Raw genomic sequence first — 136,495 nt, 5'->3', positions numbered from 1 at the left:
CATACACTGAGCCTGTGCCCTATCCAGTCAGGAGGTGATGGAGCAACTCACTGTGCTGGTACAGGCGCAGACACACCCCTACTACGCACCCACAGCATGCGAGACTGCTTAGAGGACCAGGTGCATGAGCAGGCCCTCTGCTCGGCAGCTTTGCCCTGCGTGACACCAGCAACACGGGGGTTATGTCTCCTTTCATGACGCCACTATGTTGCCCGGATGCTGCAAGAACAGCTTCGCAGCCTTAGGCCAGGAAGTTTTCCATGAAAGTCTCGTGAGCTATCTGTAGCTATTTAACAACTGTGACACAACTCTTAAAAAAAAAAAAAAAACCCTTATTTTTGTTTGAAAGAGTTAAAGAGACAGAGATTTCTTCCATTCATTGGTTCATTCCCCAAATGGCCACAATGGCCAGAGCTTAGCAGATCCAAAGCCAGGAGTCAAGAACTTCTTCCAGGTCTCCCATGTGGGTGCAGGGTCCCAAGGCTTTGGGCCGTCCTCCACTGCTTTCCCAGACCACAAGCAGGGAGCCTGATGGGAAGCAGGGCCGCCGGAACATGAACCCATGTCCATATGGGATGCTCATGTTGCAGGTGGAGGCTTAGCTGGCTACATCATCACCTCATTCCTGACATCCCTGAGATCTGTTCTTATTAGGAGTACAGGACTTAGAAGAAACCTTGGGCCAAGAAACTAGGTGGATGTGTCTGGCTGTCACATAAGAAGCATGACAGATGTGATCGAATGAAGCAGGTGCATACCCAGCCCTGAGTCAGTGTGCCTTTCCATCTGACTTTGTAACAACCAAGGCTTTGGAATCATAGGAGTCATAAGTCCAGACAAGAATCGTTTGAGAGCATGGCAATTCAGCAGAAACCATTTACTTCAAATAAGAGTGGAAACCTGTGGTCTTGGGCTAAATTCATAGTGCACAGAGAGCAAAAGCTCTGAAAGGGAGAAAAAAAAAAGAAATTTGTCTTTAAATTTCAAAAATTTTAAAGCACTATTGGAAAGCTAAATGACACACTACAGAAGTAATATGTTTTTACAGCGTATATATGATAAAGGGCTTTGGCTAATAAAGGATCAATCTTTGAACCTAAATCTATTTACGAAAATCTATCCTGTTCATGTTCAGTGCCTCAACATCACTTCTTACCAGAATGATTTTTCCAGCTCTGCCATGCACTATCCCTGGCTGTGTTTATTTATTTTAATCATCTCAACCAGAATACCAGGATACTTAACTCTGCCTTGTCCGCACAGGACCCCAGGAAGACGAGGATCATGACTTCATCCCTTTCCTTCTCTTCAAATACTTGGAGACTTACTTGGGGGAATACCTTAGTATTCCATCAATGGTTAGGAAGCTCTCAGATGAAGTGTCCTCCCTACCCTAGGCACCTGTCCTGGGCATTCATTGGCAGCTTGAATCTTTGTGATCTTGAGTGGAAGTCTTTATTCCAAGCCTCCATCCCTTTGTCTATAAAACAGGAGCCTTCCCTGAACTCCAGTGTTGATGGGGTCTAGTAGATTTGAATTAATGAAGTGATCTGGTCTGCTATAAGATAGTTAGGACCAAGGAACTTGCATTCAGATGAATCTCTTTCAACTTTGTGTGAATCAAAACAGAGCTATTGCCCTTTGCCCAGTGGGGCCCAGTTGGCAACCCTCGAATGAATAACCTCCTCTGGCTCTTGTTCTGTTCGTATCTGGATCATACAGTATTCTAAGCCAGGGGTCACTACTGACTTTTATGAGATAACAATGAACATAAAATGGAAGATTATGTACAACAATGAGGAATCAGATATGTCGTACTGGAAGACAGTGATTTCAGGCTATGTTGTAACCAAGAAACTGCCAACATAGGCATACAATCAGGCGTTGGAAGTTGAAGTTTACAACCAACTTCAAGACCCTGCCCTGCAGCTGTAGGGCTCCATGAAGGCAGCTGGAGAGGAAGAGTTTAGTGCAAAGGTCAGAAAAAGGGACTCTGAGGGTGGAACCTGGATTTCGGAATATAACTGAATGTAAGCAGTTTTAAGTTTCTTGTATATAGTAACCCACTGTAGTAAATACCTAACCTAGTTCCAAAAGCGTTACTTCTTCGAAACAGGAGTTCTGAGCCTGGAATTAAGATGATACACAGGACTGTGACACCCAAAGGTGCGCTGTAAGCAATGCCTAGATTTCCACTGAATCACAAAATTTCCATATTAGTGATTGAAATGGAATTATCACAAAGCTATGAGTAGGTATTGCAAAAGTAAAGAGGAGCTTCACAGAAAAATACACAGAGACACACACAAGAGAAACATCCCAAGAGGAATCACTTAAGGAAATAAACATCAGCAAAACCAGAAAACTGATTCTGCATCCATTAAAATAGATTACAGATGCAGATATACTCTCCCATGCCTCATTCCCTAAAAAGACTCAGAGAATCTGTCAGACTTGTAGAGAAAAAGAATATCTTAATTCCTCTTATTTGAACACTACACATGCACGTTTATCAGGTTATAAACATGTAGACCTATATAGAACTACAAGTGTCATAGATCACTTTAAAGTGAAACGGGAAAGAGCTGGAATGAGAATTAGAGTAGAAATAATGAAAAGAAAAAAATTGCAAAGAAAAGCATGCATCATGGTGAACTGGCTCAGAAAAACTACAAAGAAGTGGCTAGAGAGAAATGACTGATAAGAAAGACACCTTGTCCTTTCCCTGCCTCCCTCCCCGGCCCCAAAATTGTTAATGTTGTTTCTGAAAACATGAAGGAAAGGGAAAAGAATCACAGACAAAAATGAAGAAAACATCCTTGAACTAAACACCAGAAGCTGTTCATTGAAAAGGTACATATGTTCCTGGAAGTAGTGATTCAAAAATGGAAAACATGAGGCCATGTACTTGTTTTCTGAATATCAAGAGTGAAGTATTCAGTGTACATGTGAGCAAAAACAATGAAGGCATCATCAGAAAGTAACCAAGCATCTTGGAAATTGTCTCTTTTCCCCACATTATCGGAAATTGAAAGTACTCTTTTAAGGAAAATTAAGGCAGTAGCAAGAAACTTGTGGCGGTGATGAATAAGAAGATTGCATGGGTCATAGTTTTAATTTCATGGTTAGATAGTTTCCTCCAAGCACATCAGGTTGGATTCATTAAAGGCTGTATCTTTTTTATACCAGTAATACCCCCTGTTAATTGGGTTTTTTAAAAGATGAGATTATATTTTTCGAAAAGTCTTCAAAGAATCATCAGTGAACTCCGAAAAGCATTCCTGCTGAGCCCAAAGTTACTCAAGCCCTGGTGTGGGAAATGCTTTTGTGTTTGGGCTCATAAGGCAAATCTATATGTTGTGTCATGTCAAAAGACAAACCAGGAGTTCTTTTTTTGTCAAACAGGTTCCAATTCCAGGTATTCCAGATGGGCAAGTTGGAATTATTTATCTATTCAATTATTTGATTTTAGAATAGACAGATGAGAGCTTCTATCTGATGGTCCATTTCTCAGATACCTACAACAGCCAGGGTAAAGCCAGAAGCCTGGAATAAAATCTGGGTTTTGCTCAGGGATGGCAAGGATTGATATCTGCTGACTCCCAGGGTATGCATTAGCAGACAATTGGAATGGACCCTGAATTGGTAATCCAGCGCAGGCATTCTGATGCCAGATGTAGACAACCATGGGATAGCTTAACTGCTGTGCCAAACACCTGCTCCAGCTCTGTGACTCTGAATAGTTCATTCAATCTCTATGAGGCAATTTACTCATGTACAAAATAGGGGGAAAATGACAAATTTTAGGGCCATTTAAATAAATTTATTGCAATTTTGTCAAAGTCATTAGTAAACTGTGACCTGTGTCCCCAAAACCTTCTACCATTTCATGAAAGAGTACAGGGAAGGCATTTGGTCTAAAGCCTAATGTATTTGGATGTAAACTAGAAGATGGAAGATGTCTCTGTCCCATTGCCTGTAAAATCAGCAAGCTGGGGTTCTTTGTTGTTGCTGCTCTTTTTGCTTGAAGAAAGAACACATCTGAACGGCTACTCCAAGTATGTTGCACCTTGTATTGTCTTGGGAAGCCATGGTCCTGGCATAAAGATTTGGCAGAGAACTTTGAGATCCTATTAAAATTCCCAAGAGTCCCACAGCATGGAGCATACTGTGCTCTGAGCAAAGAGGCTGGCAGCAGCACAGCACACACTAATTCTCAGACTGCCAGGACCCAGACTCTCACACTGTGGCTGTGCCTGGGGAGCCCTGCCTGAGCACAGAAGGAAGCCTGTGGGAATGGTGAGGTAGAGCCCACAATATTCTGAGCACAAGTGCTCTTCTGTAGCAAGGGACAAATGCACCAATGGAAGGTGCTGAGGGTGATCACATTAACCTCAATGCAGTGTGGGTGAGCACAGCTTGCCTCAGGGAAGAACTTGTGTGTGTGTAGGTGGTCACCCCAGACCTGTAGTGCTTTTGGAATATCTAGGGTTTGGGAGGGAGCTGAGTTTGAAAGTATTCTACTTGGGGCCAGAGCTGTGGTGTAGCTGGTTGAACTGCTGCTTGTAATGCTGGCAGCCCCACAACAGAGTGTGAATTCAAGCCTCAGCTCCCTGTTAATGAACCTCAGAAAGCAGCAGCTGATGGCTCAAGAACTTGGGAGACTCAGATGGAATTCTGGGCTGCTGGCTTTGGCCTGGACTGGCAAAGGCTGATGCAGCCATTCAAAAAAGAGGAAGATTTCTACTTGAAAACTCTTTGAACGTGGTGGAAAATATAAAGCAATTTGCACACTTACTCTTGGGGGCTCAGCTAAACCCAGAAGTAGTGAGCTGGGTTACAAAAGCATGACATTTGCCAGCATGTTCCAGCATTGTTCAGACTCACAAATGAAATCTCTGCCATATGTGCCTAGGAAGCAAAGTACATGACGTGTTGTGTTACAACCCAACGGACCTTTGCAGTGAACCCTGAACAAGGTGCTGCCATCAGAAATGTTAGGCTCTGGTGGATTAAGTCCTGCAGTAGGAGTCTGTAGGAAAGACTTATTGAATAAATCTGTGTCCACCAAGTATTGTTGGGCCATCACGATAAATCACTTTGTGATAACAGTTCAGGAGGAATGGAAGAGGATGATAATGCTAGTTATTCCCCAATGATTAAATCAAAGAGCAAAGTGGGACTGAAGGCACCACAAGGCCAGATCCTAGGGGAGGGGAAGAAAAAAAAACTCCATCCTTGGTGTGAAGGTCTGGCAGGCAATGCATTTTCTTCTCTATTGCTTCAAACTCTGTGGCTTCAAGCCGCACACGTTAGTGTCTCAGAATTTCAGTGGGTTGAGGGTCTGCACATGGCTTAGCTGGAACCCCTTCTTCAGTGTGTCACAAGCTGCAGTCATGGTGTCAGTAGGGCTGTGTTCTCATTTTGAAGCTTGACGTGTGAAAAATCTACTTCCATACTCACTCAGGTTATTGCCAGAATTCCTTTGTGGCTGTAAAACCAAGGTTGTTGGGGCTGGCACAGTGATGCAGTGGGTTAAGCCTTCACATGGTGCTAGCATCCTAAAGGCTGCCCCCCTTTTGAGTGCCAGATGCTCCACTTCCAATCCAGCTCCCTGTTATTGCCCTCCCTGGGAGGGCAATAAAACATGACCCAAGTCCTTGTGACTCTGCACCCACATGGGAGACCCGAAGGAAGCTCCTGGCTTTGGACCAGCACACCACCAGCCATTGTGGACTTTTGGGAAGTTAATCAGAAGGTGGAAGATTCTCTCCTTCTCCTCTCTCTTTTTGTAAAAAAAAAAAAAAACAACCAAGTGATGAGGGGGCCTGCTGCAGTAGTCTAGTGGCTAAAGTCCTTGCCTTGCATGTGCCTGGATTCCATATGGGCACTGGTTCATGTGCTGGCAGTCCCACTTCCCATCCAGCTCCCTGCCTGGGAAAACAGTTGAGGATGTCCCAAAGTCTTGGGACCTTGTACCCGCATGATAGGCCCAGAAGAAGCTCCTGGCTCCTGACTTTGGATTGGCTCAGTAGTTTGAGGAGTGAAGCATCAGATGGAAGATCTTCCTCTCTGTCTCTCTTTCTCTCTGTATATCTGACTTCCCAATAAAAATAAATCTTTTTTAAAAAATTGATGAGGGTGCAGATCTTGTGGTATAGTGGCTTAAGCCATTGGCTGCAGTGCAGACATACCATAAGGGTGTCAGTTCAAGTCTCAGCTGCTCCACTTCTGATTCGGGTTTCTGCTAATGTGCGTGGGAAAACATCTGAAGATGGCTCAAGTGCTTGGACCCCTGCACTCACATGAGAGATCTGGATGAAATTTGTAGCTTTCCTGGTTTTGGCCTGGACCAGCTTTGGCCATTACGGTCATCTGGGAAGTGAACTAGCGAATGGGAGATCTCGTTTTCTCTGTCTCCCTCCCTCAATCAACTTTCAAGTAAATAAAATAAATCTCAAAGAGGGACAATGTCTAATAAAGTTTACTTAAATTTGTATTGAGGCATAAAATATTGAACTAAAAATTCCCACCTCTGATTAAAGTGGGAAGGGTCAGATATGAAGGAAGATGGGTGGGGCAAATGCTTTCAGTTTTTTGTTTTCTTCTGTGTCCATATGATTCACACCCAGTCCTGGAGCTTGGTGGTAAGTCTGGTTGGCCTACACCCATTTTGGTTCTTGTGTATGCAAACAGGTACAGCCAGCCTAACAGAGTCTGGCCCACCCCCAGAATGGCCTGCCCTTCATCCCAGCTCTCACACTCACCAGTGGAAGCAGCAAGGGGGTCCCCAAAGTTCCCCTACAAAGCTTGCTCCTAATCCAGCTAGCAGGGGAGTTCCCCAAGTTCTCCTACCAGACCTGCTCCCAGACCTCAATCTTGTGTGCTAGTGGAGGCAGTGACCCTGTTTGGCACAGTCTGCCCTCAGTCCTGGCCTTTGCATGTACTGGTGGTTGCTACAGACTGGCCCCCCTTGATCTCCTGTCAGTCCCAGCTCTCATGAGGGTCACGTGGGTTCCTGTCAGGTGAGTTCTGTGGTCCAGCCTGATTTGACCCATCACCACCCCATCTCACCATGTAAACAAGCAGGTGTTGCAGGCCCCAGAGGTGAACCCATGTATCCTCTACTGAATTTGTCCAGATCTAGTTCTCTTACATTCTGGTGGATGCTGCAGCCCAGCCTGATATGGCCCAAACCCTGCTTCAACACTCATCGGCAGATACTGCAGGTCAGCCCAGCCAAGCATGTCCCCAGCCCCAGCTTTTGCAAGTGCCCATGGATGGCAGGTCATGCTGTTTAGCCCAGCTCAGGTCTCCCATGTGGGTGGGGGCCTTGGTCTGACCCAAACATGCCCTCTGATTTCCCCTCTCTAAACCGTTCCATCTCAGCTCCTTCGCCTACCTGCGAGTGCAGTAGCCTGGTCTGCACAAGGTTCCAGAAATCATTCCTGTCCTGTCAAACATGCCCTCAACCAGCCCCCCTCCAATATGTCCCCAGGTTACCTTCCCTGGACAATCTGCAGCATCAGTCTTTCACCTGGTGGCCAGGGTAGCATGTCCTGGCCCTGTGTTCCCTGCATTTTAAAAAACATACCATTTTTTAAAATATAGAATAGGCAACTATGCTGGCACAGTGGCATAATTAACACAAATTTGGCATTAACCAGGCTCATAATGCCCACCAGCTGCTTTTCTGCCAGCAATGTAACACTTGCCTAGCTACAAGACAACCTTGGTAGTTGCCTGTTGCTGGAAGCACAGGACACATCTTAACGAATTGCCACAGCAGAATCTGGCCCCGTGACCAGTATGGAGCTTGAGAAGCAGAAGGTGGCCAGCATCTGCAAGGCTGATTTTTCCCAGTTGTAGACCCTCCCTCAAGGTAATCAGTATCTTCTCAGAATAACATGTATGAGTTTTAACATTTTTAAAAAAATTAGTTATTTTAAAAGTAAAATGGTAGAGAGGGATGGAGACAGAAAGGGAAAGGTAGGAAGAGAGAGAGAGTCTTTTATCTCTGGTTCTCTCCCCAGATGGCTGCACAAGGGCTGGTACAGGCCAAAGCTAGGCTGAAACTCCATCTGGGTCTCTAACATGGGTTCATGGGCCCAAGCACTGGGGCCATCCTCTGCCGCCTTCCCATGCATGCTAGCACGGAGCTGGATCAGAAGCAGAGGGGCTAAGGCTCCAATACGCTCCCACAGCGTAGCTCACTGTGCCTCAACATCAGCCCCTAAATTCATTTTTGTCTGATTTCTTTCACTCACTGTCTTGTTGAGACCAAACATGGTTTTGCACAGTTGTAGATTGTTCATCCTCATGTTAGCAGTATTCCATTCTGCAAGCATATGTATTTTGTTCATGCCACTGAAGACGGCATCGGGGTGGTTTAATAGGATTTGCGTTAGTTTGCTATCGGTGATATAGCTGCATTATGTGTCAGTGAGAGGACTCTGAAAGATGAATGCAAAGAAGTTCCATGTGTTAGCCAGATGTATCTAGTTGTCAGTTTTGTAGTACCTTGAGTTGCTCATCAGATTATACTCAATAAAAGCATGACTACAAGAGTCACCCATTGCTCAGATCAGCAGAAACCCCACAGATTCCTGGCTCCCACAACAATCCCTAATGGGTGACTCTTGTAGTTTTTCTTCGCTTCCCTTCTTGAGAAATTCCATATAGTCCAGAGCCACTGATTATAAAATCCTATTTACTAATCACAGCAATAGGCATGTGATCCAACATAGACAAAAGATTCCAGTGTCAGAAATTCTACTCTTGAGAATCAAGACGTGTGGAAACTGAGCCAGTAGATATACACCTGCAACAGGTTACTCTTAAATCCTGACTTCTGCAGTTTCCAAAATGTTCCTAGTTCTTGTCCTTCCAGCCACCATGAACAGCACTCCTTTACAGTCTGTTCAGAGCTCTTCTGACCGGAAGTTTTGGAGATCTATGTAGTCATGGGAATTACTTGCTTAAGAAAATTATGCAACGAAAGCAAGAGCAATACCATGGCTGCTGTTTGGAAGTATCAGGGAAGAAAATAAAATATCAGGGAAGATAAAATTAATGACTGAAATGTTAAATGTCAGAGATTTACCAAACATTGTGTTTGGCTCAGCAATCAGAACATCTCTTTGGGTATGGGAATCTCGTATCAAAGGGCTGGGGTTCAGGTCCTGCCTTTGCTGCCAATTTCAGCTTCGTGCTAATTCACTCTATAGGAGACAGCAGGTAACAGTCCAAGTACTTGAATCCTGGCCCACCACATGGTTGTAGTTCTGGGCCCCTGGCTTTGTCCTGGCCCAGCCACAGCTGTTGTAAGCATTTGGGAAGTGAAACAGCTTATAGAAGATCCATCTATAGCACCCTTTGTCTCTTCCTTAAAAAAAAAAAATCTTTCTTCTTAATTGTCAGCTCTTGTTTAGATCTGAGAAAGAATCAGAAGAGAGAATGGGACAGTTTTGGTTTGGGTGAGGCAGTCTGGTCCAAGATACTCCTACAGGTGAGAAGTTCTGGGTAACAGAGTACAAGTTATGAGGATACAGGAACTTGGTACCTGTAAGGAGCTGCTGAACACGCCACTGTCAATGCCACAACTTTGGGCAGTCAGGACTGTGGCTCTCCACCCAGGATAAATAGCCCAGGCAGAGGATTTTCTATTTTGACTTTTGTTTCTAAAGATTCTCCTGTTTGCCAGGATTGGGAAGGAAGCATGCAGTTAAATGACCTCTGCAGTGACTTTGCCTGAGCTTTTGCCTCGATGCTTCTGTGTCATTCATTTTCATGTAACATTAACTGTCTTGGATTTTTAGAAGACCATGTTGTTCCAGGTAATTCTACCTTGACAGAGTTCCCTCTTGTTTCAGTGAAATATTTAGAAATTGTTCTCTGTAACTTCCCAGCTCTCTCCTATCCTATTTCTTCTCATCCTAACCTTTTCCCTTCACACGCCATGCTTATCCTGCTGGGTTTTTATCTCACTCCCAGCAGGTTCCCCTCAGGACACAGAGCCTGTCCTGGATTAGAGCCCCAGCTCTAACCACTGTTTACAACCAGCTCCACCTTACAAGAGGTAATTGTGTTCCACTCTTCGCAACGGCTTGTTTGCCTGGCAGCTTGCAGTTGACTGTGATGAGAGTAATTGTGCTGTAGAAATCAGCACACCCTGCAAGTCAGGCAGTTGAAGCGTCACCAGCTCAGCTGCCCCCCCCCCCACACACACCGCTATGCTCTTCCAGCTTTGGGACCTCATTGGGTTGGGGGAGTGGCACTTGCACTCATCAGCACTGGATGAACAAAACTACTCCCATGTGAGCTACTGCTCCAGAATTGCTCAGCCTACTCTCCTCTGCATTCTCTTAGCTCATATAGAGGCCGTCTTGTCCTCAGAATCTTTTTGTTCTTGCAGGTGCTACCTCAGGTTTTACGAGTATTGACTTATGCTAGACCACTCATTTTAATTAAAAAATTTTTTTTTACATTTTATTATTATTATTATCATTTTATGATATAGTTCCATAGGCTCCTGGCATTTCCCCTATCCCCTCCCCAACTCCCCCTCCCCCCCCACCTAGTTCCTTTATATCATTACTAAAATATAGTTCTTCATACACAGTCATACATCCATCACTGCGGGCATGGACAATGGCAGAGAGTCCAGCATCCTATTGTCAAGATATAGTAAATAGTTTCATTGTAAGTCCATCCTTGGCTGGAAGTAGAAATGCATACTACATTGTATCCTCACATCTGGATGTTAGTCTCCATTTCACAGCTACTGTACATCTCCTTAAATGAAAAGTCACAATACAAAATCAACAATAGAAAGAAAAATAGAAATTTACAATGCCATGAAGTTAAATGACATGTTACTAGATATGACAGTCTCCATTACACAGCTACTATACATCCCCCTAAACGAAAAGCCACAAAACAATATCAACATCAGGGAGAAAAAAGAAATTAACAACACCAAGATGTTAAATAACATGCTACTAAATGACTAACGTGTAGCTGAAGAAATGAAAATCAAGAACCTTCTTGAAGAAAATGATGCTACTGTATGATCTACGAGTCATTGAATCATTTAATCAGAAGAAAGTGTTTTGAAGAGATGAAACTAACAGAAAACAACAAAACCATGCGGTATAGTTTCTGCTGATTTTTTGTTGGTGAAATGTGTCTCTTCTAGACAATAAATAGATGGGTTTTGTTTTTTAAGCCAGGCTACTAATCTATGAAGTTTGATTGAGCTTAAACCATTTACATTCAGAGTTTAATATGTATGGATGGAACTTTGGTCCTGTCATTTGAAGACTAAACCAATAGACCACTCATTTTTAAAAGGATGAATTATTTATTTATTTATTTATTTGGAAGGCAGAATGACAGGGAGAGAGATGGAGGGAGATCTTCCTTTGGCTGGTTTACTTCTCGAAATGGCTGCAATAGCTAGGATCCAGAACTCCAACCTGGACTCTCATGTGAGTAGCAGGGGCTAAAGGACTTGGACCATCAGCCGCTGCTTTTCCAGATGCACTAATAGGGAGCAGGATTGGGAATGAAAGCAGCCAGGACTCAAACCAGTGCTCCAATCTGGGATGCTGGTATTGTAGGCAGCAGATTAACGTACTATGCCACAGCCCAGGCCCCTGGTTCACTCATGTTTTGAGGATCACCAAACACTGGACACTTGGTTTTCTTGCAAACATTCATGAGGTTTTGGTTTCCTCTGTTTCTTACCTGGACATTGAGACATTTGAAAATATGACATCACCATTTCCCCAGAAATCTGTGAGTTGGATGACTTCCAAGGTTTATTACAATTATGAGGTTTTCCAGGTTCATTTACTGAAAACTGGGATCAAATTACAGAAAATTCTTTTAGGACACAGGAGGATTGACCTAGAGCTGTTGCTGGCCTCTCATGAGTTCCCTGAAGTCCTCCTTGGAGTCAAGGTTGGGGATCACCTGTTCTTCAGTGACACTCTGATGGAAAACACTTCTTAGCTTCTAGTCCTGCGGGGCCCTGTGGCTTCCCCTTGGAACTTGATGAACCTTTGCCTGCTTCGCACACCTCTGATGTTGCCTGACTTTCTGGTCACTGTTTAACTCGGCAGATGCTAAGCTAACACACACACACACACACACACACACACACACTTGAAAACTTTATCACCAAATGCACAATCACTTTTTTGAAACGGCCACCCCCAGAATAGACCACAGGATCCATGGTCAGGAAATTCTTCTTAGATTGACCCATAGTTCACGTGTTGAAAATAAAATAGTTTTCCAGAAGACTGAATTAGACAAAGGAGTGCGTTTATCCTGAATATTGTAGAAAGGCATATAAAGTACAATTTTCAAGCGATAATATGAACACTGTATTTGTAAAGACTTTCTGGAGCACCAAGGCCACAAGGGTGTGTGTGTGTGTAGTGTGTGTGTGTGTGTGTGTGTGTGTGTGTGTACAAGGAATTGGCTCACATGTTTGTGCAGCCTGGAGAGTCCCACAGCTGTAGCTTGCCGGTTGGAGGCCCAGAGGCCTATCAAACCTGAAGACTGAGAACCACAGGCTGCTGGGGGCTTCTGGTTCGACGGCTGGCAGGCTCAAGTTCTCGGAGAAGCCACTGTTTTAGTCTGTTTCCTAAGGTGAAAAAGGCCGATGTATCTGCTCAGGAGCCATAGATATTAATCGTAGTTGTGACAGAGTGATGACATATTACTTTTTGTTTTTGCTCATTTTTTCTGAAATGAGTTGTCTTCAGATTTTTTAATATATTTATTTATTTTTATTGGAAAGTCAGATATACAGAGAGGAGGAGAGACAGAGAGGAAGATCTTCTGTCCCATGATTCACCCACCAAGTAACCGCAACGGCTGGAGCTGAGCTGATCCAAAGCCAGGATCCAGGAACTTACTCCAGGTCTCCCAAAGCTTTGGGCTGTCTTCGACTATTTTCCTAGCCACAAGCAGGGAGCTGGATGGGAAGTGGAGCTGCTGTGATTAGAACTGGTGCCCATATGGGATCCCGGGCGCGTACAAGGCGGGGACTTTAGCCCCTAGGCTGCTGTGCTGGACCCTGTTTTCACTGTCTTCAGATTTTTAAAGAAATTTATTTAGTTATTCATTTGAAATTCAGAGCAATAGAGAGGGAGGGAAATAGAGAGGGAGAGAGAGATATACTAAATATGTTGTTTATTCCTCAAATGGTTGAAGGAGCTAGGTCTAGGCCAGACTGAAGCTAGGAGCCAGAAACTGCACCCATGACCCCCACAAGAGTAGCAGGAGGGTGAGTACTTGCCCCATCATGCACCATCTCTTCAGGTGCACCAGCATGGAGCTGGATGGGAAATGGAGCAAAGGACACCAGTATTCCAAGCAGTGGGTCAATCCACCATACTATAGCACCAGCTCCCGTCTTCAGAGTGAAAGGAGAACAATGAAGAAAACTTCCTGTGGGCAAAACTTCTGCATTTGCTATCCATATGTTGTAGATTGTTTGTTTGAGAAGCAGCAAGGAAGGGAGGGCAGAGAGAGAAAGAGAGAGAGAGAGAGGGAGAGAGAGATATTGAGGAGCCAGCAGCAGGAGTCAGGAACTCAGTCATGTACTCAATGTGGGTGTCAGGGACCCAAGTACTTGAGCCATCATTTGCTGCTTCTCACAGTGTACACCAGCAGGAAACTGGAATGGGGCACAGGGCCAAGTCTCAAACCCAAGCAGTCTGGGTGGAATGTGGGTGCCTTAACTCATATCTTAATTACTAGGTTAAACATCCATGCCTCTGGATGTTTTAACTCAGAATTCCAGATACTGAATAATACTTTGCAGGCCCCACAGTTTTCCTAGCAGTGGAGTCCAAAGTCCTGGTGCTACTGCTTTGCCATTTGTGTACACAGCAGAAAGCATTTTGGTTTTCTGAGCCTGTGTACTCAGTTCAAAGTCTTTAGCACCTGATTTTCCTCCAGATCCTGCCAAACAAGAACATATTTCAAAAGGAAAGGGAAGAAAGCTGTGAAAATTTTCAAAAATTTTATAGGGATTTTATATATTTGTAGTTAATTTCCAGACACAATCCAGTTTTATTGCTATTATTAATTGTCATTATCAACTCATTTTCTCGTTGTAGTTTTCCAGTTAGACAGTTATTACTAATGTTGAAAATATTATGGAGTTTTAGACACTGGTGTAAGTGGTGGCAACTTTTGCTGAATCAGCAATATATTCAGGAAAATCTATGGTCACCCCTATTTTATCTGTGCTTAATGCTCTGGTCTTCTGAATTTGTTTCTTTTTATATTTGGCTGCTTCCTTCCATTCTGTTTTTATGTACCTAGCAGTACATGAGGGGTCCTAAAAATGCTCACACAAAAAATCCTTATTATGAAAAAAACATATTTTTAATTTTTTTGCAGCAGAATCTAAAATTTATGGTCATGGTTCCATTTCTCATCAACTTGGCTTTAAAGATTTATTTATTTTTATTGGAAAGTCAGATAATATACAGAGAGGAAGAGAGACAGAGAGGAAGATCTACCATTTTATGATTCACTCCCCAACTTGCCACATGGCTGGAATTATGCCAATCTTAAGCCAGGAGCCAGGAGACTCTTCCGGGACTCCCATGTGGGTGCAGGGTCCCAAGGCTTTGGACTGTCCTCGGCTGCTTTCCCGGGCCACAAGCAGGGAGCTGGATGGAAAATCGGGTGGCCGGGATTAGAACTGGTGCCCATATGGGATTCAGGGGAATGCAAGGCAAGGACTTTAGCCACAAGGATACCATGCTGGGCTCTCTCACTGATTTTTAAAACTCCTTTCGTACTTGCTATATCTCTCCTTTTGAATGACAGTTTGAACAACAATGCAATGTATCATTTCTTTCATTTTTAAAATCGATGGCCTCATTATCTAAATGAATTAAGTTGCTGTCGAGCAGTGCAGCAGTAATCTTTTTCTCTGAAAATTATTTTGTTTTTATTCAAAAGGTAAATTACAAAGAGAAAGAGCCGGAGAGACAGAATGAGAAAGCTCTTCTATCCATTGGCTCCCTCTCCAAATGATCCCAGTTGCCAGGGTTTTCTAGGTCAAGGCCAGAAGCACAGAGATCCTTCCGTGTGTCTAACGCAGGTGCAGGAGCCCAAGGGCTTGGACCTCTGCTTTCTCAGGCACAGTAAGAATGAACTAAGTGAGTGGAACAGCTGGGATTAGAATTGGCATCCATATGAGATGCTGGCATCATAGGTAGCAGCTTCACTGGCTATGGCATAATGCTGCTTTTTGTTTTGTTTTGTTTTGTTTTAGTCCAAAGATTGTATGGAAGAGTCTGGGAGTTGGGTCAGGAAGGTAGGTGTTTTGGTGGCAGAACTTGAAGCCATACTGAGACTCAAGGAAATCTGAAGTCCTTGGCTGGGACCTGCAAAAACTGCAGTCTACTTGCCTGCCTGATTCCTCTGCCCTTGCCATGGTTGGCTCATCACCCACATCAGCAGTCTAACGCGTGCTTGAAATGGGATGTCATCACTGCTGGCCTCCCACCCACTTGCCACCCTGCTCCCCAGCCTATCACCTCTGGGGCCAGAGCCAAAGTGCTTTTATAAAACTCCCTTTTTTATGCGCTGTAGCCCTAGTTTCTGTTCAGCTCGGTTGCATGTTCCTAGACAAGTTTTTGTTTTTTTCTCAAACTGAGAGGTGCCATTTTTCTTAACAGTGGAAAATGTAATCTGTATTAATTTTTCCAACAGTTCTCCTTTGGAAATTCACATTATTCAGTTAATGTTAATACTTTTACACTGAATCTTCCCATATGTTAAAATTAAAATATATTAAAATGCAAATGAAACCTCAAAGTAGTTGGATTCTTGGTACCCATGTGAGAGACCCAGATGCAGTTATAAGCCCCCAGCTGTGGCCAGGTCCGGCTGTTGCAGGCATTTAGAGATTAAAACAGGAGATTAAGGCCTTTGGAGGATGTTTTGCACTCTCTCTCCTTCTCTCTGTAATAAATGGATAAATAAGTAATTTTTGAAATTATTTTTTCTAACTCTTTAAATTGTTCTCCAAATATTTCTATTCTCCGCTTTTAGTTGTGTCCATCCTGTAATGTTCCTTTGTCCAGCATAGTCTATTTCAACAATATATCTAATTAGTTATATATGTACTTCTTTGTTATAATTGTCTATTGATGGCTTACAGCATGCAGTCTTTCTTGTTTTGAAAACATGGCTTCCATTTAAAAAAGATTTATTGACTTATTTATTTGAATAACAGAGTGACACAGAGAAAGAAAATGTCAGAGACAGAGTGAGAGATACCTTTCATCTGCTGGTTCACTTCTCAGATGGCTGCAAGAGTCAGGACTGGGCCAATCCAAAGCTGGTGGTCAGGAATTCCATCTGGGCCTCCCATGGCAGTGATAGGGAGCCACAGACTTGGATCATCATCCAGTCTTCCTAGGATGGATGAACAAGGAGCTGGATGAGAAGTGGAGCAGCTTGGACTGGAAGCAGTGTTTGAACTTGAGACGCAAGCTCCTGAGCCATGGTCAACCTGCTGGGCCGTGTGCTGGCCACTGTGTCTCCCTAGGCATGCTCATTGTAAGAGCTGAGACTTTTCTTGTTTCAAACATTCATGCACTCTTCTTTCTGGTGCTCAAGCAGATGGCTACTTTGCTTTAGTCCCAGTATGTGTCCCTCATGTTGTTTCTAAAGGGAACGGACCAGGAGAAGCCCCATCGTGGTGGGTGGTGAGCTGGGGCTCTGCAAAAGCTGTGTTGACCTCCAATGGTACTGCTAGACTTCCCCAAGAGAGCCCCGACCCAGGATTCACACGCTGCAATTCCAGGGGAAAACACTGAGCCTGCCGATCCTGGGGCTGCAAATGCAGGTTTGACAGAGTCACTGGAAGAGCAGGGTGATGGATCTGCAGCTTCTTTCAGCAGGGCCCAACTGTTACCTCTGTTCTCTCATCCTCCACCAGGCCCAGCCCTGACCCTGCCCTGGGAACCTCCATTGTCCTGTACTCACTGTCTAACTCCTCAGAAATTCCTGATCCAGGTTTTGTAAAAACTTGCTCTTGACATTCACACTTCCTGTTTTGTTCCTGGTGCTTTCCAGATTATTCAGATTATTTTAGGAGGAAGTACTCAAGAGCCTAAGTCTGTTCACCACATGGTCAGGTAGAAGAGTTTGTCAACACGGAGTATAAAGATGAATCATGAGAATTTCAAGGACACATACTTGAGATCTAGCAATAAAACTCTGAGAGCTCAAGATAAGAAAAGGCAAACTGGGTATTTGGTGACATGTTGTTTGTCATTGATGTACATGTGAGGACAGAATTTGTTTCAAAATATCTAAGTATGTGTGAAGAGGAAGGCTTGGCAGTAGATAGCAGAAAAGGGTGGCACAGGGCAATGCCCTCTGTCTGCACACTTGGGTCATGGCAGCGGACTCCCGGACTAGGTCTCCCCAGCCATTTCTAGGTTGTTCCACCCCAGAAGCTGTGCAACAGCAGTATTTCCAAGGAAATACTGGAATAGTAAGAAACACCAAATGCCAGTGCTAGATTTTTCTTGTAAGAAACCTCATCAGGCTGTGCCCTTTCCCCTACTCTCCCAAGCATCTCTCACCTAATTAGTTTGGCATCTATACACACACTAATCACAGGGCTCACAGCTCCTCCCTCACCAGACCACAGATGTTGGAGTCAAAGGTCTGAGCGTCATCCCTGGGCAATCACAAAAGGCAAGACTTGGCAAGGAAGAGCCTGGGCTAATCAACAACAAAATCACAGGCAACATCGCTGCTCCGGCTCCCATTGTGCAATCCACGCAGTGGAAGGGCCCCCGACTGGGCTGTCCACCACTGTCCCAGCTATTGTCACTTAATAATCACATACTCACAAGCCAGGCCACTTTCCCTCTCAAAGCTTCAGTGTGTCTACCTTCCAGTCAACTTCATAGAACAGCTCTGGGTACAAATTGCATGTAAGAGCACTGAGACACGGACAGAGCACATCTGGGCTTGTACAATCTGCATATTTTTAGGAAATAAACAAAGTTCTTTTCTAAAACTGTGAAGACTTCTGCCTAGATTTTCTTTTTAACTGGTTCTCTTTCCAACATCTGGTGCTAGAATTTTAAAAGCTCTTTTCCCATAGGTTGAGACATAAATTGCAGATCTGCCTGGGAAGGATCGCACTTTAGTTTATTTCTCATAGAAGGCTTGGGTAAATGCTTTATCAGAGTGTTCAACCAAGGGCTTCTGAGATGACGAGAATTAGACCTGATGTGGGCTAAAAGGGGGCGAATCTAGATTTGTTTATGCTTTCCCTCTCTCAACCAGCTCTCTTGGCAGAGCTGCTTAAAAACAAATACTGCTTTTGCAAGAAATCACCCTAGATGTCTAAACTGTTTTATTCCCTACAAATCAATTTCATTGATTCTACATGTTTATCTAGTTCTTAACACACAGTTTAAAATTAATCTTACCTTTTATTAACATTCCAGCTGACAAGTTGTAGTCCGTGACTTGAAGGGTCCCAAAATCTCAAAGAAAAAATAAAAATTATTATCTTTGATTAAGAAATATCAAAATGTGGGTTCCTTTAGTATTTGGGGAGTGGTGATTTTTTAAAATAAAAGTGACTTTAAGAAGCCACTTGGGATACCCACATTCGGTATATGAGTGCCCGGGTTCAAGTCCACATTCTATTACTGATCCAGTTTCCTGGATCAGAATACAGGCCCTGGGGGGCATCAGGTGCTGGCTCAATGCTTGGGTTTCTGCCTCCTGTGTGGGAATCCTGTGTTGAGTGCTGGCCTGTTGTCCTTGACCTGGCCCAGCTCCAGCTATTGCAGATATTTGGGGAATGAACAAGAGGATGAAAAAAATCTCTCTGAGTTTTTCTAACTACCTCTGTTGTAATTAAGTGAAAATAAACAAATAATTTAAAAAACTAAATGTGATCCATTTCCTTCAGTCCTTTAGGCAGCTAATAGATGAACAAATTACTTGATTACATTTAGGTACAATGATTCAACTATGCCAACTAAATTCCTTCACTTTGAAAAACTGTGCCCGGTGATATTCTACTACTGTTTCCCTCAGTTTTCACTTTGCATAAGGTGTTCCTAGTGCTTTATTAATCTGTAAATTTCCCTATTCCCAAAGAATAACGCAATGTGAGGTTGAAGCATGTGCAACTGCCATTTCTTGGGTCAAAACATGGTGTTATGAGCTCAGGTTATGTATAGAGCCCGATTTCTTGGTTTCATTTCAACCGCCTGGTAGATTTAAAACCACAGATTGCTACAAGCTTTTAGAACCTGTTTCCTCTTCCATAAAATAGACAATGACAGGGGTGCCAACTTCAGAGAGTTGTGTGAACTAAATGAGATCATGCCATACAGGGTGCTTTCCATAGTGCCCGGTGCCTGGTAAGTACCTAACACATGCTGGCTTCACAGAGAGAAGGGTATATGAAGTGTATTCTCTTTACATAAATAAAGCAATTAAAAAATAGGGTTTGTAAAAGAGGGAGAAGGCACTGAAGTTGCTTCATCCCCAGCAGCTCAGTGTTTCTCAGAGTGTTTAATGCATGTATGCCCTGAAGTTTGTATTCAATTGGGTGGCTTGGATCTTCAGTTTTACCCAATGGATCAATATGTGTTCATAATCTTGTTTGAGTATTTGTGTTAGAACTTAATGTTCCAATAAGAAATTAAGGTACATTAAGTCTATGTACCTATGTATGTATTCAAAGTATAGTGAGTTGAAAAAAAATTCATGGAAAATAGAATTTCATAATACGAACTTTCCATAGACAAATTTTAAGGACTGTTTCATTAGGATTTGGGATCTCTTTTAAGAGAATTTTTCTTAAGAAAAAATATTTTCTACAATCAATGAATGAGCAAATTAATCAAAACATGATTTTTAAAAAAGAGTTTAATGTTCCTATTTGGCTCCATCCATTTTTTCATGAAATAAGGATTACATGGGGAGTACTTTGAACACTCCAGATTTAGAGTTCAGAGAGATGGGAGCTACTGTGAGGAGTGGGCAGAGATTGTAAGGTCCTTGGAGAAAAGAGAGAACAGTTTTGAGAGGCAGAGAAGTTAGCTTTGCCATTCTCTCCTGAGAAAGCCAGGAGGCTGTCGGTTCAGGACCAACCCACGGGGTTGACGGTGAAGAAGTCTTCTGGTGCCTTGGAGAAGAGGGATTTTGAAGGAGCTCTGGGAACAAAAAAGCTCTTAAGCTGGTCAGATGAAGAGAAATAATATTTGATAATAGATACTGATATTGCTATTTTGTTGTGAGGGGAGCTAGATGAGGTGGCACATTGATTAAGACAAGCAGATTTGAGAGGTGCTTTTAAGATGAGCTGTGCAAGAGCAATAGGTGACACGCAGTCTAGTTAAGGAGGCAGTTGATCACCAGGAAGGAGGGTAACTGCCAAAGTCCAGTGTTCATAGAGAAAAGCAGGGGAACCACGGCACCAGTATGAATTTGGCTGAAGCAAAAACAGGAGTCCCAGTGACCAGACAGAATTTGAGCTCATTAAGGAGGGTGGTTTGCCAAATTTGTTAGTGGAAAAAGGAGAGGTTCCTTTCAGAGTGTCATTGTTTTTCAGTGAAAAAGTGGTCAAGGTGATCAACTGAGAATCTAAACAAGGCTTGTTTGTACAGAGCCCTAGGGCTAGGAAGGCACAGATGAGATCTCACTCTTCTTCTTCCTGCCTCTCAAATGAAAAAATGAATTCTTTGAACTTTGTGAAAAGTGACATTTAGGGATAACATGTATTTACAAAAGGAATTGGCATGCATGAAGTTGAAAGTTTGAGGTGTATAGATAACTGTAATAAAAGCTGGAGGGGCCAATATTGTGGTGGAGCAGATTAAGCTGTAGCCTGTGACATCAACATCCCACTTCAGAGCTTTGATTGGACCCCTGACTGCTCTGCTTCTGATCCATCTTCCTGTTAAATGGCCTGGGAAGGCAGCAGAAGATGACCCACATACTTGGGACACTACCATTCATGTGGGAGACCCACATGGAATTCTGATTTCATGCCTTTGGTCTGCTCCAGCCTCAGCCATTGTGGCCATTTGAAGAGTGAACCATCAGAGGGTTCTCTCTCTCTCCCTCCTTTCTTTTCAAACAAACAAAGTTTTAAAATAGCAAGGACAAATATGACTGTGGAGAAGAAGACTGAAGTTAGGTAGAAGACAAGCCCTGCTTTTATGAACCATAGGCAATGGCAGAAAGGCACGAGGAGGTTATTTCACTTTAAGAACAAAAGAGCACTGGGTGGCAGATGGCAGGGTTTTCTGAGAGGGGAGTGAGCAGGAAAATGGCGTAGAAGCATCAATGAAGAGCAGAGAGGACATAAAGCTTATTCTAGGCACTGCGATACCCCGAGTACTGGTGACTAACCAGTGGGAAAGGTAGAGGACACAAAAAATGCAAACACCACTAGTAAGTACTGCAGCTTCACGTAGGGAGCAAAGGGCATTTCAGAGAGACATTGGAAATGAGGTGTTTTATTGATGACAGAAACCTTGCAGAAGGCTAGGTGGGAGGACATGGAGTGACAGAGCAGGTAGAAGCTGCGAATAGAACAGGAATGTATTGAGAAACATGTAGATAAGAAGCTGAAGGGCACAAAGAGCCGGGACTCCTGAACTTCTGGGGGGTCCCTGGCTGTTGAAGGAAAATGAAGTTAACTCATTCCTTTCTATGTGTTCTCCAGAGCCACAGGCGTGTTAACTCCGTCTGTAACAAGTGAACACATGGTCCTCAGAAAGATAGAGATCAGTGCTACTCAAGGGAAGGACAGAGAGATTCGCTGGGAAGACCAGAAGGCAGGAGTCTTTTTATTGAGGATAGAAGAGCAAAGTGGACCCACTACTGAGTGTCTACCCAAAACAAATGCACACGCTGTAGGAAAGAGATAACTGCATCAACTTGTTTACAGCATCCCTGTTTCCACAGCCAATGTATGGAGTCAAGCATGGTGTCCATCATTGTATGCGTGAGTAAAGAAAATGCAGTGTGTGTGTGTGTGTATCCGTATGAATTCAGTCATAAAAATGGAATTCTGCTATTTGCATCAAAGTGGATGCACCTGAATGAAGTAAGCCGGATGCCGAAAGACAAATACCACAAGCTCTCCCGTTTAAGTTGTAACCAGAATTTAAAAAAAAAACAAAAAAATGTCTATGTATATCAGCATCACCGCAAATGTATTTTTTCAAGGTTTGTTTTATACATTTCTCAACTTAATGAGTTAAGAATGTTATACTATTTTAGTTTTAATGATCTGTGATTATTTTAAAGTTTATTATATACGGGTGAAATGGTCATCTTTTCGTTTGATTATTGTATACAGCCCTTAACTATATTACCACTGAACTAGGGTCTTTTTATTTGTTGATTTTGCTATTGAGTGGAGACTTAAACGCTTAACTGTAATGCTAATGAAAAATAAAACTGGAAAGGAAGGAAGGAAAAAGAAAAGAAGACTGATGGTGGATGGAGGGAGAAAGGGAATATCATTATATTCTTAGAAACGTAACCGATGAACTACACTGAATCTCTTCTCATTGTGTTAATAATACATTAACACGAAGAAAAAAATAAAGCAAGAGGAAAAAAGAGCAAAGGGGAAACACCAGAATCTGAAGTCAAAAGACCTGGCTGTGTCCCCAGTCTACACAACTCACTGGGTTTCTTGGGAATCACTCCTTTCTGCTTCTCTGTGACCTTTTGTGTAAAATAAACCCTTCCCCCTTAGGTACACTAGAGCTTCGGATGGATGGCGGCTCTGTGGGGCTCCTGTAACTCTGTTGCAGCACCAGGAGTATCCCACTTGGAAGCCACGTCAAGCAGCACAAATGCCAAGGGAGACCACAAGGACAGGAGGAGCACAGCAGGCTGCGTGCACTCACACTCAGCTCCTTGCTGTGTGCCAACAGCCACTCCAAACAGCTAGTTGAGGAGCTACTGTGAAAACATTCATTCCTCTTGGCTTCAAATGGATTTTTCTTGTACACCACAATGCATTCGTAACAGCCAATACTACACACGGGTTAATGAGCACCCGATGCAGTCGCTCAGAGGAGGATCAGGGGCTGACACAGGCCAGATGGGCTCACTAGGATATGCCAAAAGGAGCATTCTCATCTTCCCCCTTAGCTGGCTGTGCCCAAGCCAACAGGAACCTGAGCCGGGAGCAGGCACAGCCAGCCTTGAGGAAGGGCACATGCCCAAGAACCAATGTTTTCTTCCCTCTCCAGTGTTTCGAGGGAGACCTTTGGCCCAATTTTCGAAGCGGACTGAGCCTGGGTAAGCAGGGGCGGGGTTAAGAAGCCTGGAGTCACAGGACTCTATAAAGCCCTTGTGGGCATCGCTGGGCATCTCTGTCGGTGGCTGTGAACTCCCAGGTTTCCTGATAGCTCCTCAAAGATGCAGCGTCTGGCGACTCCTCTGAGGCAAGTGCTGCAAGTCAAAAGAGCCCTGCGGGAAGCCTCCCTCACACCTGCTCGCCTGCTCCCGGCAACCCAGCAGGCAACCCAGCAACGGTGAGTTTGGCCTTCATCCCAGGGGCTGTACTGGGAACCCTCCTAGGGCGAGTGAAAGACAGGCGGGGGTGGGCTGCCTAGGGGACGGAACACTAGTCAGAAGTTGGCAAGGCATGCACAGCAATGGACAAGCAGGGTAACTTCAGTCCCTTTCAAGGCAAAATTAGAAGGAGCTCAGACCTCCAACACAGGCTGTGTTTTCATGAATAATGGCATCCTTGACTTGGCCAGCTGCACGAGGCAGTGGCATTGTCAGCACCTGGGCCTGCAATATCCGTTTCTCCACCACCCCTGCCTTGGCCTCTGGACCCTCGGGGACTATGCTAACTGAAGTGTTCATAAAATGTGAAAGATAAGGTGTGAAAGGGGCTAAGGATAAGAGCTGTTTCTCCTGAATGTTCTCATTACAGGAAAGAGAGAAATGAAACATAAAGATGAGCTAGAGGGTGCTTGTGTGTGTGCGCATGTGTGTATGTGTGTACCCGCACTTGTGCAAGAACACACGGCTTTTCTTTGTAAAGACTTCCCACACTTCCACCCCACTTCTGTCCCCTGGACGGGTAGTCTGCAAGCTGTGCTGGCAGCACAGATAAGTGGGGCCCCAGGCTCCCAGCCGCTATGTGTCATTGTCTGACCCTTGAACCAACCCACCGCCCTTTGGGACTAGCCTGTTCTTTCTTTCCACATTTCTTTCTACATTCCACAAAGACTAAATCTTTAGAAAAATCATTTTGTTCCACTGCCTTTTTTGGTACAGGATACAGGAAACCAGGTGTGTAGATGGAGTGGGGTAGGGTTGGCAATCATTAGTTTCTCATGATTCTCCTGTCGATTATACTCTGCTCATCCCACCCCCTCCAAACGGCTGCGTATGGATTAAAGTCCTAACTCTGAGAAAGATTGGCACAACTTTGCTTGACAAACCCTATTCCCCAGCAACATTCCAACTTCTCTGATTCAGACTCTCGGGCTCATCACTCATGTTTCTTTTGTGGTGAGTTCACAGCGGATCCCACTTCCCTGGGCTTGAATGAATGCCAAGAGTGCCCTTTACCAGTGACCCTCTTGCTGCCTGGCCAGGCCCTTCAGTTGATCTGCTCCAGCTCTAAGTCCAGCCTCAGCACTGGCTCACCATAGCATGCATCTATTTTGCACTTCATAGAATTGAGTAGAAAGTGTGCCCTCCAACTCCTTCCATTCTCACGTGTGAAAGTAGTTCCAAAATTTGTTCAGAGATGGAATTAAAAACATTAATTTTGGTGATAAGGATGCCTGAATCCACCCATAGTTTTTTTTTAAAGAATTTTCCACAGGTTCTGAAAGACCCCTCCCCCCCCGAGTGGTCTCCCTACAACCCCTGATACCCTCATTGCCAAGTCTCCTTGCCTATCCAATCACCTCTGCAGTGGCTACTACCCTTCGTCAGATGAGAGAGGTTGACCTCAAGTCTGGCCCTTCCCTGATTCTCCCACCCACCAATGTCTCCACATCCGCTGAAGTTCCATCTGCCTCCATGGCCTCATCACGCTCTGTCTCACAGTTGGGTTTCCTGTATGCCTGAGTGCTTGCCTCATTGCTCACACCAGCCAAGGAAGACCTCCAGAACCCTGTCCTTGTCTCTGCTTGCCAAACCCTTCACACCCACAGCCCTTCCCAGAGCAGTTTGATGTTTAGTCTCAAACTAGGCAGCACCAGAATGAAAGCAATTTTATCTTAGATTTTATTTATTGTTTATTTGAAAGGGAGATGGAGACACACAGAGAGAGACCCCTATCCTTTGATGCACTCCCCAAATGCGCTCAACAGCCAGAAGCTGGGAACTCAGTCTCAGTCTCCACCTGGCATCAGGGACCCGAGTACTTGAGCCATTGCCTGTTGCCTCCTAGCACATGCACTAGCAGGAAGTTGGTAATGACCTTGATGCCAGGATTCAAACCCAGGTACTCCATCCAGTATTGGGGTGTGAAAGTCCCAATTCATCTTAATTGTCCCCACACCACTATTGGCTATCCCCTGAGGGTTGCCTTAACTACAGTGATCTGGTGCTTCTAGAAGTTTTCCCTGTTACCTTTCTTCAAGCTTCTATAATCTCTTTATAGAAATAGCCTCCCACCCTAAGAGTTAGAGCCATTACAAAGTGACTGTTCTTGGAAACTCTGATTGTAAGCCTAGAGATATTTTCTTTCTTAGGATTTTTTTTTAATGTAATAAAGTATTTTAAACACACTTATTTCAATATATTTCTTACCATGTGGGCTACAGGCATAGTTGCAAATACTGCTATTCCAGTTGATAGATCTAATGAATATAGTGAAATGCCCATGGGCACATGCAGAAAATAGTGCTGCTGAAAAGATGAAAAATTCAGTGAATTTAAGTGGTTAAGCTACTTTGTGTAAAAGGAAGTGCTTAACAACACTTCTTCTAAACTATGTCTTATTTCAAAGCAAAATGATGACTTTCAAATAGTATTATTTCAAGGAGTTGGTGTAGTATGGGTGTTCTTAATAATTGGCGAAAATAGGACATTAAGAATGTTCCTTTAAGGAAACATTGTTTGTTGTGTTGATACAGTGGATTACAGTGTTTAGTCAAGTACTACAAATTTGATGAACTGTTTAATACACTTTTGCTTTTAATTGACGCATAAACATTGTTATAGGTATTTATGAGGTACAGTGGGTCATGTCCACACTGGCCACGTGTAATCTATAGTGATCAGTTGAGATTAATAGGCAATTCCAACATCTCAAACAGTTAACATTTCTCTGTGCAATCTTACATACCAACCAGAGAGAGGGGCAAGAGTTCAGCCCAGAGAAGGCTGAGTGAGAATGAGGCTGGAGGAAGCAGGACTGGCCCTGGCTAACCATTAGCTCTGAGATCCTAGGGGAAGCTCCTCCTCAAATATTTGTGAGTACAAACTCCAGTTATTTGGAGGGCACAGAATAAACAAGACAGATAAAGAAACATCAAGCATCCCTCGTGGGCTGTTGTTGACATTTATCCTCTGGTCTCACTTTCTTGGGATGTAACCCATTTTTGCTCAGAGCAATCTTTCAGCATGAGCCTCCTGCTGGGAGCAATGGGATTCCCAGAGATCCAGAATCCTAGCAATGACTGGAAGATGCATTCAGGCTGAATTACAGCTCCTATAGCTTTAAGATAAGCCTTGCATGCAAGGCCTCCGGGAAGAAACAGAATGTTTCTGACACATAAAAACAAAGCAGTTACATGGAACCCATCTTTTCACCAAGCTGTACTCTCACCACCCGGAAAATAAAGAAGGTCATTAAAGTGATCAGATTACAGATATTTTCGTCTCGGAACATGTGAGACAGGATCTTTGTGAACCCTGTGTTGACAACTGGCAGAAAACTGAGATTTTTGGGAGGGATCCAGAAAAGAATCGGATGAACTTCCCCGTCTTTTTCAGACCCCTCCCAGTCTTCTCTCTGACCTCATTCAGACTTGCTGTGTGACCCCTGTCTTTCCAGAGGTTTGCCTGCCGTGGAATGGGCTCTGAGATGGTCTTCCTCCTTTAGGCTGTGCTTCTTTTTTGGGGCCACAAAGGCAGCTTGTTCCCTGTTGTGTGCTTGCATTGCCATGCATGGCTTGTGTTCCATAAACGGTGAAAGGCCCCATCAGGAAAGGCGGGCAGAAAGGAAACAAGCAAAAAAAAAAAAAAATGCCCCTTAAAAGGAGAAAAACAGGGTAGGTCTTTATGTGAATAAAATAGAGAGACAGAGATAGACAATGGGTCATAAACTTTCTACATGAGATATTTAACAGTCCTGTCCCATAAAGCTTTATAACAGACATAGATATAAAATATATGACATTATTGGCTCAAAGGGGTAGGGATGATAATTGAAGTCAATCTGAAATAAACTGCTGCACTGATTAGAAAGTAGTAGATGTACTGTTAAATCGTAATATGCCACATATACATGCTATAACCTCTAGGGTTACCGATAAAAGGAAAAAGAGGATATATTTTAAAAAAATAAATATTTGTCTAATTAAGAATAATGTAGAAAAGGGAGAATAAAAGAATCAAGAACATATTCTAACTATATCAATAATTATGATAAATAATAGACTAAATAATGCTAATAAGCTGTCACTATTATACAATTTGTTCAGCTTTTAAAAAAGACTCAACTAAATAGTTTTCACCAGTAATACCTGTAAAACATAAAGAATCTCAGAGGGTGAAAAAGCAAAAGGCCAGAACAAGTCATACACACAATGGTCAAACAGCCAACACTGCTATACTGACTTCATGAAAAGCAGACTTTATGAGAGTATCTCAAAAGCCAAAAAAAGGATATTTAATAAGGGTAACTGAACCAATTCAACTTGATGGTAGAACAATACTAAATGCATAGGCATGTGATAACATAGTGAAACATTTGCTGTGTGTTAGAGCACTCTAATGGAATTGTGATTATTGTTTCCCTCGTAGGTTTTCCACAGTCTCTCCTGCCCCACTGGCCAAAACAGCCACGTGGCCAAAGGATGTAGGCATCCTAGCCCTGGAGGTCTACTTCCCCGCCCAGTACGTGGACCAAACTGACCTGGAGAAGTTCAACAATGTAGAAGCAGGAAAGTATACGGTGGGCTTGGGTCAGACCCAGATGGGCTTCTGCTCAGTCCAGGAAGATATCAATTCCCTGTGCCTGACAGTGGTGCAACGGCTGATGGAGCGCACACAGCTCCCCTGGGACTCTGTGGGCCGGCTGGAAGTGGGCACTGAGACCATCATTGACAAGTCCAAGGCTGTCAAAACAGTGCTCATGGAACTCTTCAAGGACTCAGGCAACACGGACATTGAAGGCATAGACACCACCAATGCCTGCTATGGTGGCACAGCCTCCCTCTTCAATGCCGCCAACTGGATGGAGTCCAGCTACTGGGATGGTATGTGCAGCAAGAGTCCTATGTAGGGATGGAGTTGGGGTTAGAGGCAGATGCTCTCAGTGTTGCTTCTCAGATCCCTAGCTTACCCACACAGCTGCTGCTGTCACCCAACACTGTCAGGAGCAACAACGACGGACACTGAGCAGGAAACATGGTTAGTTAGGATGCATGTGCACATGGCCATTCATTTAGTCCTGACAACAGCCTAGAAAGTGGATAATCTGATCATTTTCTCACGGTGAGGACGGAGACAGGACACCAAACTCAACCCAACACATTTCCCACTTTACTGTTCCTGTTTCTCTTAAACATCTTCTCAGAATCTGAGAGACACATTGGTGATACCGATTTTTTGACTTTTAAAAAAATACGTATTTGAAATACAAAGGAACATAGACAGATAGGTGGAAATTCTTCACCCACTGGTTTACTGCCCAAATACTTTCAATAGTCAGGTTTAGGTCAGGCCACAGCCAGGAGATGGGAATTCAACCTGGGTCTCCCATGTGGGTGTCAGGGATGCAAGTACCTGAGCCATCGCCAGCCATCCCAGAGTGCATGTCAGTAGAAAACTGGAATCAAAAGTGGATCTAGGACTGGAATTCAAGCACTCCAACATGGGACATGAGCATCTTAACCACTGTACCAACTGTTCACCCTGACAGATGGAATTAAAAGACAGGGGTCAGTGGTGTGGTGCAATGGTTTAAGCCACTGCCTGTGACACCAGCACATCCCATATGAGCACTAGTTGAAGTCCCTGGTGTTGTACTTCTAATCCAGCTTCCTGTTAATCTCCCCAGGCTTGACTGTTGTGGCCATTTGGAAATAACCTGTGGATGGAAGATCTCTGTCTGTCTGTCTGTCTGTCTGTCTGTCTGTCTCTCTAATCATCTGCCTGCCAGCACCAGGATCCTATATGAGTGCTGCCTCGTGTCCTGGCTGGTGCCTTGTGTCCTGGCTGCTCCACTTCCCATCCAACTTTCTGTTTCTGGGAAAGCAGTAGAGGATGACCCAAAGCCTTGGGACCTTGCACTCACGTAGGAGACGCAGAAGAAGTTCCTGGCACCTGGCTTCAGATTGGCTCAGCTCCGGTTGTTGTAGCCCTTGGGGAGTGAACCAGCAGGCAGGAGATCTTTCTCTCTGTCTCTCCTTCTCCTTGTAAATTAGCCTTTCACATAAAAATTAATAAATCTTAAAAAAGACAATAAATTCATAGAGGTAAAATTACAGGGTATGTTAATTTAAGAGTGATAAAATATGCCAATTGTACTCTTTAGTGTTAAAATTGCATTTCTACAACATATACTCTTTTTTTTTTTTTTTTTTTTTTTTTTTTATTGTTGCTTACATTGTATTATGTAGTACAGTTTTATAGGCGCTGGGGATTCCCCCCACCCCTCCCATAACCCTCCCCCCATGGTGGATTCCTCCACCTTGTTGCATAACCATAGTTCAAGTTCAGTTGAGATTCATTGCTTGCAAACACATGCCTAGCATAAAGTTCAGCGTCTTATTGTCCAGATAAGTTCAGTGGTCTCTTGGGGAGACCTTCTATGGTCTGAAGATAGGTCTAACAGAGTAGAGATCCGGTCAGTTAAAAGCCCCAACAAGGCCTCAGTGTCAATATACAACATTATGGAATTAATTGACATAGTAATGGGTAGACAATATGTTAAAAATAATGCAAGTTCCATTCTTCGAAACATCTGGGTTGAGACAGTATCAATGACAGGTTCAGAAAATAACCAACAACCAAACAAAAAATTACAGGTTAAATCAAGGCAAACATGTGGTATCTAATCTTTTGGGATTCACTCATTTCCCTTAGCATTATAGTTTCCAGTTGTGCCCATTTAGCCACAAAGAACTGCATTTTGTTTTTTTTAATAGCTGAGTAGTATTCCATGGAGTAGATGAACCAAAGCTTTCTTATCCAATCTTCTGCTGATGGGCATTTCGGTTGCTTCCATGTTTTTGCAATTACTGATTGTGCTGCAATGAACATAGGGATGCATGTTGGTTTGTCGTAAAACAGGTGTTTTGGATATATTCCTAGGAGTGCTATTGCTGGGTCATATGGTATGCAGATTTTGAGTTGTTTGAGTGTTCTCCAGACTGATTTCCATAAAGGCTGTACCAATTTGCAGCTCCACCAGCAGTGGAGTAGGGTTCCCTTTTCCCCGCATCCTCGCCAGCAAGCGTCGTTGGTGTTCTTGTTTATGTGGGCCAATCTTACTGGTGTTAGGTGGTACCTCATCGATGTTTTAATTTGGATTTCCCTTATTGCTAGGGAGCTGGAACATTTTTTCATATGTTTGTTTGCCATTTGGACTTGTTCCTTTGTGAAATGTTTGCCCATTTCCCGTGCCCATTTCTTGAGTGGTTTGTTTGTTTTGGTTTTTTGGTTGTTTTGAAGTTCTTTGTATATCCTGGAAATTAGCCCCCTATCGCCTATATCGTGTGCAAAGATCTTCTCCCAATCTGTGGGTTGCTTTTTTACTTTGTTGATTGTTTCCCTTGCTGTACAGAAGCTTCTTAGTTTGATGAGGTCCCATTTGTTTATTCTGTTCTCAACTGCTATTGCTTTTGGTGTCCTTCTTAGAAAGTCGGAACCTACTCCTAGGTCTTGCAGGGTATTTCCTACATTTTCCTGCAAGAGTTTGAAGGTTTCTGGATGTAGGTTTAGGTCTTTTATCCATGTAGATTGGATCTTAGTGTATGGTGATAGATGTGGGTCTATCTTTTTGTTTCTACAGGCTATCAGCCAGTTGTCCCAACAACATTTACTAAAGAGGCCTTCCCACTTGCTTGAGTTGTCATTGGTCTTTTTGTCAAAGATTAATTGGCTGTATTTGTGTGGGTTCCCTTTTGGTGCTTCTATTCTATTCCATTGATCTTCCTTTCTGTCTTTGTGCCAGTACCAGGCTGTTTTGATAACCACTGCTCTATAGTATGTCCAGAGGTCCGGGATTGTGATTCCCCCTGCTAACTTCTTATTTTTCAGGATGGTTCTAGCTATTCGTGGTTTTTTGTGTTTCCAGATGAATTCTTGAATCATTGTATCCAGTTCCGTGAAGAATGTTTTGGGCAATTTGATTGGAATTGCGTTGAAAATGTATATTGCTTGTGGTAGTATGGACATTTTAATGATATTGATTTTGCCTATCCAGGAGCACGGGATGTTATTCCATCTTTTGAGGTTTTGTTCAATTTCCTTTTTAAATAGTTTGTAGTTTTCTTCGAATAGGTCTCCTACGCTTTTGGTTAAATTTATTCCCAAATACTTCATACTTCTCTCTGTTATTTTGAATGGTATCCTGTTGGTTAGATCTTCTTCCATCTTGGTGTTATTTGCGTACACTATGGCTGTTGATTTTCGTTCGTTAATTTTGTACCCCGCCACTCTGCCAAACTCTCGTATAAGTTCTAGCAGTTTCTGTATTGAGTCTCCTGGTTTTTCTATGTACAGGATTATGTCATCTGCATATAGTGAAAGCTTGACTTCTTCGTTTCCTATACGTATGCCTTTGATTTCTTTTTCTTGTCTTATGGCCTCTGCAAGTACCTCTAGGACTATGTTGAATAGCAGTGGTGATAGCGGGCACCCTTGTCTTGTTCCAGATCGCAGTGGGAAGGGTTCTAGCTTTTCTCCATTCAGTATGATACTGGCATTGGGTTTTTCATAAATTGCTTTGATTATGTTGTGGATTTTCCCATCTATGCCTACTTTGGCTAGTGTTTTTAGCATGAAGAGGTGTTGGATTTTGTCGAAAGCTTTTTCTGCATCTATTGAAACTATTATGTGGTTCTTGTTTTGCAGTTTTTGGATGTGGTTTATAACATTTATGGATTTCCGAATGTACAACATATACTCTTAAGCTTCTGATATTTGTTTAATAAGGAAAATCATAGTAGTTTTGATTTGCCTGTTTTATTATAAGAGTTTGAATATCTTTGATAGTGTGTGTCTATTGCTTATTGCTCATTTTCCTTTTACATAGCTTGTTTTTTATGAGATTTTCATAAAGCAAGGAAAATAGTTTTTATTGGTTATAAGTATTGTAAACATTTTCAGTTTGTCTTTTGACTTTGCTTGTAATATAAAGTTTTGATTTTGAGGTAAGCAAAGTTATTGATATTTTTTCTAAATGGCTTATAAGTACTTTTCTCTTTTTAAGATTTATTTATTCATTAGAAAGGTGGAATTAACAGAGAAAGTGAGAGAAGTTCTTTTTTAGTTTCTAAATTTTTCATAATGCGCATGAAAAAATAATGTATGCACACACATATAAAGTATTACTTTCCCCAAAGTTTATATACACACATGTACCTCACTGGGGATTAAAAACTCAGTAATGTCTTTTTGGGGTTGTAATTAGCATTGAGATAACTTTTAAGTAAAGGTGTTAGATTTTTAATGCATTTGAGTTGGAGTCCTGACTGAATCTTATTATCCATGTGGTTTTGGCAAGTACCTTCAGTTCATTGAGCTTCAGTTTCCTCATCTGTAAAGACAAGATACGTGCATTCATTATTTAAACTTGTCATGAAGATTAACCAAACCACAACATGGATCCCAACATGATGCTATGAATGAACTCACAGGTTAGATAAGATGCTAAAATTACCGCTGTATCTCTTCCACACACTCAATCTTGGAAATTAATGCTTCAAATAGGTAAAAGTGGAACAAACAATATCTGAGATTTCAAATATTTGTTGAATGTTCTGTCATCAGGTTAGTCAATATGAATCATTTATATTAGACATGGTGACTCAATTTAAACTCTTTCCTCAATGCAAATAGTATCGAATAGTTCAAGGCACAGACCTTAAGACACAGTCAGAACTTGGCATGAACGCCACATTTCACATTTACTAGGCAAGTGAGCTTACACAAGTTGCTTAATATTTCTGGAGGATAGTGTCTTCATCTGCAAATATGAGCATCACATACTTCCTTGTATTGCTTTAAATATTATTTGAGGATAATTAGTATCCTGCTTGTATTATAAATTTCTGATTCTTCATTTCTTGGCCTTTCATAATTTGGAAGAAATTATAGGTCCTTGAAATACTATATGGTGGTTCATGAGAATCTAAATTATCTTTATAAGTGCCAGTTGGCAAGCTCTTCATCGAATCCCTAGACAGAATTCTGAATGAATGACTTTGCACTTCATATAGACCACGAGCTTCATTGAACATAAACACCACAGAGCCAGAGTTTTGAAATTTGCTTACAGCTGTATTTCCAGTGCTTATGCTTACAGCTGGCATATAGCAGGCACTCTGTTTACTCCAGGTTTGACTGGTAGTGATAGTTACATCTTATTTCTCTTTGCAGGTCGCTACGCATTGGTGGTCTGTGGGGACATTGCAGTTTATCCTGATGGGAATGCCCGACCTACAGGTGGGGCTGGAGCTGTGGCAATGCTGATTGGGCCCCATGCCCCTCTGGCCCTGGAGCAAGGTTTGTATCACACGGTTACCAAAGGGCTATGTACAGCCTAGCTGAATGTATTGATCTTAATTCCAAACGGGCATCCCCACTACTCAGGGCTGAGGTATGAATTTGAGGGTAGTACTAATTGCCACCAAAAGGCAGGTCTGGGGGTGCAGAGAGTAGAGGGAAGTTATTAGGGCATTCAATGAAGTTTCCTCATCTGCATCATAACTGTGTTGGAACAAGGATGGTGGGAAATGACAGGGGCTGATACTGCTGAGGGACCTTAGAAAGCTACACTGGCAATTTGCAGATAATAAGAAGCTGTCTTGGTATAATGTGAAATCTCTGAGACTTTTGGTTTCTAGTACAGATTTTGTTAAATACACGTAAATGTGGAATGGGAAATACAGATTTCATTTTTGTAATACTAACAATCTATTCAACTCCTTTCAATATGTATGGACTATTATGGCCTGGTGTGGCATGGGAGGCTACTTCTGCTGGAGGAGGGCCATACTGTGGAGTCCTTTAAACACTCTGTCTTTGCAGGGCTTCGGGGAACCCACATGGAGAACGCATATGACTTCTACAAGCCCAACCTGGCCTCGGAGTACCCTCTGGTAGATGGGAAACTCTCCATTCAATGCTACTATCGGGCTTTGGATCGATGTTACACAGCATACCGCCAAAAAATCCAGAAGCAGTGGAAGCAAGGTATGGGATCCAGGTGGCAGAAAGGGGTGGCTCCATTTGTACTTCATAGTTTGAGTCAAAGAGTACTGCTCAGCTTGTTGATACTAATAAACTAAAACATCCGGGAAGTACTAACCCAAAGAGAAAGCTTGTTTTGGCTTGCTGTTTGAGGAGGTTCTCAGTGTTAGGCTGGGCATCGCCATTCACTTAGGCATCCTGTGGGGCTGCATAGAGTGGAGGGAGGCTGGGCCCAGGGAAACCATAAGCAGAGAGAAGTGAGGAATACGCTCTGATCCTTTTCTCTCTTTGCTCGCACCTTCTGAGAGCTCAGGATTCAACGGTGGGGCTCCAACCTAGCAAACTGATGCTAGGCCCACATGTAGAAACCACAGTTGGCTAGATTCCACACTAGTTCATCAGTCAGGGACATCAGACTTTGGGGCGTAGATGTCTGCATGAATTTGGGGAACCAATCCTGTTCCACCTATAATACAATACCTCTTTAGTTCTTCATTGAAAAAAATGTCAAAATAATTGCATCACAACCCTCTCATACAATCTTCTTAAGGCTTATGCTAAAACCTATTTGGATGTTATTCTAATTCAAGTATAACCTATAAAATTGTCTCTAACTTGTGTTAAATCAAAGTAAGTACAGGGCCTGAACCAATGGTGTCACACCAATGGTATGAAACCAATGATGTCAACCACCTGGGGAGAATCTGTTGTGAGGCTGAGCAGACACATTCTACTGGAGCTGGGATATCTTTCTAAATTGGGCATGATTTGACTCTTGGTCTGACTGATGTTGAAAACTCCTACATGTGTTTTTGGCAATTTTCTTCTGGATGGTGGGATTTTATTTTTACCTCCAATTTATAATTTTCTCTGATCTAAAGCAAACATTACTTTCATAATAAAAAAAGGAGCAAATAAACCTTCTTTAAAAATACAGGGAGACCAATTTCTAAAAACACAGAAAAAATATGCTTATCTGCATGGCCATACCCAGGTGAGCACCTGTGAAAGGCAGCATTCACTGTGGGAAAGCCATAAGCAGGAACATTCTAGCACGTAGCTCAGGGGGATGCATGAAGATGACTTCTGGCCCCTTTCTGTTGTGCTGTGCTGCCTGGCAGAGGTGTTGCACGCAGGGATGAAGCCATTTTGGCCTCTGTGCATTGTATAGTTTGCTGTTAACTGATTTGCTCCTGCTGCCTTCTGAATTTGTATAGCATTTACAGTTCTTCCTCTTTCCTCTTGTGGCCCTTGATCACTGTTACTTTGGCTCAGAGCACTAAATCTTAAACTTTCCCATAGGCAGAGACTATTCTTCCACTCCTTTTCAAAGTGGGGCACCCAGTCTGTTGTGTAGGGACGGAGGCATCAGAGCCCAAATCCAAGACTGGCGTGATTTGAGTTGGGTGACATTTAGGAGACCCTGTTTCCTCCTTCAGAAAATGGAGAAAATGATACAACACAAGCTGGTATAGAGAAAGCAGAGGCTGGCGAAGGTAGATGGAAAGACATTTATTTATTTTCCACTTTTCTCATACACAGAGGGTGTATAGCAGCTGCAGGTGAAATGGATGAGCAATCTTGGACTGTGTTTGCTGAGAGTAGTTCTCATGGGGCCCCAAGCTCCAGCTCCAGTAAATTGTGGCCAAATGGCTCACCTGTCACACTGCCTCTTTGCCTTCACCCTTGTTCTTCCAGATGGCATCGACAGGCCGTTCACCCTCAACGACTTCCAGTACATGATCTTTCACACCCCCTTTTGTAAGCTGGTCCAGAAGTCTCTGGCTCGCCTGGTATTCAACGACTTCCTGTCAGCCAGTGATGACACCAAAGCCAGCTTATACAAGGGGCTGGAGGCCTTCAAGTGAGTTCCCTTCCGGAGGGCCTGATGGCTGGAGCAGAGACTGGGAGGAGGATGGGGGGTGATTCCTTCATGTCTTGAGTCTGTAAAGTAACAGGAAGGCTGCCAAGTCTTTATGTGCAGTCATGGGCTACCTTAGGAGAACAGGGGGCATTTGCCAGCACCCCTTGGTCCGGTGACTGTGAGAAAACACAGAAGTGTGTTATGACAACACTATGTAAATGCTTTCTGAACCCCTGCTGCACCAGACAGATACAAAGATGCACGTGAGTCCACGATTCCTACCCTAGGAGATCTCACAGTCAGTGGTGACCCAAGCAGGAGGTGTAAATAATCACATGGCAGGGGGAGACCTTGGGGAGTGTCCTTGTCTTAATGAATGTTTTGCCTGTTGCCACAATTTTCTCTATTTATAAAAAGGAGCTAGTCTGGCTCACTTTCTTAAATGCTAAAAGGCAGGAAGAAAGCTGTGAATGGCTGTGCTGCTCGAGCTACCTACATCCTATAGGAGAGTGATCGGGCAGATGACCAGGCACCACTTCCAACCCAGCCCCCTGCTAATGTGAGTCCTGGGAGGCAAACAGTGGCAGTTCAAGCTCTTGGGATCCATCCAATCATGAGGAAGACCCAAACTCAGTCATAGATTCCTGACTTCATTCTGGTCCAGCCCCGAATGTTGTGAACACTTGGAAAATGAACCAGAGGATGGAAGATCTTGTTTTCTCTGTTTCTGTCCATATCTCTCTTTGTTCTTTCTTTGTCTCTTTCTTTCCCTCTCCCTGTCTATATGACCTTCAAATACGGTGTTTTAAATATGCACTTATTTATTTGGAAGGCAGATTTAGAGAGAGAAAGGAGAGACAGTGAGAACTTTCATCTCATCTACTGGTTTCATTCCCCAAAAGCCCCAACTGGAGCTGGATCCACATGAAGCCAGGAGCCTAGAGCTTATTTTGGGTCTCCCATGTGGATGCAGGGAGCCAAGGGATTGGGCCATCTTTTGCTGTTCCTAGGCCGATAAACAGAGAGCTGGATTGGAAGTGGAGCAGCCAGGACACAAACCATCACTTATAGCGGCGGCAAGGGTGGGGTGGGGGTGGTGGTGGAGCTGGCACCACAAGCAGAAGCTTAACCTACTATGCCTTGGCCCTGGCCCTGGCCCTGGCCCCTTAAATAAAATAAAAAAAAAAAATAATAAAAGAACAAGCAGTGTTCTTAAGTATTTTAACTAATGAGAAATAAGAGTAAAATTGTTTAATGTAGGGTACATCTCTTCGTGGACCATTTTTCAGCCTTTAAAATTACGTAAAGATTATTTAGTGTCATGGAAAAAAAAACCACATACTAAGCATGCAAAAACAGAATGCACAGTATAATTTTATTTCTAATTTGCTAATAGATCATGCACAAGTAGACCTGGATTCCATAAGAAAAACATACTCTAAGTGCTAACTCTGAGTGGCAACACTACTTTTGATGTGGGGTGTGTGTGTGCCTAAGTGCATTTCCTAATATTGTAACACAACAAGTACCCAAAGGCCCTCCGCTCTGAAGCTTTAACTTTCCCCCTTGCATCCCCCACTCCCACTGCCCGGCTTCTCACAGGGGACTGAAGTTGGAAGACACCTACACCAACAAGGAAGTGGACAAAGCACTCCTGAAGGCTTCTCTGGACACATACAATAAGAAAACCAAGGCCTCGCTGTACCTCTCCACACACAATGGGAACATGTACACCTCGTCCCTGTATGGGTGTCTGGCCTCACTTCTGTCCCAGTGAGTGTGCTGTCCTGTCCCTCCTCCATATCTCCTACCACCTGGTCCTGAGAGGGCAACTGAGTTTGGTTCCCTCTGGTTTAGAATTTTAAAAGAAAATAAAAAAAGAGAGGGGTGTGGGATATGAAGGCAGATAAGAAACTTGCTTTCAAGGTGGCTGTATAAGTAGATTCATTATTAAACAATGGTCTCTAAAGTGAGCACACGTATGAAAGGCGATGTGTGAGATCCATTTTGTGTCATCTATGTAAAATCTATACACTTAGTGGAGCATGCTACCTAAGAGAATCTAGCTTCATGGTCCTCAGATGGAAGCCACACCTCTAAACCACCTAGTAGCACTGACCTCAGAAAACTACTTAACACACATGTGCCTCAATTTCTTCACCTGTAAAATATGTGTAACAACCATACCTGCTATCTAGAGTTTCAACGAATACCAAGTATCCAAAGCAATTACACCTGCAGTGTTTAGCAGGTGCTCAAAAGTGTGCTATTCCTACTAATTTATTATTTTGTGAGGTTTATAAGGAAAAATGCAGATAAGGAAAAATGCTCATCAGTGAAATTGATCAAATGCTTACCGGCAGAGGATGTTCTGCTGGTAAGCATTTGATCTGCCTACTTCTGATGGCATGGGACTGCTGAACAACATGCGGTTAATATGGGAGGCTTGAAGAGGGGTCCTGCGGGTTGACCTCCAGCTGAAAGTGGCTTCAGATTCCTCCGAATTCATCTTCTCACAAGAGGGGACAAGCTCTGTTTACACCCCCCCCCCCAAATTCCACAGTACTCACTATGCCTTACACATTTTGGTTTTAGCTGTTTTCTTGTTGGGAAGGTTCCTACTCCTGGGCCTGTCCTTAGGATTTACCTGGGGTTTACTCTGTGCGAAGTGCCTGGAACCCCATTCTAGTGACAGGAGATAGACCGGAGGTGTTTGGGCTGGGCGGGCAGTACTTTACTAGAAGTGCCAAATATGATGCTGATGAGTTTTGGTTTTGGCTTCTTTCCTTGCAGTCACTCTGCTCAGGAGCTGGCTGGCTCCCGGATTGGTGCCTTCTCCTATGGCTCTGGCTTAGCAGCAAGCCTTTTCTCATTTCGAGTGTCCCAGGATGCTTCTCCAGGTGAGTCTCATCTTCCTGTCAGTCACTCCTTACAAGATTCACCTGGCAAAAGAAACCACCTTCTGCCTGGTCCCTCCTGAGGCTGCCATCCTGAAAGTGGTGAATGGTGCAGTGATCTGGGGTGCCATGTGCATCTCAGTGCTTCCCTGGCTACCCCTTAGAGACCAGCTTGAAGGGAGACCAAGGCACACCTGGGGGAGAAGTTAGATGATTTTAGCAAAGAGGCAGAAGGTGATAATTTGATGGCTGAAGAGAAGCTGGTAGATTTGAGAGATCCTAGAAGTATTTACTGATTGGTTTACGACTGACATGATCAAGGAGGAACATGTAGGGCCAGTGTTGTGGTGCAGTTGGTTAAGTGGCTTCCTGTGATGCTGGCATCCCAAATCAGAGCACTGGTTTGAAACCAAGTTTGTATTTCTGATCCAGCAACCTGTATGGTGCCCGGAAACACAGCAGATGATAGCTCAAGTTCCTTGGTGCCTGGTACTCATGTCAGGAGGGAGTTCTTTGCTCTTGATTTCAGCCTGGCCCAGCCTGGCTGTTCCAGGCATTTGGCAAATCAACCAGTGGATAGAAAATCTGTCTCTCTCTCCACCCTGCCCTGTTGCCTTTCTTTTCAAATAAATGAAAATGTGTCTTACAAATAAGTATACTCCATGAGATACAGGCACTACATGAGATACACCTTGCTTGAATGAGCATGCCTACCTGTATGCTTTGTGAGGATGTGGGTTTGCTTATGATTTTTGGTCTGCTAAGCAATACCTGGAGCACTTTTTCCCAGGGTGCAAGCCAGCTCCCACTGAACTTGCTGTCATTTGGACTTTTGACTGACACTGAGGACAATGACAATGAAGTAGGTTTCACAATCTCACTTCTACTTCTCAGGTTCCCCTCTGGATAAGCTGGTATCTAGCATATCAGACTTGCCCAAACGCCTGGCCTCCCGGAAGAAAATGTCTCCTGAGCAGTTCACAGAAATCATGAATGAAAGGGAGCATTTCTTCCACAAAGGTAAGGAAAGAAGCAGGAAGAGAAAGTAATTCAACTCAGATTCAAAGCCAGTTGGAGAGAGCCAGGGAGTCATCGGGAACCTAGCAAGGTCAGTAAGTCCAGGGTCAAGACTGTGATGGGAAACAATTGTGAGATCTGCTAGGAGAAGTGTTGTCAAGAGAGAATGGGAAGGAGAAGCAGCAGGCAGAGTTGGGAAGGGGTAGGAGGCAGCACGGAGTGTGGACTAAAAACCAAAAAATCACCAAGACTTGACCCAGACAATAATGTCCCATGGAAACTAGAAGTACTTGCGTATTTCTTGACAGTGCTGCCAGCACAAAATTCAACTTCTGGAGCGTAGAGCTCAATGCCCAAATCCAAACCCGAGTGGTTCCATGTACTAGTTGTGTTATCTTTGGGAAAGTTATCGAAATTTTCTCAGCTTCTCATTTTTTTTTCCCAAGGCCAGTATGTTTCTCTTTTATTATTATTTTTACATTTGACTTAAGATGGTTGAATGACTTTGTTTTCATTTATAAGCATTACATCAATTCCCATGAAAAAAACTCCAAACCGTATATGCCTGATTTCAACTGGATAAAGTTCAATGTGTCTGGACAATTCCAGACCAAACCCAAAATGTTGCTCAAGTTTCTCATTAGTAAACATCATAGGTATCATTTGACCGGTGACCAGATCCCTGGTCCTTTAAACACATATTGGCCGTGAGTCCACACCAAAAGAGAGAGCCATCCTTGGAGTGCTGAAGCTTCTCATTTCTAAAACTATACTCACTTGGAAGATTTCCAAACAAGCGGATTTATGCACACAATTTATCACAAATAATTTAGCACATAAATATTACTGTCTTCTTTGAATGACTCCCTTTTCCCCCCATCAAACATTCATAAAACGTGCACCACCCCCCACTCAAAAAATAAAGGAAAAGGAAATGAAAGCCTGGGACTTGAGAGACCAGATATTATTTTCTAGAGCATTACAACTGCATATCCTCAAGCTAAACTTAGGGTGCATGGTTTACACCATGATCTTAAAGGAGAAAGACCACTAGGAATTGAGTGTCCAAGGATGACCCTGATCAACTAAATGGAATATAGTCTCCTATGGAATGGGAACCTACTGTAGCAAACACAACCAATGGCAATAAAAGATGTGCTCCATGTGATGGACACATGGACAAAGCTTTGAAGCATTGCAAGGGATGAGAGCCACACTATGTAGGAAGAACAAGGAAGTATGTATTAGGAGGCAGGAAGTTCTGGGATACATCTCCAACTTGACAGAAGGATGTGATGATGATCTCAGTGGGTGAGGGCATGTTTACTGCAGGCGGGTGGTGTGTCCCATGGTCAGATCATTGGATCCCAGGCTGGTGCAGGCTTCTGTCTGCTGTGCTGTGGATGCTCCTACAGCCCTGGCAGCACGGTCAGAAAAGCTTCTTGTGAATCTGGGGTTGTCCCTATCACTGTTTACTCTTCCCCAAACTCATGTAGCTCCTGGTGAATGTTACCTCTTCTTCTCATTCCACAGTGAATTTCTCACCACCTGGTGACACGAAGAACCTCTTCCCAGGCACTTGGTACCTGGAGCGAGTGGACGAGCTCTATCGCCGGAAGTACGCCAGGCGTCCCATCTAAATGTGGTGAGTGGTGCTGGCAGCATCAGTGATGGGAGACCTTGATGTCTTTCTTGAGGAAACAGGTACTGTTCTGATGCTGCACCCAGGCCAAAAAGGGAAGGGAGTTTGTATCATTAGCACCAAATGAAACTGTTGGGGCTCTTTGCCTTGGAAAAGGAAGAGCTGGGGCTGAGTCAGGCGGGAGGACATATTCTCAGATATATTTTTTCGGATCTGCTCAAGATAAGAAACTCTCCTAGAAAGCTTGACTGGAACAAGATTAGTATCCTCAAGAGGAAACAGGGTGTGAAATACATTGCTCAAAATGAATAAATGAATAAATGAATAAATAAATAAATAAATAAATAAATAAATAAATAAGATTGATAAAAGCGGAATAGGTTCCAAACAGGTACATCCAATGTGTTGGGGGCCTGCTTATTAGGAAATAGGGCACCAAGGGTTATGTTAGAGGCAGCTGCAGGGAGCTGTAGACTAGGGGCCTTCTGACCATTCTTCTCATGTTAAGTGGTTCCTTCTGGAAGGAAACAGTGAGCTTTGGGAAATCAGTAGGAAAACACGCAGGGAGAGAAAACTGCAATAGTTTTTAACAGATTCAATATGGCTTGTAGATACAATTCCAAGGAGGTAAGTATCCTCTCCTTCTTCCTCCCTCTTATCTTCTTTGCTTCTCTCTTTCTTCTTCGTTCTCAAAATAACACATTTTAAATTTACATTACTATAAAAAGGATTAAAAATCACTAAACAAGAAGTTTATTTAATAAAAAGCAAAACACTCTAGTTTAGTGGAAATGAAGACAATGTTATAAACAATAATTGAATGGAAAAATGACCATTTTACCCATATAGAGTGTATTTTAAAGTAATCTGATACCATTGAAAATAGAATAGTATAGCATTTTTCACCACTGGTCTTGTAGGAATATTGATACATATAGGCGGTTCTTTCTATCTTTTTATTAAGCTTTTATGTCTCACATAGAAGGGAGAACCTGTGGGTATTTTCTTTATAACATTTTGAAAAGGAACAGCAAGTACAAATCAAGTATCCAATTACCCAAAATGTTTGGGGCAAGTAGTTCAGATTTTGGACAAATCGCATACTTTATTAGCTGAATCTTCCTACTCCAAGAGTCTGAGATAAAAAAAAAAAATGTTCCAAAATGCAATACGTTTTGAATGTCATGCCATGTTGGAGAGTTTCTGGTTTTTGGAGCATTTCAGACTTGTGGGTTAGTGATAGTTAACCTGTATTCCGAATTGGGATCTTCATGAACTCATTCTTCAGTTTGCCCAACAAACTGGAGAGATCCACAGAATTAAAGAGTGAGAAGTGACTTCTTTCACAGTGCATCAGTCTTGGGGAATATAGTCTCCATCTCCAAGCTTTTAGAGAAGAAACAAAGGGTTTGCCAAGCAGGCCCTGGGCCAGGGGAAGCAATCAGGCAGTCCATGGGTGCAGGAGAGTCCGTGTACAAGAGCAAGAGGAACGGTACAGCATGAGGGCTGATTCCAGTTGGCATCGGAGACTTGCTTGTCTCTCTGAAAGGCTGCTGGAGGGCTGCAGCTGAGCTGTCAGGGGCTGGGCAAGGTGCAGCTGAGGGGCCAAGGCTGCAGAATGTGGTTGAGAAAGGCTCAGAGAATTGTTTTAAATTCCCAACATAAGGGCAGATCAGTGGCAAGGAGGGGGCTCTTACATGTCTCAAGCTAATTCAGTCCCAAGCAGAGAGAGAGAGAGAGATTGGGGTTTTCGCAGGAGAATTTCCCACCCATCCTCTCGGGTCTGACAGCTTCTCCCAAGGACTCAGGTAGTTTTGTACCTACAAAGAAAACAGGTGGGTTCTTGCTTTTGTTTCTTTCTAATCATTCACACAAGCAGTGAACCTACACCAGAGAGATGGCAGTGAAAATGGAGACTTCCTGCGAGTACAGCGCTCAGTGGTCTGCATAGACAGATCCTGTGACTAGCCTGGGCTACAGCTGCTGGACACAGGTCACTCTGGCATCCAGGTTGGGAGCTGGCTGGACATTGGAGCATTCAGATCTCAGGGTGTAGGTGGCAGAATGCTCAGCACATCCCTTGGCAGGGGGCAGGTGCTGGGGGCAGGTGCTGGGGGCAGGGGGCAGGCTGAGACACTTGAAGGACTGATCATCTTTTGTTTATTTCAGCTCCACAGATGTACACAGTGGCTCCAGGGAAGGGTGTGCCAACAGTTTCTGTCCACAAATCCTATTCACAAATGCTGCTGGTAGCCGATGACAAAATCAGTAACCCGCATACTCACGGTCCCTATGGTGGGGAGCCATCTTCAGTGGATCCTTCAATGTTTCTCCTTGCTGCAGTCACTATTGTGGGCTCATCATGGTGCCAAGGGTTTGGGCCTCTTGTGAAAATGCAGTTGGAGGAATGAAGATGAGGCTGTCTCTAAAATACTGGCCTTGGGCACTGTGATGGATCAGTTGTCTCCTTCAAGATCCACAAAATTTCCAGTCATGGTTTTATTGTTATTATTATGTGTCTGTACTGTTACAGCTTCATTCATTTTCTATGATGTCCTGGGTAGTAAGGCCACTTCAGAGAGTTCATGGGAAAGTGGAATTAAAAGATAAACTTATTTTACTCCAAAAAAATAGAAAACCTATGCAATTTTTCCATCATAGACATTTTCCCTGAACTTTTTGGAGATTCCTTACACACATGGATTTCAAAATTCTTGCACACAGGATGAGTATTTGACACAGCAGTTAAACTACCTCAGCAGGTATCCACGGGCCCTTGGTCTGGCAGATGGCCCTGGCAGGGAGACATGCATCTCAAAGTTCTAGAGCAGCGCTGGTATCCATGGGAGATGCTGGAGCTCACCGTGGGGTTGCAAATATTGGCAACCAGGACCTTCCCCATCATCCAACACCAGTGCCAGATCTGCTTCCACTGTGGGGTGGGAGAGCATTTGGACACATCCAGGGATGTTCTTAAAGATACTTTAAAGGCAGGTTATCAGGATGCTGACCGATGGGAATGGAGACTATCCATACACCTGTTGTTTCACCTGCACTGGAAATGGCATTGCTCACTGCCACCCTTGTACCTGCCCAGGACCTACCCATCCACCTCCATTCCTCTCCACCAAGCTTCGTGCTGAGCCCCAGACCTATTTCTGGCAGCTCTGAGAGCAGCTGCACCCACCTGCTCTGCTCAAATCCCTCTCCATGAGTCACTATCAGAACGTGAACAAATGAGCTCCAATAACACTGCCACCATTTTCACCATGCCAAAGTCACACAAATGAAAAATGCTCATGTGAGAGTTAAGAATCACCCACAGTGCACCTAGAGCAAGAATGAAGATGGAGTGGATGTCAGACAAGCACTTAGTTGTTTTTCCCTTGTCTCAAATGAGGATGTGCAGCACGCTCTAGGAAGATGCATGTTTATAATGGTCCAGCCCATGAAGCACAAGACTACGTCAGGACCCTAGAGGATTCATTGGAAACACACACATACACACACACACTCTCTCTCTCTCTAACATTAAAACATAGACACACACACACTAACACTCACACACATACACACACACACTCTCTCTCTAACATTAACACACACACACTAACACTCACACACACACACACATACTTTCACACATACATACTCACATATACCCTCATATACACACATCCTCTCATATGTATACACTCACACACACTTTCTTTTTTCAATTTTATTCTTGATAAAGTTTACATAGTTGATGGGGGGAAGGGTCAAGGACTAGGGGAAAGCCGGTGAGACCACTATTTCCACACTTTCCTTATCTTCTTCTATATCTGAGGGAGAGGAGAGAGAAGGAGAGAAGCCACACCCAGCCTCTCAACTGCTGCAGTACCCAGGGATGGGGATGTCATCCCAGGGTCCCCCATGTGGAGCATGTTCTGAAGGTTCTGTTCAAGTGATTTCAGTAGTTTTGACATGCTGTTGATCTTGCAGATCCATGGATGAGGAAATCCTTCCAAGCTCCATTGGCTGACACAGTCCACCTTAGAGTCACCATTTGCCCAGAAATTGGCTGTCATGCTTCTCTGGAGTGGTTGACAAATTTTTTCTGCCCTCCTTCCTCTGCTATGGTACCAGATATTCTCCACAGATTCCAATGGACTGCCTAATCCTCCATGTGCTTCTGGGTATGCTGTCCACTGCACCATATTCAGTAACTGAAGATTTAGACACATGCACTCCTCTGTCAGATTTCAGGTCCTGCCACTCTCCCTGTGGTTGAAATTCTGAGTCCAGTGGTTTAGTTTGGGGGACCCTCATAGAAATCTCATCTGAGGTGATTCCAGACCTGACTCCCATGTGCTCCCACCAGCTCATTCTGTCCAGCTCATTCTGTCACCCACATCAGCCTAAACACACTGATAATTACAATTGCTAGATCAGATCTGTCTCCAGCCCCATCTCTTACACAAACCAATGGGTGTTACTACTCTGCCCAACCTAGCACATCACATACACCATGTACACCAATGGGAGCTGTGGCCCAGTCAGAGAGAACCCCAGTAACCCCTGCCTAAGCCAGCCTCCAGCTCAGGTTTCTGTGCCTGCCAACCTGTGCCTTGGACTGGTCCCATCTGTCCCACATCCCGTTCAGCTCTCACACACATCAGTGAATATTGAAGCCTAACACAACCCAACCGATTCCACCCTCCAGGCCTCACTCATGCCAGTGGGAATGACCACCTGTCCAGCCAGGCCTGCCTTTCAGTCCTGGTTCTTTTGCTCACCAGACTCACACACACTTTCACACTCTGTCACACACACTCACAAGCACACTCACACTGTTTAATCCCAGAGCAGCCCCAGCATTTGTCCTGCCTCCAATGCTGAGCTTCAGCATGCATGCAGCACTCACAGGACTACACTCCAGTGTAGACCAGAACATTAGCATGCAGAGACGCCACAAGCCACAGAGCAACATGAGGAAGGCAATGGCTCCCTCCGACTCTGTAATATGGGCTGGGTTTAAATATTAATTCTGAAATTCAAATTGGGGAAAATTCATATGGATGGTTATAGAACATATCATGCAGTCAAATTGTCCCATGCCTTCTTGTGTGACCATGCTTAGGAAGACCTTCTGAGATGCTCAAGAAATTTGATCCTGGAATTGTTCTGACCACTGGAGTGCAGAATTAGGCTTGTCTAAGGATTTCTAAAGGAAGTTGAGAGGCTGAGCATGGGGCTCAATTGTTAGCAGGATTTTTTTGAAGTATTTTGTTTTGGAAATTGCTTTCTTTTAACAATCTTTACATAGTTGATTAGGGCATAAAGGGTCAAGAGCCACAGGAAAGTGGGTAAGACCATTGTTTCCACATTATTGCTTTTCTGTTTTCTGTATCTGGGATAAAGGAGGAGACAAATGAAGAAGCCCCACCAATCTCCCACCCATCCCAGGTCCCTGATGGGGGCATGCTCCAAGGGTCCTACTCAAGTGGTTTTGATAATTCAACAGTTCTGAATTACTGCCAATCTTGCCATTCCAAGCACAATGAATCACCAGAATCACAATGAAATCACTGCAGAATCCCCACGTTAACATAATCCAGCCTAGAGTCTCCGTTTGCTCAGATTTTCACTGTCAACACATGGCTGGGGTATTTGATTGATCTGTTCTGTCCTCCATCCTCTGTTGTAGTACCAGGTGTTCTCTGCAGGTTCCGATGGACTGCATATCCTCCATGTGCACCTGGGTATGCTGTCCACTGCTTTGTTTAAACCTCTAAGGAGGCTCAGCTTTGACACTTGCACTCCATGAGCAGACCATGAAACCTGCACTTCTTTTCAAGGTTGGGGTTCTGAGTCTGGCAGTTCAATTGGGGAGATCCCTAAAAAAACTTCATCTGAGGTGAATCCAGACCAGATTCTTGTGTGTGCTTGCTAGTACAGGGTCCAGCACAGTCCATTGCCCCAATCAGCTGGTGGTTGCAATGCTTGGGTCAGTTCTGTCTCCACCTCTGTCTTCCATTGGAACCAATAGGTGTTGCAGTCCAGCCTGGTTCTGCCCAACACACACTCGACCCTCATATAAACCTGTGGAAGCTGTAGCCTAGTTATTGCAGAGCGACCCACAATAACCCCCAACAGGCCTGCCCCCATCCTGGTTCCCATGCTTGCCAGTATGTGCAGCAGACTAGTCCAGTCTGTCCCACATTCCATTCAGCTCTCATACATGTCAATTGACACTGAAGCCTAGTTCAATCCAACAAGCTCCATTATCCAGTCCATGCACATGCTGTTGGGTGTCCTTCTGTCCAGCCACATCTGCCCCAGTCCTTGTTTTCATGCTCTTCAGTGGAAATGATAATCCAAGAGGGAGGTGCCCATTATTTCCCTCCTGGATCCACTCCCAGATCATGCACTCTCCAGGTAGTTCTGCAGTTTAACTTGATAGAGTTAACCCCCAGTGCCAGCTTCTGCCAGCTGGTACTGTGGTAAAGCCCAAGCAACCCTCACTCATTCTGATTTAGGCTTGCACCAGTGGAAACAATTAGCCCAGCCTGGCTCTTCCCTGATCTAGCTCATATGAAGCCCACAGGTGTTGTAGCCCTGCCCGGTCTGGTCTGCTCCTATCCCAACTCACGCTCTCCAGTGGGAGTGGTGTTCCAGCAGGGGGACCCTCCACATTCCCCCTGCCAGTTTTATCCCTTCCCTCAGTGGTTCTCACATGTACTGGTTGGGCGCTGTAGCCCAATTTGGCATGGCATTTGCCAGTGGGTGTTGTAGTCTGGCCCAGCTTGGCCCACCCCAATTCCAGCTGACACTGGTGAAGGATACAGCCTAGCCCAGCCCAGCAGGGACCCAATTCCAGATGTAATGTGTACTGGTATGTGTTGTGACCAAACCTGGCCCAACCCACACTATTCTGGTGTTTGGATTCACCAGTGAGTGATGTGAACTGGTTCAGCTTGGTCTGCCCCCGCCACCTGTGTCATGTATATGCTGGTGAGTACCTTTGCCTGGCCTGGTCTGGACTGCTCCCTATCGTGGTTCTTTTGCTCACCTGTAGGGACTGTGTCCTGCCAGAGTTGTTGCCAAGGCTCCTCCATCAGAACCTCTCCCAATGCCAGATCTTGCGTATATGTGGGGGTCTATGAGCCAGCCCTACTTAGTCTACCTCCTGTCTTAGCAGGAACAGTAGCCTTTCCTGACTGGTCTTCGACCCATTCTGGTTCTTACTGTTGGATGTTTCAGCCCAGCCAAGGCTCAGCCAAGGCTCACACATAGCTCAGTAGGGGCAGAGACCTAGCCTAGTCCATCCTACATCTACCCTGGTCCTCCAGAGAACCAGATGGTGCTGGAGTCCAGCCTGGCTTGGTGTGTCCAGTCCCAGTCCACACTTGTGCCAAGGGAGACTGCAATCATATTCAGACCAGAATGCAGCCCCCACTCTGATCCCCACACTCACCAGTAGGAACCCCAACCCAGCAAGGGTGTCTTCTTAACTCCCCAACTGGGCCTGTTTCCAGCCATAGATCACGCACATGCCAATGGTTTCTCTGATCCAGCTTGGTACAGCCTCTCACCCGTCTCAGCCTTTCCCTTAGATGCTGTAGCTTAGCATCCCTGGCTCATGCAGCCCAGTAGGTGTAAGAGCCTAACTCGGCATGAACTGTGCTCCAGCCTGATTTCTATTTTCGCTTGTAGGCTAAGGTTTGCTCAGCCCTGTCTGGTCCACCCCCTTCCACACATTAGCCAGCCATTAGAGCTACTTTGCCCAGCTTGTCCGACCCCCAGGTCTGGACCATGTGATTATCAGTGAGAGTTGTAACCCACTAAAGGAGTTTCTCAAGTTCTTCCACTTGACCCACTCCCAGACCCAGTTCTCATACATGTCAGTGGGTGTTAGGCCAGTGCCTGGCATAGCCCTGGCCTTCCATTTTGACCTTGTATGAGCTGGTGAACATTGCAGCCCAGCCCACTCCACACACTTTTTAGGATGCACATTTGGGTGCTGCTGCCTTGACCAGCCCAGACTGTTATCGGTTCCTTTATCCGTGAGTGATGGCGGGTTCCGTGGTCACACCTAGCTCAGCCCGTCACCACCCCAACTCTTGAGCTACCCAGCATGACTAGTATTTCCACGGGGTTTGGCCCACACATCATCCACAGAATCTACCCCCAGAAATGGTTCTCTCATGTGCTGGTTAATATCATGACTCTACCTAATGTGACCCATCCCCTGATCAAACATTCTATCAGATACTAGGATCTGGGCCTGTTAGACAAGCCCCCAGTCTTAGCTTTTGCATGGACTGGTGTGTGGTGGTCAGTATTGTTCGGTGATAACAAGTTCTACTCAGGACTCATAAGTAGGTTCGCATATCAGTCTGACCCATAAAGATCGTCCGGTCTCTCTAAACCACTAGGTCTCAGTACCCTTGCTTACCCTCAAGGAAAAGCTACTCTGTCATTGGGAGTCCTTCAGGATTGATTCACAACTCACAAGCACAGTGGGCTCAATGTGGACGAACCTAGGCAGCAATTCCATACCCACAAGATCAGAGCTTGCCACTGGGCCACCAGCAGGCAGAGCCTGGCGCCAAATGGTACTCTGGTCGCACGGGTCCAGCTCTCTGTGTGTTCTCAATGGCTGGAGCCAGGGCCTCAAGCATGGAGTCCCACCTGGCCTGGGACCTCCCATCAGCCAACAGGCTGCTGGAAGTTCTTCTCCCCAGTCCGTAAGATCACCTGTTAGCTGGATTGTTAAATTCATCTACCTCAGCTTGTTTTTCTGGCAAGCAGAGGACTCCAATGGCCTCCTTAGCAGGTGCCATGCAAGGCTTTGCTATTCTCCCCTACAGGAAGAAGTGGGTTATCCGATGTGAGCTCACTGTGTCTAGGTCTGACTGGATGCCATGGCAGCATGGGCACAGGGAAGGCTTTGATGCATGCAAGTTCTATTCCTCTAGTCCCAGAAGGGCTTGGGTGGGAAGGAGGAAACCTACATTTATCACATGCGCAGGGAGCTTCCCATGCATGACTTTCTAATGCATGATCCCTCACTGCAGCTCTGAGAGCTGTCCTCATCAGATGAGGAGCAAAGTTTTGGTGGGACTGAAGTGTCAGGCGGTAGAGCAGCCAGGCTGTTCTTGGTGTCCATGTTGGAACTATCCTCTTTCAAGTCAACTCCAAGTCCCAAGAGCTCACCAGAGATGCCAGCATCACCTTTACTATTGGAGCCCCTGCTGAGTTTTAGGTCAGTCACAGCACTGAGGCTAAAGGTGGATTTGTCCCAGCCAGTGCAAAGCAGCTGCCCTGAGCCAGGCTTTTTTTTAAGAAGGAAGGGTATAGAGGTATACATTGTAGCATAGTGGGTTAAGGAACCACCTGCCATGCTGGCATCCCACACTGCAGCATCTGGGATCAGATCCCACCACAGCTTCTAATCCAGCTTCCTGCAAATGCACCCTGAGAGGCAGCAGATGATGGGTCCCTATGCGAGACCTGGATTGAGACATTGGTTCCTGGTTTCTGCCTGGTCCAGCCTTGGTTGCTGTGAGCATGTAAGAAGTGACACACTGACTGGAAGATTTTTCTCAAAATGCATAACCTTTTGGGTAAATGGGTGACATTTTGATGTCTTCGATGGAAGTTATCCCTTTTCAAAAAAGGAATGCAGTGTGAAACCCACATTGAGCTTGCTTGTAAGCCTGCAGGATATTCTTATGTCCCATGTCTTTGTACAAGCTCTCCTCCTCTCACAAAATCGTATCCTTATCCTCAACACAAAGCATCTCTTTCTGTGAGCCAGAGAGAATCCTGTGCAGCTCTTGGTTGCAGTGCCTCGCTCGGGCATCCAGGGACCTTGACATGCTGTTCCTTCCACTACACACGTTTTATGGGAGAGTAGCCCTATTTGAATTCCAGGCAAGGCCCCTAGCCTAGCAGCCCTTGGCTTGTGTGCTTGGAGGATTTTCCTTACTTATGGATGTGCACATCTAACCCCAGGGCATGAACTACCACAGGAATCTGAATTTCATTTCTGTAAAAATATCTGCATAGCCTTGAAGAGCTGATTCCACAGGGATTATCTTCAGGCAGTCCACATCCAAGCTATTCACCCATCCCAGCCTCCCTTCACACCCGTAACCCAGCCAAGACAGAGCCTGTGGCTGCCACAGGATGCCCTCTGGTGGCTCTTCAGGACAATAGCAACATGAGTGGCACCTGGAGCTGGGAGCAGGCTTTTTATTAGCTGGTTGTTCCTGGGGTCCTACAGGGTCAGCAGAGAGGTTGGGACCATCTGCCCAGGTCTAGAAGAGGAACTGGAAGGCCTGGGTCACATGCTGCTTCCATGCCTCCAGGCTGGGAAGCAGGGAGGAGATGCCCATGACATGCCAAGTCTCGCCATCCGACACCATCGAGGTCTGGTAAGACAGCAGCTGTACGCCAGCCTCCGCCAGGAGTCCTGGAAATAGAAGAAGGCCCAGATTGGCACAGGGCATGAAGGGAGGAGAGGATGGAGACTGGCAGCAGAGTCAGAAGTCAGATGTCTGATCTAAGTCATGATGGGAGTGCAAGGGACAGTGACCTTAGAAATCCAATGAGTTGAGATGGACGAACCAACAGGATATCTGGCCTGCTGCTCCCCAAACCCCAGAGACCCTCCAGGAACACCCAGACCACCAGGCAGGCTAGGGAAGTTCTAGTCACAGAATGGTAGCACCTGACTCGCAGATGACAGATTCATCCAGGCTGCCAAGGGTGGCCAAATCAAGCCCTTCAGACTGTGGTTTTTGAACATGCTCTGCCAAACCCCCAGCAGCGGGGGCCTGGAGCAGGGGTAGGATGGCTGGAGGGGATGCCCCTGCAGGACTTACTGTAGCCAGGCACACAAGGGCACTCACTGCTCAACATGGCCAGCTTACAGCCCACAATCAAGCCAGTAAATAGGAGCTCCTTCTCTTTTTGGATTAACTATCTACTCCAGAACGCTCTGTGAGTGCGCACTTAGAGATAACAAGGCATGTAGAGGGATGGAGGAGGCAGAAGGTCCTTGGGACCCAGTCCCAGCAGACACTCCCCACCTCAGCCAGCCAACCCCCCAGGGCTCTCCTCACCGATCATGGTAGGCAGCAGGGCTGGGCTGGAGGGCCGGGCCTGGAACATGAGCAGGGGCAATCCCCGGCGGAGAGGCACTTCTGGCCGAAAGACAGCTCCATTGAGTGCCTGCAGCACAGGTGTGGTGCCCTGGACAGAGCCCACAGCCTGGTAGGGGGCACCTACCAGGGCCACAGTCAACATGCAGTCACTGCCTTGCTCCCCTGCAGTAGAGGAGTTGTGGGAGGTGGTGACCTGTGGAGAGAAACCAGCAGTCTGTGACTGCTTCCAGTTGCATCCCAGCCACCCTCCTCCCGCCCATGCCCACTCGCTGCTATACAGGGCTCCAGCCTGGGCTGGGCGGAGATCAGTGTGAGGCGTGCAAGTGAGCTAAGTCTGAACATTCGCCTTCTGGGACAGTCACAAACCCTCTGCCTGTCAGGGGCAGGTAGAAGCTTGCAGGGGAAGGCTGGGAATTGAGGACTCCGCTATTGGTGACCCCGTCTGGCTGCTTCCTACAAGCACCGCTGGCCTGCAGCGGTGCGACTGCCCACAGCTTCTGCCAGCTCCATCTGGCTGAGACACACAGATATAAAGGACAGCCAGAGGGGGAAATGCCAATGGGAAACACCAGGGCCCTACTGCTGGCTCCCAGAGTTTGAGACAGGCAAAGGAGCTGGGTGCTGTGGAAGAAAGAGCCTGGGTGGGGAGCCAGGACCAAGTGAGCTGGGCCTTGTCCAGGCCTCAGTTCAGTTGCAGCCCAGCCCTGAGATTCCTCAGCTGGGCAATGCGCGCACTGCAGGCATGGCTTGTTGGTGGACATGCTCCTGAGGCCCAGCACACTCGGCAGGGATGTCCGCTTTGCAGCAGGAAGGAGACCCCTGTGACAGGGAGGCACCACATGCACCCAGGACATCTATCAGTGGACAGGGTTCAAGGAATTCTGGATGTGTGGGGGACCAGCAGTGCGGATGGGGGGATTGCAGGGACACACCGTGAGGCCAGCCTCGTTGACCAACAGCTTGGCATTGACTAAGTTCACGTCCGTCTGCTTGGAAGCTTCTTTCAGGAGACCGACCATGACGGCGGGGCTTAGGCAGTTTCCAGCATTCTTCAGGGGTGTTCCTGGGGACAGAGAGATGCTGCCTCGAGTCACTGCCGAGCTCCACAGAGGTAGCAGAAGGGATTACAGCAGGTTAAGCCGCCACTTGCATCCCCTTTGGAAGTGCTGGTTGGAGTCCCAGCTACTTTACTTCAACTTCTTGAGAAGGCAAAGGAAGATGGCCCCCCAATGTTTGGGTCCCTGCTAACCACATGGGAGACCAGGATGGAGTTCCTGGCTCCTGGCTTCAGCTTGATCTATAGCTGGTTAATGCAGTCATTGGGGGAAATAAACCTGCAGTTGGAAGTTCTCTTTCTCTCCCACTGCTTCTCTCCCAGTTGCTCTGCCATTCCAATAAATAATCTTTTAAAAATTTAATCAAAATAAAAAATAAGATGGAGGTCACTACCCCTAGCTCTCGGCTTCAGGCTCCAGCAAGCCCTGGGCAGTCCCACTCCCCACAATCCCCAGGAAGCTCAGGAGCAATCATGGGAGACACCCAGGCTATTTGAGCAGCCTGAGAAACTCAACAAGCTCAGCCTAACTCTGCTGCCTGCCACCATGACTTGGCCTGCCTGCTCTTCTCCCAGGAGCTACTTAGAAAATTTCCTCCTGCACTGTCCTTGGTGCTCAGACCCTGCAGGACACCGAAAGGAGCAGCTGCAATGCTGCTACCCAGTCCCTTGCTTTTTTTCCCTCCTGGATCTGGTCCCCCAGCAAGCAGGGATCCCAAGGATCTGTCCTTCCCTGTCAGTGTCAATGCTCAACAGTTTACTGCCCATAGCCTGTAGTCCCTCTAGCATGCAGATGTCCAGCAGTCAGCCAAATGCATTACAGGGTTAAGAAAACTGTAGTTCCCTTAGTCACCAACCACATCTGCATAGCAGCCTCACGGCTGGACGTCCACCTCCATGGTCAAGCAGACATACCAGGACTGCAGGCTGACACTCCTAGCAAGTCACAGAGCACAAAACAGCCCCCACGGCTACATTGGGCACAGCCATCCTCTGGCTTTCACTTGCCATGGGTGGCATCCCAAGGCTCAGAAAAGGGAAAGAGAAACAGCAGGTATTCAGCAAGGTCAAGATCAGAATGAAACTCCCTGGTACTTAATTTGGGTCTCCCTCCACCTATCCTTCCACCTCTTGTACCTCTTGTGGAGGTCTCTCTTGCACCGAAATATGTTTAAGAAAATTCCATGTCTTTTCCTGGCCATATTTTGTCCCCCTGTCCTCCATCCCCACACTGCAACAGGGACCAGTCTCTTCCTAGGCTCTTACCAGCTCTGTGCCCTGCAGCAAGCCCCCGAGAAAGTCTGGCCCACTCCCCCTTTCCCGTAACCCCGGCTATGTCTGCATGCAGAGGGCCAGTTGAAAAATCCAGACTCACCCTGTGTTATCACCTGGATGGTCCCTTTTGGGGATCCAGCCCAGGCACGCATAAGGGTCCCCAGAGCTTCTGCCAGGCCAATCCAAGGCTTGGTGTGTGGAGAGAAGGCGCTGGTAAGGGCCTGTGCATTTACCTGTGGAGAATGGGGAAGCAGTGCTGAGGTCAGCAAGAGATGGACCAGGGGCTCCTCTGCCCAACTCAGTTACCAAGAGCCAGTTCCTCCTGCACCACAGGCAAAGAGCCTGCCTTGTTCTGAGTGCCTGGTGGCAACAATTCCCCTCAGCCACAAGAAGACCAAAACTTGTTCCTGCAGAGGAGCTATAGAACCCAAAATGGACACAGAAGGCCAAGGCCACTCAAAATTAGTAGAGGGGGAGGGGAATATGCACACTTCCTCCCTGGCGACCTGTGTCAGCCTCGCCCTCCGGAAGACTTGGGTTGACCTCTGCTGGCTTAAGGTTTGCACAGTGCAGTGAAGGTGGGTTTTGACTCCAGGTGATTTGCACTGAGAGTGGTGGGTCTTTCTGAGACAGCATTCCTAGCCTAACTTCACTTCTCATCTCCTATTTTGATGGCTTTAGAATTGAATAGAATAGTGATCACATCACAGCAGGACACTGTAAGCAAATACCACAGTGTAGAAAGCTAGATTCCCTCAACCCATACACCCATCAATGGACGACTGGATAAAGAAAATGTGGCATACCAACAGATCTTAAAATAATAATGAAAGTGTGGTATACAGACACTATGAAATTCTACTCCTTCAGAAAAAAATGAAATTTTGTGCTTTACAATTAAATACGGCTAAAAAGTGTTATGCATGATGAAATAAGCCAGTTCCAAAAAGACAAATATCATTTTCCCTAATCTGTGATAATAATACCCAGAGTACAAAAAATGTAATCTATAGGTACAAGAGTGGCACTCTGGGATTTGATTACGGTGTACAGCCTTTGTTTATACTCCCAAGGACTAGTAGGTTTTTGATTATTTGTTTTTTCTCTGCTATTTGTTATTATTAGCATTTTCTACTTGCTGTATGTTGATGGCTACCTAATGGAATGTTACACACAGAAAAATAAATTTGTAAAAACTAATGTTATCTTAAAAACTAAGAACAAAGAGAAAGGGAGAAAGAATCAAAGAGGGATGAATGGAGGAAGGGAATATCATTAGGTTCTTAGAATTGTATCTCTACAAAATATTTTGACTCTGTCAAAACTAATTACAATTAAACTTAAGAAGAAAAACATTTATGGACTTTGAAACGCACACATATGAGAAGTATTGAAAGAACATAGAAAATACACATCATGAAAAATTGCACAGATTTCAGAACTTTTTGCTCCCAAATGAATTATTCATTTCTTAATCTTAAAAAGAAAAAGAAAAGGAAAAGCCACCCTGGGTGTGATGAAAGGAGTTCTGGGAGTTCACTGGGTGCACTCTGCCTGCAGGGGCTTTGGGCATGGGCCATCTCAGGCCAGGCCCAGCTGTCACCCTGGCAACACAGCTCCAGGCCCAAGGCTCCAGCAGAACAAAGCAGCCTTTCTCTAGCATGTGCAGCAGGGCCCACAGTGTAGCAGGGCCGCCCACCCCCTCCCCAGAGGCTGACTCTGCTGGCTTAGGCTTCCAGGGCTGTATCCATTCATTGGCATTGTCAACATGCTCTATATCAAGATGGCCTTGTCCCTCTCCTCCCTCTGCCTCACACTGTGATACTTACCACCCCCGCTAGAGACTTTCCCTTCACCATGTCCACAAACTGGATGGCGATTTCCTCCCCACAGCGGCTCTGGGCCTCTTTGGTGCTAGCACCCAGGTGCGGGCAGCTGATGACGTTCTCATGGTCCACCAAGGCTCGGTCTCGTGGTGGTTCCTGCCCAGAAAGGAAACACATCCAGGTCAGCTGCTGTGACTGACCACACCACCTTGGGGCTGTCAGGGATGCAGGGGAAACTGGATGGGAGGGAGACAGGAGCCATGCCACTAGCTACTTGAACTGGGTCAAGGTGGTCACCAGACTCAGTAAGCTGCTTCCTCACGAATACTGGGTCACACAGAGTGGACAGGAATGGTGGACCTCCTTACAACTCCCTAACACCTGGGACCTGCATGCTCTCACACACATATCAATCCCTCTCCGCATTGATTTCCTTATCCATGAAATGGGTCAATGCCATCTACATGATAATACTGTAAGAACTAACTCACCCATACCCTAACAGATCCTGCTCTGCACAGCAGCTCCTCCCCATGCCTCCACCCTGTCCCTGCCCCTGTTCTGCTTGCTAAGTGGAACATTGTCTTTGGGAAAGGGACTTGAGCATCCTCTCTCTGCTGTCTCCCTAGGTCTCCCTCTGTTGGCCCTACAACCTCACGACCCACCTGACCCTGTGAGTCCTGCCCTGCTTGTAGTTACTGGGAGGACAGGACCCTGGAGAGTGCTGTGCTGTACTCCCTGTGCTCTCTGCCTAGGAGCAGTGAGCACTGTTGCAGCTTGGAGGGCCCAGTGATGTGCCCAGGCCACACGGCTAGTCACCTGCACAGCACAAGCTCCTAACCCAGAGTCCACACCTTCACCCTGTACAATGAGGGCAAGCCCTCGGGGGTAGTAGGGTTGGGAGGCAAAATTTTGAAGGAGAGTGGCTAATAGGATTCAATGCACACACTCCTTCCCACAGGATCTGGGGTGAGGCTGAGCCCCTGCCCTTGCAAGGAGAGTGATGCACAGGGACCAGAAGGCACACCGTCCTTTATCTCCAGGCTTGTGTCCTTCCGTGGGAAGAGGGAAGGAAAAGAAGCGATGCCGATGCACACTGCCAGATAGGGTTTTGTAATGCGAGTTAAACGTCAAAGATAATACACTAAGCGCTTCTCTCTCCCTTCCCTAAATCCTTAAGCTCAAAGCTAATCAGCTGCCTTCTTCCCTCGCTTTATGAATATGACAGATGTCTGTGAAACCTGACACCAGGTATTAGGTCACATCAACACCCTGAGGTTGGGGAAGGCACTGCAGGGTAGCCTGGTTAAGCCACTGTCTGGGATGCCTGCATCCCATATCAGAGTGCCAGTTTAAGTCTTAGCTCTCTGCTAATGCATCCTATGAGGCGACAGAAGACAGTCCGAGAGCTTCGGCCCCTACCACCCATTTGGGAGATCCCAATGGAGTTCAAGGCTCCTGGCTTAGGTCTGGCCCACTTCTGGTTGTTGTGGCCATTTGTGGAGTGAACCAGTAGATAGAAGCTCTCTTTCTCTTTCTCTGCCCTTCAAGTAGATGAAAAATAAAAGAAATAAACATTTGAAAGAAATAAGCCTGTGTCCCATTTGGAATGCCTGAGTTTGATTCCCAGCTCTGCTTTTGACTCCAGCTTCCTGCTGAAGGACACCCTATGGGGCAGCAGGTGATGGTTTAAGTGCTTGGGTCCCTGCCACCCACATGAAAGACTCAGTCTAAGTTCCAGGATCTTACCTTGGCCCAATCCAGCCCTGACTATTGTGGCCATCTGTGGTGTGAACCAGCAGATGGAAGATCTCTCACTGCCATGAAAATAAATTAAAAAACGAAGAAAAACCAACCTGAGTTTTGCAGATGGCAGCATGGCTGCCTCCATGTCAAGCTCTGTGAGAGCTCCTCCAAGGACACACTTTACTGTGACACCCGAGGGAGGCCTTGGTAATGTGCTGAGCTTGTATTGGCACCAAGGCTGTACACTTACTTCCGTGAACACGTCCAGTGCCGCACCAGCACACTGACCAGACTGCAGGGCCCGGAGCAGAGCACCTTCATCCACGATCCCTCCCCGGGCGCAGTTCACCACCCGCACCCCTTTCTTGCACTGGGCAAAGGTGCTGTCATTCAGCAAGCCTGGAAGAGAGCAGAGCATCTAAATCATCTTCCTGCTGATGATGACCAGACTCCAGGTCTACCCTCCCCTTGAACCAACTCCTTCCTCACAGCCTCCTTCTTGCTGCTTCTTATAGCAATTCCCTTGTTCTCTCCCTCTTCCCTCACAGATGCTCCAGGACAGTAGCCCCAGCTCTGGGTCTAGGTGGGACTTAATTTAAAGCATCCTATGTATCCTTGGCATATTATGCTCCAAGTGGGTTTGGGAACCACAATGCCCTGTGGGGGCTTTAGGAAGTACCCAAAGGGGTCCATGACTTCTGTAAACTTCTGGCTGCCTCCCCTCTCCATCTGAGAAACCCTGCAGGACCAGGGTTAGACCCCAGCATCTGCAGCTGGGTCAACCTCTCGTTATGTGGTCTGTGGCTTCTGTAGTTAGTCCACAACGCTGCTGACACACCAACCTATGGTAGAGGGCAAAAGAGGGGTGTGCACCGTGATGAAGTCACACAGAGGCCAGATCTCTTCAAGGGACAGCTGCTGAACACCGAAGGAGGCTGAGACATCTGGAGAAATGATGGGGTCATATCCTATAGTCTGTCCAGCAAAAAGAGGGAGGAAAAGTAATTATTACTCATTGTTGTCATTGTCATTAGCAGTGGCAACTACTTATCAAGAATTGGCCATGACCCCAGCACCATGCTAAGCCTAATTTGAAGCTCCAGGTGAATGCACAGGACACACAGCCAGGAGGGGCACAACCAGGCTTGTCAGGGAGATGTGCCTGCCTCTTGGCATTAACCCCAAGCAGATGCAATAGCAGATTGTGTCCTCCTACCCCACAAGGCGGAGCTTGGAAGCCTTGAGAAAGCAGAAGCCCTTGGTGATGGGGCACCATCCAATGGGAGGCATGGCAACATCACAGGCACAATCAGACAGGGAGGAAATGGCAGCTATGGCCAGAGGGCCTTGAGGTCCAGAGACAGACAAGGACATCAAAAGGAGGCAGGAAGAAGACTGGGAGGGGGATCAGCAGTGGTGGAGGGCAGGAACAAGACCTGCTCATGGAGGCTAAGATCATAGAAGGATAAAGAGATAAAGGTAGGTCCCTTCAAAATGCCAGCCTAGGGGTGGACCATGTGCTACAGTGGGTTCAGCTGGCACTTGGGACCTTACATCCTTTGTCCAAGCACTGGTTTGTATCCAGCTGCTATATACACAATCCAGCTCCTTGCTAATGTACCTTGGAAGACAGTGGATAATGGCCCAAGTACTTGGGCCCTGCCACATACATGGGAAACAAGGTTGGAATTCCTGGTTTTGGCCTGGTCCCAGCCCTGGCTGTTGTAGGCATCTGGGGAGTGGCCTGGAAATGAAAGATCTCGAATTCATTCTTTCTCTCTCTCTCTCTCTCCCTCTCTCTCCCTTCTCTCTCTCCTCTCGCACTACCCCCCCACCCAATTTCTCCCTCTGTCACTGGTACCCTGCCTTTCAAATAATTAGATAGGTAGACAAAACAAAACATGGCGTGCTTGACTGGAGTAGGGACCAAGGACACCTAAGAGAGAAAAGTAAGACGCAAGGAGCCTGAAATGAAGAAAGACCTTGCTCTAGGCTGCTAAGAAAGAAAGATTGGTTCCCAGGAGAAGCAAAATGGGACAGGCAAGGAACTCTAGGAGTGTCAGCAATACCAACCCCTGGAAACTGGCCAAAGGTCAATAGAAATCAGTAGGGAATGAGGAGCCACTGGAAGAAAGAAGAAAGGACGTTGGGTCAAGCCAATAATGACAAACCTATACTTAGCATCTGCCATGTCTCAGGAGCTTCCACATGATTAACAATTAAGTACAATTATTCCCCCATTTCACAGGAGAGCAAACAGAGGCAGAGAGGTCAAGTAGAAGGGATGGGATGGGACACAAATCAGATCTCCTGATTCATGAGTCTGCCAAACTTCTGCCTTCTCTTTACAAAGTGGCTGAAGCCTGGATGACAGAAGAGATGGGGCAGGGACCAGCACTGTGGAGTAGTGAGTTAGCAGGATTCCATATGGGCGTTGTTTTGAACCCTGGCTGCTCCACTTCCAATTTGGCTCCTTGCTGAAGGTCTGGGAAGAGTGACAGAAGATGGCTCAAGTACCTGGGTCCTATACCCACATGGGAAACTGGGATTAAGTTTCAGCCTGGCCCACAAGGGGTGTGAACCAGCAGATGGAAGATCTTTATCTTCCCCGTCCTCTCAGTAGCACTGACTTCCAAATTAAATCTCCAAATATGAGTTAACAATAGGTAATAGATAAAGCAAACATTTAAAGAAAGAGGTAGGGTGAGGGAACAGTTAGCACAACAACCTCTTCCTCCGGGGGCACCTATGACTGACCAGACAGAGCAGCATATTCGCAGGAACCTGGACTAGCCATTGCCCTGAATCTGGGCCTTCAGAGGTGGAATGGAGACCTGAGTTCCTCCTGAAGAAACAGAGGTGGAGGCATGAAAGCAGACCCCCCCCCGCCCGCCCCCGCGGCAGATAACCTGGGTGCCAGCCACGCAACTCTCAGCAAGAGCCATGTTTGCCAGGTTACCATGCCAGCTTCCACAGTCAGGCAAGTCTGCATCAGGCTAAAGTAGATTCTTGCTCACCCAACAGCAAAGAACTCCCCATCGCCTTCCTGGTCTACCCAGGAGGCCTTTCCAGGGTTCTCTCTACGTCAGCCACACTGGCGGGAGAAAAGAGGTGAAGGAGTCGTAAGTATCTCAGTGGCACCTGTGTGCCCAAGAAGGCAGGACGGAGGCTTGTGTGGGGTGGTGATTAAGACATGGCTCTGGTTGCCCACATCCCACACCAATACACTTGGGCTCAGGTCCCAGCTCCACATTCAATACCAGCTTCCTGCTAATGCAGACCCTGCAAGGCAACAGGTGATAACTCAAGTGCCTGGACCCCTTCTACCCATGTGAGAGACCCACATGGAATTCCTGGCTCATGGCTTCAGCCTGGCCCAGCTTTTGTGAGTGATTAGGGCCTTTGTGAGTGATCAGAGAGAGAGAGAGAGAGATCCAGAGGATGGAAGATCTCCCTGTGTCTGTGTGCCTGTCCCTGACTCTTTTTCAAATAAGAATTTAAAAAGAATCAAAAGTAAGCAGGGCAGCTGGCAGAGGGAGATGGGCCTGAGAGGTCCAAGGGGTGCACCGTGAGACCAGAATCCTACCTCCGTTGCTGCCAATGGCATGTCAAGGCTTGTGCCAGGCTCCTCTGAATGTGGGTCCTCAACCCTGTACGAAGGAGGTGAGGGTAACTTCATCCTCTCCTCTAACATTCACTCATTCACAACGATTTTGAAGAGCAACATCCCCCAACCTGAGGAGGGGACTCAGAGTTGGCCCCAGATTCAACAGAAGCAAACAAGCGAAGAGCACAGAGGGTAGTGACTGCCGCTCTCAGCTGGTGAGATTCTTTCTCTTCCTTATCCTTTCCTGTGTGTTTTAAGTGCCCTACAATAATCTCTATGCATCGCCTTTGAAACTAGAGAAATATAAATATTATTTTAGAAAATAACTAAGCATTGGATGCTGTGATCCAGTGAGGTAAGCCATTGCTTAGGACACACACATCCAATGCCAGATTTGCCAGAGTTTCTTGCTGGTGCACCCAGGGGCCCTGGATGGTGGTTCATGTGCTTGGGTTCCTGCGCTGGTACGTTGGGAGACCTGGATGGAGTTCCCAGTTCTTGTGGCTATGGTCTGGCACAGTTCTGGCTTTTTCAGGTATTTGGGGGAGAGAACCAGTGAGTGGAAGCTCTTTCTCTCTCTCTCTCCGTCTCTTTCTTTCTCTTTTTCTCCCCCTTACAAATAAATACATTTATTTAAAAAAAAATCATGGGCTTAGCGTGGTGGCTTAAGGACTAAATCCTCATCTTGAAAGTTCTGGGATTACATATGGATGCTGGTTCGTGTTCCGGCAGCTCCACTTCCCATCTGGCTCCCTGCTTATGGCCAGGGAAAGCAGTTGAGGATGGTCCAAAATCTTGGGACCCTGCACTCACTTGGGAAACCCAGAAAAAGCTTCTGGCTCCTGGCTTTGGATTGTTGCAGCCAACAACAATCTGCTAGTGAACTAGCAGAAAGAAGATCTTTCTCTCTATAAATCTGATCTGCTTTTCTAATAAAAATAAGTAAATCTTTTAAAAAAATAGAAGACTTTGGTGAATGATTTTTCCCTTTCTGAAAAATGCATGAAAAACCTATGCATGGATTTCAAAACCTTTTAGGTCAACATTAACTCATCTTCTAATTCAAATTTCCTACCAAATATCCTTGGGTTTTGCATTCAGTAGGTGCAGTGGAATTTGGGGGAGAGATACTGTTTCCCTCTACACCCTATGAGGTCCCCCAGCTCAGGACAGCAGGGGCTTCTGGGCTCAGAGCGTGTTTTCCAGACACTATCATTCCTTTGCTACAAAGCCTCCCATGTCCTTGTGAGTTTTATCCACTGGCTCTGAGGCTGTTTACAACCATGATTGCTCATCTTCAGCCCTGTTGCATTCTCTTTCTGGGTATGGTGGGGACAGAGGACAACAGTCATGGGGCTCTCAAAGCTGAACCTTGTGGAGCCAGCACAGGAACCCCATGACATGCAGCATGATCTGGAGCCAAGGAATGCCCCAGGGCTAAGCAAAGGGAAGGATCAACAAGCTGGCAGGTGCCTGGAGTTGGAGGGAGACTGGCTGGGGAGAAGGGTGGATAAACATTGTTCCAAGAGCAGAGAGGGGAGACGTGGCATTCAGTTTCAAGCATCTTCCAGGTGGTGGTCAGAGTGGTCCTCTCTCAGCCTTTTTTTCTGCCAAGGAGACAGCAGTTCATTCATCTGCTGACGACAGCAGAGATCAAATTTTACTGAGAAAAAAAAGTTTGACTTTGCATCTGAGATAAACACAATAGCAAGGAACAGAGCTGCACACAGCCAGGAGGTTGGGGTTCTGTGCACCCGGAGTCCAGGTTGGAGGACACAAATAAGAGGACACAGGGTTCAGGAGCCACGTGACTCCCTCAAGGCCCCATGTGTCCTGGAAGGGGTCAGATATCCTGTGGACAGAACCTGGAGCGCCTCCACATGTACCCTGTCCAAAGATTATCCCAGGAGATGCCTCCAGTTTAAGCAGGGAGGCTTCCCCTGCTACAGCCCAGCCCTGGGACAGACTCCTGAAGCAAACTGAGCAGAGAAAGGGGCTGTTCCTCACTGATATCACTGATGGCAGCCACAGAGAGTTGACCATGCCAGCTCCAGAAGCCCCTGAAGGCTCAACAGGAGACCACGGTGGGAGAACCCTAAGATTATGCCCAATTCACAGCCCAGTATTTCAGCTTAGCATCAGAACACTCCTGTCTGCTGCAATTAATTCTTAAAATAGACACCCAATAGATACACAGGATCAGGAGCTCCATCAAGTGCTGTCCACCTGCGCACCCTTCTCACTTCCACCTGTGTCTCCTAAGGCACCATTCCAGAGGCTGAGGCTCCAGCAAGAGCCAACCGATCACTGCTCTTGGGCAATATTAACTGCAGGTGTCAGCTAAGGTGGGGGCTGCCATTCTTGCAGAGCATCTGGCCCTGGACTGCTGAGCCCAGTGACATGGCACAGGGCCTACTTAACTCACTATGGGTCATGGCTGCAGATGGCAGAGCAGTGCCAGGCAAAGGGCACCAGATTGGAGGCCATCAGACCCAGAGACTGAGGTAGACTCCACCACTTCCTCCTGCTGCTATCTTGGGGAGAGGAGGGGCTTGTCACAAAAACTTCTTGGACCCTCAGTTGCCTTATCTAGGAAACTAGGACAAAAGCATGGACCCACTCCCTCTCACACCACCACCACCCGAGGTTGTTGTGAGCATAGCAACTGAAACAGCAAATCTCAGTAAACAGTAGGTGGACCCAGTGGGATTAGACACAACTCTCAGCTTGGGTTCAATGTCCACCTCTCTGAGCTCAAGTCCAATTCAGCACAACAGTGGCACCTACAGAGACGTTCCTGGAAGATGCCGAACAGTGGCCCCTTTTGGCAAAATCTCGATAAGAGAGTGCAAGGCTCAACCCCTGGTTGGCTTGTGCCTGGTAACATGCTCCAGGGAACACATGAGCACAAACGAACTGGGTTTCTGATGTCACAGCCAGTGACCTGGCAACTCTATACACACTATATTTCACACTGAAAGCATAGAGAACAAGTTCTGCTCAGCCCTCAGCACCAGTCGGCTGACAGAGTGTACAAATCATCACCTCCTTGCTCTGGAAGTCAAATTTCTTTCAATGCTGCATACTTCCCATATCCTTTGCTACTGGACACATAACTATCAACCATGGCTCCTCTGCCACCCAACACCCTCCTCCCACACAAGAGCTTTTGAAAAAGCCTTCTTCATTCAAAACTTGTCTAGCTGTTTTTTTGGATTCACACATAGGGCACAGAAATGTGTTCTAACTGCACTTCTTATTGGGATGGCCAGCCATTCTAGCTTCCCTGAGCCTTTCGGGATTAAATTCTGTATTCTCTAAAGCATCAACCCACCTGTCCCTCCTTCCTGTCATCCACAAGTGCATGCCGTCCAGTCTGCTGATAAGAACAGTTCCTAAGGTCAGGCACTTGGCACAGCAGGTGACATTGTACAACATCCTATTCTCTATAGGTACATAACCCCCTATATGCATAGTTCCTCTCCCTTTGTTTGGATGTTTTGTTTTGCTTTGTTTTGTTTTGTTTTTTTAAAAAGCAGCCCAGGGCAGCATCTGTGCAACTGAGAAACATCAGTGACAAGATAAGCTTTACTGGCACTTCAGCTGTGCTGGAGACCATGGGGCACTTTTGCATGGCTTAAACCACTGCTCAAGTGCTAATGACAATGAATGACACTGAACTAGAGTTGGGGGATGGGTGGTGCCCAGGGAGAGGGTGAGGGACTTGTGGTGTTGTGCTAGCCTGGCCACCAGCCTCAAACCACTCATCAATGAAACATTCACCCAGTTGGCTGAACTCTTGCTTTACCCAACAACTGGCCCCTGTTTGAGATCAGAATTTTCCACGCACTGAACTTTTTCCTTAATTCTTAGAGAGGAAGGAGGAGTAAGTGAGCTTGGCGCCCAATGGCATCCAGCCACCCCTGCACACAGGGCAAGGCTGGCATTGATTTTCATGATCAGTGGGTCCTGCCCTGCCTCACTCAGGGATCCAGAAAAACACACTTCCTCTGCTTGCTGCTGAGTCTTGGGAAAGCAGTCTGGCTCACTTAGAAAACATGGTGTGGGGTGACTGGAGAGGCAGGGCTAAAGGTTAAGGTGGTGCAATGGGGTCGCCACCTGGGATTCTAGGCTACCACCAAATTGCTGTGAGTCCTCGAGCACAGACTTGCAGATTCCCAACATCAATATAGATTGGAGGGTTCACCTTCAAGGCCATTTCCACCTCTAAGAAGGGAGTGAGGAATAGAAAGAATGAGAAAGAGCAAGGGAGAGAGAAAGGGAAACTCCATGGTGGCTCTGTGTGGATGACTCTGGGCTTGGGAACCAGCTGATTGTCAAAACAAGTTTCCTTAATGTTTAACTAAAAACTTCCAGGCTGCAGCTTGAACCCACCAGCCTGGTAGGTCCCTCAGCACCCACGGTGAACATGGGAGGTTCACTGGCACTCCTAACTGCCTGTCCCAGGGCCTACCTGGCCAGCCCTCTCTAGGCTGTGCCATATCCCCTGGATTGACCCAGGAGGAAGCACTGCTATGTTTCACACCCATTCCTCTGCCAGCAGCCTCCTGGGATTTTCCCCGAGTAGAAAAATGCAGTGCCTGAGGCAGAGGAGCAAAATTCCTTGGAACACAAGCCAGCCTTCCAGCCACCATAGGTTCTACAATCCTGCCAGTGTGCACTGAAGCACCCTCATTCTTCCCTGTGACATGGAAGGCAGCAGGATGGATGAACTGGCAACTGTTCAGCTCCTGTTTTTTGAACCATCACAAAACAGCCACAGCACACTAAGAGGCCCTGGAGGCAAGGGAGGATGGGAAGGTTAGGATACAGAACCCCTCTGGCTCCCCGCAATACAGGGATACTGGCTTATATCAAGCCATACTGGTTCAAATGTCCAAACCTGCAGGTTGGTGTTCCGTCCCTCTCTGGCTTTGCCACTATTTTACCTGGCAGTTCTGAAGAAAGGTCAGATTTCTCACTCCCTGACAGAACCTTTGGCCTGTCCCAAATCAAGATGCATCCCCTACAATTCCTACAGAAAGCCCCACTTTCAAGGCACCCCATGACCTCTTACCTTCATCCCAAAGGCTTGCATCCGGGTGGCCACCTCCCGTCCGATCCTTCCCAGGCCTAGAATCCCCAGCGTCTTCCCATTCAGCTCTGTTCCCATGAACTGCAACCAAACAGGCACAAGGCAAGGAAGCTGATGTGAACAGGAATAGTGAACTCTCGGGTGAGCTGGTCAAGGGATGAAAGGCTGGCTGCTCACCTTCTTTCGCTCCCATTTGCCGCCCTTCATGGAAGCTGTCGCCTGGGGAATCTGCCTGCAAGGACAGACATAGGATCAGCAGGCCCACTCAGGCCCTCTGCCAACAGCGAAGAGGTGCAAAGTCAGTCATGCCGAGCTCCTGCTTGTGACAGCCACTCTCTGGGAACTAAGAACCAAGCTAAGGCTCAGGCCCAGAAACAACCCTGGGGCAAAGGGAGGGTGAAAGAGGGAAGCTCCTGGCAAGACGCAACTTGGGAGAGCACCAACCAGGAGTTTGAGAGTGATATTGAGGGCCCTGCGAGGTAGCCTAGTGGCTAAAGTCCTTGCCTTGCATACTTGGGATTCCATATGGACACTGATTTGTGTCCCAGCTGCTCCACTTCCCTTCCAGCTCCCTGCTTGTGGCCTGGGAAAGCAGTGGAGGATACTGAAAGCCTTGGGACCCTGCACCTGCGTGGGAGACCTGGAAGAAGTTCCAGGCTCCTGGTTTCGGACAGACTCAGCTCTGACTGTTGCAGCTACTTGGGGAGTGAACCAGTGGGTGGAAGATCTTTCTCTCCTCTCGTCCACTCTGTAAATCTGACTTTCCAATAAAAATAATAAATAAAGTTTTTTTTTAAGATGTTGAAGCTGGCATTGTGTAGTGAGTTAAGCAGACTCCTGCCATCCTAGAAGCCCACATGTGTGCCAGCTGGAGTTCTGGTTGCTCCACTTCCAATTCCAGCTCCCCGCTAGTGGGCCTGGGAAGGCAACAGAAGGTGACACAAGAACTCGGGTCCCTGCCACCCACAAGGGAGACTTGAATGGCCCAGCTCAAGCTTCTGTGGCTACTAATGCCTCAGTGGCTAAATTCTCACCTTGCATGCACCAGGATTCTATATAGGTGTCAGTTCATGTCCTAGCTGTTTCACTTCTCATTCACCTTCCTGCTTGTGGCCCAGGAAAGCAGTAGAGGAAGGACACAAAGGCCTTGGGACCCTGCACTCATGTGGGAGACCTAGAAGAAGCTCCTAGTTTCTGGCTTGGATTGGCCCAACTATGGCTGTTGTGGCCACTTGGGAAGTGAACCAGTAGATAGAAGATCTTTCTCTCTCACCTTCTCTCTGTAATCTGCCTTTCCAAAAAAAAAAAAAGAACTTTAAAAACAGCAGCAGCAGCTGGAAGATTTCTCTGTCTCTTTTTGTAACTGACTTTCAAATAAATAAATAAATTAGAAAAAGATCGTGAGAATGATGCTGGGTAGGTTTCTCATTTAAGCAACCATCCCTGCCTGGGTTTGCAGGAAACCCAAATGGGATATTGGGAATCTCCGATGACATCAAGTGCTCCAGAAGTTCCCATCTCGGTCAAAATCACAACCTGCAAAGGCTTGTACTGCTATCAAAGAGATACCTGGTGCATGGGTGCCCTAGTCCAGATACTTCCACATTGTCTTGAGTGCCTGCTCCCAATGCTTCAAGTCCTATAAACCCTTTCCCCCAACCACACACATGACGCACCTCACAGTGTGAGGGGGTTCATAGAAAAGATTGAGTCTGTGTGTTTTCTGGGTAACAGAGGAAGTGGCAATCAGGGCAGTGTTCAAAGTAAAAATACAGTACGTGGTCATTCAAGGACTCCCAGACACAAAGGAGGAAAAAATGGGGAGTGATGTAGAAGCAACGCCTCTTCCATTGGGCACAGGCTGTAATAAACACTTACTGAGCTCTCAGAACAACTGCATGCTGGGAGTTCTGGAGGTATGCCCCTCACCCAGTACCTTCTGCAGGCAAAGACCCTGCTGGGGCTGATGTTCATTACGTTAAGAGGGTTGAATGATGCTCTCCCACAAAGGGTGCCCTCTCTGAGTTTTGAGCCACCTTTGCGGTGTGAGGGCATGCCTGAGTGGCTGGAAGTGGGAAGCGCCCTTCAGAAATCATAGCCCTTTACATAGAGTTGGCCCTCGACCAGGAGAGAGGTTATTGTTGGCTCTCTAATCTTTGCTGTCACTGCCAGGAAAAGTGAGGGAAATTGTTAGAAAGCTGCACTGAGATCCTTCCATTCCTCCTGTAATAATAGTAATAGTAGTAGTAGAAGAGAAGAGGCCTTTGGTGTAGTGGTTAAGCCACTGCTTGGGACATTCACATCCACATTGGTTTGACCGTAGATCTGGCTCCACTCCCAATTCCATCTTCCTGCTAACGCATATTCTGGGAGGCGGTGGTGATGGTTCGAGGAGCTGGGTCTCTGCCACCCATGTCAGAGGCTTGGATTGAATTCCTCGTTTTTGCCTTTGGTTGCCTCAGCTCTGGTTGTTGTGAGCATGTGGGTAATGAACTGGTAGATGGAAGCGCTCTCTCTGCTTCTCAAGTCAACAGAATCGGGACCAGTGTGGCGGTGCAACAAGTTAAGTTGCCTTTCTCACATCAGAATGGTACCTCATAGCCATTGTGCTTCTGACCCAGCTTCCTGTTGATGCATATAGGAACAAAGTAGATGATGGGTCAAGTACTTGGATCCTTGCCACCTTTGTAGGAGACCCAGATAAAGTTCTTGGCTCCCGGCTTTCAGCTTGATGTAGCCATTTGGAGAGTAAACCAGCAGACGGAAGATCTCTATGTGTTATCATCTAACCCTCTCTCTGTAACTCTACGTTTCAAAAAATAGATATTGTAAAAAGTGAATTAAAAATTCAAAACAGTAAAGTAATCCTGAATTTAATAGCATAAATGAAATCAGGTCACCAGGCTTGTGGATTTATCCAGAGAGTGAGACAATCAGTCAGATGTTCTAAGAGATTTAGAGAGCTGGCTCAGGTTCCCTCTGTGTAAGCTGTCCCTTTCCTACATTCCCCTCTCTTCCCTACATTGACCACTGAGAATCAGAGAATATTCCATGACTGAATGAATACTCAAGGAATACTCAGTATCAGTGAAACTGCAGGTCAAACTCTTGGGGAGGAATCAGGGCTATGGTTAACTCCACAGTAAAGAAGACAAGTGTTAGGATGAAAAAAGGTAAATATCTTAGTCCCAGAAATTCCAGCTCGAGAAAGAGCTGTAAGAAGTTTTGTCTGCTTGGATTAGTTTGCTTAAGGATCTGAGGAGCTTCAGGAAGACCTAACCCAGGTTCCTGCAGAGCTTGCTCTTCCTGTTGGCCAAAGAGGTGTTTAAACCTCTGTTCAGGACTACCCAGCATGGTGAGACTGTGTACATGGTGTGTGCTGCCCATGTAATTGCCACACTGTCCCTTCTACTCAAGAGGCCAACAGGAGGTTAAGAGTGAGTGACTTGGCCACAAGTTTTGTCGTGTTATGAATCTTTAAGAAGGCTCAGGGATTCTGGGTCAATATAGATTGGTGCAGATGGTAGCACAGGTAAACCTTGACAATCACAGGAGTCCATGAAGGACACCTGACCTTAACTCTAGGAACTAAGCCAGGGGTACCAGGACAAAGAGGATGGGAAAGATACTGCAGGCAGCTGAGGATGGAGAGCTTGGTGAGGCTCAGAGGTTGGAGAAGATGGTGTATAGAGAGTGGAAACTAAGGGGAGGCAGAGGGAAGGAAACGCTGCACACACACTCATTTTGTCAAACAGCCTGTTCCTGGGTTGTGAGCAGTGACCATGCATCCATCATGCTTCACACAAAGTCACTAAGGACCCAAGTAGAAAGCAGGTCTTTGTATGCTGGGAACCAGTGAAGGACAGGTGGTCTTGAAGACGCTTATCATGGGCACGTGGCCTGACTCAAATGTTCTAACACTTCCCTGGGTCACTTGGTTTGGCAGGTAGAAAGGCCCAACACACTCGAGGAGCTTAGCTGAGCTAAGTCAGGCACTTACCTGGCCAGGCACATGATCATGCCACAGGTCAGCTCTGCGGCACTGAGGCTGTTCCCATTGGGGGTGCTAGTGATGCAAGAAAAGAGGGGACATTAGTGGACCCACACCAGAGATACCCACACCTATCCTCAGAGAAAGCTTGGAGGGCAGACTGTGCTCTGCTGCCCCTTGAGCTTGTATCGGTTCTGAGGACAAACTCTCAACCCCAGGTCCTTGTCCTGAATCCCCTGCCTGGCTTCATGATTCCATGCAGCAGGACCTCCATAGCCCCTCTCTGCAAATGCACACTTTCCAATGCTTCATCCTGTCAGCCTACGGCTGAGCCAGTCTGTGGGACCCAGAGGACAGCCCCTGGGCCACAGACCTTCATCATGTCCCCTCCCCCTTCCAAGCTTGCTTTTTATCAAGAACAAAGCTAAATTTTTGTCTTTACCCATTCAACTTGTCCTACTCCTGCAAGTTCTGAACTGAATGAATTTGGGACCTGACTTGCTCATGCATGAGGCAATGTTGCCTCCACCGATTTTGCAAAAATGAAAGTGGATATGGAGTCCCACAAAACTGTTTTTCTCTCCTCAAAAGATTTGCATGTGCGTTTTTGGGAAAATGAAACATATATATCTACCTTCCTATGTCTCCAAGGTCTTTCCAGCTCTAGAAATGGTTATCAGAGGAAAAGCCAAAAGACCCCACATAAGATCAAAGAACTCCCCAGAGGTTGTCTTTCCACAACACCTCTTGGCTCCCTGTAAGTGCAGGGTAAGCAGGAAACAGTTACCGTTTAACATCTCTGCTGTCAGATCGTAACCTCTGTCAGGTGACTGGTCATTAACTTCACCCTCCAGGGAAGGGAAAAAGACCCGAGGTCAGAGAAGAGGACTGGGGATGGCCTTGCACACCATCTGGTGCCAGAACAGATATCTGCAGGACCGGCATGCTGACCATGATCTTCGCTCCAATAGGATCCTTCTCCTCCTGACCCCAGAGTGCACCAAGAAAGACTAGGGTCTTGGTTCCAGCAGAGTTTAGAAAAGTGAGGAAGATAATGTCGAACCACTGCACTTGAGTGTGCTGTTACATGGAGCTAACCAGGGAACTGCCACAAACAGAACCGTGGAGGGGGTCGGGGCAGGACAGCAGGAGCCAAGAACACAGATAAAGTCACTGACCTCTGCTCTTGCCCGAACCAGGCTGCAAACATTGGGACTACACAGAAAGTTTTGGCCTCCCTGAGGACCACTAAGCCATAAAGTACTATCTGTCTGGACTAGGAATCTGGACCTTGCAGCTCCTGGGACTCACTGGGACTGCTCTGGCATCCAATTCACCCCTGCCCACCACAACTTGCCCCTTCCCCGCAGCCTCCAGGACTTACTTCATGACCAGCACTCCTTTCCTGGTGGCAGCCTCCAGATCCACGTTGTCTACTCCAGTGCCAGCTCTGCCTACCACCTGGAGCTTTTCAGCCGCATTGATGACCTCTGCCGTCACCTTGGTGGCAGAGCGGACGATGAGGCCTTCACAGTCCTAAAGCAGAAGTATTTTGCGTGACTCCCTCAAGTTAGCCACACAATTGCATACTCCCTCCCAGACCCAGGGAAGGCCAGCAATGGCTGCCCTCATGTCATTGGCAGCTCACTGCTTTCTACAGGGTGATATGGACTAAATTTTGTGCCAATTTCTACTTAGCACTGGGCAGAGTGTGGTCCTAAAACAACAAGCATTTTGCCCAGCAAGGGGAGGTCAAGTCTTTGGGTTCTAGGTATCCAGCTCATCTCTCTCCAGATGATACCACCACATCTGAAGCCTGAAGCATGCCCAGGACCAGCTGCAGGCCTGCCCAGCTGGGGCATGCTGGTCATGTGTTTGGACATATGCTGGAAGCCAGGGCCATTTTCTTTTACAGATTTATATGTTTTACTTGAAAATCAGAGAGAAAGAAAGAGAGCTTCCATCTGCTGATTGACTCCCCCAAATGCCAGCAACAGTCAGAGATGGGCTAGTCCAAAGCCAGGAGTCAAGAATGTCTTCCAGGTCTCCCATGTGAGTTCAGGGTCCCAAGCACTTGAGACATCTTCCACTGTTTTCTCAGATCATTAGCAGGGAGCTGAACTGGAAATGGAGCAGTCTGGACTCCAATCAGTGCTCATATGGGATGCCGACATTTCAGGCAGCAGATTAGCCTGATATGCTGCCACACTGCCCCAGGGACCATTTTCTAGCAATCTCTGTAAACACCATCACCCTTGTACACTGCTATGTTCAACACAAGCATTTCTACCCAGTGGCTGACTGCAGAGATTCAGAGCAAGGTGTTTGTGCACACCTTGTGCAATGTCGCTTGTGCACACCCTGAAAGGCTCTGCCATCAATCAGACCTGGGTTCCAATACAAGCTCTGTCCCTCACCAGCTCTCAGTTTGAGCCTTGGCCTCAAGTGTGGGAGAGGGAAATGAGGAAAGACAGGTGCAGCACCTGGCCCTCCTGAATCAGAGCACCGTTTCCTGTGTCAAACACGGAGCTCAAGGAGGGCAGAGGCAGCACCTCCTTCCACTTGGCCCGCCCCTCTGCCTGACACATGAAAGATACTCAGGAAATTCTGGTTGGCTGAATGAACAAATGAAGTGAATGAAACACAGCTAGGGAAAGGGAAACATCTTTTAAAAAGATTTATTACTCATTTGTAAGTCAGAGTTTACAGAGAGAAAGAGGAAGAGACCTTCTATTTGCTGGTTCACTTCCCAGATGGTTGCAGCAGCCAACACTGGAATAGACTAAAGTCTGGAACCAGACACTTTATCCATATCTCCCATATGCATGGCAGGGGCCCAAGCACTTGGGCCATCTCCTGCTGCTTTCCCAGGCCATTGACAAGCAACTGGACTGGAAATGGTATACTCTAGACAGAAACCAGCACCCAAATGGGATGCCAGTGTCTCCAATGGAGACAGTATGCCACAATGCCAGCCCCTGAAAATAAAGATCCTGAGAGCTTCTAAACACAAGAATAGTTGCAAAATTCCAGCAGTTGCAGGATTACTTTTCTGGAAATGTTTATGTTTCATGCACATCTACTGCTTGAGGTGGTGGCATCTGCTGACAGAAAGCAACATGCAGAAATGCTCTTAAGCCAGAGTCAAGCACCTGGTCCAACCTCATACTGTGGATACAAAACTCAAGCTCAAAATTAAGGCTGCCTGTGCCCTCAGTTTCTTCCCATCTGTTGAGTGTCTGCAATGTATGTGCCTGGCATAATGCTAGACTAACTGGGGGTAAATGAGACACAATCCCAATCCTCAAAGAGCTCAGTGTTGGAAACATCAACATTCATTATTGGAGTTGAGTGCTGTGACCTCACAGTGGGCAGCTCTCAAGAACACAGTGGGATAATTAGTCTTAACCAGAAGCCACCTCTGGGGTATCTGCCTTGATACTGAGGCCTGTACCCAACAGCATCTGGAGGGTGCCCTGGGTCCCCAATTGCAACCTAGTTGGATATCAGTTAATGCCCAGGCAGAAAGGGAACACTGCCAACTGTCCTACATTTGAGTCTACCACACTGACTCTTTAGAAAAGGATGCTGTTACCTAGCCCAAATCTATTGGCTTCTCAAGGTACAATGCACCTGATCTAACAGAGAAGACACTATTTGGGATACTCACATTCCATACTGAAGTGCCTGGGTTCTAGCCCTGGGTCTGCTCCTGATTCCAGCTCTAGCTTCCTGCTAATGTCCTAGGAGGCAGCAGGCAATGGCTTAAGTAGGAGATTTGGATTGGGTTCCTCATTCTCCCATCCACATTGTGGGCATTTGGAGAATGATGTCAGTGAATGGGAACTCTCTTTCTCTCTGTCTTTCAAATTGTAAAAACAGGCATTTTGAACATCATATTGGCAAAGGGAAAGTTAATAATATTCAGTGTTGGTGATAATGTAGGAAAATAGGAATGTACATTCCCCATGTTTTTGGAAGTCAACTGGGCAACACATTAGCACATTTTTAGTCTGATTCCTTTGTAAACAATGACCTTCTAGGTAACTGGAAATCCACTGAGAAAACAAATCAATCTCTTTTATCAGTCCAAGACCAAGGTTCACAGTTCAATAGACAAGAGGAGAGCAAGGAAGAAGGAGAGCAGGGACCTCCCAAGGAGTCACAATCCTATCACCCTGTCTCTCTTACCAAGTTCCACAGCCCCCATCTCAGGCCCAGCTCTGCTCCAGAGACTCCATTCAACATTCCCTTGGGCCACCATGGTCTCTAAGCCTTTAGCATGTGCTGGAGGCTGCAGACTCCAGGACTGTGCAGGCAGTTTTGCAGTCACCAGCACATGGGCACACCTCTAGATGGCTCACCTACATGAAGATGTGGCCTGTAGTCTCTCATTTCTCCTCAGATAATCCTTCTGCATTGCCAGGGGCAGGAGTGTCTCTGCTTCTCCCAGCAGCGGGATCTGACCATGGAGATGCCCACTCAGGAAATCTGGTCCTACCTCAGAAGTGGGCGTCACAGACTGTTCAGTGTTAACTCGCTTCCAAGACGTCTTACAACCTCAGCGACCATCTAACTGCATTCACTGATTCAGCACTGTATGTGTTGTGAATCTGCATGGCCACCTAGCTCCTGCTGAAGCTCTGAACCCCCTCAGACACTCCAAGACACCATTCCTGCCCAGGCCAGAGCATCCCTCAGCGACTGCCCAAGCTATCTATTCTGCTGTTCTATTTACGCAAATCATGCCCTACCCAAGTGCCCACATCCTCTAACATCCTCTGCATAGTTCTTCTCCAGAGTCCTGGGCAAGAATCTCTCAACACTGCTGCTTCCTGCACTGTGTGGAGCTTTGGTATCAGGGCTGTGGCTGGAACAGGCACTCAGCACGCTTCCCTGCTCGCGTGCTGTGGTATCCTCCCACTCCCTGTCCTTACATCCTCAGCTGCCTCGGAGCAGGGCAGCACACAATTATCTGCTTGATTCACGGCTGTTCCAGGCATACCATGCTGATTCAACCATGGAAATCCATGCCCATGCCTGTTCCTCCAGCCCCCACGTGCTTCCTTTCCCAGATCAGGCTTGGCCTCGCAGATCATTCTAAGTTGTTCCTATTCTGACTTCAATGGGGGACGAGTCAATGAAAACTTGCCAAGCAACAGCAAATGCAACTGGATCTGATTTTGTAAATTTTGTGCAATCCTAACTTGGTGGTTGCTTTTTGTTTGTTTGTCAACTATATCCTGATGTGAATGCTGGAGGCTTGGGAATGCTGGAGTCGCTCACGAAGACATTTATTCCTCCCTGATCTTTCTCAAACTTCCAGGGTGAAGTTACAGACAATGCAGGGCTGGTGTTACGGCACAATTTGTGAAGCTGCTGTTTGCATCACCATCATCGCCTAATGAAGCGCTGATTTCAAATGACAAATGTTAGGAGAAAAAGGAAATAGTCGATATAAATGTGCTTCAATAAATTAAACACAGTACTGATATCTAATTGAGTAGTCCTGACCAGCATTTCCATTTAATGAAACAGAAACTATCAGACTGCATTGTATGATGCATTGCTTTATAAGATGTATGTTTATAAACACATGTACACATATGTATTCTATCTGCATGCTGAATTATGGTATTAAATTAATTTGTTATTGGGAGTCATGGTCCAGGTTTAAATGCTACTGATACATAAGAGTCTTTAAATGACTCTGCATGTTAGGCTTATTTAAAATGTGAGTTCCAAACAAGATGCTTTTTTTCTAAGCCACTGTTTTTCAAACTCTTTTGACCAAGATCTAAAGAAAGAAACAATCTTAAGTTGTGATTGCATACTCACATCCCACAGATAAACCTACACACATATTTTAAATCAGCATTACTCTGGTATTTCCTATTTTGATTCTTAAAATGCTGAGTACGACCCATTAAACTGTTGACTTGGTTCCCTGCTGATGAGCTGTGACGTGCTTCCAATTCTAAAACCCAAGTCTGGAAGTGGGAGAGAATGATTATCTCTCATGCCCAAGGAGTGAAAAAGAGCAAAGTGTGCCCGCCCAGAACGGGAGGCAGGAGGCCCAGTCCCAGCGAGAGTGTTAGTGTTCTGCAATGCCAAAGAGATGGAAGTGGGGGAGGGAGGCACTGGCGGCACCTCTGCAAGGGAATGAGAGGCACAGCGTGGGAACAAGGCCCCCAGCTGTAGCAGCTGCCCGAGGACACGAATTGGTATTCTGAACTGAGTTTCCCATTTAAAAAAAGACAAGAAAGCTGAACCCTCCCAAACTGCCCAGCAGCCAAGAGGACCACGAAACGCCCTACTCTCCTGCCAACAGCTTCAGTGCCCTTACAGGTGTCATGTCAGACTCCCTGACATGCTACCTTCCAGCCAGCTGCCTTCCCAACCCCCAAGGAATCCCACTCTGAGGTGAGGCCTCCCACTTCCCTCAGGTCTGCCCCCACCATTCTGCAGGGGCATTCCCAGGCCTCAAAGGTCAGCCTTTTCCTTTGAGCCAGATGCAAAGCCCTGACTGCGCAACCCCCACCACCCTCCAAGTTGGAGAGCCAGCACGTTGATCTGAAGGTCGAGCCAGCTGCCTTCCTAGTCACTGCTCAGAGCCGAGGCCACCGGTTGCATGCACACAGGAAAGGAGGAGCCCATCGGGCACTGACTGCCCCTTGAGGACCAGGGCCTGAGTTCTGCCTGCTGGCCCGGTCAGCATCTCCCGTGTGTGTGTGTGTGTGTGTGTGTGTGTGTGTGTGTGTGTGGTATTCCCCAACAGGCTACAAGTTTCCTAAAGGCTGGAGCCAGTTAGATATTTCTCTGGGTACGGGACAGGGTCTAGACACTGGACACGACACCATGGTGTGTGTGTGTGTGTGTGGTGGGTGGATGGGAGTCAGTGGGATGGAGCAGGAGGTCCACAGACAGTCAAGGGCACAGGCAGCCCTCAGGACCACACAACTGAGGCACAGCTGGTACAACTGTAGCAGCCGGCAGGCTCAAGGGAAGGTTGGCAGGGGGCAGCATGGGACAGGGTGTGCAATTTGGGGAATAGGGGGTGACCTAGCAGTAGCACAGATTGTAAAGGTAGGAAGTGCAGGCAGTGGAGTAAGAGTTCACAGATGCCCTAAGACTGAAAAAGTCACCCAACCTTGCAGGACCGAGGGAAGTATCACTATAACCTGTTTTAAGATTGTTAAGTGTATCTATTTCCTGGGGGTGTCTGGGATCCGACACCAGTCCTGTCTGGTTACTCCTGGACAGCTGTGAGGCCAAGCTTAAGGCCATCCACCAGACCTCAGGCACAGCTTTAGGCAGCGGGAGCAACTCGCTTCGCCCACCCCACCCCCTTCGCCCCTCCTCTGAACGCTGGGAGCAGCCGAGGGGCGGTGAAAGCTCCGTGCGATCTTGCGTCAGACAAAAAAGGCTCTGCGCTCTGCTGTTTCTCCAGCAGCCATGCAACAAGCTAGGGCTCCACCAGGACCCCTATCATTCCCCGCGCGAGTCGGCCAGGCGGGTTGCTACTCCGGATCCCGGCAAGAGTCGCCGGTCCGGTTCGTTCGCTGGCTGCCTTGGGGGTCAGGAAGGGAGGCAGCGCCTGGCTGCTGGGGCCTCGGTGCGGGGAGGGCGCGAGGTGCCAAGTTGGCTTCCAGCAAGCAGCTTGCTGAGCCAGTTGGAGCAGCCTGCACTCTGCAGTGCGCGCCGCAGACGAACGGTCCTGAAACACGCGGTTGCAAAGTAAGCAAAAAGTTTGCATCGTGCAGCTTGCTTGCCGCCTTTACCTCTAGCCGCATTCTTTGCGCCGTCTCGCACAGCGTGCTCCCGCCCACCCAGTCGTTGGAGTTCTCGGGTCTGGAAGATCCCGGGGCCGCAGAAGGGAGCGCGTTGGCCCGGCGCCACCATCCGGCTTCGGTGGATGATACCTCCCAGGAGCCCTCGTTTTTCTCCCGCTCTCCTCACCTGCAGCTCGGCTATCAGCTCCTCTTTGCTGAGATTCTGCTTCTCCACCACCTGTAGACCTCCATCTTGCAGGATCTTGCGACAGCAAGGGTCCAGGCTGTCACTGATAAGCACTTTCCGCAGATTGGCAAAGGCCATCGCTGGAGTTAAGGCTTTGGACACGGCGGCTCTCCGAAAGCAGAAGAGCTGCTGCGGCGGCTGGAGCGCTCGCGTAACTGGGCAGGATCCCAGACCTCCCGCTCCGCCTCCCCTATCTCCCCCTTCTGCCCCGTCGCTCCTTTCGATTGGCGCGAAGCGCACACAAACTCTCCGCCTCCTCCACCTCGCAGTTTCCAGTCGGCCAGGTCCTCGCCCACTTGCTTATCCCTCCGGGATGTATTTCCCAAGCGCAGCCAGGTCGCTTTCTGGCACCTGGTGAGCGAACACAAGCACGGTTTACGCTGACTGGCTGATTCATATCTGAAGTGAACGGAAAAACGTACGTTCTTGAAGCGAAGGAAGTGAAGTTTTATCGTCACTTCTCTCCCCCTCGAAGGACTCATTCATTTCTTTTGGAGGTCGCAAAGGCGCAGAGCTGCGTGTTGGAGTAGACGTTGCTGGGGCGTGAACCTCTGAGGAGCCGAGGTGGGCCAGTCCCCAGCACAGAAACGTGGGCGATCACGGAGTTGCAAGGTGAAACTGCTTGCGACGTCACACAGTTTGATTTGTTCTAAATGAACGATGCATGGAGAACTAGGGAATCTGACATTTAGATTGGCTAGACTTCTTTTTGTGTGTGAAGTTGCTTTTTTTTTTTTTTTTTTTTTTTACAATCTTTACATAGTTAATTAGGGCATAGGGGTTCAACAGCTACAAGAAAGAGGGTAAGACTATCATTTCCACACTTTTTTTTCTTTCTGGGGCAAAAGGGGAGGTAAAGGGAGAAACCGGGAGAAACCCCACCCAGTCTCCCACCCATCCCAGGTCCCTGATGTGGGGCATGCTCCAAGGGTTTTGCTCAAGTGGTTTTGATAGTTCAACAGTTATGAATCGCTGCCAGTCTCGTCATTCTGAGCACGAAGAAATCACGCCAGACTCCACTGGTTGACATAGTCCATCTTAGAGTCTCCGTTTGCCCTGTTCTTCACTACCAACATATGGCTGAGGTAGTTGACTGACTTGTTCTGTCCTCTGTCTTTTCGTGGTTAGGGATCTGAGTCTGGCAATTCAATTGAGGGGATCCCCGAAGAAACTTTGAGGTGTTCCCAGACCAGATTCTTGTGTGTACTAGCAAGTACAGGACTCAGTTCAGTCCATCACCCCAATCAACTGGTGGTTGTGATTGCTGGGTCGTTTCTGTTTCCACCTCTGTCTTCCACGTGAACCAATGGGTGTTGTCATCTATCCTGATTCTGCCCAGCACATACTCGGCCCTCGCATAAACCAGTGGGAGCTGCAGTCTAGTTATTGCAGAGCGACCCACAATAACCCCCAACAGGCCTGCCCCCATCCTGGTTCCCATGCTTGCCAGTATGTGCAGCAGACTAGTCCAGTCTGTCCCACATTCCATTCAGCTCTCATATACGTCAATGGACATTGAAGCCTAGTTCAATCCAACCAGCTCCATTATCCAGTCCATGCACATGCTGTTGGGTGTCCTTCTGTCCAGCCACGTCTGCCCCAGTCCTTGTTTTCATGCTCTTCAGTGGAAATGATAATCCAAGAGGGAGGTGCCCATTATTTCCCTCCTGGGCCCACTCCCACTCCCAGATCATGCACTCTCCAGGTGATTCTGCAGTTTAACTTGACAGAGCTAACCCCCAGTGCCAGCTTTTGTCAGCTGATGCTGTAGCAAAGCCCAAGCAACCCTCACCCATTCTGATTTAGGCTTGCACCAGTGGAAACAATTAGCCCAGCCTGGCTCTTCCCTGATCTAGCTCATATGAAGCCCACAGGTGTTGTAGCCCTGCCCGGTTTGATCTTCACCCAGCTCAAGCTCTCCAGTGGGAGTAGCTGTCCAGCAGCGGAGCACCCCTATCATGTTTCCTATCATGCTTCTTGCGCTTACCTGCAGGGATTGTGTCCTGCCAGAGGAGTTGCCCAGGCTCCTCCATCAGAACCTCTCTCAATGCCAGATTTTGCACATACCAGGGGGTCCATGAGCCAGTCCTACTCAGTCTACCTCCTGTCCTAGCAGGAACAGTGGCTTTTCCTGACTGGCCTTCAACCCAATCTGGTTCTTGCTGTTGGATGTTTCAGCCCAGCCAATGCACGTCCATACCCACATACAGTTTACGTATGGCTCAGTAGGGGTTGTGACCTAGCCTAGTCTGTTCCACATCTACCCTGGTCCTCCAGAACACCAGACAGTGTTGGGGTCTGGTCCGGCCTGGTGCATCCAGTCCCAGTCCACACTTGTGCCAAGGGAGACTACAATTGTTTTCTGATCAGAATGCAGCCCCCATTCCAGCCCACATGCCTATTCGTGGGAACCTCAACCCAGTTAGGGTGTCCCCTTAGCTCCCCAACCTGGCCTGTTCCCAGCCATAGATCATGCACATGCCAGCAGTTGCTCTGACTCAACTTAGCTCAGCCCCTCACCTGTCTCAGCCTCTGCTTTAGACACTTTGGCTTGGCGTCCCTGGCTCACACAGAACAATAGGTGCAAGAGCCTAGCTTGGCATGACCTGTGCTCCATGCTGGTTTCTAGTTTTGCTTGTGGGCTAAGGTTTGCTCAGTCCTGCCTGGTACACCCCATTCCATTACCAATTTACACGTTAGTCAGCTATTGGAGCTACTTTTCCCAGCTTGTCTGACCCCTAGGTCTGTACTGCATGTTCACCAGCGGGAACTATGACTTGCCAGGGGTGTTTCCCAAGTTCTTCCACTTGACCCACTCCCAGACCCAGTTCTCATACATGCCAATGGGTTTTAGGCCTGTGCCTGGCATAGCCTGGCCTTCCATTTGGCCGTGTATGAGTTGGTGAACATTGCAGCCTGGCCCACCCCACACCCTTTTCAGGATGCACATTTGGGTGTTGCTGCCTTGACCAGCCCAGACTGTTGTGGGTTCTTAACCTGTGAGTGATGGCAGGTTCCGTGGTCACACCTAACTTAGTCCATCACCACCCCAACTCTTGAGCTAACCAGTGGGGCTAGTATTTCCATGGGGTTTGGCCCACACATCTCCCACAGAATCTATCCCTGGATATGGTTCTCTCATGTGCTATTTAATTTCATGGACCTGCCTAATGTGATCCATCTCCTGATCCATCATCATGTCAGGTACAAGGATCTGGGCCTGTTAGACAAACCCTGAGCTTTAGTTTTTGCATGAACTGGTGTTCGGTGGTCAGCATTGTGCGGTGATTACAGGTTGTACACAGGATTTTTAAAAGTTTGGTATATTCCTCTTATCCATAGATATCATCTGGTCCCTCTCCTCTAACCTACCAGGTCTCATTACCCTTATTTTCCTTCAAAGGAAAAGTTACTCTGTCATTGGGAATCTTTAGGATGGATTTACATCCCAGAAGCACAGTGGGCTCAACATGGAGCTTCCTAAGCGCAATTCAAAGAACCCATTGGTCAGCTCTACTCAGTTTACCTCTTGACCTGGCCTTTCCTGACCAGTCTTCAACCCTTTCCGGTTATTATTGATGGATGTTACAGCACAGTCTAAACTGATCCACATGCAGACACTGCTCACACCTGGCTCAGCAGGAGCAAAAACCTAACCTAGCCTATCTGACACCTGGTCCTCACGAGAACCAGTGGGTCCTGGGGTATAACTCAGTCTGGCGCACTCAGCTCCAGTCCACATTTGTGCCAAGGTAGGTTGCAGCCATGTACAGACCAAAACACGGTTCTCATTCCAGTCCCATGCTTACCAGTGGGAACCACAACCCAGGCAGGTCATCCTTTTAGCTCCCCAACCAGTTCTGTTCCCAACTATAGATCTTGCATGGGCGATGGTTGCTCTGACCCAACTTGGCCTAATCCCTCACCTGTCATGACCTTTGCCTTTTGATACTGTATTCTGGCCTGACCCAGTCTACCCCAAGTGCCACCACTTGATGGTGTGTCCTGGAATCTGGCTCTGCTCCATCTGCTCCCATCCTAGGCTCATGCAATCTGGCAGATGTGACAGCCTACCTGAGCTTGACCTGTGCTCCAGCCTGGTTTCTGGTCTTGCTGGTGAGGTAAGGCTGGCTCAGCCCTGTCCTGTCTGTCCTCCTCCAAAACCAACCCACACATTAGCCAACAACTGGAGTTGCCCTACTCAGGCTGCCCAATACCCATGCCTGGAACATGTGCTCACCAGCAGGAGCTGTTACCCCAGTAGGGGAGTTTCCCAGGTTCTCCCACTTGGTCTACTCCCTGACCCAGATCTCACATGCTTCAGCAGGTGCTAGACCCTTGCCTAGCATAGTCTGCTACTCCATTTTGGCCTTTGTATTTGCTGGAGAATGTTGCAGCCTGGCCTGCCTCACACCATTTTAGGATGCACATGTGGGTGCTGTAGCCTGGACCTGCCCAGCCTGTTTCCAGCCCAAGAACCCATGAGTGTCACCATGGTCACTCCTAGCTCAGCCCATCACCACCTCAACTCTTAAGCTAACCAACAGGACTTGTATTTCCACAGGGTTGGCCCACTTACTCCCACAGAATCTACCCCTGGACCTGGTTCTTTTGTGTGCTGGGTTAGTGTCATGATCCTGCCTCATGTGACCCATCCCCTGTTCCAACACTCAGTCAGGTACTGGGATCTAGCTCTGCCAGACAGGCCTCAAGCCATAGCTTTCATGTGGGCTGGTGTGTGGCAGTCAGCTATATATATATATATATATTAGTGAGCTATGTTTTGCGCTGACAGTCCATCTCAGTACTCCTATGTAGACTGATGAATCAGTCTGACCCAAACAGATCTTACACACTGCCCCCTCCAAACCACCAGGTCTCAGTCCCCATGCTTGCCTGCAAATTCAGTGACGCCGTCATTGAGAGTCACACAGGATTCATTCCTTATATACACACACATTGGCCTTATCCATGGATGTTCCTAGGGATATTACACACCCCCAAAACCCTAGAGCTCGTCTTCTGGTGGCCAGTGCAGCAAGTGGCACCAGATTCTGCCTGCTTGCCACCCAAAGCTCAGGACTCACTCACGGCATGGCTGTGGTGACCATGGCCAGAATCCCAAGCCTTGAGTCCAACCTGGTTCAGGTACCTCCTGCCTCATTTCATCAGGGTCCAGGGTATAGTGGGGGTGTGTGGGGAGGATAACTCTACTTTTCTGCTTGGTGCCCTCCTGTGACTTCCAAACTTATTATGGGAAATAAAGCAAGTATTTTAAGACAGAAAATAAGTGATCATCCATAAAGCCAGAATATCTGTGAGACCATCCAACCACGTTGAAATCTTGGTCACACCTTTACTTCAACTGGGTGGCACAAGAATTGCCCAGTTGTTTCTTAACTGGTTAAGAGACCACCAATGGGGAAGCTTTTCTGGAAACAATCTGGAATTGAATGCAGTTTCCCAAATTATGAATAACATGACTGGGAAAATTGCATTGCCTCTCTAAGACTTAGTTATCTTCTCCGTATGCTGAAACTAACAGTATGATATTGCCTATTTGCTTACCTCCTAACCTTGTTTTGAAGATTGAATACGGAAACTACAAGTGAGTGTCTTCCTTGAGTTTCCTTCTTCTAATCAACCCATGCACATTTATTGACTCTTTGTAAAAGATCAGGCACTGCTGAGGTTTCTAAGAACGTTATGTTTTTAACGGAGCTTACATTCTGGTTGTATACAGAAATTACATGAAGTATTAATAAAAATGGAACAAGATAAGCACCCAATGCTGTGGCATAGTGGGATAAACTGCCACTTCCAACACTGGCCTCCCATGTTGAAACATCAGTAAGAGTCCTGGCTACTTCTGATCTAGGTCCCAATTAATGTACCGGGGAAGGCAGTAGAAAATGTTGTAGATACTTGGGGACCTGTCACCCATATAAGAGACCCAAATGGAGTTCTGAACTCCATTAGTATGGCCCAGCTGTGGCAATTGTAGCAATTTGGTAAGTGAACCAGAGAAGGGAAGGTCTCTCTCTCTCTCTCTCTCTCTATCTCTTCTTCATCCTCCCTTTCCCATAAACTCTGTCAAATAAATGAATAAATCTTAAAAATGAACTGCATAGTCTCGGGGTATATGATAAGGTTCATGAAGGAACTAAAACTGAATGATAAGAAAAGCAGATAGGAAGGGGTTTTTGTTTGTTTGTATTAATATAAACCAGGAAAGGCCTTCCTGAGAAAGTATTTGGATTGAGATGAAATATAAAGTCAACTATGCAAAAAACTAAGCACAGAGAATCTAGGCAGAGGGAAAAAGCAGAGCAAGTGTGTGGCACGGTCAGTGAACTTGCCTGTCAATGCTTCTGCAGCAGTCAGTGTGTGCTAGGTACAATGAGGCTTTGGTGTAATGATGACAAACAAATCACATGTGGCCCCTACCTTTGGGAAGCCTGCAGTCTAGTGGTTGGACCACTGTATGCTCAGCATGTGGTCTGCACTTGATGGACAGGGAGACCTGTGGGAAAAGCCAATAACACCTAAGCAGAGATCCGAAGGTGGAGAAGAGCCAGTGGTGAGCTCTCCGAGGAAGAAGAACAGGAAGAACAAGGTCTCCAGGTAAGAAGCAGGATGGAGGTTTCCAGGAAGTGACAGAAGGCCAAACACTGTAAGATAGAAAGGAAGGATGTGTCCTGCAGGAATCAGACCAGGGAGGAATTTTTTTTTTTTTTCCCTGGGAGGCAGCTGTGGTAGCTCAAGTTACTGGGTTCCTACCATCTGATTAGGAGACCTGGACTACGGTCTGGGATTCTGGCTTTGGCCATAGCTTAACCCCCAGCCATTGAAAGCATTTGGGGAGTGAACCAATAGCTAAGTCCTCTCTCGCCTTCTGTGTTTACTTCTCAAATAAAATAATGATAATAAAGTATTTACTAAAAGAGTGATAAAAATGAGTCTCCAAAGAAAAAGTCAAGGTGTGAATAGGCAGGGAAAAGAGATTGGAAGACAAGCTAACAACACCTATAGCTAACTTGCTATCTGTGGTAAAAAAAAAAAAAATAGTTTGGATTGCATTGTAATTAGGAATAAAAACAATTGCAGGTCTAGTTATAAGGAAGCAAATCGTATTAGCTGAATCTAGAAAAATGTCTGTATGAATGCACCAAGAAAAAGCTCCATTTTACAGGGTTTTGTTTTGTTTTGCTTATTATGATGATGATGCTGACAATGACTAGAAGATGGCAATGATTAATAGGTGATCCCCTTGGTTGGCACATGAAGTGACCTGGTAGGATACACCCAGAACTTGTAAAGGCAGCTCTCCGATAGTGAGCCCTGATAAAAATCAATGAATAATGGATGAAGGCAGCCACCTGAGAAAGTATCTCAGCCTGAGACAAGGCCATTGCCTGAAGAGGGTCTCTGGAGAAGGAAGGAAGGAAGGAAGGAAGGAAGGAAGGAAGGAAGGAAGGAAGGAAGGAAGGAAGGAAGGAAGGAAGGAAAAGAAAGAAAAAGAAAAAATTCTGGAAAAAAATTTTCCCATTAATGGGAAGGGCTGGCTTGCAAGTTCAAACAGATTATCCCCAGTAAGCTTTAGCCTGGGCCACAGGTGTTTGAAGAGGAGGAGAGGAAGACTCCACGCTTCACGTGGCAGTGAGGTGTGCTCTGATGTGGGCTGGGAGGTGTTTCCCCCTTTCATCTTAATCTGAATGAAAATGATTCTCTTGATCCTGCAACATTCTTTCTTTACCATGTCTTATTTTTTAAGATTTATTTATTTGAACGCCAGTGTTTAGATAGAGGAGAGAGCGACAGAAGAGACAGACAGAGAGATCTTCCATCACTGGTTTATTCTTCAGATGACTTCAACCACCAGTGCTGAGACAGGGCAAAATCAGGAGCTTCTTCTGGGTCTCCCACATGGGCAGTAGAGGTCCAACAAGCACTTGGGCCATCTCCCACTGCTTTCCTCAGGGTATTTGCAGGTAGCTGGATGAGAAATGGAGCAGTTGGGACAGAAACCAGAGCCTTTACGGAATGCTGGTATCACAAGTGTTGGCTTTATCAACACCACCACAATGCCGGCCCCCTTCTTTACCATTTGAGTCATTGTTTTACTTTCCAGATGCTGGGTGCCAGTTAGTAACAGCTAAGGGGATCCGTTTTTCCACTAGCTGACCTGGGAGTGGTGCTCAGGCATCCTATCATGCAGCACGGACCCAGGACAGGCACCACAGCACTGATAAGAGAAGCCTTATCACCTCCTAGGTCATGTACATATGCACCCCCTGCAGCCCATTCATAAACCTCCTCAATCCCAGGAGCCTCTGTTTGGAGGCTCATGTTGTCCAAGAAGCTAACATGGTAACAAAATGCCAAGGGTCTATGATAGTTGGCAATTTTGAACTGCTAGAGAACACAATTTAATGAATCTTTTGCAACAACAACTGTAGGGGGTAGGAATAACTATCCTCATTTTACAGGCATATGATATTCATTCCAGTTTAGTTACATGGCAATTAGGGGATGATATTGTGGCATAGTGGGCTAAGATGACACTTCTGACATCAGCATCCTATGTTAGAGTGTCAGTTTAGGCCCCAGTTGTTCCATTTCTAATCCATATATCTGCTAATGCATCTGGGAATGCAGTGGAAGATGGTCCTTGCACTTAGGACTGCTACCACAGGTAAGAGATTAGGTTGAGTTCTTGAATCCTGACTTTGCCCTGCCTGGGCATTGTGGCAATTTGTGGAGTGTTGAGAAGATGGAAGAAATTGCTTTCTCCCTTTCTCTATTTCATTTACCTTTCAAACAAATAAGTTATATATATACTAAAAAGAGTATATATGTATGTTTATAAGAGGCTGAGTTTTAGTATTTCTTTAAGTGTCTGGTGAGCTTATAATTGTACTGTTTTTTGAAATTTTCAAAGTAAAATCTAAGGCCCTTTTATCTTTATTATGTCCAATTTAGAATTAAAAGAAAACACAATACAAAAGGCTTGAATGTTTCAGTATTGGTGAAAGTTAGAAACCAGGTGTTTTTGTTGCCAGGAAAGTTATCCAACACATGGGTGTTTACTGTTCTATATGAGTCTTTGGGTGCAGGTAGAATAATGGCCCCCAAAGACACCCAAGATTTGTGAATGGAACCACACAGGGCAAAGAAACCTTGCAGGTGATTATATTAGGGATTTTGAGACACAGAAATTCTCCTGGATTGTCTACGTGTATTTGATGGAAATCAGGAATCCTTCCAGGGAAATCAGAGTCAGAGAAGGCCATTTGATGAGATGGGAATGGCTGCTGTGAAAATGGAGAAGGAACCACAGAGCCAGAGAGGGATACAAATGGCTTTGGAAATAGGAAAGAGCAAAGAAACAGTATCTCAAACCGAACTTCTAGAAGGAACCAGCCCTACTGGCACCTGACTGCGGTCCAGTGTCCAGTGAGACCACTGAACTCTGGGAGTGGAAGAGTGTAGGCATGAAGTGTTTCAAGCCACCACAAATGCATTCCAGAATTAGCAATAGGGAATGAAGCTACTCAAAGGCCAGGCAACATTACCACATGTCATCAAGAGCAGAGAGATTAAACAGCTGAGCAAATTTGAAGAAATTTTAGAAGACAGGAAGGTTAAAAAAAAAAAGTGAACGGAACCTCTCCACATTCCTTCTGATTAGACCGAAGGATTTATGTTAATGAAAAACAAAAGCAAAGACAAACATTTGGTGTAGCAAGTGAGATGCCCACATCTCATATCCTAGTACCTGGTTTTAAGTCATTGTGCACTCTTTTTTTTTTCTTTTCTTTTACCTTATTTAGTTTAATAAAGAGAGAGAGAGAAGAGAAAGAGTAATTCCACCATCTGCTTGTTCACTCCCCAGACAGCTGCAATGGCTGGGACGGAGCCATGATGAAGGCAGAAACCAAGAGCTTCTGGGTCTTCTATGTGGGTGGCAGGATCCCAAAAACTTCAACCATTTTTCACTGCTTCCAGGTGTTATAGCAGAAAGTTGGGTTGGAAGTGGAGCAGCCAGAACTCAAATGAGCACTTACATAGGATGGTGTGTTGCAAGCAGTTGCTTAGCCAGCTCTGTCGTAATACCAGCCACTCTCTGGCACTCTTGGTTCTAGCTTCGTGCTAATACAGACCCTGCGAGGCAACAGATGATGGATGAAGCATTTGGATCCTTGCTATAGATCTGGGGGACCTGGAAAAGATTCTTAGCTTTGCTTCAGGCCTGACCCAGCCCTGGTCTTCTTGGGCATTTGAGTAGTGAATCAGCAGAAGGGAGCCTCTCTCTGTGTCTTTTTCTGTCTCTGTCTCTTAAAAAAAAAAAAGTAGATAAGAATTTTAAAACAACAACTGAAACTGGTGTACAAGGGCAGGTACTTGGCACAGTATTTAGGTCACTGTTTGGGATGCTTATAATAGAGTGCCTGGGTTCCCTTGCCAACTGCTTCACTTGCAGCTTCCCATTAGTGTGCATTCTGGGAGGCAGCTCAAGATCCTGCATTTCAGTTATTGGCAGGGAAATCTGGAGGGAGGTTGGGGCTCCTGTCTGTGGACTAATCTGTAAGCATTTGGGAAGCGGGCCAGTGTTTAGCAGATCTCTCTCTTCTCTGACTCTATATTTGCCTTACTGCTTTTCAAATTCATTGAAAATAAAAGAAAACAAGTTAACAAAAAGCAAACCCTGAATAGTCCCAGCTAGCTAGGCCTAGAGGCTGATGGGCAGGACCACTGCTCTCTCTGCCTTCCCTCAGCTCCCACAGGTGTCCTGGAGCCAGTGGCTCTTTGAGGATACCTGAAGCCAGAGGGGGCTGGGCAACATTATCTATCTCCCAGCCACTTCAGAGCTGTTTAGAGGAGTCTTTATAACCTATTGGCAAAATCTATAGGTGTCACTTAAGTGATATGAGAAATACTGCTTTGGTGCACTTAGGGAAGGGCACACTGTCTCCATTCCTCATTCTTTCCACCGATGCTATATAACTGAATAACAAGGGCAGGAGGAAATGGGGGAACTTTGCATCTGTGGAACTGATGTGACAAGCACTCATCAAATAGTCACACAGAAGTGAGGTATCGTTATAACCCTGCATACATGTATTACAGAAACTGTTGGGGGAGAAGGGAGCTTTTATTATCATTCTCTGCTAAGACAACCATAGAAGCAATTAAATGTGCATGTGTTACCCTCATGTGTTATCCTGAGAACAGGACCAGCCCAGAATGTCACAGATCCAGAGCAAAGGAACAAGCAGGGTGAGTTTCTCAGAGGCATTCTGGGAGATCCGAGGGCTAATGAACCTTTGCATCCATTGAGAAATAAGTTCAGACAGTAACAAGCAGTCTAGCGACCACACCAGCGTCCCTGGCCTCCAGCATTCTCCAGTTCTGCTCCTTTTGTCTCCCTGGGTGCACAAGCTACAGTTTGCTTGGACCTTTGTCTCATCTTTTTGGGCATTGCAGCCAACAGTTTGCTTTTTCCTCTACTTGGGCCTCATGATATGGAGATTTCCAGGAAGATGACACTAAGGCTAAGGGAGACTTGGAGATTTTAACAAGAGAACGTGAATCTGTAGGAGGAGGAAGCAGAGATAGGAGATTCCTTGGAAGTGGTGAATAATCTTCCTGATTATGAAGAAATCACAGATGTTAATTAGGCCCTTTGAACCTTCCAGGAGCAAGAATGGACGCTAGGGAAAGAATGTTCCAGGCAAAGGAAGCAGAGTGAGTGCAGATCCGGGTGGATGGAGGATGGGGTGGAGGCTAGGGAGTAAGTGTGGAGTTTCTCTGACACTCCAGGAAGGCCCCTGTGGCCAGAGTCCAGGGCACCACCCAGACCAGTGGCAGAGATCGCTGTATCACTGATGCAGGCATTCACACAAGCTACCACAGTAAGTAGGGCAAGAACCAGGAAATTCAGATTTCTCTTGTTCCTATCTTGTAAGAACATGGAAGTTGCAACCAAAAAAGGGATCTGTGGCTTGTGGTGCAGTCACTTGTCACACCTTTAAAGATTCACTCACGGTTAATCGTCCCAGAGAAGGTGCCCCTTCCTGCCACTAGAGTGTGAGGCAGGACTGGGTTAGGAGACGACTTCTGTTGGTGATCACCAGGGACAAAGAATGTGGAATTCAAGCCAAAACGAGCATCTCTAAGAAGATTCCTGACATAAAACTTCTTACCATTTCATCTCCTTTTAGTCTCAAGAATGAACAAGAAAGCTCTGTGGAGGACAGAGGTCTTCAGCTACAAAAGTCCTCGAAAAGTTTTGCATTCTCCACCCACTCACTACTCCACTTCCATGTGTGCTAACAAGTGGCGGGTGAAGCTACTTGGGCCAGCCCTGGTCTCCCACATTGGGTGGGTACATTGGTCTGACCCAGACACACCATCTAGTTTCTCCCCTCTATACTCCTGGTCTCACCTTCTTCACCTACGGTGCAGTAGCCCGTCTAAGGAAGCCATCAGAAGTCATTCCTCCGCTAACAAATATGCCCTCAGAACTCCCTCCTCTGACACAAACCCAGACCTCCTTCCCTGGGGCAATCTGAAGCCTGCTCCTTACAACATTTGCCACATATCTTAAAACAAAAAGGAAAATAGAATAGGCTATATGCTGGCAAGTTGGTAGAGTTAACACAGAGGTAGCATTAACCAGACCCAGAATTCCCACCAGCAACTGGCTGCTTTTCTCCCAGCAGTGTAACACTTCCCTAGGTACAAGGCAGCCTAGGCAATTGCTACAACTGGGGAGGGTTTCTTAAAATAAACTTGATCCAAAGTAATAGCAGAGTTTGATGAACTCTAGTAATTGTGTGCAAGAGTATAACCACCACAAAAATTAAAATATAGATTCATAACACCCTAAAATTTTTCTGTTACCTTTTTTTGTATCTGATACCTTAGCCTCAAAAAAACTCCTACTAACATAGAAAAGTTTGGCTGCTTTTGAATTTCAGAAGAATGGAACAGCTTGTCTGTGCTATGCTCCTCTTATTCAGAATAATCCATGGGAATCGTTGCAATAATCTAGGTTCATTGACTTAGATGGTATTTCATTGCTTGGGTAATTTTGATACACACACCTTCTCTTGTGTAAATATGTGGGATTGGGATGACTAGGACAAAAAAAAATTATTGGAAAGACGGATGTCAGATTTACTGAGAGAAGGAGATACATAGAGAGATTGTCTGTCTGCCAGTTCACTCCCTAAGTGGCCACAATGGCTGATGCTGCACCTACCAGAAGTCATGAGCCAGGATTTTCTTCCAGGTCTCCCGTGCAGGTGCAGGGTCCCAAGGCGTTGGGCCGCCCTTGACTGTTCTCCCAGGCACAGGCAGGGAGCTGGATAGGAAGTGGAGTGGCCGAGACATGAACTGGTGCCCATATAGGACCCTGGCACATGCTATGCAAGGACCCCAGCCACTAGACTATGGGGCTAGGCCCCTGCCATAGATTTTTTTTTTATTACTTGCATTGCATTATGTGACACAGTGTTATAGGCACTGGGATTCCCCCCACCCCTCCCCAAACCCTGTCCCCATGGTGGATTTCTCCACCTTGCTGCGTTACCACAGTTCAAATTCAGTTGAGGTTCTTTCCTTGGAAGTATTTACCAAGCATAAAGTCCAGCATCTTATTGTCCTAGTGAGTTCAACGATTTCTTGGTACGACCATCTCTGGTCTGAAGGTAAAGCCAGCAAAGTATTGTCCCAATCAGTTAAAAGCCCCAACATAACATCTCCAACAATTTACAACATTATGGCATTAATTAACATGGTATTGATTAGCCAATATGTTAATAGGAAAATCCCTGCCATATATTTTTAAGCTAAAAATTTTAGATAAAGCTTATTACTGTAAAACTTTAAAAAGTTAATTTTGTGGGCCTCATGCAATGGTTTAGTGGCTAAATCTTCATCTTTCAAGCACTGGGATCCCATATGGGCACTGATTCATGTCACAGATGCTCCACTTCCCATTCAGCTCTCTGTGGCCTGGGAAAGCACTAGAGGATGGCTCTAAGCCTTAGAATTCTGCACTCTCAAGGGAGACCTGGAGGAGGCTCTTGGTTCCTGGCTTTGGATCAAGCTGTTGCAGCCATTTGGGAACTGAACCAGTGGATGGAAGATCTTTCTCCGTGTCTTTCCTCTCTGTTGAGAGTTTGAATCCTAACTCTGCTTGTGATTCCATTTCCAGATAATGAGGACCCTAGGAGGCAACTTAGGTACTTGGGTCCCTGTCATGCGTGGGAGAGACCCAAACTGAATTCCAGGTTCCTAGCCCCAGCCTGGCCCAATCCTGGCTGTTGTGGACATTTAGGGGAGTGAACCAAAAGATGGAGAATCTCTGTCTCAGTTACTCTCCTCTCTCTCTTTTGCTTTTTGAATGAACTACAGTAATGCATTTAAACTTGAAAAATTCTATTACATTCTATTGGTTGGAATTCAATCAGGCGAAAACATCTAACTCCAAGAAAGGGCTGGGACATGCTGTCAGTGTCCTGGGGATGAGCAGGTTGATGATAAGTTGGTGGCATTTGTTACAGGGACCTAAAAGAAGTATGGAGTTATAGAAGTTTTGGCCAGAGATGTAGCAAATCCATTTTTAGCTCATTTCCTGGGGAGCACTGCACACACTGGTGGCTGCTCTTGGGTTAGGGTGGTGTGGATGCTCTCAATCCTCCCAGCTCCAGCAGCAGTGTGGGTGTGGGTTATCAGGCTGCTTGCCAAGTTCTCTCAATTACCCCGAGGGAGAGTATGTGTGGAGAAGTAGAGCATTACTAATGTGCCCAAATTTCAACAATCCAGTTTTTCTACTCTCTGGGTAATTATTCATGGGCTCTCATTTATCTCAGGGGCTTGGGAAAACTCCAGTTTGTGAGCTTTCTTTGCTCTCCACTGTGTCTACATCAAACTCCTCACTGTCCACAGCGGATTAGAAGTGCTGCCTAGGTTACCATTTCTCTGTTCAAAGCAGCCAGACACCTGGTCACATGTTTGCTAGAGAAAGAATAACAACTTTTACTCTGTCTCCACCCCCTTATCTTACTCTTGTTACAAAGGTAATCAACCCTGAAATGGCCAGAAAACACTGTGTGGGCATGATCAGTAAGGAAGCAGGACAGTTTAGGAAGACTCCAAGGAAACTCAGCATCTTATAACAGAATTGTTATCAATCCCCCAACACCTAAGACCATAACTCCCAAACAAAACCCCACCACCTATCCCTCTAGTCTTCCATGCTGCCCTATTGCTTTCTTGATGACGCATGCAATCCTGTGACTGACAGCTCTTCCTGGCCCAGTCAATGCCCTTTCTTTTGTGTTATTACCCTCACAACGCTCTTACACCCCGCCTCCCCCAAAATACCTATCTCATTGCAATTTCCTGGATATGTCATGGCTTTTCATGTATTCATTAGGTATCACACATCCTATAATGTCTAGTCCACTATTAATATCATTTAATAACTTCCCATTTCAAGCACAACTTTAGTCTCTAGGAGTTTGACTGGGTCTTTTTATTTTCTATGCAAGTCTACATTACACACACACACACACACACATATATATATATATATATGGCAAAGAGACAGAGGCACAGCAAGAGGGGGTACCATCTGCTGATTCACTCCTCAAATTCCCACAGCAGCTGGGACTGGGCTGGGCCGGGAATCCCAAGTAGTTCTCCAACATGGAGCAAGGACCCAAATACTTGAGCCATCACTTAGCTGCCTCCCATGGTCTACATTATTGGGAAACTGGCGTCAGGAACCAGAGCAAGATATTGAACCCAGATTTTCTGACAGGTTTTTTGTGCTTTTACGTCTCTATTAAGCATGCTTAATGTTTTCTTTATCCTTTTTGTATGTGCAGAATATAATTGTCATAATTATTTTTATGTTCTTGCCTATCAATTTTATGATCTGTGTGGAGCTCTAGGTTGATTTCCATGAAAATTTCTCTTCATTATGGGTTCTGTGTTTCTCTTTCTTTGTATGCCTGGTAATTTTTTAAAAAATTACATTCTGTATCTTGTGAATTTTACCTTTTTACATGCTGGCTATCACTGCCCTTCTTCTATTTTCTCAAGTTGTTCTGAGACATAGTTAAGTCAGTTAGGACTAGTTTAGTCCTTTAGGTATTTCAGTTCAGCTTTGTGAGGTCAGATGAAGGCAATTCATAGCTTAGGGTTAATTTTTCCCTTCTATTAAATCAGTTCCAGCATCCTGTGAATTAAGAAGTTCTAATCTGGCTCAGGAAAAGGCAGATGACTCCTGGCCTGTGTGGAGCGGGAGACTGTACCCTCCAGTCCTTTCCCTGGTTTCTGGCAGTTCTAACATGTGCATACCAAGATCACTCTCCACTGGAAACTCGAAGGGAACCATGTTACAGATTCTGAGAATTATTTCTGATGTCAGCTCTCTCCTCTGATCTCAGCACTAGCTCTTTAACTCAGGAGACTGCTGGACTCCACCTGTTTCCTCATCCCTGCTCTGTGACCTGGAGACTCTACATACAGCCACCTGGGCAGTCTGGTCACTGGTCTCTGTGTCCTTTGCTGCCTGAAGACCAATGTCTTGGAAGCCATGTTTTATACATTTTGTCCACTGCTTATCTCAGGTGGGAGGGTAAACCTAGGCTCTGTTATTCTCTCTGACCCAGGAGTAGAAGTTCTAGGTAGCTTTATAGAGGCTCGGTTTTCTTTTCCCTTTTGGGGGATTTATTTGTTTTAATGGTAGAGTTGGAGGGAGACCTGCCATCTGCTGTTTCACTTTCCAAATGGTAGCAATGTCCAAGCCTAATAGGTCAGGATTCTGGCACTCATTCATGTCTCCCATATAGGTGGCAGTGGTGCATGAACTTGGACCAATTGGGAACTGACCAGGCAGTTGTATGCATCAGTATGTTCATTGGCTGGTGTAAGTGATGGACTAAATCTGACCCTAGACTGGCTGGTGCACACAGAGTCAAGTCTGGGGTCACCATAGCAAGGATTCTAGGGAGACTCCTTAGCTAGAGCACTGGACTCAAACCCTGGCCACAGATATTTTCTTGATATTTTTTCACAAGATATGTGACCTTGGAGTACATATATTGGGACTGGGCCTAAGGTACACTGATTTCACTCATTTACTCGAAATTATCAAAACTACTCAAATAACACCCTTGGAATACTCTTCCCTGTGTTGGGGTCTCTAAAGTGTCATCAACTTATCATCCCCCATTCCGGGGGTTGGGGCTGATGTAGTTTGACAGCAAGGAGTTGGCCCCTAGTTCTCCTCCCCCATGGACACAGGAGAAAAAAAGGGGGGAAAGGGGCTGAAACATTTGTCCCACTCACCTTCCTCCATAGCTGACCCTCCCCACCCTAACTGCAAACTCACATGGGCATGCAACCTTCTCTACTATGTAAACAATGTTTAAAAATAAAACCATAAAATTTGAAAAATTTAATTAAAAAAAATCCTCACATGAACCTCTCCATTCTGTTCATGAGATAGCCCTTGCAGGCCATGTGCTGAGAATGGTGGAGTCCCCATGATATGTGTGTCTTTTAATGAATGTGTGAGGCAGAGTTCTCTCCAGCAATTTGACCACCCTGTGTTGTACAATTAGGTGACTGGGAAACACACAGCTATTGTGTTGAGCCCCTGACATTTGGGTAGTTACAGAAATAGCAATTTTCTTACCAAATATATATCTCTAAACTAAATTACACAATTTATATCTCCAAACTAAATTACATTATTTAAATTATTTTTGTTCAATCTGCATAATCTAGAGAAGCTATAGTGTTATAAATGTGTAAAATGGAGAACCAAGACGGCAGGATAGGGTAAGGACATGTTTAGACAGATGGACAAATATTAGCCAGTGTGAAGCAGAGAGGGCACATTCCAGGAAGTAGGAGAGGACAGAACAACAGCAAAGGGGAACCTGGAGACTGACAGACACAGTAATGCAGCAAAAACACAGTATGGTGTTGCAGTGACTGATATTCCAGCATCATTCAGCAAATGGCGATCTGAACTCCACCAGTAACCAGGTGGGAAGGGACTTTCACTGGAAGCTCAAGAAGTGAACCCAGACAAAGAACTGCCCATCCTGCTGGTCTGTTTGATTTGATCAGGAACAAAGACAGAGCAGAAGGTCCCATACAAGTGGTGCAGGAACAGGGTGAATTTAACAACCCATTCCTCTCCCTCGAGCCAAATTGGGTACCATTTTATTTAAGGAGGCAAGGGCTATGGGGCAGTACTGCACATGCACTGAACTGGGAGTGAACTCATTTCTGACTCAGTGAACCACAACATCCTACAGGTCCCATCCAAGGCAGGTCAGGGTAGTCCTCAGACCTGATGACCGGCAAATCAAGAATTCCAGCAGTGGCACATCAGGTGCCATTTTGTACAGTGTGGCAAAAGTTTTAGGGCTGCAGGAACAACAGTGAGCTGTGTGTATAGCTGGGCTTGCGAGAACTCACTGAGCTCAGTACATTGCATTGGTCCCACAGGAAAATAATACCAACGTTGGCATCGTACAGATCGAAATAGGTCCATGCGGGCCTCAGACCTAACAACCAAGAGGTTCTGGCAAGATCACCACCAAAAACAACCTAGCTATATAGGACACCTGGCAAAGGAGCAAAACCCTTTGCCAACCTCAAAGTTCATTGAGGGAAACATTGAGAAAATGAGGGATTCAGAATTCAAAACACTTGTTATAGGTCCAGCCAGGGGTCTGGGGCAAAAGGAGCCCTTTGCAGTGTGGCGGCTGCAAAGGGTGCCCAAGCCAGGTTGGACCCAGTGCTTAGGACTCGGCCCAAGGACACCATTGTCACTCAGTGAGCGAGTCCTAGGCATTTCCAGGCCTGAGAGATTTCTTGGGTAAGTATACCATGAGGGAATCTTGGGGACTGGATTAAGTCCCTGACTCTGCACTGCTGCCACCATCTTGAGTCAGGAAGAGTCTGGTCAGTGTTCAGCCAGGGGCTGGGGTGAAAGGAGTCCTTTACAGTGTGGCAGATGCAGGGGCATGCCTGAGTCAGGCCGGACCCCAATGCTTGGGACTTGGGCCAAGGCCACTGCTGCCACATGGTGACTGAGTCCTAGTCTTTGGGCGGTCAGTGCACCTATTTGGCACCAGGCTCTGCCTGTTGGCCATCCAGCAGTGAACTCCAGGGTTTTTAGGGTAGGTAATTGTTGCCTAGGAACATCCATGGATAGGGCTAGCGTGAGTGTAGGTGAGGGATGAATTCTGTGTGCTTCCCAGCGACGAAATCACAGAACTTGCTTGCAAGCATGGGGACTGAGATCTGGTGCTTTGGAGGGGAGAGACCATAAGATCTATTTGGGCCAGACTGATTCACACACAAATCCTGAGATGGGCTGTTAGTGTAGAGCATCACTGACTGCCACACACCAGTCCACACGAAAGCTATAGCTTGGGGCCAAAACATTAGGTAAATTATGCATATCCATTCTATATAATATTTATTATATAATCACTGACACCGTAATTATGAGAACCCAAGTTGACACTCTGCCTGACAGTTGGACACTCATGTCCCACACTGGACTGCCTGAGTTTGAGTCCCATTCTTGCTCTGGCTCCTGATTACAACTCCCTGCTAATGCAAACCCTGGGGGGCAGTGGTGATGGCTCCAGTGGTGGTGTTGCTATCACTCATGTGGGAGACCTGGATTGAGTTTGTAGTTTCTGGCTTTAGCCCTGGCCCAGCCTATGGTGAGCATTAAAGGAGTGGGTCCACAAGTTGGATCAATCTATTTCTAACTTGATGTGTCCTCCCTCCCTCCTTCCTTCCCTCTCTCTCTCTCTCATAAAATAGAAACAGTTAGAAGGTATTAATGTGTTAATTTTATTTCAAAATGTTCATATGGAATATTAGAGATTATTTATGGCTTCGAAGGAGACTTAGCACTTGTGATAGGCCTTTCTATGTGTTGTTCTGGGAATAGTTTTGGATGAGAGCAACATTTAAATCTTCATACTTTATCATTGAGTCAGTTGAAGGTTTGAATAGAGCAAGGAAGAATGTTCCAGCAGGCTCTCTGGATCAGGCCTCCAGTTTGTTGACCATCTGCAGATTTGGGACCTCGTAGCCTCTGTTATCATACAATCTAATTCTTTACAATAAAGCTCTTTCTCTCTAGAGTTGCCCCTCCTTACTCATTCTGTTTCTCTGGAGAAACTTGACTAATACCAATCCAGTGCTATTCTGTTCAACAGCATGCTATTTAACAGAAAATCATTGAGCCAAATGCTTTTCCTGACTTCCCCCCTTATTTTCTTTATTCCTCTCCTCCTCCAGTCTGCTCCTGTGGTTTATCACTCTGCTTCGGAGGTACTCCAACTACATTCAGGTTTGATGCACATTACATACATTTATTTATATGTTTGAAAGAGAGAGAAAGTCAGTGCACGAGGACAAGTTCAGAGGTATTGTCACCAGCAACATTAATTTCATTTCCTTATGAATTTTCCCAGATAGCTTCTGTTTCTCCACTGATTACTGACCCATTTATTTATGTATTTCTTTTTAAAGACTTGTTTATTTATATCAAAGGAAGAGTGACTAAGATGACAGAGAGGAAAAGGCAGAGAAAAAGAACTTCTGTTTGCTGGTTCACTCCCCAGATGCCCTCACCAGTCAGGTCTGAACTAGGCTTAAAGATAGGATCCAGAACTCCGTCTCCCATCTCTCACAGGGGTGTCGGAGATCAAGTTCTTGGGCTGTCATCTGCTCTCTATTCAAGCTCATTAGCAAGACGCTGGATCAGAATATCTGGGACTGAAACTGGTACTTCAATACAGGATGTCAGTGTTGTAAGCAGTGGCTTAACCCATTTTCTACAATATTGGCCCCTCTTTTTATTTTATTTAAATTAGATGAGTTACTAGATAACGAAAACAATTTAGTTCATTCATTTATACTTTAAAGGCAGAGAGAGAGAGAGAGAGAGAGATCTGCCATCCTCTGATTCATTTCCCAAATGCCTGCAATGGCCGGGGCCATACCCAGGCTGAAGTCAGGATCCCAGGACTCTGTTTAGTCTCCTGCATGAGTGGTAGGGACACAAGCACTTGAGCTTCCCCTGCTGCCTCCCGGTGTGCACATGAGCTGGAAGCTGGAATCAAAAGCAGAGCTTGAACCCAGGCACATCAATATCGGGAAAAGACATCCCAAGTGTTGTGTTAACAGCCGAGTGAAACACACACCCTTGACTTAACTCTGATTCTTCACTCTTAGGCAGACATTTTGTATTCTAGAAAATCAAGCCTGAAATAAATTATGGTCAGGTTTCCATAGGGCCCTTGAGCCCTGTGGTTCATCATCTCAGGCTGCTCTGGCACTTTTCTTATTATGGACAATTTCTTAGACATCTCCTGTCCACAACCATTTCATTTAAACGCAAGAATCAAACTCAGTGATTTGAGTCATAAAGTGACTTCTGCTACTTTATAAGTCAATAAATTCAGTGTTTATCATGGACCAGCTGTTGTTATCAGCACTATCATACATATCCATTCATTGGTTTCTCATGACATTCTTGTCAGGTGGCTTTAGTACTACCTTCTGTAACACAATAAAGATCATACTAACTTCTCCACAAGGAATACAGACACACAATGTTGATGTCATGCAGCTGATACAGGGCAGAGGTGAAATTTCCATCCAAGTAGTCTGGCTCCAAAATCACACTTAGCACTACAACACTGTTGTCTCCTAATTCTTTGTGGTGATAAAAAACCAAATTCTTAGCTGTCCTAAGATTTATTACAAAGGCTACAGAATGGAAGAGATGAGAGAAGTTAATCAGTTAACAACAGCAGGAACAAACAGCAAAAAGATTGTTTATGTATGTTGAAACTTTGGCTCAAATTCCAACACAGCTGACCATCAGGGCCATTGTCACCTGTTTACATAGAAACTTTCTGGACTGCTAATCCCAATCAATTCAGAAGCAACACCACTCCCCCAGTGGACTGCCCTCCTAGCTAAACACTTTCTCTCCCTTAGTGTTGTCCGGCCTTCTTATCTGTTGTCATGTAATTAGTTTAATGCAAACAGGTAATGCTTTTCTTCCTGAAAATTTAGAGAAACACTCTTAGTTCTAGGTTAGGCCAATGTTTACCACCTGCTCCACAGTCTTGCTGCTGGACATCAGGGAACTTATCCCAGGACTTGGTCCTTTGGCTGCTCAGAAAATCATTTTGGGGAGGATGTTTGGCACAGCAGTTAACATGCCATGAGGGATACCTGCATCCATCATAGGAGTGCCTACCTGGCTTTGGGTCCCTGTTCCACTTCCAATTCCAGTTTCCTGCTAATGTCCACCGTGAGAGGGGCTCCAGAAGTTGGATCCCTGCTACCCATGTGAATCCTTGAATGAAGCTCCTGGCTTAAGCTTGTCCCAGCCCTGGCTGTTGCAAGAGATCTCATGTCATGCTGTCTTTCAAATAAATAAAAACAAAAAGTAAATTATGTCCCTGCACCTCATTCCCTGGCTATATTCCTGCTGCCAGGCGTCTCTGATGCTACCTGCTGTCTTGCTGGCTTTTCGGAGCTCTGCATTGCCCACCTTCCAGACTGTTTGCCAGCTATACCTCCCTGACATCTCCCTGTCACCTCCTGAAGCTGTCCCAATCTGGTAGAACAATCTCTAAATTTAGGGGTCTTAGCTTTCTCCTGGTTGATCAACAGAACCTGTTGCTACAGAATTCTGGTTCTGACCCTAAATCCAGTTCATCTCAGTCCAATGAAAGAGAGGTATTGATGAAAGAAATGGGGGTGAGAATGTTTAGAGATCGGCATGATTAATCAGCTGACATGTCATAGAGAAGCTATAACATAACAAAAAATCATAGCCAGTCTTTGTCACTGGCTCAGAATTCCTATAAATGTTGGGATTCCCTGAGTGATGAGAGTGTGTTGTATTATTCATAACGAGTCTCGTTAGATCATGCTAATGAGCTTATACCAAAAGGACGGACTCAGGGGGTACCCTAGATTGGTTCAGAACCAGACTGGCCTCCAGAATGAGCCATTGAAAGGAGGCTCGATGGGAGCCCCAGCCGCTAACCTCTGGAAAATGAGGTTCAAAACTGTAAACTGGACTCTATAAACACTGTTTTTTGTTTCTATAAATTGAATAAATTGAGAGGGTTTATATGCTTCTATCCAGTGGTTCTTTTTCTAAACCTCTCAAATGGCCCCAAGTGGATCTCAGGGCCAAAGCTGAGAGTAGAACTCAGTCCAGGGTTCCACATCAGGGGCTGAAGCACAATCACTTGAGCCATTACCTGCTACCCCTCTGAATCTGCTCTAAAGTGAAGCTCAGATAAAGAGCCAGATCCAATATGAATGTCGGTACTCTGGAACCCTGGTACCTAACTGCTAAGGCAAACAGCTGCTTACGATGCAAATAAAGCCCTGATGTATAATAAACATAATATATCAGTCTATTTAATCCTGTTCTTTGTTAAAAAAAAAATAAAGTGGGGGCCTGCATTATGACACAGCTAGTAAAGCTGTATGTGGGATACCAGCATCCCATATGGGCTTTGATTTGAGCCCCAACAGCTACACTTTTGATTCAGATCCCTGCTAATGTGCCTGGGAAGGGGGTGGAAAAAGGCCCAAACGCAGGTCCCTGAATCCATGTAGGAGACCCAGGTGAAGTACCCAGTTCTTAGTTTGGGCCAGGCACGGTCTTGAAATATGTTTCTCTTTAACTCTCTCTTTTGAATAAATAGCTTAAAAAAACTTATTTATTTTCACTTTATTTCAAAGGCAAAGAGATAGAGGCAGACACAGATTTTTCTGTCTGCTGATCCACTCTTCTAATGCCCAAAATAAGTCAGGGATGGGCTAGACAAAAACCAGGAGCCAGAAGTTCCATTCGGGTCTTGCATGTGAGTGGCAGGGCCCCACCTGTTCCTCCCCCAACCAGTACACTAATAGGAAGCAGAAGTGGAACTTGAAACCAGCTACTCCAATATGGGATGTCAGTATCTCAAAAGGCTACTTAGCTCCTGTGCCAAATGTCTGGTCTAATTCCTGCTCTTTTAAAAGCTAGCTGGCAAAACAATTCTTCAGCTTTAGCACATAGTGCTTGAATGAAATTCATTCAGTCATTTGGCTGACAGACTTCTAAGTCAACAAAAACAGAAAGTTTAGAAAAAGATGACACTGTAGGGGAAATGATCAGAATACACATTCTTGCTCCATTTCAAATTGCTAAACAGAGCAGACTGCAGAGCTCTGTAACAGGCTGAGCATAGGAGAGTGGCATTAGGGATGAGGGGATGGGGTGGGGTGAGGAGCTGCCCTGGAAAGACTTCATCCCCAGAGAAGCTTGGGGCCAGGACTGTCCTGATCTTGAACTTCTGCTAGCCCGCGACTGCCAGTTGATCTCATTCTCATTTAGGAATTAGCCAACAAGTGTGAGCAGAGGTCACAGTCACTGCATGGCACAAGAGTTGAAAGGAACTTTGAGATCCCTTTTGAAACAGAGATTTATTTATTTATTTGAAGGACAGAATAGGGAGAGAGAGAGCACACACCTTTCACTAGTTTACTCCCCAAATGATTGCAACAACCGGGCAGGGCTGGGCCAGACCGAAGAGCCTGGAATTCTTTCTTTAGTTTTAGATGATGTTTACATAGTCAATCAAGGTGGGAACAATCTAGGGTTAGGGAGAAATGGATGTAATCATTGTTTCCAAGTTTTTTATTTCTTCTTCTCATTTCTAGAGGGAGAGGGGATAGGGAAATAGGCCATATCCAGCCTCCCAATCATCTCAGTACCCAAGAATGGAGAATGGCCACCTGATATCAACCCAGAGTCACAGTGTGACGCGTGCTCTGAGAGCTCTGTGCAGGTGTATGCAGTAGTTCTGATGCTGTCGATCTTGCTGATCCATGGATGAGAAAATCCTTCTAATGTCCATTGGCTGACACAGTCGATCTTAGAGTCTCCAGTTGCCCAGATATTTGCTGTCATCATTTAGCTGGGGTAGTTGTCTGTATGTTCTGTTCTCCATTCTCTGCTATGGTACCAGATGTTCTCTGCAGGCCCCAATGGGCTGCTATGTCTTCCATGTGCACCATGGTCTGCTGTCCAGTACTCCATCCTCTGCACTGTAAAGGACCAGTTCCCTTAGGTTGGCTTGTGGACCTGGGCCAGCAGACCCAGGGCCCTTTGGGCCCCCTACCTCTGGGAGTCTATAATTTTATTTGGGATAAATATGTGGATGGCAGGGACCTGAGTACTTGGCCCACCATCGATTGCCTTTCTTAAGTGCAGTATCAGGGAGCTGGGTTGGACCCAGAGTAGCCCAAACTTGAACTCAACATTCTAATGTAGGATTTGACACCACAAGAAGCAGCTTAACACACTACACTATAACCTAGATCCCTTCAGGTTTTTTCTGATGGTTCAGTGTTGGTCATAAACACGTGTAATTTTTTCGACCTACGGAATTTTTGAAAGTAACTGAAGCACTGGGGTGGTGGCCTAGCAAGCTAATCTTCTACCTGCAACACTCACATGCAATTCAGATGCTGATTCAAGTCCCAGCCGCTCCAGTTCTGATCCTGCTCCCTGCTGTGGCCTAGGAGAGTAGTGGAGTGGCTCAAGGCCTTAGACCCCTACATCCACATGTGAGACCTGGAGGAGGCTTCTGGCTCCATCCATTGCAGTCACTTGGGGAATGATCCAGAGAATAGAAGATTCTCTCTCCCTCTCTAACTCTGACTTTCAAATAAAAATAAATCAATCTTTAAAAAGACAGAAAGTGATTGGAGACAACATTGGAACATGTTGGGATTTCACAGGATAATCACGATTGTCCCTCCTTTTGAGAAGCCTAAGCATACTTCACAATTGCCTGCATTCCCCCAGGACTCCTCAGTGGTGGCTGTAGCGGCCAGATGTGAAGTCTTGGCTGATCCTCCTGAGGCTAAGGACACATTCCGGAGGGACTGGAAGTGGCAGCGCAGGAGGCACAGGGAAGGGTTAAGTCACAGAGCTCTCTGCGTCTTGTGGTGTCTCAGCCTCTCCTAGCCCGGCTTGTCCATGTGTCAGGAAGATTCTGCTGGATTTCCTGTGTGTCCTGGGGTCTCAGAAGCTCATAGGTGGTTTGAATGCTTAGCTCTAGGCATTGCACGAACCCTTCACAACCTCTACAGCACACTCCTGGTTTTCCCGTCTTCCCTAATACCCAGTTGACACTTGACTTCAGTATTTGCTCTCAGCTTACAGTGGTTCAATGCCTGCTTTCTCAACACACAAGTCTGGTATGGAGAGTGCTCAGAGAACTGAAGTTGCCCCAGCTACCCACTCCTGGGAATCTATCCAAATGAAGTGAAATCTGCATTAAAAAGTAACATGCTACCCTATATTTACAGCAGCACAATCCACAATAATGAAAACGTGGAAACAACCCAGATGCCCATCTAAAGAAAAATGAATAAAGAAAATCAGCTCCATGGAATACTACACAACCATTAAGAAGAACCAAATGCTAGTATTTGCAACAAAATGGTCTCAACTGGAGACCATTATGCTCACTGAGACTAGTCAGTCCCTAAAGGACAAATAACATGTTCTCTCTGCTATAAGACAAACTTCACACAAAAATACAAAAAAAAAAATAGATATATAGCTGAACAAGTATATGCATATATTTTCATAGATGAGCTGTATAATGGCGTCTAGCATTCCAGGAAGTGAAGATACTTTGTAATTAGGCATCTCTACTCCTGAACGAAAAGAGGACTCCCAGAGAAATACGTAAGAAGTACTTGACAATATGATACTAAATCCTCTACCTTTGTCTATACCTACAATGCATGATGCACTTAAATAGCAGAATGTTAAACTTGTAAATGTTACGAAAGGACTATAATGCTGTGATGATATGGGGGAAGTGGTGGGAGAGGAAAGTGGGATAGGGGAGGGAGGAATTCCTATATCTGCAACACTGTATCATGGGAAGTAATAATAATCAAAAACTCCAATTTCTGTTTGCCTATAATGTGTCAATTGTACAAAGTGTTGGAAAACTGAAGACAAGTTCTGAGTAAGCAGCATAAAATGCAGACAGTGGCACAGAAGTGAGTTTGTTTGGTATTAAAACTCTGTCCACCAGATGGCGCATGAGAAATTCTGTTGTAAAAAAGCTACCGACAGAATTTAGGGGCATCTGCCCATTGGATGAAGAGACGGGCAGCCTGAGCTCTGTCTTGCACACGTTCCCGGGTTCTGCAGCTGCCTGGACGCTGGGTGTGGTGGTCGCAAGAAGGCACACAAGCTCCCACATCCCGGGGCCCTCCCCAGCAGCGGCAGAGCGCTCAGAGTGAAACAAGGAGGTATCGCCGGCAACCACGGCCGCTTGCTCGATGCACACCCTGGCTGTTTCTGATCCAGTCCCTGCCAACGCTCCTGGAGAAGAGCGGACGTCGGCTCAGATGCTTGCGTCTCTACCACCCATCCGGGACACCCAAGTGAATTCCAGGCTCCTGGCCTTGGACTGGCCCGGCTCTGGCTGCTGTGGGCCTCCCTCTTTCTCTGTCTTTAAATTAAAATGAAAATAAACTAAAAAAAATTTTAAAGAATACAGTCATCCTTTATTTTTTATAATGTGCAAGCTCTTCCAATTGCTTTTAGTTTTTCAAAAAATTTATCTATTTGTAATAAGCACACTAAAACAAACTGAGAGGTTTGTTAATAACTTGGAAAGAGTACAGTCCTTCCACAATTCAGCTATTGCGGTCTCTACTGTTAAGGGTTTGTTGTGAATTCATCTGAAACAGGATTTACTCATTTTGGCACTTTTGGTGTTCTAGAGAATTCCTTGTCCGCACCGTGGGCTCCAGCCACGAGGGGTCTCTCTTCCCCCTGGTTGGGACAAACAAAAATGTGCCAGACATTGTCAGTTGCTTTCATACTGTAAATAATTTGGAGCAACTTGCTTCTTAGATTAATTTGTTTCTTCTCATAATGGATTATGGTCATCTTTCTGTTTCAGAACACCTGAATCAATTGCATTCTGCAAGCTGCTGTGCCATGATTTGTACAGGATATCATTCAAAATGCAAATTCTTTGCAGATATCTTGTCTTTTAAGGAGAGGACATTTCAGAGCCGAGGGAGTGCAAGCTTCTATACCTTGTCCCTTTCCCTTATGATTCTTGGTGAGTGAAACAGAAAGGGAGGGGGCAAAGTGAAAGGAAGAGGCTGGTGCTATGGAATGCTAGGATAGGCTTCCACCTGCTGTGCCAACATCCCATGTGAGTGCTGACTCACAGCCCAGATGCTTCCCCTCCAGTGCAGCTCCCTGCAGGTGGCCTGAGAAAGCAGAGGAGGATGGCTCAAGTCCTTAGGCCCTCGCACTCACACAGGAGACTTGGAAGGATCTCCTGGGTCCTGGCTTTGGGTCAGTCCAGCTGTGGCCGTTGCAACCACTGGGGCAGTGAACCAGTGGACGGAAGACCTTTCTCTCCGTCTCTCCTTCTGTGTGTAACTCTGCCTTTTAAGTGTGTTGTCTGTTTTCTATATCACTAATGACTGAGTTTGAACCAATGGTCCTTTAAGTAGTTGAGTGTGTTATTAAGCTTTAGAAATGGAAAGATGAGGTGGGCCACTTAACTGACATCTGAAACAATCCTATACCTGCCCCTGCATAGATTTCTTATCACTTACTTTTCTTCATTGCTGGCTGTTATATTATTCTATAAAGATGAACTTCACAACTAGGTGCTTGATGGTTAAGTTGCTCACACCCCATATTAGGATACCTGGTTTGGAAGTCAACAGGTGCTGGCCTAAGTCTGTGGGTCTCTGCCACACATGAGGGAGACCTGGGTGGGTTCAGGGCTCCTGATTTCAGCCGAGCCCAACTGTGGCTGTTGTAGACATTTGGGGATTAAACTAGTGGACTGAAGATATTTCGCCTCTCTCTTTGTCCCTCTGCCTTTCAAGTATAAGTTACTAAACTTGTAAACACAGAAAGACAAGGGCAAGCTTTGACTTGGTGGTTAAGACATTGCTTGCAAGGGCCTCATATCATTTATATTTTTCTCTTTAAAGATTTATTTATTTTTATTGGAAAGGCGGATTTTCAGAGGAGAGACAGAGAAAGATCTTCCATCCACTGGTTCACTCCCCAAGTGGCCACAATGGCCTCAACTCTTGAGCTAACCAGTGGGGCTAGTATTTCCACGGGGTTTGGCCCACACATCCCCTACAGAATATACCCCCAGATATGGTTCTCTCGTGTGCTAGTTGATGTCATGGACCTGCCTAATGTGATCTGTCTCCTGATTAACATCATTCTGTCAGGTAATAGGATATGATCTGAAGCCAGGAGCTTCTTCCGGGTCCCCCACACAGGTGCAGGTTCCCAAGGCTTTGGGTTGTCCTCTACTGCTTTCTCAGGCCACAAGCAGGGAGCTGGATGGGAAGTAGGGCAGCCAGGACATGAACCAGCACCCATATGGGATTCCAGCACGTGCAGGGCAAGGATTTAATCCTAGGCTATCGCGCCAGGCCCTCATGTCTTAAGTGCTTGGATTTAATTCCTAGCTTTAATCCTGGCTCTGCTTGTATTTCTAATCTCGTGCTAATGAGCACTCCGAGAGGCAGTGGGTGATGGCTGAAGTGCGTGGCTTGTTTTGGGGTACTTGGGGATGAACCAGTGGATGGGGTCTAGCTCTCATTCTGTTAGTCAAATAAATAACACGAAATGATTTATAAAAGAGCACAGAATGCATTGCTTTGCGTTCTCAAATGAGACATTCTGACTGTCCTTAAGTGAACAGGAAAGCAGGTCCTGAAAACACAGAGCCGATAAGAGGCAAGGAAATTCCAGAGAGAAGGTCAGGTGGCAGTCAAGGCTGCTGAAGGATACCACCGCCCAGAAGCATAAGTGGTTGGTGAGAAGTTCTTTGTTGGAAAAGAGTTGGGAATCTCTGAATGAGTCATTATAAAAGTGTGTCATCTTGGGCCCAGCGCGATAGCGTAGTGGCTAAAGTCCTTGCCTTGAACGCACCAGGATCCCATATGGGTGCCAGTTCTAATCCTGGCAGCTCCACTTCCAATCCAGTTCCCTGCCTGTTCCCCGGGAAAGCAGTCAAGGACGGCCCAAAGCCTTGGGACCCTGCACCCGTGTGGGAGACCTGGAAGAAGTTTCTGGATCCTGGCTTCAAATCGGCATAGCATCGGCCGTTGCGGTCACTTGGGAAGTGAATTATAGGACGGAAGATCTTCCTCTCTGTCTTTCCTCCTCTCTGTACATCTGCCTTTCCAATAAAAATAAATAAATCTTTTTTTAAAAAAAAGTGTGTCATCTCAAGCCTGTAGAAGTTGTTGCATGTTTCATTATCTTTGGCGGTGTTTTGCTGATTTATTTTGTTTCATTTTAAAGAGGTGAAAAATTAAGGAAGGGAACTTAATTCCTCACAGAGGTTGATTCAGTGCCATGAAATGCTAGTAGGATTTAGAAAGGGTAGGAACCGTGAGCTAGAGAAGTAACTGTGAGAGCCTCCAAACAGACAGAATTCCCAGGAAGGCGGCACACACGTCACAGGGCAGAACTTGCAAGCCAGGATCTTCTCACTCACCAGGCGTTGGGACGCTGCTGGCACTGACGCATGAGGAATTCAGTGACATCCTTAAACACACACCTTTATGTTTTATAGATTATTTTTTGTTTAATTTCTAATTATTTACTGAGTCCCTACTGTCCATTGGATATAGCAATAAGCAAGCTAAGAATTATAGCAGAGTCATAAAGATGAAGTTTGTATTTTCTTAATAAAACGACTAGGTCAAAGTACATCATAACTCAAACATTCTGAAAGGCACTTGAAAATGTCCTCCCCTGTCCAAATGTTAGGTTGCTTTTACTTCCTTTAGGCTTTGTTTATCTTTGCTAATATGGCATACAATGCTTCTCCATATTCAAATCTTAGCCAGCAAAGCTAGTCATGTATTCCCCTAGCACACCAACAGGCTTTTATGAGCCACAATTTATTCAGTAATTCAACTTTCCGCTATCAATTTGTCAGGCTTATGTCATGATATTTTAGCTTCTTCAGGGTCATAAAATTTGTTTTCGAGTTATCTTTCAGATTATTGATTATTGATTTACCTATCCTCTTGCCAGCACCACGATTATTTTTATAATTTTAGGAATAAAAAATTGTCCCTTAAGGCAAATGCTTTCTCTTTGCTCTTGCTCTATATATATAAAAAAAAAAATCTCACCAAACTCATGGGGCTGGCACTACAGTGTAACAAGCTAAACCCCTGCCTGTGGTGCCAACATCCCATATTCGTGCCAGTTTGAGTCTTGGCTATTCCACTTTCAATTCAGCTCCCTCATAACAGCCTGGGAAAGAGGATGGCCCAAGGCCTCGTAACTCTGCATCTGCCTATGACACCCAGAGGAAGCTCCTGGCTCCTTGCTTTGGGCCAGTTTAGCTTTAGTCATTGTGGCCATCTGAATAGGGTACCAAGCAGATGAAAGCCTTCTCTCTCCATCACTATGTAACTCTACCTTTTTGAGTAAAATGTCTTTTGTTTTTCTTAAAGCCCTGTTAGTGAAGCTATTTTTTTCAGTAGAAGTTAAGAATCAGTTTATAAATTCAAAAATGGAAGTCCCACAGGAGTTACGCTGAAATGATGACTTAGAGGTGGTTTGGCACACAGCAGTCAGCGTCTCCCCTCCAACCTCTCCCATTGTGGAGTCCCGGCTGCCCTGGTATTTTTTGTTTGTTTGCTTTTGTTTTTAATTTTGCCTAGCTTTTTGTTTGTTTTTGAAGATTTTTTTTTATTGGAAAAATCAGATTTACAGAGAGAAGGAGAGACAGAGTGAAAGATCTTCAGTTCTCTGGTTCACTACCCAAGTGACTACAATGGCCAGTGCTGAGTTCATCTGAAGCCAGAAGCCAGGAGCTTCTTCTGGGTCTCCCACGTGGGTGCAGGGTCCCAAGGCTTTGGGACAACCTCTGCTGCTTTCTCAGGTCACTAGCGGGGAGCTAGGTGAGAAGTGGGACAGCTGGGTTATGAACTGGTACCCATATGGGGTCCAATGCGTGCAAGGCGAGGACTTTAGCCACTAGGCCACCGCGCCGGGCCCTGCTCTGCTTTTGATCTACTTCGTGCTAATGTATCGTGTGAGGCCACACATGATGTCCAAGATAATGGTCCAAGCACTTTAGCACCTGCCCCCTGCACAGGAGCTGAGGATGCATTCCATGACTCCTGGCTCCAGCCTGTCTCACCCCTGGCTGTTCTGAACACTTGGAGAATTTGGCAACAGATGGAAGATCTCTGTTTTTCTCATGCTCTCCCTCTGGTTTTCCAATAGACAAGAATAAATGATAAATAAGCATTTTTAAAAAATCTATAACAACCTGAGAAGTTTCATGTCCTTAACGATAGTTATTCCTTTTCTCATGTAATCTTTCTTCAGACAGGTGAGGTATCTGAGGCTTTTACCCTATTTGAAGACCCAGTTTGCTGACAAATTAACCTGCCATACTTTGATAGACGTTGGCAGATAGTGTAAGATTTTAGAGTTGGAGTCAGAGGGGGCAGTTGTTGTCTATATGTAATCTTCATATAGAATATACTAAGACCGCTGGGGGTGGGCAGTCAGTGCAGCAGTAAAGACGCTGTTTGGGACATCACATGCCCGAGTGCCCGAGTGCCAGTCCCAGCTCCACTTTGAATTCCAGTTTCCTGCTGATGCACAGACTGGAAGGTAGTAAGTGACGGCTCAAGTACTTGGGTCCCTGCCACCTGTGTGGGAACCCACTATTGAGTTCCAGGCTTTTGGCTTTCGCCCGGGCCTAGCCCCCACCTGTTTAAGGCACGTGGGAACTGAACCAGCAAAAGGTTGATTTCTCTGTGTCTGTGTTGTTCTGCTTCCCTCTTTCTCGCTCCACTCTGTCTCTCCATTCTGAATAAATGAAAAAAAAAATTTATAAAGAAGCTATAAAGTCAAATGTTCTTAAGGGGATGGGTATTTGGTACAGTGGCCATGATGGTGCTTAGCACTTCCCCACCTCATGTTTGAGGATTCAACTCTAGATTCAAGTCCCAATTCTACTTCCAATTACAGCTTCCCGCTAGGCTCTGCTGTTCGGATTTCCCACCACTCATCCATAAGAGAAACCCAAACTAAATGGTTGTAGGCAGTTGGAAAGTGGACTAAAGCATGGCAGGCCTTTTTTTCTCTCTACCTTTCAAATTAACGAAGGACAAAAGTTTAGAAATAATAAATCAGATAAAAAATTCTACTGAAGTCTAAACTTACCTTGGATACCTAGGTCTTTTTTAAAAAAAGATTTATTCATTGGTATTGGAGGAAGAGAGACAGAGAGGAAGATCTTCTGTCAGATGATTCATTCCCCAAGCGGCTGAAATGGCCGGTGCTGTGCTGATCTGAAGCCAGGAGCCTGGAACTTCCTCCAGGTCTCCCAAGCAGGCGCAGAATCCCAAGGCTTTGGGCCGTCCCAGACTATTTTCCCAGGCCACACAAGCAGGGAGCTAGATGGGAAGCGGAGCTGCCAGGATTAGAACCAACGCCCATATGGGATCCCAACACAGGCAAGGCGAGGACTTCAGCCGCTAGGCCACACCGCCTGACCCTGGATACTAGGTCTTTAAGTAGCTCCTGTCTTACCCTCTTTCTACCCAAATGCTGTTAGATTTCTGAGCAGCATGCATCCTGGTCAAGTTAGAGTGTGAAAAGCTGTTTTAGGAGCAAATATACCCTATCTTTAGCTAATTCATCTAATATTTACTTCTGAAATCTTACCTGCATACACCAAATCTTGTGGGAAAAATGACTGCCTGCTCCAGCTGAGGATCGGTAACATTTTCTTACAGCTGTTTATTCACAAGCTTATGTTCTTCTTGACAGTCTCATGAATGCTAACATGCTGGTATCCTTAGCACCAGTCACAATTTCTGATACTAAGTAGTGGCTTGACAAACGTTTTTTAGAAAGAAAATATTTGTAAGTGAAGTGATACAGTCCAGAGAAGTTAAATGGGCAACCTGGAAGTCTCTAGAATCTTAAAGCAGATATATTGAGAGGGGCAGTTGGATTGGTGGGTCAGGTCCAAGTGTTTGGGAAAAGATCTTTTAGGCAAGATTCATGTTCAGAAAAATAACAGATGCCAGTCAAAGCACATAGCTGGCCTTGTGAGGGTGCCAATGGTATCAGGTGTTCCTAAAATAGGAAAGCAGGATTCAGACAGGCGACTACCATACAAAACAGCATATCACCACCCACACCATCAAGTAGAAACTTAATGTATTTTTTTTTAAAGATTTATTTTTATTATTTTGTTATTGGAAAGGCGGATATACAGAGAGGAGAGACAGAGAGGAAGATCTTCCGTCCGATGATTCACTCCCCAAGTGAGCGCAACGGGCCGATACTATGCCGATCCGAAGCCAGGAGCCTCTTCCGGGTCTCCCACGCGGGTGCAGGGTCCCAAAGCTTTGGGCCGTCCTCTGCTGCTTTCCCAGGTCACAGGCAGGGAGCTGGAAGGAAAGCAGGGCTGCCGGGATTAGAACCGGCGCCCATATGGGATCCCGGGTGTGCAAGGCGAGGACCTTTAACCACTTGCGCCACCGCGCCGGGCCCCTAATGTATTTTTTTTTAAAGATTTATTTTTATTATTTTTTCATTGGAAAGGCGGATATACAGAGAGAGGAGAGACAGAGAGGAAGATCTTCCGTCCGATGATTCACTCCCCAAGTGACCACGACTGCCGATGCTATGCCGATCCGAAGCCAGGATCCAGGAACTTCTTCCTGGTCTCCCACAGGGGTGCAGGGTCCGAAAGCTTTGGGCTGTCCTTGACTGCTTTCCCAGGCCACAAGCAGGGAGCTGGATTGGAAGTGGAGCTGCCGGGATTAGAACCGGCGCCCATATGGGATCCCAGGGTGTTCAAGGCGAGGACTTTAGCTGCTAGGCCACGCTGCTGGGCGCAGGATTGCAATTTGACTGGGGCACAGGGGTGGTATGTAATCTGTGAAATGAAGAGCTGCTAAGACCCTCTGGGACAGGCATTGCGGTGTCGTAGCTTTAGCTGCTCATCAGGATGGTTCAAGTCCAGGTTGCTCCATTTCCAGTTTGATTTCCTACTAATGTGTTCTTAGGAGACAGCAGATGATGGTTGAAGTATTTGAGTCCCCCAGGTAGGAGACCTGAATGGAGTTCCATGCTCCTGGTTTCACTCTGGCTTAGCACCAGCTGTTTGGGGGTAGACTCAGGAGGGGGAAAGGTCATCAACAGGTAGGAAACAGAAAATGATTCCATATTCTCTCTCCACCTTTTTAGTGCTCTAATATACAGTCTAACTGTGTTGATACTTTGGAGACAGCTAAGTTAATGATTCATGCAAAGGCAAAAATTTTTCTACAGAATTCAAAATCCCTAGATCCGTGGCAGCAATAAACAGAGGAAACCAGTCATGTACATTTGCTACGTTGATCACTACAGAAATTTCAGGACATCTCCATGTCAATCCTAGATTTGCTTTATTTTCTTTATGCACGACAGATTCCTTTAAATTAACACAGTTTCCATCAGAGAAGTGGTTTATATAAAAAAAAGCAGTCTTCCCCTTTGAAATCAGCTACAAGAAAATCCTTACAATTCTCCCACTAATACTGGCTGCAAGTCTCCAGCAATAATCTTCTGTTCTCTGGGCTGTGTAGAGTGAATGAAAGGCCCATATGTTATGCTATTGCAGCCAGATATCTGAAGAGATGATGTGCACTCTACTGGAAAGAGAATAAGCATCAATTACCACAGACAGTGTAATAAAGAACTAGCTCAGTAAAGGGACATCCTGGTGGTTAGGATGCAGCACCTCGCACGGTGGGGCCTCAGATTGATCCTGGCTTGGGCTGTCAATGCCAGCTTCCTATGAAGGCAGTGACAATGGGGATCGAGTAGTCCGGCTCCTTGTGAGTGACCGGGTAGAGTTGCAGGCAATTGTTGAATGAGCAGTAGATAGTAGCTCTCTCATTGTTTGTCTCGCTGTTAAAAAAAAAAAAAAAACAGCACAGAAGGAAGAGAAAATTTTAAATGTCTGCTTGAAACACAGAGAGCGCAAAGGGGAGAGGGGACGTTTTCTAGATGCTAGTTCACTCCGCGACATGCCTGCTAACAGCTAGGGCTGTGCCTGGCCTATGCCAGGAGCCTGGAGTTCCATTCTATTCTCCCTTGTTGGTGACAGGACCTGCTGCCTCCCAGGATGTGCGTGAACAGGAAGTGAATTCAAAGCCGAGGCGAGGGCAGGATTCATTGCCAGGCACTTCCTTCTGGGACACAGGCATCCTGATTGTTGGCATACCTTGCTGCAGTACTTTGGAGTGGTCACTTTTCAAACTGTCTTTCTGTGATGTTTTTGCTTTGTATTTGCTCTTCTATTCAGAATGTTAAAGGTCATGATGTTCTGAAAACAAGGAAATGCAGTTTCTCATGTTTTCATTTACTTGAAACAGAAAAAAAAGAGATCTTCCATTCACCATTCACTCCTCAAATGCCTACAACCCCCAGGGCTGGACCAGGCTGAAGCCTGTAGCCCAGAATATCCAGGTCTCCCACAAGCCACTTGAGCCATCATCTGCTGGTTCCCAGGATGCATTAGTAAGAAACCAACCTGCAAAGATAGGAGACAGAATTTGAATGAGAACTCTGATGAAAGATGCAGGCATCTCAAGTGTTGGCTTAACCTTATGTTCATTCCACTGTGTGTGTCCCAGGAAACACTTAAAAATGATGTTTATATAGTTGAGAAGGATGCATGATCAGGTGGACCACTGATTAGGTAGGGAGGGTTGAGGAACAGGAGAAAGGGGATAAGACCATTATTTCCAATTTTCTTTCTTCTTTCTGTATCTGAGAGAAGGGGAAAGAGAAGGAGAGAGGGAAGGGGAGAAGTTGCACCTAACATCCCAACCCTATCACTCCATGGAGACGGGGGACAGCCGTCCGATGTCATCCCAGAGTCCCCAGTGTGGAGCATGTTCTGAAGGTTCTGTTCAAGTGGTTTCAATAGCTTTGACATGCTGTCGCTCTCACAGATCCATGGATGAGGAAATCCTTCCAAGGTCCATTGGCTGATATGGTTCACCTTAGAGTCTCCATCCATCCTGAAATCTGCTATCAAGCTTTGCTGGCGTAGTTGATCAATTTGTTCTGCCTTCTTCCCTCTGCTGTGGTACAAGATGACCTCTGCAGGATCCAATGGAATGCCAAATCCTTCATGTGAATCTGGGTATACTGTCCACTGCACTGTCTTCAGCAGCTGAGAAAGTCCAGTTCTGACACATGCACTCCACGGTCAGACCCCAGACCTTGCGATTCTCCCCGTGATTAGAGTTCTGGGCTCAGCAGTTCAGTTGGAGGGGTTCTCAAAGAAACTTCATCTGAGATGACCCTAGACACGATTCCTGTGTGCTTACCAACATGGGATCTGACTCAGTCTGTCATCCACATTAACCTACACACACACACTGGTGGTTGCAGTTGCTGGGTCAGTTCTGTCTCCAGCCCCAACTCAATGGATGCTATGGCCCAGCCCAGCCCTGCCCTACACATACTCTACCATCAAATACACCAATGGGAACTGCAGCCCAGAGTGACTCCCCGTATCCACTACCAAGTCTGTTCCCAGCCATTTTTGAATGTAGCCAAACAGAGTCCTAAATATAAAGCTCCAATGCAGAGCCAATGCTGGGGGATGGTGGGAGTTAAGAATTGAAAGCCAGGTAAGCTGTCAGCTCTAAAAAGAAAACTTAAATTTTATGTATACTTTGCATGCACCAGAATGATCAAAATTAAAGAAAGACAGTGTTGAAGAGGGGACAAAACAATAGGAACTCTCAGACATAGTCTGTGGGCTGCAAATTGCATGCCTACTCTGGAAGGTTGGAAGTTACTTCCATAACAGAGCCTGCATACCTGGCAGAAGAGTGTCACCTGCTTCCAAAGTGACATGTCAGACAGTTCATGGTAACACCACTCCTCAAGGGCCCAAGTCTGCAAATGACCACATGCCCAACACAAGTGGAGTGCTTGAGTAAGTAGTCTTATGCTCATAGTGGAACAACAACAATGACAACAAATAAAGAAGCCACAAACTCAATAACGGGAATGACTCTCTTAAACACACCATAGAGTGAGAAAAGGCGAGTAGCAGAGTTATCTACGTTAGCATGGGTGTGAAGTTCAAAACCAGACAACTCTGTGTGATGGTGTAAGTCAGGTTAGTGCTTACCACTGGGAGTGGGCAGTGATCAGACCAGGGTGCGAAGAGGATCTCTGGAATGGTACCAATGTCTTTCTTACTCTGGATTTGGAGCACACAGGTGTGTTATCTTTGGGTAAATTCATTGAGTTCCACACTTGTGGTCAGTGTGCTTTTTTTCTGAAAATATTTGTGCTTCAGTAGAAAGTTGACTCTGAAAAATAGTTTATAGGCCCAGTGTGGTAGCCTAGTGGCTAAAATGCTCGCCCTGCATGTGCTGGGATCCCATATGGGTGCTGGTTCATGTCCCAGCAGCCTTACTTCTCATCAAGTTCCCTGCTTGTGGCCTGGAAAAACAATCAAGGATGACCCAGGGCTTTGGGACCTTGCACCCACATGGGAGACCTGGAAGAAGCTCCTGACTCCTGGCTTCGGATTGGCTCAGCTCCAGCCATTACGGTCACTTGGGAATGAACCAGCAAATGGATGGAAGATCTTCCTCTCTATCTCTCCTCCTCTCAGTATATCTGACTTTCCAATAAAAATAAATAATTTTTTTAAAAAGTAGTTTAGGGGCTGGTGCTGTGGCACAGCACATTAAGCTATTTCTTGGGATGCTCATATCCCATACTGGAGTGTTATTTCCAGTCCTAGCTGCTCTGTTTGCAATTTAGCTCCTTGTTAACACACTTAGGAAGGCAGTAGGTGGTGGCTCAAGTGCTTGGGCCTCTGCAACCCTTGTGAGAGAACTGGATGGAGTTCTGGAATCCTGGTTCCATCCTGTCCCATCCCTGACTGTTGCAGACAAATGTGAACCAGGAGATGGGAGATTGTGTGCGTGTGTGTGCACGTGTGTGAGTGTGTCCCTCCCTTCCCATCATTCTATTTTTCAAATACATAAATAAAATAAATAATTTTTAAAGAATAGTTTAATATAATTATTATTTGTATAAGTATGGCCAAGCTTTACTAGGCAACTTTATGTTATGTCAAATCAGGGTCATGTTTATAGATCCAAATCTTGATCCTTCATGCCCATAACTGTTAAACAGCAGATTTTCATTCTTTGAGTGCCCAATTCTCCAAGTATTTCTGAGATTCTCATAAATATATAATGTCAGTGAAGCCTTTGGGTTTTTGAGATTAGTATTTGTTGAAAAGACAGAGACAGAGAAAGATGGTTCATCTTTGATTACCCAAGTATCTTCATGCCCCAGGGATGGACCAAGTCAATGCGAAGGGCCAAATCCAGGGAACTCAATCCAGTCTCTCACGTGGTAGGAGGAAACCCAAATGCCTGAGTTGAATCACCTGTACTCTCCTACAGTGCACATTAGCAGGGAGCTGGAATTTGAAGTGGAGCCAGAACTTGAACCCAAGCACTCCAGTATGAGAGGTGGGTGTCCCAGGGGGCATCTTAGTCATTGTGTTCGGTACTTGACCCGCTTTTTTTGATGGTCTGTTCCTCAAAGGTCTGTAGCAGTCAGGCTGTGGCCTCATAGATAATCAGAGCTTCTGCTGACAGCTCCCTCTGTTGTCCACTGTCACTTCCATCATCTCTGGCCGCCATTTCTTTTCATGTCAGACTCTTTTTTCCAGCCTTCTGCAATCTCTTCTCCCTGGACAGGGTATCAGGGAGGACTCCCTCCACTGTGCTATCGGATATAATCATAACTTTTCCAGCATAACCTTATTCTCCCAGAGGTCACAGCAACCCTGGAAGTGAGGCAGACAACTCCTCCACTGCTCTACCTGCCCCACTCTGGACATATTTCTTTATTCTGGCCATTTGTTCTCAAATAACCAGTTGAGAGTTTCCATTATTGCCTCCCTTAGAGTTTTCCAGTTCACTAGGTAGCTCAGGACACTTTCAACTCTCTGGCAGGAAAACATCCCAGTTCTAACCAGTAAGGAGGACACTCACTGGGGCTCACCCAGCACTTTACTGGTGTGGGCACTAAAAGTCCCACAGCGTTACAACTCCCTCACGTACCAAGCAAAGTGGGATTACTGGTTCTCCTGAATGAGCTCCACTAGACGCAGTTGCATTCTGGTTGTTGTCCCTGAGGTTTTCCGTGAAATCCGGGGCTACTGCATCCACAGTACACCCAGCCCTTCAGGGACAGTGATGCTATGGCCATGCACAGGCCTATGGGGAAATCGAGACCTGAGAGACAACAATGCAGATCTGTGGTCAACTGAAGAGTTTGCCAGTCTGGCGGCCCCAACCCCCTCTTGGCCAATGTGTCTAGACAGCACGTTAGACATCACCAGCCGGTTCGCATCCACTGGATTCTCAGGTCGGGTCACCTCCACAAAGGTATGGTCCTGAGGGAAGTCAGACAGCAGGGATTATCACAGGACATCATCAGAAGCAGGTGGCTGGACTGCGGCAGACCCAGCTCCTTACTAATGTGCATGGAAAAGCTGTGGAAGGTTACTTAAATGCTGGTGTGGGGGACCCAGAGGGTATTCTAGGCTCCTGGCTTCAACTAAGCCTAACCTGAGGCTATTGTAACCAATGATGAGTGAATCAGCATATGCAAGATCTCTGTATCTCTCTCTTTTTATCTCTCTGTAAGCCTAACTTTTAAACAAATGACTAAAAAGAAGAAAAGGAGAAGGATAGAACAGAAAGGGGGACTAGTGCTGTGGCATAGCCAGCTAATCCTCCTCCTGAGGCACAGCATCCCAAATGGACACTGGTTCATGTCTTGGTTGCTCCATCTCCAATCCAGCTCCCTGCTGTGGCCTGGGAAAGCAGCGGAGGATGGTCCAAGGTCTAAGACCTCTGTACCCACAGGGGATACCTGGAAGAAGCTCCTGGCTTCAGACTGACACAGCCCTGGGATTTGTGGCTATTTGAAGCATGAACCAGTCGATGAAAGATCTTTCTCTCTCCCTCTCTCTTCTTACCTCTGGCTTTCAAATAAATAAATCTTTAGTAGACAGAAGAGCCCTGTCTCTCTCTCTCTCTCTCTCTCTCTCGCTGTAACTCGCCCTTGCAAATAAATAAATAATTTTTTATTTAATTAAAAATGACTCCTATATGAAATGTTCATTGAGGAAATCATTTAGTGTTGATATTAGGTTTAGTTTAAATAAAAGGAAAATGACTTGAAAATTGAAAAAATATTTCCAATTACTGGATTTTTAGAAGATTTATTTATTTTACTTGAAATTCAGGATTACACAAAGAGACAGAGGAAGAGAGAGATCTTACATCTGCTGGTTCATTCTCCAAATGTCTGCCACAATCAGAGCTGGGCCAATCTAAAGGTGGGGAGCCAGGAGCTTCTTCTGGTCTCCCATGTAAGCAGGGTCACAAGAACTTGGGCCATCCTCCCCTGCTTTCCCAGGCAACTGGTGAGGAGCCAGGTCAGAAATGGAGTAGCCTGGACAGAAATTGGTGGTCCATAGGGGATGCCAGCGCTGCAGGCAGAGGATTAGCTTGCTATACCACCACGTCAGGCCCTATGTGAATTTTGTTGGAAAAATGCCACTGCTTGAATTAAATTTAGAAAGAAAAGCATTCCTGTTCAAGTGCATTAGAAGAGATCTGGATGGGAAGTGGAGCAGCCGGACTCCAACTGATGATCTGACTTGGGATGCCAGCATCATAGGCAGCAACTTGCTGTGCTCCAACTAATTCTTTTTAAATAAAAGATTTTTTAAAATTTATTTGAAAGATATAGTGAGAGAGAGAGAGAGAGAGAGAGAGAGAGAGAGAAAGATTTTTCTATCTGCTGCTTCACTCTCTACACAATAGCCAGGGTTTGAGCCAGACTGAAGCCAGGAGTTTCTTCCAGGTCTCTCACATGGGACCCAAGTTCTTGAGCCATCTTCCACTGCATTCCCAGGTACATTAATAGGAAGTGGGATCAAAAGTGGAAGAGTCAGGACTTGAACCAGCACCCACTGGAATGTCATTGTCTCAGGCAGAGGCTTAAGTTACTATGCCACAATACCAACCCTTTGACCCAGTTCTTAACTACTTATTCTTATAAGTCATCAACAACAAAATAATCTCAAAACACAATTGCCCAGATGAGGTAAAATATGTAAGGGGTCTTGGAAAGAGTAACACCCGGGACAGGCGCTATGATGCAGATTAAATAAGTGATTCAGAAGCCCAAATCCTATATTGGAGCACCTTGGCTTCTGACCCAGCCTCCTTCTAACACATGTAGGAAGGTGGCAGAAGATGGCCCAAGTACTTCAGTCTATGCTACTCTGGTGGGAGACCAGGATGGAGTTCCTGATTCCTGGTTTTGTCCTGGTGCATCACCGGGTGCAGTTGGAGCCGTTTGGTGAGTGAACCAGTATCCATTTTTAAAGTAAGTGAACGAATCAATCTTACTTAAGGAAGAATAATTGGCTTGCCAGATGTATATTTATCCTAACCCTAGCTGGAAAAGTAAAACAGAAGTCAACTGAATTTATAAAACTCCTACCAGGGGCACCCATTCAATCCAAATTTCCTGCATAGCACTGTTCAAATGCAGCCAGTGGGATTCCAGTGCAAGGTGCTATTTCACACTTCCTCAGCAGTCGTAATTAGTCCTAGCAAGAGGCTTGCCTCTTACCTAAAATTTATATATATATTATATAAATATATGTATAGATTTGAAAGGCAGAGTGACAAAGAAGACACAGACGGGGTGGGTGAGATCTTCTGTCTCCTAGTTCACTCCCCAAACACCCACAATAGCCAGAGCAAGATCAAGCCAAAGCCAGGAGGCAGGAAATCAGCCTGGGTCTCCCCTGCGTCAGGGATCCAAGCACTGGGGGCAGTTCCCGGCTGTATCCCTTACCCAGCCCCAACCTTTGCAAGCATTAGAGGATTGAGTTCATAGATGGGTCATCTCTGTCTGCCTCTTTCTCTTGTGTTCTCTCAATTCTCAAATAAATACATTTTTAAAAGATTAGTAAAGAATATTTGTATGAGTGTCAGCTACATCAGAGTGTGGGAAATTGGAGTGTGGGTCACTTTGAGAAGCAAAAGGAGTTGAGAGAGATCAGAATGCCTATTTAATGTCTTCCGTGTGCTGGACATTGTGCAGACATCAGATTCTTAACCCTCTGTAACAGCAGTTGCTAAACAAAGGCCCAAAATCGAAGTTTGGTCAACTTTTTTTTTTTTTGCAAATCAAGTTTTGTTGGAACATAGGCATACTCATTTGTTAGTGTTTTGGGTTCCTTTTTCCTTTTTTAAAGATTTATTTATTTTTATTGAAAAGTCAGATACAGAAAGGAGGAGAGACAGATAGGAAGCGTTTCTGTCTGCTGGTTCATTCCCCAAGTGACCACAATGGCCAGAGCTGAGCTGATGTGAAGTGTGGAGCCAGGAGTTTTCTTTGGGTCTCCCACACGGGTGCAGGGTCCCAAGGCTTTGGGCCGTCCTTGACTGCTTTCCCGGGCCACAGGCAGGGCTGGATGGGAAGCGGAGCTGGATGGTATATAAACCAGCACCTAGCACCTGCAAGGTGAGGACTTTCTCCCTCCTTTACTCCATTTTTGGATTCCATTATTCTCCCTGAAGCTTCAGAACCGGTTTTGTTTTCCAGGAATCCTACCTTGACCTCTCCTTCCCATATAGAGGGAAGTTTCCATTCTTGGCCACTGAGCGCTTATCATATGCTGTTTCGGATTATTTCATCACATGCATGCTTTATCTTATAAAGAAGGTTGTAAAGTGAGAATGAGGATGATACACACCCCATACCACACCCTAGAAGGTTATAATATCCACATGGTGCTACCTAATGTCAGATCCGTTTGTTTGATAAGACTTCTTCCCTAGAAATAAACTGTATGTATCTTCTAGAGATAAGCCTGACCACGTCATCAAACAATGTTGCCGCAAGTAGCCCTCTGCACCCTGTGGGTTCATCAACCAAGTCCATAATGTATATTCTGACAAGACAACTATGTTTTAACAGAGTATTGCAAATTGAAAGCAAATATCTCATTCTTTGCCTTCTCTCCAAACACCATTTAGAACAAACTTGGTTCTAAACTGGAGATGGAGTTAATAAACGCTCATGTGTCTGAGTCTGTTAATGTCATGCCTGAGGATACCATGTACTTTCTTTTGGTAACAATAGGTTCCTTCATCTGCACCTTGGAGAGAGTCCATCAGCTCTGCTGTTACAAGGTTAGAATGGCTCGCCTATTCCCTTCTTCTCTCTGCCTTTTCAGTTGAATATTAGTCTAGGATATACCGAGTTTTTAGATTAAATAAGAATTCTATTGCAGCATGAGGAACTAGGATTGATGGGCGCCATCCGCACATAGAGAGGCTACAGGGGTGAGTGCTGTGGATCAACTCTGGCTTGACAAAGGACTCTGGCCCTACAGCTCCGATCTTTTCTTCTTTTCCACTTGATTGCTCAGCTTGTCAATGGATCCTTCAAAATCACATTCTTTGCAGTTGACCAAACTCTTTGCATAGTTAGTTCCCTAGATTCTGTGACTGTAAAACTGCTTCTCAGAAATTTCATCTCTGGACATCTCAGGATAATCTTGTTCTGATTTTCTAGCCTCTTTTCTGAAAAGAAACTCGAGTGTCACAAAGGCAACTAAGGACAACATCCTTAACACATGTTTAACACACCCTCCTCCCCAACCTGTTCCTGAAGCCCATCCTCCGCTCCACCGAAGTCTTGACATAAGATACAGTAACTCTCCAAAACTTTCCCATTTATTTTAAGGAGTACACAGGTTAGCCTGTTCCTTTTTTAGTTGACCTTTAAAAGCTGTAAAACTGGTTTCTTCCTATCAACAGCCAAAGTAAATGATCATGAATAGAATTTCACAGGGAAAAAAAAAATGTGCATGGAGAATGTACTGGTACAAGCCAAGTACATGTGACAACCACCTGAGAGAGGAGTCCCCATCGCATGGACCTGAGAGAGGTAAATCTTTTCTTCCTTTTCTTTCTTCCTTTCTCTGTTTCCTTTCCCTCCTTCCTTCTTTCCTTCATTCCTTATTTTCTTTCTTCCTTTTACTCTCTTTCCTTCAAAAAATGTTTATTTATTTGAAAGGCGCATGCGCGCACACACACACATACAGAGGGAGAGAGAGAGAGATCTGCTATCCCCTGGGTCACTCCCCACATGGCATCCAGTGCTGGACAAGGCTGAAGTGCAGTCTGGCACTCCATACAGTCTTTTACATGAATGACGGGTACCTGGTACCTCCTACGATGCATTAGTAGCAATCAACGTAATGCTTTCAGCCACAATATACACCACAGAGGCAAACATTTCCTAATCTTTTCTGTGTAATTTCAGTAGACAAGTATTAATGATTAAAGCAGCTTGGATAGTGAAGGAAGTACCTCTGGAAGCAGTCAACAGTGACAGAAGCGCATCTATTGGAGCCTGGACTAGGAGAGGGCAACCAAGTTTGGGAAATGAAAGAATTAATGATGTGGAAGTCATGGGTCAGAATTTTTCACTGAAAAAATGAGCTGAAGGCAGCTGGAGCACTAATTACCAGGTCAGGTAAAGTCTGTTCTGGCGACCAGGGCCAGGAGGCCTTTGATGAAGCTGTGGGCAGGAGCATCACAGAGCCCAGATGCCAAGCGAGCTGGGTTGTAGCTGTAGATCAGAAAGCATGAATTCTGTCCACCTGGGCAAGGTTTTTTTCCAAGGGAAAGCTGGTTCCTTTCTGGTACTCACTCTGGTTTTTGAGGAAGAGAAAGGGGGAGGGCTATGTGTCTCCCTGTGACCTGCTCTGTGTGCATCAGACTGAAAGAACTCAGCAGGGGAGAGAGATGGAGAATCACCACCAGGTACAATGCCTGTACCAGAGAGCTGTGAGAGCAGAGGGGAGACAGAACCGACAAATGGCACAGGATGCCTCGTGGACAAGGGAAAACATGACAGAATAGAGCATGAGTGTTTCATAGCAGTCGATCAGAACGATAGGCATTCGCACGGATAGGAAATATGTTTAGCAGAAGAACCAAGAATTGACAGTAAGTAAAAAGGCAAATGGAAAGCTGTGGAATTAAGAGCCGAGTCTCAGTTCCTAAACAGTAAGCTCAGGAGCTGAAGCAAGTACTTGGCAAGACAGTTAGGACCTTCTTGGGATGTCTGCATCTGTAACCACCCTGTCTGGCTCCAATCCTGGTTCTCCATCCCAGCTTCTGGCTAATCACACTCTGGGAAGCAGCAGGTGATGGCATAAGTGCCCCTGGACTTCTTATCAACATGCTCTTGGATGTGTGGTTTATCAAATATGAAGTGCTGGGTATTACCAGCAAGAGCAATATACTGTAAGGATGGACAGTAGATGAGCTCCCCATACTGCATCATATCAAGGCACACGAACTTGGAAAATTACTTATCCTGCAAATCAAATGTTTGGACAAAAATGTTCACATGATCTATAATTTGGAAAAGATATTTTTCAGACTTGGATTTTCAGATATTACTGGAATCTGAATACTACAAGCTCAAGAGCCTTTTACCTTCACTGTAATGTCTGTTGCATTCATAGATCTAATGTATTTTAGGTGGCCGATGAAATGTGCTGCAAGTGGGTGGTTGAGATGCAGCAGTTTAAGCTGCTACTGGTGATACTGCCATCCTGTATTACAGTGCTGGGACAAGTCCTGGCTGCTCCACTTCCAATCCAGCCTTCTACTAATGCACTTGGGAAGGTAGCAGATAATGGCCCAAGTACTTGGGAACCTATGTAGAAAACATGGATCAAGTTTCTGGTTTCCAGCTTTGGCCTGGCCAAGTCCTGACTTTTGTGGTATTGAGGAATGAGCAAGGGGCTGGAAGAGCTCTCTTTACCATAACTTTCTTTGTTACTCCACCTTTTGAATAATTGGATACATGTAGCTTTAAACACATGTACACATATTTTTTCTTTGGATTGTGTAAATCTTTTTTTACTTTGTACATTGAGTATGAGACGTTCACTAACAGCATGGGGTGATGTTATGGTTAATGCGATTTTATTCCTTTCAGCATAGGTGAAGGGTTAAGCATCTAATTCTGTGCAATTAACAGAAAATACACTTCTAAGACGTACTAAGTAAATTCATACATCCAAAAAATTATTCTGATTTTAGTTTGGAAAAATCAAAGATATCATGCTGCCTTGAAAATGGATGTGATATTTAAATTCAGCATTCTCTGGAACTCAGCCTCGTTGACTCATCTACTGTGATTTCTCTAGTACTGAAATGTTAAGATCTAACCCAGCAACCCCCATCCTCACCCCTGCCCCCCATCGTGACCTCACTGGGGCTTTCCAGGATGCCCTGCAGTCTCTCTGGGTGCCCATTTAGTTCTAACCTCAAGGTCTTTAGATGAAGTTACCTTTGATCCAGAAACACCTCCCCGCCTTCTCCTGAACTGGGCCAACTCTTTTGCCTCTTTACAAGCACAGCTTGAAACTTTCTCAGAACACGTTTACTGATCCCTAATCTAGCTTACCTGTCAGTAAAAGCACATTTTCCTAAGGCAATGGGATGCATCAGGTCATTTATTACAACAGATTATCATTAGGCTACTGAGATGAAGGGCTTCCAGGCACAGACCTGCCTCCTAGGGTTGTTGAAGGGATGAAGTAACTGAAGCATTCATATACAAAAGCATGTTGAGAAAGCATTGGCACACAGTATTACAGAACACTTGCTAACTCTGGTGTTAGATCTTTTAAAAATCATTAGTATTACCTGTTTGGTCATCCCGTAAGTATCATATTGAGTAAGTGGGTTTATATTTCAAGGAAATCAAACCCTCTTACTTAATTGGCGATGATAAATCAGGTGATAAAGACAAAATACCCTGGAGATGTGTGAGTGGAAGGGACTAGTCACATCAACTAGGATTCTAAGGGGATTTTGTTCAGACTAGGATGCAGTTTTAGTGATACCATTTAAAAAGCTATGATGTGGCAATATACAGGATAATTATCACACAAATGGAAGTGAACAAAGGCATAAGTGAGAGCAGACACAGTATAAGAAAAGTGATTCAACTTTACTGCCTCATTCAACCTGCAGGGACTGAGTCATTTCCTTTTTGTCTGTGTCCTGGTAGAGATACTTCTGTTTTCTTTTCCAGTCTATCTTTTTAAAATATATATATATATATATTTATTTGCTTGAAAGATAAGAATGGCAGAAAGAAAGAGGGTGGAGGCAGGAGAGAAAGATCTCCCATCAGCTAATTCATTTCCCAAATTTTCTTTTTTTTTTTTCAAGATTTCTTTTATTTTTAGATGGAAGGCTGAGTTACAAAAAGAAGGAGAGAAATAGAAAGAGATCTTCTATCTGCTGGTTCACTCTTCAATTGCCTATCATGGCTAGAGCTGAGCCAATCCAAAGTCAAGAACCAGGAGCTTCTGCCAAGTTTCCCATGTAGGTGCAGGGGCCCAAGGACTTATACTATCCTGCGATGCTGTTTCAGACCATCAGCAGCGAGCTGGATCACAAGTAAAGCAGCTGAAACTTAAAGGGGCACCCATATGGGATGCCAGTGCCATAGGTGGAAACTTAGCCTACTATGACACAGTGCAGGCCTCCAATTTCCCAGATTTTCACAAGAGCTAGGGCAGGGCCAGACCAAATCCAGGGGCCAGGAATTCCATCCTTGGGACAGACATCCAAGCACTGAATCAGCCATCCTCTGCTGCCTCCCAGGAGTATTAGCAGATACTTGAGTCTGAGGCAGAATATCTCGATTCCCATTCCAGGCCCTCCAATGTAGAATGTAATAAGTGGTGGTTCTATTTGCTATGCCACAATACCCACCCCAGGATCTCAGGGTTTGGGCTTTTCCTGGGGTGCCTAGAAAATTCTTCTCTAGGGGCTGACACTGTAGTGGAATAGGTTAAGCTTCTGCCTACAGTGCCAGCTTCCTGTGTGGTGGTGATTTGAGTCCTAGCTGGTCCATTTTCCTCCACTGCCTGGGAAAGCAGTGGAGTATGATCCAACTCCTTGGGCCTCTGCACCTACATAGGAGACCTGGGAGAAGCTCCAGGCTGCTGGCTTTAGACTGGCCTAGTTTTGGCCCAACTTGTGCTGTGGCAGCCATTTGGGGAATGCATTAGTAGTTGGAAAATCTCTCTGTCTCTCTGTAAAATATGCCTTTAAGTAAAAAAAAAAAAAAAAAAAAAAAAACAGACAAAAAAAAAAAAAAAGACAAACTATCCCTACCCTTCAGCTTGGAGTCATCCTTAGGAAGCCATTCTGACACTGTCAATAACCTCACCTCAGTCCCCCGTGCAAGCTCAGTCACAGCACTATCTGCCCATGTAGACAGATTGCTATCAGTGTCTTTCATTGTGGTGTTGCCAGCACAGAGTGCTGTGCAGAAGAGAGCAAGCATCCTCTAACCCAGTCAATGGCTATTGAGTGAATGGGTGCATGGAAAGAAGCAGGGATGAATGGAGAGGGGACTTCCTAGTTCTCCCCTTTATGCTCTCGCTCCAAATGTTCATATTCTTCCGCCTTGTCACTTGAACTTAACTCAGCCTCTGAGGCCACTGCTGAAAATCTGAAAAAATACAGATCCTCAGGACCTCATTTTCCTTGTTTGTAAAACAGAGATTATTTGTGGATACTAAGTAAATGGGAAGGTTCAGGGATCATAATACATTCTATGACGGTAATTGTATTATCTGTATGTCATAGTTCTGTTTCTTTATGTCTTCTTTTTTTGAGCTGTCACAGATTTCCAGCACCAAGCTAAAGAGTAGTCATGATGTTGGAGCTCCTTATCCTGTTTCTAATCTTAACACAAAGGCATCTAAAGTTCTCCATGAAATCAGAGATAGCTTTGTTTTAAAAGCTTAGTGAACCACATGGCTTTCTATGTGTGAGCATTTGATCTAGCAGAAAGACACTTCTTAGAAAGTTGCATCTGTGTTAGCAAGCCCAGGTTCACTTCCTGTTCCTCTTTTAATCCAGCTTCCACCGAAGTTCATGGACCCTTGCCAACCATATGGGAGACCTAGCTTGAGTTGCAGGCTCCTGACTTCCACCAGGCCTGACCTTGGCTGTTGTGGGAACTTTGGAGTGAATCAGCCGGTGGGAGTTCTCTCTATATAAAATTGAGCTATCAAATAAGTAAACACATAAAATTAAGCCTATGTAAATGTGTCTCATTTTCGGAGAGTGAAGGAGAGTGAAGCTTTTATCTGTGTTACCAATCTTTCCACATGGCTAACCAGTGTTTTTCCTCTTTCCCCAATTTAAGAGATTAAAAATCTCAGGCTTTGGCTGAAGGAAGTGAGTAAGAGGCACCACTCCACCCAGCTAACCCAATGTCAACAGCCCCTTCTTCCCCATCCACTTTCTTTGATCAAGATGAGAAATACTTCCACTCTCTTCTTACTCAGTTCTCCTCTTGGGAATAAGATAAATGTTAAAGTCTGAGTATATTAATGTTACACTCACTTTTATATGAGATAATGTTAGTAAAAATTTAACCTTCAAAATGCAGATCCAAGGGAAATGACTCACAAATGAGCCCTGATGTCCGACACAGCTGCTTAAAAGTGCTCATTAGAGGTATTCAGCAGATCTTATGCATTCTTTCTATAAAAGCTGAGCATTGGGTTACAGACACACTAGGGATAAGACCAAGCCCCTACTCTACGGGTTTCCATGCTAGATGCAGGTGACAAACAAAAAAGTAAAGCTCAGGGCATTTCACACCCGAGGGAGTCAAAGTAGGAGAGAATGAGGCAAGGCTACTTTATTTTATGCTTTTGGAAATGTGTGTCATGAAAAGCTATGTAAAGATCTCAAGATTTGTTTTCACTTGCAGAAACTTACCTTACTTCTTTAATTTTTAATTTTTCAGGGACAGAAAAAAACGTCTATTTATGGATGCTATGTGAAATCTTGATGCGTTTACACAATTCAGAGTAAACCTACATGCTTTCTCACCCATGTATCTGTTTTCAGCAAAAACACTCAAAGTTCTGTGTTCTTGCTTTATGTGCAGTTTAAGTTGCCTCCATGCCATGCCAGCATTCCACATGGTTGCCAGTTCAACTCTAGTTCAAGTCCCAGTTGCTCCACTTGTAATCCAGCTCTGTACTAATGCATCTGGGAAAGCAGCAGATGGTCCAAGCACTTGGAACTCTGCAACCCATGTGGGAAACCAGTATGGAATTCCAGGCTCCTAGCTTTAGCTTGGCCCAGCCCTGGCCACTGTGATCATTTAGGGAGTGAACCAGTAAATTGAAGATCTCTTCTCTCTCTTCCTTTCTGTCTATCTGTTATATATTTTTTTCACTCCACCATATTTCTTTCTTTTAGAATTTAAATTTATTTTAAAATGCTTATTACATAGGTAGAGGGATTACAGACGCATGCAAGTCTCTGAGTGGGATGGGAAGGAATGCAGAGGGAGAAGGGCCAGGGAAAAGACGCTGCCCTCTCTCCTGTGACTGCAGTGGAGGATGTGGGGGAGATGTTTTGCTGCTCCTTGCTGCCAGATCACATGAATGCCCGGGGACAGAGACAGCACCCTGATTTTGTCCCAGAGACCCTGATGGGAGTAAGAATATCCTGAGAACGTTACTTGAGTAGTCTTGATTATTCTGAGATGATGTTAGCTTCATTGAACCAAGTAGAAGATACCACTTCCCATACTTGTCAGCTATCTATATTTTAGTATGTCCATGGCCTTAGATACTTGGTGGAGATTTTGACCTGTAGCTTTAGCCAACCTGCTCTTCTTTTCATCTTTTGGTGAAGCACTTAAGGTCTTTTGCTAAATCAGAGAGGCCAGATGTCCTGTCTTTCCTGTGCAGCCTGTATGTTGTCTCTCCTTACATGGAGTCAGCAATGAGGATAGCCCAGTCCCACAACATGCACTCCGAGATCAGATCAAATGTCCATGTGGTTTCCACAAGGTTGGAGATTGAGTGAAGTGGACCCATTGGGCTGACTAGCCCCTACTGTCCTGGTTCATAGATCTGGCTCTCATATGCACTGGCAGGTACTGTGGCCTGGCCAGGGTGGCTCCTATAGTCCCCTTGCAGGCTCACCCCAGACCTGGCTGGCTCTCATGTACTGGCAAGACCTGAGGTCTGGCCTGGCTCATCCCAGTTCTAGCTATCATACACGCTGGCAGGTATTGGCCTGACATGATTAGCAGTTGGTGCTGCTACCTAGTTGGCAAAATCCCTTAGGAGCTCTACTGATCTGCCCCCAGACTCAGCTCTCAAGTTCAATGGTAGGCGCTGCAGCCAAGTCTGGGCAAGCCCTACCATGGCCCTGGCCCTCACATGTGTGGGTTAGTGGTATGACCTAACCCAGCCTAGTCCACAATCAGCCCTAACTCCCATGATGCAGTAGCCCAGTTCATCCTGCCCCTCCCCCTGCCCAGACTCTGGCATACTCTGGTGGATGCTGTGGCCTAGCAGAAGTATCCCTGGTCCTGGAGTAATAGTTCAGTGGCTAAATCCTCCCTTGCAAACCCAGGGATCTCGTATGGGCCAAGGCCTTGGGACCCTTCACACACATGAGAGATCTGGAAGAATCTCCTGGCTTCAGAATGCTCCAGCCACCACCTGGGGAGTGATTCAGCAGATGGAAGAGCTCTGTCTCTTATTCTTTCTGTAAATCTGCCTTTCCAATATAAATAAATAATAAATCAAAAGAAAGAAGGGAAGAAAGAAAGAAAGGAAGAAAATAAAGAAAGAAAGAAACAGAGAAAGAAAGAAAGAAAGAAAGAAAGAAAGAAAGAAAGAAAGAAAGAAAGAAAGAAAGAAAGAAAGAAAGAAAGAAAGATCCCCAAATATTCCCTACTGGGCTCTCTCTTCACTCTGATTCATGTGTGTGTCAGCAGGTACTGTGGCCCAGTCCAGAATGGCCCATCCCCGCCCTCGTCCCTCCACCCCTAAGTACTTTGTGGTGGATTCTATGGCCTAGTCAGAGTGACCCCAAAGAGCCTCTGCCAGATCCATTCCCAAACATGGCTCCGGTGAGTGCCTAGCCCAGTTGGGTCCGCCCCCATCCCCAGCTCCTTTGGTTTGACTCGGAGATGCCTTTCAGATTCCCCCTTATGGTCCTCATCTCAACTACTTCAGTTACCTGTTTGTGCAGTGGCCTGGTCCATGAAAGCCCCCAGAAATCATCTTATATATGTCAAGCCTTCACTGGCCATCATTCCAACCTGTCTTCAGTCCCTCAGCCTATAGCAATGCATGCTGTCCCCCTGCCACACACACTCACGGCAGCAAGTGATGGTTCTGGGGTGGCCCCAGCTAGCATACACTCATGGTCACACAGTGGGTATTCTATCCTTATTCCCCCGGATCTTAAAAAGAAAAATAAAACTAGAAAAAGCAACTATGCTGATGCACTGGTACAATCAACACAGAGTTGGCATGAGCCCAGAGTGCTCACCAGCCTTTGGCTGCTATTCTCCCTGCAGTGGAACATCTCCGTGTGTACCAGGCAACCTAGGCCATCACCAACAGCTGGGACATTATTGTTCCTTGCAGTTATCATTCTGCGCAGTAAAGCAGCAGAATTTTTTTCTTGTATCTAACTATAACTGGTATCCTTGACCAGCCTTTCCCCTCCTTTTCCCAGGAGAGAGGCTACTTTAGATAGAAAAGTCAGAGAAGATCGCTGAAGGGGGTGAGTTCAGGATGAGGAAGAGCTGCCCTACAGGGGCTAGTCTAAAGAGCTTGCTGGGGAATGCAAGTCTTTTTGGACTTACAAAGAGGAAGCTCAGTGCTACCAGGAAACAAAATGAAGTCCAAAGCCCTAAACCAAGCTGTGTGCTGCTTACTAGTAAAATAACCAGCTTCAACAGCAACTTCAAGGGTTGAAGTCCACAAAACAGAAAGTTAAAAACAAAGCAAACAAACAAACAAACAGTGGAAAGATGAGAAGATGGCTGACTTCTCCCCGCAGCCGTATAATGACTGTTCCTTGTGCTGCTTGTCACTGAACCCTGGAGGTGCTCAAGTGTTCAGTTGCAACCCTGTCCCTGGAGTGAAACTTGATCTGGAAACAACGGTGCTGCACTGAGGAAGAAAACTCTGCACCCTGGCTGTTGTTTGTGGGATCCGCCCTGTATCTATCTGTCTTGCCCTCCCTGTCTCTTTCTTGAGTAATTGCACCATGAAAAGCATCTAAAGACAGTACAATTTTCAAAATTTACTCATATTTTTTCTTGTTCAAAGAGGCAAAAGTGTAATTCAAATTAGATAAATATGCATAATCCTAGTTTAATTTACGGTTTCCGGAATTAAAAGTGTAAGACTATTTTAGGAATGGCTAGTTGAAGAGCTCCTAGGCTTCTAAATTTCTCATTTTCTGTTTCTCCTCTCTGTATTTTAAGAAAAGATTTATTTATTTGAAAGGCAGAGTAATAGGGAGAAGGGGAAAGAGGGACGGGGTGGGGAGAGAGAGAAAGAGAGGGAGAGAGCAGGTCGGTGGGCTGACTTGCTGACTCACTCCTCAAACAGCTGCAACAGCCAGGTCTTGCTGGACTGAACTCAAGAGCCTACAAATCCATCCTAGCCTCTCTGTGGGGTCTGTGGGGAGACAGGGAATCAAGCTCTTGGGCCATCCTCTGCTGATTTCCCAAGCTCACGAGCAGGAAGCTGGATCAAATGTGGAGCAGCCTGGACACAAACTGGTGCTCACATGGGATGACGGCGTTGCTGAGGTGTTAGCTTACCCTGCTACACATTAGCTCCCTCTTCTCTAACTGATTCAAGGCTACACCTTCCAGTAAATTCAGGTGAACGCTGCTTTTGATTTTGTTTTTCGGCTAGCAATTCTAATGGAGACAGAAGGCTTCTTGGAGTTTTCTCCTGGATTATATGCCTATCACTGATCTAATCACCTGGCTGTATGATATGTGGGAGGAACCTGACCAGCACTTGTCTACAAACCACGTCTGAAACTTGGTAAGAAACCGGGGGTAGATAGTACCCTGTTCTAGACAAGACTTAAAAGTTGATAGAGTGGTGGTTCTGTTAAAGGGAAATTAGACTATTGTTCCATGAAAAGTGGGAATGGTTGTTGAGCCATCAAAGAGCAATAGCTACGTGCTGTCCATCTCTTGGTTTGCCCGCTTCCACTCATACCAGTTTTGAAATGCCTATACTTACAGGAATATTCTAGAGATGCGTGAAAATACATTCAGCCATATTGCTAAGGGAGAAGGCATTCTCCCCTGTCCTCTCGTCCCTGTCTTGGGTTGTCTTCAACTCTAACTCCTGGTCCATGACCTTGAAGTGATTTGCATGGTCTCTAACAACCCATGGCTAAACTTCATACCCAATCACTTTCCACATGGTATAAAATAGTGGGGGCGGGAAGTAGGATACCTCTTGCATGAAAGCAAAGGAAAAGGTACTTCGTGTACTCAATTGTGCTTTACTGGAAACAGCAATCACCTGTCTGGAAGGGAATTTCATTTTTTGGCCAATTAACCACCTTTAGCTTTACTCCCAAGAATTTCTGTTTTCTTCGGTGAGCACACCTGTGAAGGGGTGAAAGGAACTGGGGTTGGAGAGGGGTTTACTTGCAACTGAACTGCTTTAACTAGCACCTGCTGTTTCAGGGAAAGTGGAAACTGGAGACCTGCCTGGGGGTTGCTTTTTTTTTTTTTTTGGTAAGGCCTGAGGCTAATTCATTCTCCAGTTTTCCTTTAACAGCACCCCGTGTTGGCTTCTGCCTAGGGGCAATTGCAACAATTATCCGGGGTTGACTAATGGATTAGCCTCTTGCTGTAAGGCCAAGTCCTAGTGGATGGCTCTTTTAATTAGGGTGACCTATTTTACAGCTGTCATCTAAGAGTGATTATTAATAGCACCCCTAATCGCATTCAAAATTGTCCCATTTTGGATGATAAGTAAAATAATGATCCTACTTAAAATAGGGTTAATTTTTGCCTTTTCCAGGCAGGATGGCTCTGCAGGAGGAGCCTGATGCAGACTCAGGGTTCTGCCCTGTTACAATTAGATTTTTGTCTTCATGCTGTTGTCACTGTGCAAGGCACAGACAACTTCAGTTTTCCAATCTGCCGTAGCTCAATATATTAGCCCTTTGGTCATGCAGATTTGGTGGCGTTGGCAGTAAGGGCACCCTGTAGTCAGCTATAATTCCCTCCTCTCTGCTTCTACAAAGGCCAGCTTTATCATCAACAGGTCTCTTAGCACATTTAAAAAATCATAAATAGCCCAAACTTTGTAAAATCCTCCTACTTGTGCATTAAAAGATGTCTAGCTCCACCCTTGAAACATGCAGTTCAGAGAGCTTTCATTCAGTTTCCTGGCTA

At 45.8% G+C, this 136,495-nt stretch overlaps 2 protein-coding genes and 1 non-coding gene across 4 annotated transcripts; 1 reads left to right on the top strand and 2 right to left on the bottom strand.

Annotated features, from left to right (window-relative positions):
- Positions 1-15,467: 15,467 nt before the first annotated feature.
- On the bottom strand, positions 15,468-15,533 carry LOC121168911. Its single transcript, XR_005885776.1, has one exon. It is a non-coding gene; the product is annotated as a small nucleolar RNA SNORD104 (small nucleolar RNA).
- Positions 15,534-23,417: 7,884 nt separating this feature from the next.
- Positions 23,418-44,605, top strand: HMGCS2 (3-hydroxy-3-methylglutaryl-CoA synthase 2). Of its 2 annotated transcripts, none has more exons than XM_040998698.1 (10): positions 23,418-23,576; positions 28,057-28,514; positions 33,865-33,990; positions 34,516-34,680; positions 36,376-36,541; positions 38,144-38,314; positions 39,335-39,441; positions 40,333-40,458; positions 41,989-42,100; positions 44,267-44,605. In XM_040998698.1, the coding sequence occupies exons 1-9, from the start codon at positions 23,476-23,478 to the stop codon at positions 42,093-42,095; spliced, it is 1,527 nt and encodes a 508-aa protein (XP_040854632.1). In that variant the 5' UTR covers positions 23,418-23,475; the 3' UTR covers positions 42,096-42,100; positions 44,267-44,605. The 2 variants fall into 2 exon arrangements, with proteins under 2 accessions (XP_040854632.1, XP_040854633.1); XM_040998699.1 differs by having other exon boundaries at positions 23,424-23,591; positions 28,060-28,514.
- Positions 44,606-52,331: 7,726 nt separating this feature from the next.
- PHGDH (phosphoglycerate dehydrogenase) lies at positions 52,332-80,045 on the bottom strand. Its single transcript, XM_040998742.1, has 12 exons — positions 79,807-80,045; positions 73,232-73,383; positions 71,857-71,922; positions 68,034-68,088; positions 67,839-67,937; positions 59,997-60,129; positions 59,405-59,553; positions 57,412-57,564; positions 55,683-55,815; positions 54,186-54,316; positions 53,212-53,446; positions 52,332-52,559 (listed from the first exon to the last, which is right to left on the bottom strand). The coding sequence occupies exons 1-12, from the start codon at positions 79,942-79,944 to the stop codon at positions 52,405-52,407; spliced, it is 1,599 nt and encodes a 532-aa protein (XP_040854676.1). The 5' UTR covers positions 79,945-80,045; the 3' UTR covers positions 52,332-52,404.
- Positions 80,046-136,495: the final 56,450 nt, after the last annotated feature.

This window comes from Ochotona curzoniae, unplaced genomic scaffold (genome assembly GCF_017591425.1).
Source record: "Ochotona curzoniae isolate NIBS_2020 unplaced genomic scaffold, NIBS_Ocur_1.0 scaffold_1037, whole genome shotgun sequence".
NCBI classification, from domain to species: Eukaryota; Metazoa; Chordata; class Mammalia; order Lagomorpha; family Ochotonidae; genus Ochotona; species Ochotona curzoniae.
This window is presented reverse-complemented; position numbering and strand designations above follow the sequence as displayed.

Excerpts from the sequence above, each read along its gene's own strand:
- PHGDH (XM_040998742.1), bottom strand. The coding sequence starts at position 79,944 with ATGGCCTTTGCCAATCTGCGGAAAGTGCTTATCAGTGACAGCCTGGAC. Across the intron at positions 57,565-59,404 it reads CACTGGACGTGTTCACGGAA|GAACCACCACGAGACCGAGC; the intron begins GTAAGTGTACAG and ends CTTTCTGGGCAG. Across the intron at positions 52,560-53,211 it reads CCTGCTGCCTACCATGATCG|GACTCCTGGCGGAGGCTGGC; the intron begins GTGAGGAGAGCC and ends TTCTATTTCCAG.
- HMGCS2 (XM_040998699.1), top strand. The coding sequence starts at position 23,476 with ATGCAGCGTCTGGCGACTCCTCTGAGGCAAGTGCTGCAAGTCAAAAGA. Across the intron at positions 33,991-34,515 it reads CCCTCTGGCCCTGGAGCAAG|GGCTTCGGGGAACCCACATG; the intron begins GTTTGTATCACA and ends CTGTCTTTGCAG. Across the intron at positions 40,459-41,988 it reads GGAGCATTTCTTCCACAAAG|TGAATTTCTCACCACCTGGT; the intron begins GTAAGGAAAGAA and ends CTCATTCCACAG.